Consider the following 144,179-nt stretch of genomic DNA (forward strand, 5'->3'; position numbering starts at 1 on the left):
TGTTTCTTTTTGTTGCGTCATCTTGCTGTGTCAGCTTTCCGTGTGTGCAGCGCCATTCCTGGGCAGGCTGCACTTTCTTTCGCGCTGGGCGGCTCTCCTCACAGGCGCACTCCTTGCACGTGGGGCTCCCCTACGCGGGGGACACCCCTGCATGGCAGGGCACTCCTTGCGCGCATCAGCACTGCGCATGGGCCAGCTGCACACGGGTCAAGGAGGCCCAGGGTTTGAACCGTGGACCTCCCATGTGGTAGACGGATGCCCTAACCACTGGGCCAAGTCCGCTTCCCAGAAGGATGGAATTTCTTAGAGACAAGATGTGCTGAGCTCATTGTCAGGCAAGGTGCAGCCCCAAAGAAGCTGGAGAAATAGTAATTTTGCGGGGCAAGGACTGAGAAATGCTCAGTGGGGCTACTCGAGGTAGACTGTGCAGGTGTTGTCCTGGGGTGAATCTGATTTTGGGAAAGGACCTTTTAGGGTGGAATTATTTTCCTTGGACCCTGAAGTTTGGGGGCCAAAAAGAGCACACATTTATTCTCTTACAGTTCTGGGGTGAATTCCACTGGGCTAAAGTCGGGGGGAAGGCAGGGCTGGTTATTTTGGAGGCTCCAGGAGAGAATCTTTTTTTTTTTTTTCCCCTTGCCTTTTCCAGCTTCCAGAGGTGCCGGCATTCTGTGGTTTGTGGCCCTCATGGTGGAAAATATGCTTACTAAAATTTCATCATTTAAGCAGCTCTGAAAATCCCCATTCGCTCATCGAGCTGGGTTTCTGTCCATCTCATCGTAGCAGCTGCCTCTTGGCGCTTCGTTCCCTGAAGGATATCGACCAGAATGTCTCAGTTTTGCTTCCAGGAGTAAGAGCGCGTCTCAAAGCAAAACCAGACGGAAGGGTGGACACCTGCACCTTTTCTCAGAGACAAAAAGCTTGATAGCGTTGAGCGGTCGGCTGAGAAAGGAGCCCTGAAAGCCGCGCACCGGCACAAGGATATCGAATTTGTGGCTTATTAGCCGCTGAGATCAAGGACAAGTTGGATGTGCTCAAGACACTGCGGGGCTGAGAAACTGCAGATCCCTGCCATCCCGTGTTTTCCTTCTCTCCTAGCCCTCTGCTTTGCCTATAAAAACCCGAGCTCCGATTCTCACCGTGAACTGGTTTGGGGACGATTTCCCCGTTCTTGTGCACGGGTGCCATCGGTCACCTTCTCCCTGAAGGACGTGTCTCTCCTTTCTGGTGCCAGATCCCGAGGCCCTTCTGTTGGAAACAGCCGTGCTTACTGCAACAGCCCCTTCCTCCATCTCCCCGCCGCATCCCTCCCTCTTCTTCATCCGTTTTCACACCTCGTAGGAGGACCCGTGTGAGTCCATCGAGCCCCTGTCTCCAAAAAAAAATCCAGGGTAATGAATCTCCCATGTCGAGAGCCTTATCTTCATGCCACCTGCAAAGACCCTTTTGCCAGGTCAGGTGGCATCGGCTCAGGCTCCAGGAGCAGGGCTAGGGCATCTTCCCGGAACGTGATTCAGCGGGCCTCAGAACCTGCGTTGAAATCGTGGCCGTGGGCGGCTTTTGATTTGCTGGAGACGATCTCCAGCTCCACGAGGGTAATCACGAGGGCTCCAGTCATCGTTGGGAATCCCCAAGTCTACAGAAGGGAGGTTACCCAGACCTGGCCACGTCCTTTCAGACACGTGACGATTTTATTTTTAAAGAAGCTTTAAAGTACGTAAATCAAAAATAGATCTAAGCCCCCTCTTGATGTAGAGGTGGAGTGGACATCGCCATCCCAGGGTCCACAGGATGGTGGAATAGAGTGTGGATTAGAGTGGACTTACTGGTATTCTACTGTAGAACTACTGTGACTAGCAATGGAAGAAATTGTAGCACTGATGTGAAGAAAGTGGCCACGGTAGCTGCTGAGGGTAGGGAGAGGGAAGAAAAGATGAGATATGGGGGCATTTTCAAGACTTGGAGTTGCTGCAGGGACAGATGCTGGACATTCTATATCCTGCCATAACCCACTGAATGGACTGGGGCAGAGAATAAACTACAATGTAAACTCTAATCCATGTGGGGCAGCAGTGCTCCAAAATGTATTCACCAAACGCAATGAATGTGCCACGATGATGAAAGAGGTTGTTGATGTGAGGGTGTAGGGTATGTAGGAACCTCTTATATTTTTTAATATATCATATTTTGTGATCTATGTATCTTCAAAAAATACAATAAAAAATAAATGCTCATTAAAAAAATAGGGAGGGAAGCGGATGTGGCGCAAGCAGTTGAGCACCCGCCTACCACACGGGAGGTCCTGGGTTTGGTTCCCAGTACCTCCTAAGGAAGGCAAGCAAGGTGTTGAGCTGATGCGATGGGCTGGTGCAACAAAATAATGCCAGGAGATGACGCAACAAGGAGACACAACGAGGAAATACGGTGAGACACAACAAGCAGAAAGTGGAGGTGTCTCAGGTGGTTGGGCACCTCCACCCCATATGGGAGGTCCTGGGTTCGGATCCCAGAGCCTCCTAAAAAAGGAAGACAGAGAGCAGACAGCAAGTGCAAACAATGGGTGAGGGGAAAATAAAGTTAAAACATATGTAGGGGATTCCCATATGCCTCATCCCCCCCACTCCCTCCCTCACATTTTTCCACTAACATCTTTCATTCGTGTGGTACATTTGTTACCACTGATGACGCGTTGCCACTAACCACGGAGTACCGTTTACATTCCGGTTTACACTTTGTCCCGCGCAATTCTATAGGTGGTGATTTTTGAATTCCTACGGTGGGACGTGAATGGGCAGGCACGGCTGCACACACATCCAATAACCTGAGATTTGTGTGCCAACGCCACTCCCTTCCCTGCTGTTGGCCCGGGGCCTCGGCAGTCACAAGAGAAAGCGCCCGTTCTCATGGACGGAATGTTCCGGCAGGAGACACGGATGGGAAACAGCAGATAGCTCTGGCGAGCACTGGCCATCTCCACCGTCCCCCAATGCCGTCTCAATGTCCAACGCGAAAGAGGGTCTTTCATCATCCCGCATCCGGCCCCCATCTCGTCTACATAACACTCGACGTGCTGGAACTGCTGGCCTTGATTTAGGTTTCCCTTGATCTGAAGTGATTGAGTTTTAGCAGCAATGGCTGGCCGGGTGCTGGGAAGAAGGGGCCGCTGGTAGGTGGGCAAAGGCTGGGGGTGGGCGAATAAGCAGAAACTAAACCATCCATGGAAAATCTGCCCGGTTTTGTGCAGTAATTCTGCTCAGGTCTTAGCTTAGGAATGCACCTGCTGCCTGAGAAATTCCCCTGTGGAGACTATTTGTGATGTCGGCTGTGGAAGAAGCCAGAGGGTTCCTCGGTCTAGGGCAAGTTAGTTCCACTAACTAGCACAGGTCAAGTTAGTTATACTAGCTAGTACAGGTAAAAGGTTAATTACATGAGCTGGTACAGATCAGAAGTTTAATTACATCCACCAGCACATCACTCATTTAGTGACATTAGCCAGCACAGATTAGAAAGTTAATTTCAATAACCAGCACACATCTGACAGATCAGTAAGTCAATTACACTAACTCGTACAGACCAATGTTAGTTCCATTAACTAGCACAGATTACAGATCAATACGTTAATTACATGAGCTAGCACAGATCAATAAATTACATCAATAGCACAGATCAGAATTACATCAGTTAGCACAGATCAGAAAGTTAATTATATTAACTGGCATGGATCAGTAAGCTAATTACATTAACTAGCACAGATTACAGATCAATATGTTAATTACATTATCTAGCACAGAGCAGAGAGTTAATTTAACTCACACGGATCAGAAAGTCAGTTACATTAACCAGTACAGATCAAAGTCAGTAACATTAACCAGCACAGACTAGAAAGTTAAGTACAATAACCAGCACAAATCTGACAGTAAATCAATTACATTAACTAGCCAAGATTGCAGATCCATAGTTAATTACATTAGCTAGCACAGATCAATAACGAGATCAGAAAGTCAATTACATTAACCAGCACAGGTCAATAAGCTAATTACATTAACTAGCACAGAACAGTAAGTTACGTACATTAGCTAGCCTAGATCAACGTTAGTTACATTAACTAGAACAGATCACAGATCCATCAACTACATGAATTAGCTCAGATCAATAAGGTACTTACATTAACTAACGCAGATCAGTAAGTTCCATTAACTAGCCAAGATTGCAAATCAATGATTACATTAGCTAGCACAGATCTATAAATTACATGAACTCACCCAGATGAGAAAGTTCATCACATTAACTAGCACAGATCAGTCAATTACGTACATTAGCTAGCCTAGATCAGTAAGTTACTTACATGAACTCGAACAGACCCAGACGTTACTTCCATTAACTGGCACAGATCAATATTTTGGTGACATTAACTGTCAGAGATCAATCAACGGCTCGCGTCTACACCGATTTAAATTTCCCGACCGTTGTGTCTGCGGTTTGTTTGAGAAAGAATTTCACCCGGGCACAGTCAGACCCTTTTTGCCAGGAAAATAGAACTGAGTAAAACCTTCTGGAGCGCTGCTCCTAAGGGAGCTCCAAGAAAGCAAAATCCGCAGGGTTTCCACTGGATGTCAGCAAACGGCCGTACCCTGGCCCGACGGCCACCCAGGTAAGGGTTGCTGACTCGGTGTGTGAATACCAACGTGAGGCAAGGGAAAGATTAGACAGCCCCACGCCCTCCTATATGTGCTCCACATTGAGTTCTCTATTCTGCAGGGTGAAGATTGTCAACCACACCAGGGAGCCAAGAGTGCCTACAGCTGCAAGCAGGAGAATTGCATCCAGCATCCATGTGGAATCTAAGCCTCCTCTCAATATAGAGGTGGAGTGGACATCACCATCCCAGGTCCACAGGATGGAGGAACAGAGTATGGATTAGAGTGGACTTACTGATATTCTCCTATGGAACTATACTGACTAGTAATGGAAGAAACTGTAGCATTGATGTGGAGAAAGTGGCCACCGTAACTGCTGAGGGCAGGGAGAGGGAAGAAGAGATGTGATGTGGGGGCATTTTCAGCACTTGGAGTTGTCTTGGATGATATTGCAGTGACAGAGGCTGGACATTCTATGTCTTGCCATAACCCACTGAATGGACTGGGGGAGAGTGTCAACTACAATGTAAACTATTATCCATGTGGTGCAGCAGTGCTCCAAAATGTATCCACCAAATGCAGTGAATGTGCCACAACGATGACAGAGGTTGTTGATGTGGGAGGAGTGTGTGTGTGGGGGCGGTATATGGGAACCTCTTATTTTTTTAATATAACCTTTTTTTGATATGTATCTACAAAAAAATACAATTTACAAAAATGACAGGGGTGGGGAGTGGGTTATATGGGAGCCTCTTACGTTTTCCACTGCAACATTCCTCGTGACATATTAACTTTAATAATAAAAACAAAAAGTGTGGGCTGGGTTTTCAGTTGTTCCCTCCAGGCCCCGCTCAGAGCTCCTCCACCCAGCCCCTGGCCCCAGGAGGCCGAGCGCTGGACCCTGCGGCCCCTCCGCTGCCTCGGCTTCCACTCGGCCAGCCGAACCCCCTCCAGGAGGTGGGTGGGTGGGCTTGAAAGCAGGAGGCCGTGATGGGTCCCCAAGAAGACCGACCAGCCCCTGCCAACTCCCCCTTGGCATTCTGGAAGCTTCCAGGCTCACACGGGAAGTGGGTTCCTGCTACGCTCACGAGGTGACCCCAATCTTGGACCCCCCGAAGACGACTGCCTCGTAAGGAGCGCACGGTCTCTTCCTCAGCCTCCCTTTGTCTCCCCATTGGGTGGTCGCAAATTTGGTCTGGAGACCCCGATGGCCAGAGAGGAAGAGGGCAAGAGCCCGCGTACTGTTGGACTGGGGGTCAGGGGGGATTTAAGTCCCAGCTGCGACTCCCACCCCAGTAATTTATCCTCATGCCCTGAGTCAACCAACAGGGAGAAGGAGGCGAACCAGAATTTGTTCAGAGGAAATGCTTGGTCAACGAACGCAGCTCTCCTTTCTCTTTTTTGGGTCTTACAGCTCGGAGGAGACGAGCAGACCCCTGCCCCTTTGCCTGTGGTTGAAATCTTCCACCCCGACACTGCTCACGGATCGCTGGTCTTTCCCCAATTAACAGGCACGTTTCAAAGCAAAGTGAAAGAAGTCACGTGGTCTAGCAATAAAAGGATGCCAAAAGCCACGGCCAACGAAATAAAGGTTCTTTCACCTTGCTCCTAACTAGCCTAAACCTGGTTTTATTTGGGGCAGCCGCCGACCCACCTGCATTTCTCAAGTTCTTGGTGCGTCTATAGAGATACAATTGTCGATTGTCGCAGAAATTGTTGGTTAGGGATTCTAGGTAACTACCTTCACAGGGACTGCTTCATCTGGAAGGAGTGCCCTTTTGCTGAATGCCAGGGTGCTGCCTGGAGCTGCAGCAGCCATTTTGAGAACATGAGGTGAACTTTACATGTCAGGAGAGTTCAGCAGGGAGTTGGAAGGAGCCTGCCAGTCCTGGACCTCATGTTACCTGAGAAACATACTGCCACTCCTGTTTAAGGCACTGCTATTCTCAGTGTCTGTCACTAGTAACCATAAGCTATTTCTAACTGATACAAGTAAGATACATGGTCAGTAACCCTAAAGCATGGGTAACAAATGAACCGTTTCAGATTGACAATTTCTCAAGAGCAGAGACTGAATGCTGTCTTCTGTTACCGGAGAAGAGTAGGTACAAATGCTTTTGCCCATACTTTGTAGGGCTGTTCATATAGACAATTATATTCCAAATATGATTTAACATTGATCGGTAAAAAAAAAAAATCAGCAACTGGCACCATGGTAATTCCTGGGTTTTAGAAGAGGAGGGGGCAAAACTGGGTATCCATTGGGAGCCTCTTATTTCAGAGATGGGGGCACTGAGGCCAACCCCTGTTCCCAGGGGATGGTTTTCCTAAAAGGGAAACAAGATTAGAATCAGCATACAATGGATTTTCATTATTCACAGTAATTCTGTTCTATAAAGTTGCAGCAAACACTGGATTAGCAGACCCCCACCCACCACTGCTTCTGGGTGGAAATACAGGGTGACCTTGCCGTGAGCCTCTGGTGATAATATTTGCATCATCTGATCAATACATCGCCTCCCGTTGTGTGTTTTTGTTTGAAGACGCCTATTCGTTTATAGTGTTGATTCTTCAGCATTGCCCGATCGCCCTACAATTCGGGCCGGAAGGAAGCTAACGCACGTATTTTTCCCCGCAAGGTGCGTTCCCAGCCGTCTTGCACTTGGGAACTAGGGCAAAATGTCCCGCATAAAGCGCAACAGCTTGAAACAACAGCACTAGACAGACCGCGAAAAGGATCCCTGCTGACATCACGAGAGCTGAAACGAGAAGGCAGAGGGTCTCCTTGTTGGAGCTCAGCCGGGGCCCAAATTTTTCACCATTTTGCAGACGTCCCGTGCATGACACTCATAATAACATACAAAAGTGCTTTTTGGGAAAGCACGTGTACAGGAGACTCAGATTTTTCGCCGCTGCAAGGACCAACCGATTCCAGCAGCCGGTGACACCGGGAGGCCGCGCTGTCGCGCATCAGCCTGCCTGTTCTCTCCTGGGTCCCCGCTCACTGGCCTGGGGTCTGGGGGCGGCTGTCGCCCCCATCCTCGCTGCAGGAGCACACCGGGAAGGTCCCGCAGCACGGCTGCAGCCACGGCTTCCAGAGGATGTTGCCGATGGAAAACTGCTGGGGCACCCGCGGCAGCGTCTGCAGGTGCGCCGCCACGGCCTCGTCCACCCGCGCCAGGACAGCGCCCAGCAGCGGCTCAGACTCGGGGCTCAGGGGCCGCGCCTCCGAAGGGTCCCTGGAGAGGTCGAAGAGCAGCGGGGGGCTGTGGTGGGTCACGCCTTCCCCAGAGCAGGGGCAGATTCCGCGGCCGTAGCAGGCTCCAGCTCCCTCGGGATGGAAGCGCGGGGTCGCGTAATGGACCTTCCAGAGCCGCCCGCCTGGAGGAAACAAGAAAACAGTCAGAGGAAAGCTGCCCCGTTGTCAGCGCGTCCTTACTGCAGAGCCACCACCAGGATACAATGTTACGCGGCCAAGGGGAAAGAGGATACAAGTTTACTTGTACAACTAAAATCCTTAACTGGGAAGCGGATTTGGCACAACGGATAGGCCCGGTTCAGACCCCGGGCCTCCTTGACCCGTGTGGAGCTGGCCCATGTGCAGTGCTGATGCGCGCAAGGAGTGCCGTGCCACGCAGGGGTGTCCCCCGCGTAGGGGAGCCCCACGTGCAAGGAGTGCGCCCCGGAAGGAGAGCCACCCAGCATGAAAGAAAGTGCAGCCTGCCCAGGAATGGTGCCTCACACATGGAGAGCTGACACAACAAGATGACGCAACAAAAAGAAACACAGATTCCCGTGCCGCTGACAACAAAAGAAGTGAACAAAGAAGATGCAGCAAATAGACACAGAGAACAGACAACCACGAGGGAGGGGGGGAGGGGGGAAGGGGGAGGGGGGAGGGGGGAGGGGGGAGGGGGGAGAGAAGTAAATAAGTAAATAAATAAATAAATCTTAAAAAAAAAAAGCAACCTTAACTGTTTCGAATTACTGGGTGCATCTATTTCCATAAGCTGTGCTAGAAGCAGAGAGAAGAAAAGGAACTCTTCCCAAACTGTCCCAGGACTAGAATCATTGTTTTTTTTTGTTTTGTTTTGTTTTTTTTAGCACTGAATAAAGCATTTATTTTACTTAGTGTTCAAAAGTAATCAACATAGTGATGTGGGAGGAGTGGGTGGGGTGGGGTATGGGGTATATGGGAACCTCTTCTGTTTTTCAATGGAACATTTTTTGTGATCTATGTATCTTAAAAAAAAGACAATTTAAAAATTTTTTAAAAAGTGTTTTCCCAATTCAGTAAGCAAAGTCTGAGTTTTAACACTGATTGCAAGTCAACATAAGTACACGACGGTGAGTAAAACATGTATTTTACTTTGTTGTCAAAACCCATCAAGATAGTGATGTGGAAGAGTAGGTGGGGTGGGGGTAGGGGTATATGGGAACCTTATATTTTTTAATGTAACATGTTTTGTGATCTATGTATCTTTGAAAAAAAAGACAATTAAAAAATGAAAAAATAAGATAGTTGTCTTCCCAATTCACTAAGCGAAGTCTGTTTTAACACTGATTGCAAGTCAACCTAAGTGCACAGCCATGAATAAAACATGTATTTTACTTTGTTTTCAAAACTCATCAAGATAGCGTTGTGGAATGGATGGAAACAAGGTAAATATGGGGGCAAGAGAGGAGTTCTGTGAGAGTACATGAGGATGAATATAAAACATGTAATATTACACCAAAAACATATAGGGGACGACAGACTAATAATGAAAACCATAAGGCAAAACATAGGATAACTAAAAAATTTAGAAAACTGTACAACCTAAAGTATGGACCACATAGTAAGCACAGATGTCACCTTGCTTGAAAGCTATTGTCTCAGAATCTCTACATCAGTTTCAGGAAATATGATATGAATAAGTTAAAAGATTATTGCTGTGGAAGGGAAAAGGTTTTATGGTGGATATGGGGAAGTACTGTATATTGTATATTTGAATTTCGGTGATCTAAGACTCTTGTGAAGCTGACATTATGTTGGGATTCACTTTACAGGAAGTTTTGGATCACAGAGTGGTTCAACAATGGCAGCGGAGGAATACTGATACAGGATGTTATTGACAGGATATATATGGCTGACAGGGAGTTAAACAGGGCATATGCCCAGGGTATATAGTAATGTCTAGATATACTCATAGTGGAAACAATTAAAAACAATAGCTGGGGGGGGGGTACTGGGCCCCTGGCTGGGGGGTCACTGTTGTGGACCCTGGGGGAGCAGCGGCAGTCCCCCAGGTGCAACGGCAAGAACCAAGAAGGAAGGAGGGCCCAACAGTGGGCTCCTGATACTAATGGCTATGCTTTTGAGCCTATACGCCTCCAATAAGAATAAGGCCTAGAGTAGCACTGTGCCTGGGAGTTTCCTCCTGACAGCCTTCATGTTACTCAAATGTGGCCACTCTCACAGCCAAACTCAGCATGTAGATGCAGTGCATTCCCCCCAGCGTGGGACATGACACCCGGGGATGAGCCTCCCTGGCAACGAGGGATCACTACCACATACCAGCTGAAGATGCAATTAGAAAAGGACCTTGAATTAAAGGTTCAACACGGATCAGCAGAATATCCCTGTCTACATATAATAACATGACTTCAAAATGCTGTTTGACCTAATGTAAGGGGGAAATGGAAAGGAGAAATGAGAATATAAGGCTGTGAGTCTCTAAAAAAGAGTCTGGAGTTTGTCAGAAGGAATGCCCTTATGCACAAATGAGCAGAGTCTGAGAGACAGATAAAGTAGATACAATCCCAGGTATTGGTTCTTTTGAGGAATAAAGAGACCCACGGGTTCTATGATCATGGCAGATGGGGTTCACTGCCATGGCAGATGGCCCTTCTTTGGAGCTGGTGTTTCTGCATGATGGAATTGGACTCAGAGGGGATCTCTCTTCACAAGACTTGCATGCTACTTTAATGGAATTGTAGTTGGTGCTGGGGTTTTAGATATATTTAGGGGATTTGAATCTCTGGACTGATAATATGACACCCAGGCCCAGAGACTCAACAGACTTCAGCTCCTACACTTTGATTTATTGGACTTACCCCACTCAGCTAACATCGAGTTGAAGACGATCAACCACCACATCATGGAGCCTAGAGTGTCTACAACTGGAAGCAGGAGGAGTGCATCCAGCATCCATGTGGAATCTAAGCCCCCACTTGACATAGATGTGCAATGGACACAACCAATCCAATGTCCACAGAGAAAATGTGGAATGGGTGTGGGAAGGGTGGCCATGGTGGCAGCTGGGTTTGGGGAACGGGAGGAAGAGATGAGATGTGGAGGCGTTTTCGGGACGAGGAGTTGTCCTGGGTGGTGCTTCATGGACAATTATGGGACATTGTAGATCCTCCTGGGGCCCACTGGATGGAGCATGGGAGAGTCTGGGCTATGATGTGGACCACTGACTATGGGGTGCAGTGATACTCAGAGATGTACTTATCAGGTGCAATGGATGTGTCACGATGATGGGAGAGAGTGTTGCTGTGGGGGGAGTGGGGGGTGGGGGCGGTGGGGTTGAATGGGACTTCATATTTTTTGAATGTAATTTTTAAAAATAAATAATTTAATTAAAAAAATAAAAAATAAAAAAAATTTTAAAAAATTAAAAAAAAAAGATAGCGTTTTCACAGTTCATTCAGAGAGTTCCGTCTTTCTTTTTCTCCACCAGCATCAGAGCTTACTTTCATGTGCAGAATTTCTTTAAAACTTTTTTACCTGCTTTCTATATGTTGCTGAAAACTGTTGGCAAACACTTTCCTTTTTTTTAAATTAAAGTTAATAGATCACACAGAACATTGCATTAAAAAAACATAACAGGTTCCCATGTAACTCCCTCTGCACCCCTCACTGCCATCATTTTTTAATTGTATTTTTTTGAAGATACATATATCACAAAAATGTTACATTAAAAAAAAAAAAGGTTCCCGTATACCCCCCACCTCCCACCCCGCTCCTCCCACACCGACGACCTCCCCCATCTGGTAAACACTGTCTTGATAACTAACAAGCATCGATTAAAATCAACTAGAATCTATTGCCTTTCAATAACAAAGCCGTAACTTTCTCCCTTTGCCTAAATCCGTAAGGAATCATTTGGTCACTAGCTCAATTGTCCCCACAAACCCCACTCTTATAGCACCAAAGCTGACTGCTCTTCAGCAATCGTTAGCGGATACTTTGTGCATTTATTTGACTGCCTCTCAAACTTTGTAGCCCTCCTTAAAAATCACTGATTTTTTAGATAGTTCTTACCATTTAACCCCCAGAGCAGGGAGTGGGTCTTAGTTTTCCCATCTGTGAAATAAAAGGGTCTCAATGCATGTCCAATAATGAGCCTTCTTCTTAGAAAACTTGGGGACTATTGTGGCGCTGATTACCAAAATTTTTTTTACCAATCAACATTTTTTTTTGAGATATTGGGGGGGGGCGGAGTTTAATTGAACCTGGGACCTCGTATGTGGGAAGCTGGCACTCAGCAACTGAGCCACACGGGTTCCCTGAGTTGGTTTTTCCATTGGTTTGCTTGTTTGTTTTCAGGAGGCACCGGGAACTGAACCTGGGACCTCCCGTGTGGGAAGCGGGTGCTCAACTGCTTGCGTCCCATCCACTCCACCCTATGGATATCGAAGTAAACTCGGAATTTCACTGCCAATCGGAACAGCCTTGAAAAGGGGCAGGAAAATGTGTTCTCAGTTAACAGGGGAAAGAACAGATTTGCTGTCTGCCCTGGAGGAAATGTCAGACGAAAATGGTTCATTCATTCCCAAAGAGAGTCTACAGCTACAAGCAGGAGAACTGCACTGATCATCCATGTGGGATCTAAGCCCCTCTTGATGTAGAGGTGGAATGGACATCACCATCCCAGGGTCCACAGGATGGAGGGATAAAACATGGATCAGAGTGGACTTACTGATACTCTACTACAGAGCTATTGTGACTAGTAATGGAAGAAATTGTAGCCTTGACGTGGAGACAGTGGCCACAGTAGCTGCTGAGGGCAGGGAGAGGGAAGAAGAGATGTGATGTGGGGGCATTTTTAGGACTTGGAGTTGTCCTGGGTGGTGCTGCAGGGACAGACGCTGGACACTGTGTGTCCTGCCATGGCCCACTGGGTGGACTGGGGGAGAATGTCAACTACAATGTAAACCCCTATCCATGTGGTGCAGCAGTGCTCCAAAATGTATTCACCAAATGCAATGAATGTCCCACAATAATGTAAGAGGTTGTTGATGTGGGAGGAGTGGGGTGGGGTGGTGTGGGGTGTATATGGGAACCTCGTATTTTTTAAGGTAACTTTTTTGTGATCGATGTATCTTTAAAAATAAGGCAACTAAATGAAAAAATTTTAAATGCAATTAGAGTTGAGAAAATGAAAGTTAACAAAATTTTAAAAATAAAAGACAGCTGAATGTTTTCCTACTTAAACAGAATTAGGGTGACTTTTAAAATTTCATAAACAGGCTTTTATAAACAGAAATAAATGTAATATTTTCAATAGCAGGACTGGCAAAGGTTTTGGTAGGTCCTCGCAGCTGATCAAGCCAGCTGAGGGGCGCAACCTGGCAGGTGTCGGCCCATTGGTAGAGAGGACCTTTGAATGTGCTATTATCAGCCAGAGTGGATGCATTTGTGAGCAGACCTTCAAAGATTCTATTTCCATGTGGCCAGACTGAATCAGGGTGTGCCAAATCCACAGGCCTGGAGGTTTATAAGGCAGGGGAAATGTGGACACAATACAATCTGAAGCGAAAAGAGAGGAAGAGCCAGAGGTCAGGGAAGACCTCAGCAGCAAGTATGAGGAGAGAAAGCGTGCCATGTTGGGAGAATGCCGGAATGTTCCATTCTCCTGGAGAAAGCGAGCTCTGCTGACTCCTTGACCCTGCGCCTCCAAAACTGCGATGCAATGAATTTTCTTGGTTTAAGCTGGCCCCTGGCGTGCTACTTGTCAAAGCAGCGCCTGCAAACCGAGACACATGAGCAAGCACAGGGGAACCATCCTCTCTGAGATGGGAGGGGCTCTCGCCAGCTCTGCCCGTGCGGGAAAGGGACGTGTGCCCCCTGGGGCGGGAGCCAGTACTCACTGTCCTTCTGATGCCACCTCACCGCATGCAGGGAATTCCCACAGTAGTGGAACAGAAACTCGTGGGCAGAGCGCTCCGAGGCTCCCTGCAGCAACGGCACCAGGCTACGCCCGTCGATCACCCTGATGAGGGGAAGAGAAGAGCAAGGGGTCAAGTCGGTCACGGGCGGGTCGCCGCTCGACGTAAAACCGCAAGAGTTGCCAGAAACCCGTCCCGACACACACTGTTGCTAAACTCCAGCCGACCCCACGTGCCCGACTCATGAGCTCGTCTGTTTCCACCGTGGCTGATTCCAACTCCTGCCGCCATGTGGGCAAAGAAGTCAGGTCCAAGTGGCCTCTGAGGGCGGCATTTCTTCTAAACAGCTTTTAATTCCTCAAAGTACTCCATCTGGACTTGATGCAGAAATAATGGAGTAGCTTTCCTGAAAGCTCCTCTTAGCCTCCCGGTTTCTTAAATACATCCTAATGTAGGAAAATGCTTTTGGGGAGTGAGGGTCAGAACTGGACACACTGCATTATTTGACGCCTTAAGCGGAAGAACCAAATTGTTGACAGAATGCCAGCTTCTATCATCCTCTCTTGGTAATGTGCTGAAATGGGGGCGATAAATCATTTTCAAGTCCTATTTTCAGAGCCTCTCGTGCATACTGGGAGAATTCCATCTCAGGACATTATAGGATGGTGGTGTTTTTTTTTAAAGATTTATTTATTTATTTTTAAAATTTATTTCTCTCCCTTTTTCCCTGCCCCGCCCCAGTTTTCTGTTCTCTGTGTCCGTTTGCTGCGTGTTCTTTCTTTGTCCACTTCTGTTGTTGCCGGCAGCACGGGAATCTGTGTTTCTTTTTGTTGCGTCATCTTGTTGTGTCAGCTCTCCATATGTGTGGCGCCATTCCTGCACTTTCTTTCCTGCACAAGGAGAGCCGCCCAGCACGAAAGAAAGTGCAGCCTGCCCAGGAATGGCGCCGCACACACGGAGAGCTGACACAGCAAGATGACGCAACAAAAAAAGGGACGCAGGTTCCCAGTGCCGCCTGATAATGCAAGCGGAGGCAGAAGGACACACAGCAAATGGACACAGAGAGCAGACAATGGGGGGAAGGGGAGAGAAAGAAATAAAAATAAATCTTAAAAAAACAAAACAAAAGAGGTTCCCATATACCCCACTCCCCACCCCCATCATTTTTTATTGTATTTTTTTGAAAATACATACATCACAAAAAATGTTACATTAAAAAATATAAGAGGGCCCCACCGCCCCACTCCTCCCACATCAACAACCTCTTTCATCACCGTGGCACGTTCACTGCATTGGGTGAAGACATTCTGGAGCACGGCTGCACCACACGGATTAGCGTTTACATCGTAGTTTCATTAGAGTGGAGAGTTTTAAAAACATTCTCATGTATAAAAGAACGAAAGGACAACCCTCAGGAATGAGGGGCCTGACAGGCTTATCAAAGGCGTACCTGTCCTGGGGCACCTGGCCGCCTCCCAGCTGGACCACGGTTGGAAAAACGTCCATCAGGCTCGTGGGCTCGTCGCTCACCCGGCCGGCAGGTAGCATCCCAGGCCACCGGAATATTCCAGGGACGCGGATTCCGCCTTCCCAGCCACCCATGCCTTTGCCACCTACGAGTCAATGACCTTGTCAGGATGCCCCAGGAAATCGAAAGTTAATGGATAGGAGGTTTGCAAACATCTACGTGCAAAGCGGTGGATGGTGTTTTCCCAAAGCGACCGCAGCGGTATTTGCAGGCCCACGTGCTTTCCAGAGCCGTGCCGCACCCTCGCCAGGTGCTGGCATCCATTTCCCGCGCTTGAAATTCAGCAGGAAGTTGTGCGTGATTTCTGAGCTAGGATGGAAAAGCTGGCAGCCAGGTAAGGAAGCCGAGCTGCGCAAAGTGGCCACATGTGGGGCAGCGGGCTGAGAGCCTCAGCTACCGGGGTCTCTCCAGTTGGCAGCCGGCATCGCCCTCAAGCACATTCGCAAGTGACTCTTTGACTCCTTCTAGCCCTGGCTCTTAAGCTGCCACGGTTGATGATGAGCAGAGAAGAAATGACTCTGCTGAGAACAGCCCAGATTGCAGACTGGCGAGCAAAACGTGCATTGTTGTTCTGAGAGGCTTAGTTTCTAAGCTTTGGGGTCGTTTGTTACACCGCCCTGGATAACTGTATGCACACACACGCACCCCATCTCAAATTGCGTCAATGCGGAACACTAAAACTTGCTGAATGGAATATCCCTTATTTCCATTAGGCTGAGTTAGGTCTAGCCACGTGTGTGATGGTTTGAGGCTGTAGGGGCCCCAGAAAACTGTGTTCTTAGAGTTAATCCAGTCCTGTGGGTGTGGAGCCTTAAGTAAGATCTTTTGGGGAGTAGGATCTTAATTCCAGTGAAGATCTGAATGGGTCTAACTCCTCTTACTGGAGTCCTTTATAAGAGAATGAAGTTCAGGCAGAGAGAGAGAAAACCACAGGAGCAAGAAACTGAAAGCAAGAAAACCTGGAAGAGAAGGGAGAGCCCAGCAGATACACCATGTGCCTTGCCATATGACACAGGCGCCCAGGATCACTGCGGCCACTCTTCAGGGAGTAGGGATTACCTGACAATGCCCTGATCTGGACATTTTCATGGCCTCGGAACTGTAAGTTTGTACGCTCATCAATTCCCATTGAAAAAGCCGCTCCAGTGCTGGTATACCGCTTTGAGCGCCTTAGCAAATAGAATGCCATGCCAACACAGCTAGTGAAATAAGGATCCTGAAAGCTCCTGGGAAAAGGTATAAACATTACTCTTTGAGGCAAAGAAACTGCTTTCAATGTCACTGCCACATTTTAACATCTTTTAAGAACGAGTTCCAGGTTTGGGCCTTGATGGCTCAGAGTGGAATGGCGACTCTAAAAGAGCAGGTTCTACACACACCATTGCTTGGTTTTAGACCCTAAAAATTATGAGAGTGTAGCAGTTATCAATGCTGCGTAACAATCCACCCAGCTTAAAATAACCATTTTATTGGTGCACAGTTCTTTGGGCCAGTGAGGAGCTGGACTCAGCTAGGTGGACCTTCTCCTGGTCTCACCTGCAGCCAATAATTCTCAGGGTGCCAAAAGCTGGCTGGGTCTGCCAGGGCTGTCAGTCCAGGGAGCCTCACCCAGGCGAGCTCATCTGCTGCATTTGGTCGGATTTCCTTCACGGCGGGGATTTGCAACAAGAGAAGGCAGGCCCTAGAGCACAGGTCCCTGCCTGTGACACAGTTACTACCGTCCTGATATCCAAAGCCAGTGGCACGTCCAAGCCACTAAAACCAGGGGGTCCATGAACTGACCTGCTGATTCCCACTTGCTGCTTTGTCTACAACAGCAGGTACTCAAGAAATCCTGGCTGAATGGGTGGACCCTTTTTTACTTTCGGATGCTTCGTCGGGGATTAGGGCAGATGGAAATGAGTTTATGAATACCCAAAAGAGAAAGATTATGTTTTTTTTTTTTTTTTTAAAGGTGGTACCAGGGATTGAACTTGGGACCTCGTACATGGGCAGCAGGTGCTCAACCGCTGCACTCCCCAGATTATGTTTCGGAACTAGTTTATTCCTGGGGGGGTGAGACCCTTTGACTGCATCCAATTCAGCTGAGGGGACTTTGATTAGATTACTTGATAAGGTCCACCAAGGGCTTTGGATTGGATGATGCCAGGGAGGCAAGGCTCACATTGAGTCCCTGTTCCCTTGCTGATATACATGGAAACAGAGAGAGAGATGGAGAGGAAAAGGGAGCTGCAATATTCTATTATTCCTGCTGTGTAAGAGAGAGGATTGCAGGAAAACAGAAGCCCCCAGTGGTTCAAAGAGCTAGGCTCAGGGAGACCTAACCCACATGCTTGATAGCTTGCAGCTGAATGTGGGAAGAGAGCAGAGCAGCCGAGACTGAGACAGGAAAGGGAAAAGCTCTCTGCCTGGCCGCTGACAGCTGAGCTCTGGGAGCCGGACTTGGCAGAGATCGGCCACCATCTTGCTTCACCAAATGGAACCACCAGGCGCTGACTTTGGGGAGAAAGCCCCTCTTACGGTGCCTCGATTTGGACATGGTACGGCCTCAGAACCCTAAGTTTCTATAAATTCCCTTTAGAAAAGCCAACCCATTTCTGGTAACTTGGCCTGGCGGCCCTTTGGCAAACGAAAACAGGGATGTTTGTTCCACTGATCATGTCCCCGCGCTTTCACCGCCAATATCCTTTGGCCTTACCTTTATATATTCCGTTCCACCCGCCGAGCTGCCCCTGCTCATCCCGGGCCTCCAAATGTCCTCCGTGATCAGAGGTGAAATAGGTGAAGGTTGTGTTCTTCAAACCATTTTCTTCAACCGCTTTAAGAATTTCACCTTACCAAAAAAAAAAGGAACGTTTCAGGACAAAGAAAGAAAACAAAATGAGCAGATTCCATTCAACTTGCCTTTTCTGTATATGGTGCCTCTGGGTAGAAAGTCATTAAAAGGGATGACATCCAAGGTTGATTGTAAATTTTTGGAAATGAATGGAAATGGTGAAAGCACATGATAGTGTTTGTGATCAGAAGAGCTATTACATAGGTATGACAGTGGCTGAAAGGGAAAGTCTAATATCACAAGGAAAGCTAAAAGCGAAATAGGACTGTACCGCACAGCGAGCCAGCCCTCTTGTGAAAAATGAGTGTGGTTAATAGTGCCTATTTAAGAATGTTCTTCTCTGAAACAGAACAAATGTCTGTTAATGGTACAAGATGTTAATATCCGGGTAATATTTGCACAAAAATACAAGCAATGCAAATGACGGACAGTAATGTATGGTAATATATTAAAAATCTTGCACCAATGATAAAAAAAGGAAAGATGCTAAGTGAAAGAAACTAGAGGAAAGTTACTACATATTGTTTGAATTCATCTGTACAAAATGTGAATATAAATAAATGATAGGCAGAGAAAGAGATTAGCAGTGATGTAGGGCAGGAGAAGGATAGATTGAGCGGCAACTGCTAAGGAGTAGTTCTGTTTTTGTTTTTATTAGTAGTAGTATTAGAGTAATGAAAATGTTCTCATGCTGATTGAATGATGAATGCATGACTCTCTGATTATACCCAATGCCACTGATCGTACACTTTGGATGGATGATATGGTTTACGAACACGTTTCAATAATTTTTTTTAAAAAGAGATTCCATCATTATGACCACAAAATGTTAAGCTGAATCAAAGTGCTCGAATACCTCAAAGTTTCTAAGAAAGATATTACCAATACAGGAAACAGGAAAACCTCCAAAAGTGTCGTGCTTTACACAAAGCCTGTCTGTGTGTTTTGCGTGTCTCTAGTAAGTGCACTGAGGAAGGGGGAGGGTGGAAGTGGTGAAAGCAGTTCAGAGAGACCTCTGTCTATCAAGAAACCCAAGGCCAGCAGCTCCCGTGGATTTTGGTCTTTGAGGTTCCCATGAGGCAACTGCCTCATCCCCAGAGAACAGAGGGCCGTCTAGCCCTCAAAATGCAGATCTTTAATCAGGTCCACCCTCCTATTATTTTGCGGCTATAGCTTCTTCGGCTGGTCCAATGAATCCCTTTGTTTGTTTCAGGACATCTTACAAAACACTGCAATGACCTGATGTCTCGGTTCCTTTAAGCATCGATCGCCCCACTGCTTCTTTCCAGGGGGGTTTCTCAAGTTCCCATGGGAAAGCGACTTTGTTTCATTGTCCTAAAAGGTGACAGCACGCCTTGGCTTTCTGAAACTTTCTTTTTAGGAGGTACCGGGGATTGAACCCAGGACCTCATACCTGGGAAGAGGTGCTCAACCACTGAGCTACATCGGCCCACCAGTGAGAGTTGGTTTTTTGTTTGTTTGTTTGGCCCTGATACATGGGAAGCAGGTGCTCAACCACTGAGCTACATCTGCCCACCAGAGAGAGTTGGTTTATAGCGTTTGTTTGTTTGGACCTCGTACATGGGAAGCAGGTGCTCAACCACTAAGCTACATCTGCTCCCCAGTAAGAGTTGTTTTTTGTTTGTTTTGTTTGGACCTTGTACGTGGGAAGCAGGTGCTCAACCACTGAGCTACATCTGCCCACCAGTGAGAGTTGTTTTTTTTGTTCGTTTGTTTGGACCGCATACATGGGAAGCAGGTGCTCAACCACTGACTATAGCTGCCCACCAGTGAGAGTTTATATCATTTGTTTGGACCTCATACATGGGAAGCAGGTGCTCAACCACTGAGCTACATCTGCCTACCAGTGAGAGCTATTTTTTGTTTGTTTGTTTGGACCTCATACATGGGAAGCAGGTGCTCAACCACTTGAGCTACATCTGCTCCCTGCTTTCTGAACCTTTGAATAATGACTCTAAATGCATGTCTTTGCAGAAGGAAGGATTTGCGCCAACTAGGCTAAGGAATCTGAAGCACCGGAGGAGCAAAGAATGACCTGGGGGAGATTTCCCTGCTCTTTGCCTTTTCTGTTTTTCTTCCTGGCCAGATGGACAGTCTTGTTTCTACATGTTAATGCCAAGCCCAAGAGTAAGACTTGGTCGGACATTTGGCTTACCCACTAGCCAGTCCATTTCCTCCACGTTGTCTCCGTACAAGCCATGGCGACTTTTCCCAAGAAACGCTTTTGTGGACACGAGAGGAATGTGGACATGTAGCAAGGAAACAAAGAGGAGAAATGGCCCGTGCTTATTTCTGAAAGAAGAAATCCACCTTTACAATTTATGGTACACAACGGCGTACGTTTCTATGCTATTTGACAGGTTACCCTGCTTCAAAGTAGAGACGTTAACCTGGGAAAACAACCCATGTGAAAAGGCTGAATTTCTTAAACCACTCCTGGTAAGGTTGTTTGAGGAAACCCCGAGAGACCCTGAAAACGAAACTTCGTAAACACAGGATCGTTTCATTACCTTTCAATATAGGAAACTGCCTCCTTCAGCAGACGATGTGTCGTTCTTTCCAAAACCATGGGCTGTTCTGTTACCTCGAAGTTCCTCATCAGGATGCAATTCCAGCGACGCACAAACCCAAAGCTGGCGTACCAGGAGGCGAAAAAGAGGAAGACGAGGCCGGACGCCCCCAGGACTGCTTTCCAGGAGATGGAGATTAAACCAGACATCCTGCCGGCGGCCAGGGAGAGCAACCCCAAAGCCATGACCTGCGTGGAAAGCCAGAGCTTGGCTCTCAGCACAGCATCCACCTCGGGGGGTCTGCTCGGGTGGCAGTCGCTGACGAGCGTGAACGGCATGCCGTAAAAGTAGTCGAATCCGTGATTCAGGGGGTGGTGGCAATGGTCCGTGCGAGATACACAGCTCACCCCTTGGTGCCACTTTCCTAGAGACCAGAGGGAAAATGTTGAATGGAAACAAATTTAGAACTCAACTAACTAGTCACCTTCTCAGACTAAGTTGGATGTTCTAAGGGAAAGGAAGCTCTGCAACAGAGAAATCTGAACAAAGAAAGGCAATGAATGTGTTTGATGCTGGTGTTTAAAAAGGATATGGGGGGAAGCGGACTTGGCCCAATGGACAGGGTGTCCGTCTACCACATGGGAGGTCCATGGTTCAAACCCCGGGCCTCCTTGACCCGTGGGGAGCTGGCCCATGCGCAGTGCTGATGCGCGCAAGGAGTGCCGTGCCACGTAGGGGTGTCCCCCGCATAGGGGAGCCCCACGCACAAGGAGTACACCCTGTAAGGAGAGCAGCCCAGCACGAAAGAAAGTGCAGCCTGCCCAGGAATGGCGCCACACACACGGAGAGCTGACACAACAAGATGATGCAACCAAAGAAACACAAGATTCCCGTGCCGCTGACAACAACAGAAGCGGACAAAAAGAAGAACACGCAGCAAATAGACACAGAGAACAGACAACTGGTGCGGGGGAGGAGGGGAAAGGGAGAGAAATAAATAAAAATTTAAAAAAATAAATAAAAAATAAAAAGGATATGGGATATGCTGTGAGTGCTAATAAAATACGTACATGTAAGGGTTATTATCAAGTTATCAGAGGCTTACAATTTTCTGGAGCATTTGTATTACATGCTTTGTACCATGAAATGATTCTGCTGTTAAAGAGCTTACGATATATGACTGACCAATATATGTATTTTTAGGAAGTACCAGGGATTGAACCCGGGACCTCGTACATGAGTTATTTTATAGCAGATTAGCAGGAACTGGCTCCCTCTGTCAACTAGTAATTAAAAATACCTGTAAGGATTTATTAAGGGCACTAATGCACAACAATATCCTATAGACAGACCATGGTAAGCCCACATCTCAAATTCCAGTGAAATGTACCCAGGATCCGGGTGTCAGCAGTTACACCTATTTTAGGCTAGGGTCCCTTAGAGAGCTCAAGTTTGGGTACAAAACTAGAAGGAAAAGGCTCCAATGTACTATTTGCCCAAATTTCCAGATGGAGGGGTTAAACTGGCAGGAGACCAGTCATCTGTCTTGAGAATCTGCGGGCTTCTTTTCCCACATATCCTTCTGCTTCATACATTTAGGGAATAAAATATTCGGAGAGGGTGAGTGTGCTGGGGTAGAAAATAAATGCAGGAGAATCTCCAGCCTCAAAAGCTTTTTACCCTTTGGAATATGGAGAATCATCTTCCTACAAAATAGACTAGGCATGTGCAAAGGAATAAAAATATTAAAGAAGCAACTAGTCTTTGGTGAAGGCAAGAGTAAATTCTCATCCAATTTAAAAAGATTCTGTTGCAGCTCCTACTTTCTGGTTTATTGGACTTACCCTGGCCAGCTAACAAGGAGGTGAAGAAGGTCAACCACCACACCAGGGAGCCAAGAGTGCCTACAACTGCAAGCAGGAGAATTGCATCCAGCATCCATGTGGGATCTAAGCCCCTCTCAATATAGAGGTGGACTGGACATCACCATCCCAGGGTCCACGGGATGGAGGAATACAGTATGGATTAGAGTGGACTTACTGATATTCTACTATGGAACTACTGTGACTAGTAATGGAAGAAACTGTAGCATTGATGTGGAGAAACTGGCCACGGGAACTGCTGAGGATAGGGAGAGGGAAGAAGAGATGTGATGTGGGGGCATTTTCAGGACTTGGAGTTGTCCTGGGTGGTGCTGCAGGGACAGTTACCAGACATTGTATGTCCTCCCATGGCCCACTGGGTGGACTGTGGGAGAGTGTGGGCTATGATGTGGACCATTGACCATGAGGTGCAGCGGTGCTCAGAGATGTATTCACCAAGTGCAATGAATGTCTCATGATGATGGAGGAGAATGTTGCTATGGGAGGAATGGGGTGAGGGGGGTGGGGGGTATATGGGGACCTCATATTTTTTTAATGTAACATTTTTAAAAAATTAGAAAGAAAAAAAAGATTCAGCTCCAAAATGAGGAGAGAAAGGAAAATCCATGATGTCAGGCATCCTCACCCAAGGGTGGTCAATTGTTAGCGGAACATTCCAGTTTGGTGGCTAAGAAGTTGTGCTTTCCCTTATGGGGTGGGAAGGAGAAATAAAAGGAGATTGTAGAATACCCTTGAAAAAGCTGTTGAGTCTGGGATTTCACTGACATTTCTAAAATACCAGGGATTTGTAAAAGGAGGAAATATTTAACACCCCTAGCCAATGGCCACTGACACAAAGTAGGGGGCATCATGGATCTTTCTGACTTGAACAGCAGCTGAGGGTGGGAGTGGAAGAGATGAGCAAGGGGAAGGCTGCCCTTGATAAAACACCCCGGGTGCCGAGTCTCATGAGCATCCCTGGCGGACGACATTTCACCCGTGTTGTCACAGCTTGTTGCTGTGAAAATTAAGTGCATCCTTTGTGACCCCACAGAGGGGGCTCAGGCTTTCTCTAGACTTTATCCTATGTGCCTTCTCCTTTTGCTGGTTGTACTTTGTATCTTTTGGCCATATTAAACCATAATGGTTGAGTATAACTCCAAGATATGTCCTCTGAGCTCTTCTGGCAAATCACCAAACTGGAAGTGATCTTGGGGATCCCCCAAAATGCCCTCTCTTATGATGGGGGAGCTTCAGACCCTCCCTGAGCCTGTGATGTAAAGAAAGGAAGTGATCTTTAGTTCTGTGGGTTTGGGAATGGTGAGCGGCACTTTGCCGAAGGATAACCTCTAAGAGGTTGGCACAGGAGGAGATGGACATGCCAAAGGAGGGCAAGAGGTCCATCTCCCAAAGTTTTGGATCAAAAAGAACTCTTCAGTGACAAAACGTAAAAAGTCACAAACTCCTCAAGACGGATTAGACACCAACGCTGGGATTAGAGAAGGACGCCATGACTTCCTCTGCTTTGGAGTAAAACACATTCCTACGGATCGCCGATCACCCCCATCATGGAGAATGATGCCAGAATTCCATACCGCCTCACCTATCAGGCCAGTGCTGTATCCCTGCTGCTGGAGGATTCTCGCAAAGGTGGTTTCATTTGGAGGCAGTCCACCTGAGCCTCCGTTCCACTGAAGTGCCCGGTAGCCGTTGCTGGCTTCCATGCCTGAGGAACACATCAGAGAAGGATGACTCAAGTTTCCATAGCAGGTCTCACTAGGGGGTGGATCTGCTCCCCCAGGGCATGTGATGGAATCTGGGAAATGTTGGGGTGTCACACCTAGGGAGCGAGATGTTATTGGTCTCTAGGGGGTGCAGCCGAGAGACGCCACTCAACATTCTACACTGCACAAAACATATCCCTGCCACAGAGAATTATTCCTCTCCAAATGTCACTAGTGCTGGGCCAGGAACCTCTGCTCTAGAGGGAATATGGTTGCTTGGCGTTTACTGGCTCTTGCAGCCTACCTGTGTATTGATATGAGACTGTTTTCATTGCACAATGTAATACTACAGAGTTATGGAGATGAATGACTCATAGACCCCTGGATCAGCATGAAAAAAGCTTATAACGAGCATATTAAATGAAAAAGAGCAAGGAATGGAAGATACATTCACTCCCATTGAAATAAAATTCAAAAATCAAGGGAAATCACACACACAGACACGGTAATTCTGTAAAGAAAATGATTTAAAAATTCCAAACGGTGACCTTTAGTTGCTAGGGAACTCTTTAAGGTTGATTTTTTAAATAAGGTGGTTTTTTTTGTTTTTTTTTTTTTATGCTTTAAAACTTCCACGTAGTATATATTCTTTAGTATGTTTTAAGTACTTCTATAATTAAATTACAAGTTTTTTTTAGGAAATAAGGGTTGGAAGAGTACATACAAATGGAACAGGTTTGGTGAAAAGTGAATAACGAGGAAGTATCCCTTTGGTAAATATATATATATATATATATCCAATTTGGGGGGATTTTACCCATTTACAATTCACATGAGGTATGTGTGCCTCTGGAAGAACAGCAAAGAGTAAAAAAAAGTAGAAAAATAAACAAAAAACATGCCAGCTTTCAGGATAAACTCAGCTCAAACTCTTGACCTCTTACAAGTCCTGTAAGAGGTAGCTGCTGTTGCATCTCTCAACCTGTCACCAACATCCTCCATCCAAGCTGACTATGGAATCGCTCACCCTCTTGCCAGCTGTCTCTTTGTCAGGACTCAGGGGAGACCTTACTTTTTTGGGGAACAGTTTCCTTAGCCCCCAACCCTGGCCTGGGGAATTAACTGTATGTTAGCACTCGTGATACTCTCAGCAATTGCCTTCACCCTTCCCAGCTTTCGAGCGCTTCCTGTGTGTTTATCATCGGAGTTACCATTTCATTGATTCTTCTGAGCTTTAGGCATTTATTCCCATTTCGTCCTCAACATTTTGTTCTTAGCATCTTATTACAGACTCCAATGTTGGAACACACTGGCTTCATGTAAGTGTAAAACTCTCCCGCCTTCCTAAGGTAACTTGCCAACACCCAGCAGAGGGGACACCATCAGCCCCATTCTCTGGGACCCTCTCCTGACCCTTCCCTGTCACCTCCCTAAAACCACCACTCTGAGTTCTTATTCTGTGGGTTTACTTTTGCCTGCTTTTAACTCGATGGAGATGGCATCAAAGGGGATGAGCTCATGAGCATCTTGCTTCTTCTGTTCAGCATTGCATGTGTGAGATTCAACAACACCATTATGACTAGCAATAATTCATTTATTCCATTTCTGTGCAGTGTTCCAGTGTGTGATAGACCACAGGTGATTAAGCCATTCTCCTGCAGATGAACTGTTGCCAGCACACAGTGAGTGTTTTCCGTCATGTCTCTTGGGGAACATACGTGTTCATACGTGTTGGGTACATACTTAGGAAGGGGATGGCCAGGTCATGGGTTATGCATGTATTCAGTGTAAGCAGATATTGACAAATAATGTTCCAAAGTGGTTGTGCTAATGTATAACTCCACCGAGAGAGAGAGTTCCAGTTGTTCCACATCCCTGTCAGCACTTGGTATTATCTATCTTTTTCCCAATTCAGCCACTGCAGTGAGACATGTGGTTTTCAGATTATGTTTGAGATGGTAGTAGATGATATCTTGGGACAGATTCTCGTTGCTTCCTATCATTCTCAGGGCGAGTCCTTGGACTGTGTGGCATATGACCATTTTTCCTCACCCATGGCCCACTGGATTACTCTCCTATTGCCGCTATAACAAATTCCATAAACTGCGTGTCTTAAACCAATTTGTATGTATTCTCTTGCAGTTGCAGAGGTGAGAAGTCTAAAATTCGTTCCTTTTAGCAGCTGCCTGCGTTCCTTGACCCAAGCATCTCTCCACCTTCTTCCTTCCTTGTATCTCTTTCCATGACTCTGACCCTCCTACGTCCCTCTTCTAAGGACCTCTGAGATGTCCATTGGGTCCTCCCAGATAATGCAAGATGCCACCTCCTTCTCAAGGTCCCTCATCGCACCTGCAAAGCTCCCTGGTATGGGGGTTCCAGGCCTTAGGAGATGGACATCTTTGGGGCCCATGACTCAGCTGACCACTCCCATCGGCTGTCTGGCCACATGCACAACTTCCCATCAAGACCCAAATAGACAAAGAAAGAAAATGTCGAGCACAATCGACCTCCATAGGAGAGTGGTGATATTCCGAATTCCAAACAGACTCATTTTTTTTTTTTTACCTTTCTATATCAATCACACTATTCTTTACATACAGAGAAACAATGAAACTGCAGATTATCTGCTCATTGTTTGCTCTGTATCTGGAGCAACTCTGCCCTGTTGTCAGAGACAATAAATTTAGTGGGTGCAGACGTGAACCCTCGCGGGGCTGTCCCCAGGACACTGACCTGATCTGAAGGCGTGCCTCCCTGTGAGAAATGCAGCTCTGCTTGGGGTACAGAGGGGCGCGGCTGCCAAATGCTGGGTGAGCTTCACCCCTTCCGTCGCGAGCCGGTCGATATTCGGCGTCCTGAGGAAACCACACACGTTGCTGGTTTGCAGAACTCTGCATGTGAAATCCGCGAAGCTGACGGCATCAAAAGTATTCGCCAGGTGCAGTGAATGTGCCACGATGATGGAAGAGGTTGTTGACGTGGGAGGAGTGGGGTGAGGGGGGGTGGCGGGTATAGGAGGACCTCCTATTTTTTAAATGTAACATTTTTTTAAAAAGAGAGAAAAAAATATAGAGGGGGTTCAACACGTCCTCCTTAAAACATCAAAAATTTACACATAGACCATTTGCCGTGGCGAGCCCTATTGGAGAGTGAGGCAAAAGGAAAAAGTGTGGCCTTCAAGACATGTCCTTATGGTGATTTTCTTTTAAAAATATTTTGTTAGACTCTGTTTTTATGTAAGACTTAGGATTGCAGGAAATTTGTGCAAAAAGAACAAAGACTTTTTATGTACCCCTGAGCCCCATCACCCTCAATTTGCCCTATTATCAGCATCTTGCATGAGTGTGGTACCATGGTTATAATTTGTTACAACTGGTAAGCCAATATTGATACATCATTATTTTTTTTTAACAATTTTATTGTATTTTTTTTGCATTGTGTGTCCTGCCATAGCCCATTGGGTGGACTGGAGGAGAGTGTAAACTACAATGTAAACCACTGTCCATGTGGTGCAACAGTGTTCCAAAGTGTATTCACCAGGTGCAGTGGATGTGCCGCGATGATAGAAGACGTTGTTGATGTGGGAGGAGTGGGGTAGGGGGGCTGGGGATGTACAGGGACCTCATATTTTTTGAATGTAACATTTAAAAAAGAAAATAAAGAAGAAAAAAAAATCACCTAAGTGATTACACAGGGTTCTTAGAATTAGTAGCAACCCCGTAGGCAATCCTCTTCATTGCATCTTGGTCCTCTGGTTAATTTCATGGGAAAAAAAGGTCTTTGCAGATGTGATTAAGCGAGAAGAGGTTGCAGTGGGGAGATTATCCTGTATTGTCAGGGAGGCAGTGATTTCACGAGGGTCCTTAGGAGAGGGAGCTGGGGGGAGCAGAGTCAGAGCTGTGATGAGGAATGGAGAGGGTGGAGAGGTGCACTTTATATCCTGCCATAACCCACTGAACAGACGGGGGGGAGAGTGTGAACTACAATGTAGACTAGTATCCATGTGGTGCAGCAGTGCTCCAAAATGTATTCACCAGATGCAGTGAATGTGCCACAATGATGAAAGAGGTTGTTGATGTGGGAGGAGTGGGGGTGGGGGGTATATGGGAACCTCTTATATTTTTTAATGTAACATTTTTTTTTGATCTCTGTATCTTCAAAACAATACAATTTTTAAAAAATGATGGGGGTGAGGGGTGGGGAGTGGGGTTTATGGGAACCTCTTAGGTTTTTTAACGTAACGTTTCATGTGATCAACTAACTTTAAAAAAAAGATAATTAAAAAAATAAAATTAAATTTAAATGAATAAAGACAGAGGAGGGCAGCGGGTGTAGCCCAGCGGTTTGAGTTCTAATTCCCACGGATGAGGTCCAGGGTTCAATCCCTAGTACCTCTTTAAAAAAAAAAAAAGAAGACAGAGGAAGGGGCCATGGGCCAAGGGTCGCTAGCAGTTAGAAAGGATTTTCCTCTGGAGAGTGCAGCCATACGGACATTCTGATCTTGGGACTCACCACACCCAGAAGGGTAAGTGAATTAATTTGTCATGTTTCACATCACCCATTCATTTCAGCAGGAACAGGAAGTCAATTCATTTCCCCGTCAGTTTTCTTGTACAATTGGAACGAATCTCAAAACTTGGCAAACGGAGGGAAGCAGACGTGGCTCACGTGACTGGGCTCCCGTCTACCACAGAGGAGGTTCAGGGTTTGATTCCCAGGGCCTCCTGGTGAAGGCGAGCTGGACAAGGCAGAGTGCTGGCCCACGCAGCGCGTTGCCCCACACAGGAGTGCTGGCTCATGCAGCAAATTGGCCCAAGCACAGACCTGGGGCAGCAAGCTGGCACAACAAAAAGGGACACCGAGGAGAGACAATAAGAGACGCAGGAGACCAGGGAGCTGAGGTGGCGCAAGAGAACGATCGCCTCTCTCCCACTCCAGAAGGTCCCAGGATCGGTTCCCGGTGCCACCTAAAAGAGAAGACGAGCAGACACAGAGCACACAGCGAATGGACACAGAGCAGACAGCAATCACACACACACAAAACTGGGGACGGGGGGCGGTGGGGGTGATAAATAAGTTAAAAACAAAAAAACTTGGCAAATGGGGCACATGGGCCCCTGGCTCAGTTTTCCAGGGTTCCTTAACCAGTAGCACAGGTTGGTTGGTTTAACCCACGAGAATTTACCGCCTAAGCGTTTTAGGCCCCGAAGTGTGACTCTCAGGTATCAGAAGGCCCTGATTTCTCTGCATTCTGCAGGGGGCTGGCGGGCATCGCGTGATTCAGTCTCGGCTTCCATCACGTGCTTGCCCATCTCCTCTGTCTCCTGGCTGTGCCCAATGTTCTCTGCTTGCAAAGACTTCCTTCAAATTTTGGCTTAAGCCCACCCTGAATCCATTTGGAAACAGATCCTTAAAAGATCCCACTTACGAAGAGGTTCAAACCAACAGGACTGGGGGTTAGAAACTGAGCAGGTGTTTGTGGGGGTACAATCTACTATGCGTACAAACTTGGGGGTACAGCCTGAAGCTGGAACGGATAACTGGCTCCAATTCAAAACGTCTGGGAAAGAATGAGTTGAGGGGAAGGAGAGGGAAAAACAGGTGTAATATGGGGGCATTTTTGGGACTTGGGAGTTGTTCTAAATGACATTGCAATGATAGATGCAGGGCATTATATATCTTGCCATAACCTGCAAAATTGTCTGGCAGAGTGTAAACTACAATGTAAACTATAATCCACGCTTAGCGGCAACGCTCCACAATGTATTCATCAATTTTAACAAATGTACCACACTCATAAAGGATTTGTTAATGTGGGAAAATGTGAGAGGGGTAGGGAGCAGGGCATGTGGGAATCCCCTATTTTTCAGATTTATTTTATTTCTCCCCACCCCCTCATTGTTTGCACTCACTTCATCTGTTCATTGTGTGCTTGTCTTCCTTTTTTTTTTTTTTAGGAGGTACCAGAAACTGAACCCAGGACCTCCCATGTGGGAGGGAAGCACCTAATGGCTTGAGCCACCTCTGCTCCCTGCTTTGTTGGGTCTCTCATTATGTTTTCCTCCTTGTGTCTCGTTGCATTAGCTCGCTGCCTTGCTCGTCTTCCTCAGGAGGCACCAGGAACCAAACCCAGGCCCTTCCATGTGGTAGGCAGGAGCTCAATCGCTTGAGCCACATCCGCTCCCCTCCCCTATATTTCTTATGTAACGTTTACGTTATCTAAGTCGTTTTAAAAATATATAAAAGTATATTATAGAAAACACAAGAATGAGTTGAAGTCATCAAGATAAACTTTGTCGGAACAACACGGAGCTCTAAACCCGGCCTCAAATGTGCACCTATCTAAATTAACCTGTGGCCCTGTGAACACACCTGAGAATTTCTTTATGGGGACAACTTAGTTCTTTGGGATCAGAGCTGGACCAGGCACAGGTTGGGGGATTCTGTGCTCGTCAGACCCCACCTCCGCAGAGAAGGATGGGCATCGGATTCTCATGCTCCGGCATTCAGGGACAAATGGAGACCCCGGGTTATCTGAGGTGTGCCTGCTCTGGTGGGAGGACGGGGGGTCTCTGGGGACACAGTGGACAGGGCAGGTTTGTGCAGGGTTTGGAAAGCCCACCACGGAAGGGGAGCGCCCCAGCTGTCTGCGTAGCCCTCTGGTCGGGAGCTCCTGGAGGGCAGAGGCCAGTTCAACGCCAGGTTTCCAGAGGCAAAGCAGGCCAGCCTTGTGGAGGGAAGGGGGTACAGGCTGACCTGTTGTAGAAGTCGAGAGAAGTTCAATGGTTTGCGTATAGAAAGGCCAGGACTCGGGAATAATTTGGGGAAGGAAAAAGGATATATTCACGACCGGCCGGGCTCAGAGCTTCTCATTCAAAATCCGAACCCTGAACGAACAAGATGTTTGAGTTCCTTTTATACAGAGGAAGGGCCAAATGGTTCTTTGTTTCAGTGCTCAATAGGCTTGAATTAGCATATATCTTCCATACAGACTTCATACATTCTAGATAAGCTTTTAGCCCATCTGGTTTGCATGTTCCCTGAATATTTAAAGTTTATAGAGTTTGCATTGCTCAACCGGGAGTGGAGTTGTTGTCATGGTTACCGAGGGCTGGGCTGCAGCCTCTCACCGTCCCAAACGCACAGCTCAGGTTCTCCAGGAAGAGATGACCAGCCCCTCATCCACAGCCTCTATCATACCTACTCCAGATTTGCACACACCCCACTTTCGGGGGTGAACGGTGGCCCCCGAAAGATAGGTCCAACTCCTCGCCCCAGGATCTCAGATTGGGGCCTTATTTGGAAAAAGCGTTGGTTGAAGATGGAATTAACAGGTCGTCCTAAAGTTACCCTTCTCATGAGGAGAAACAAAGAGGGAGAGGAGAAGGCACGTGGGGATGGCGGCCGAGAGCCGAGGGAAGTCTTTGCAAGTCATAAAAGACTGCGGGTCCAGAACGGACCCTCTGTTTTGGAGGGAGCAGGTCCCCAACCACCTGGTGATTTCAGTTTTCCCACTTCCAGAACTGGTGTCTCAATAAATCTCTGTTGGTTGACCTTCTTCGCCTCCATGTTAGCTGGGTGGGCTATGGTGTGAACCATTGACCATGAGGTGCAGTAGTGCTCAGAGATGTACTCACCAAGTGCAATGAATGTCTCATGATGATGGAGGACGTTGTTGTTATGGTGGGAGGAGTGGGGTGAGGGGGGCGGGGGTATATGGGGGCCTCATATTTTTTGAATGTAATATTAAAAAATAAAGACCAAAAAAATAAATCTCTGGTGCTTTAAGACACAAAGCTTGTAACGATCTGGTGCTGGCCGTGGCAGGAAACTGCTAAACCCACCCACTACAGTTCCAGGTTTCCTTGGAAGGCTTAGGACCCTCGTTTTATGAAAAAAAATAAAATCATAATTAAAAAAAAATTATATATATATATATAAATGTTGAGTTCTGACATAGGAAGAAACTTCCTCCTTCCTACCAGCAGATATGACAGCACCATTAGGCCAAGCACAGGTGTTTGAAAAAGCACGTGCCCACACGCTCATTCCCTGCGCCGGTGCCAAACTTTACCTCAGGGTGTCATTGCCATAGCAACCGAGGTCGCCAATCCCCAGGTCATCTGCCATGATGAGAAGAATATTTGGTTTGAAGCCACTCGCTGCTTTGGGTTCACACATCTTCAGGAGCAGGCCTGCCATTAACAGAACTGGAAACCAGTTCCTAATTAAGAAAAAAAAAAAAAAAGGGACAGTGATGTGGGGGCATTTTCGGGACTTGGAATTGTCCTGGGTGGTGCTGCAGGGACAGAGGCTGGACATCGTATATCCTGCCATAACCCACTGAATGGACTGGCAGAGAGTGTCAACTGCAATGTAAACTATAATCCATGCAATGCAGCAGTGCTCCAAGAGGTATTCACCAAATGCAATGAATGTGCCACACTGATTAAAGAGGTTGTTGATGTGGGAGGAGTGTGTGTGTGTGGGGGGTATATGGGGACCTCTTACAGTTTTTAATGTAACATTTTTTGTGATCTATGCATCTTAAAATTTAAAAATTTAAAAAATAATAAAAGGCAGAAACAGATGCCTACGACTCAGAATGACAAGTGGGCATTTCCAACCAGCTTGACTAGCAGGCGTTTGTAGCACGAGTAAACTGAGAAACAGCCAGCGTTTGCATCTAGTTTATGGACCTTTGTCCCAATTGTTTGCCTTGTAAAAACACACCCCAGGAAGCTGGAACCGGTCGGCTCGTTTCCCTTTGTTTCTGCAGGCCCTGTGCGTAAAGTTTGGTTTCTTTCGAAAACTTTCTTTCGCTGCTGTCGCTGCTGTCGTTCCCCCGCCCCTCCTCTTCCCATGGTTGCATTTTGCCACTTGAGAAGAAATCTCACAGCAGGCCCGGCTGGCGCCTTACGCGCTCGCGCTGCGGCCCGAGGCGCTCCATCCGCGTGCGCCCTGCCCCAGGACGGGCACGGAGCCGGGCAGCCGGGCCGGGGGTGAGGCGCGGGCCTGGGCGAGCGCCTGGCTATGACTTACAGCGTCCAACGGTGGTCCCTGAGATCCTCCAGTGAGCTGGCGCTCGACTGCCCCAGCACGGGTCTGACCGGCATGTTGGACACGGGGTGCAGCCAACCGGGGGCTCAGAAAACCCAAGTGCGTAAAAGGGATTGGCAGAGACCCGGGGGGCGGGCCCTGGGCTCTCCAGCCCCGGAAAGAGCCGAGACCTGGGGTGGGGGGCGCGCTAGAAGCGGCCTAATCCAGATGCCCAGACCCCCCGCTGGAGCCCCTGCGTCCCCGGGCACCCCCGATTGCGCCCTGCGGGAGAGCAGGAGAGAGACGCAGGGGATTGTGACGGCCCCCGGGAAGGGGTCACCGAGGCTGGGGGAGGGGCGTCCCGGCGGTGACACTGGGGGGCGGGGGTGAAAGCTGGAGCTCCGGGGCGGGGAGCGGGGCGTGTCTGAAGAGGGGGAGGGGGCGGCCACGAGCGCGCTTCCCGGGTGTGGAGCGGGGAGGGCCGCGACGGGTCCTGAAGAGTACGAGTGCGCTCGGGGGCGGAGCAGGCCTCGAAGACGGGTTGGGGGGCAGCCGGTGGGTCCGGCAGGGGGTCGCGGCCGCGCTCCAGGGAGGCTCCGGGAGAGCTTAGGGCAGCGGATCCGGCTCGGGGTCTCCCGGAAGCTCGCGGGCGGCCCCCGGAGCAGGACCCCCGGCGCGCGTTAGGCCGGGGAGTGCCCGGCTCCGATCTCCCTCCCCTTCCGCTCCCCGGTCCCGCCCCTTCCCCGTCCTTCCTCCCCTGCTTCCCTCTCCCTCCCACCACCACCTCTTCCTCTCTCCCCTCCTTCCACCGCCGTCCCCGCCCGCACCTTCCCAACTCTCAGACCCTTGTCCTTCCCCCGCGGAGACGCGGCTCCTGCTGCGCCTTGTTGAATTCCAGACGCGCCGTCCAGGGCCGGCCCCTCCCGCGGTGCCTTCTCGACGCCCCCGCCCCCAACTGGGGCGGCGTCCGGGGGTCCCTCACCTGGCGGGCGAGGCGGCGCGTCCCGGGGCCCGGGGGGCTCCCATGTGCGCGGTGGATCCGAGGTTGGAGCGCGAACCCTGGCGCGCCGAGCCCTGCGAGTGCTCGCGCCTCCGCCGAGCGGAACTGCGCGATCTGGAGCGCGGGGCCTCGCTTTAATCCGCTTAATCTCCGGGGATTTAGGGCCTCCTGGAGGTGCAGCTTGGAAAATGCCCGAGGCAGGTGTGTTTCCGGGAGGCCAGGGCGGTGCGCCATTGTAAATAATGAGTTATAGTCTTTATTTGAAGAGAGTTCACATACCCATCAATAAAACCAACCATTTTATCTTATTGCAAAGTGAATTATCATAATTTATTAATATTTGATGATCCATTAAACTTGTGTATAATTTGCACTATTGCTGTTTCTGATAAACGTCCGTCTGTTTACAATGGCCCCACTGTTAGTCTGTCCTCTTGCTTTTCTCTCTCAGAGCAGATAAAACTATCCACTATTCTGTTAAACAAGGTGCTTTATCCTAATAACTCCTTTATGGACTGTCCCTTTAGCCATACAATCTGACACTTTTGTCACATTTAATTATTTTTTATTTAAATTCTGCTTTATTTGATAGGTTTCTTTCTCTCTCACTTGATCTCTCTCCCACTGTCCCTACATTATTTTCCGTAGTATAAATGTATTAGCTCATATACTTGACTTTTCTGAATCATTCTTGCATTCCTATTTCCATAATTGTAAAAATTAAGAAATAGTATTTAATAATTCTCCCTGGTGTAAAGAGTGTAAATTAATATACTTTTCTTCCTCTAAACATTCTACTCTATCCTATTTTTCTAGACATAATCTTGGAATTTTAGCTGATTTATTTTGACTAAATTATCATTTTCAATATTCCGTTTAAATATGTTATTCAAAAGACTATAACATCCTACTATTTGTAGACCATTCTATGTTTATATGGGTTCGTTTCTTACCACATTTACTTCCTTGCCATGGTTTCGTTTCAGGGTTCTTTATACTGTTTTATAAATTCACCAAGTTAGACTCGCTAGAGATGGGCGAGTTACTCTAGAGTCCCCTGGGGGTGCCTGGTAAAGAATGTAGCCCCCAACCTCTGAATTCACTGAGTTAGACTCTCCAGGAAGGAGGCTAGGGTCTCTTTTGAAAGGAATCCATTTTTGCAACCCTTGCCTTTTAATTGTCCAATTTAGTTCATGTACATTTATTGTGATAGCAGATATCTGGCGTTAATTCTTGGGCATTGTTTAATGCTGCTCTGTCCTGCTTTCTTTATTACCCTAAAGGAATTCTTAATCAGCAGGTGACTTTCCAACTGGGGTTGGCTTTATGGAATGCCACACAGATGGAGAAAGAGGGGGTGGCTCTGGAGGGGGGGGTGGGGAGCAAGAGTCCAGAGGGCCCTGACTTGGAGCATGTGGGGAGGGCAGGGGCCCCTGATTGACTTCATCACCAGCAAAGGTGTGGGTTGTTCTGGGAAGGAAGCAACCTCACCCAGGGGGTCCTGAAGAGCTTGGAGATGAGTGGGTAGGGGGCTGGCAGAAATGCCTGGCTGCCTCTGCTTCTACTTCTCTAAAAGGGTGGTGGGGAAGGAGCTGGGCTCTTACGGACCGTCTGAAGGGCATTTCTTTCTTTTCCCCTTAGGGGAATCCAGTAAAGACCAATGTGAGCCGACACAGAAGAACACACGGCGAATGGACACAGAGAGCAGACAACGGGGGTGGAGGGAGAGGGGAAGGGGAGAGAAGTTTAAAAAAAAAAGACTAAAGGAGTTGGCTTTGGCTTACTTCCCTTAATTCCTCTGAGCCTGGAGATTCAGTGTGAGTCACCCTGGGGCAATTTGAGGAGAGGCTCTTGAGGATAAAACCAGGGGTTGTGTGTTAGTCTTGGAGACTTGGGGGGTGGGAGGGTTACTTGACTTTTCACTCTAGAGATGGAAAGAACGGTTCAAAGGGATTCTCAGAGGGAAGCGGATTTGGCTCAATGGACAGAGCGTCCACCTACCACATGGGAGGTCCAGGGTACAAACCCAGGGCCTCCTGACCCATGTAGAGAGCTGGCCCACGCGCAGTGCTGATGTGCACAAGGAGTGCCGTGCTAAACGGGGGTGTCCCCCGTGTAGGGGAGCCCCAGGCACAAGGAGTGCGCCCCGCATGGAGAGCCACCCCGCGCGAAAAGAGCGCAGCCCACCCAGGAGTGGTGACGCACACACAGAGAGCTGGTGCACCAAGATGACGCAACAAAGAGAGACACAGATTTCCAGTGCTGCCGAGAATGCAAGCAGACACAGAAGAGCACACAGCAAATGGATACGAGAGAGCAGACAACGGGGGAGGAGGAGAAGGGGAGAGAAATAAATAAATCTTAAAAAAAAATAACAAAAGGATTCTCAGAGACGTGTGTGTGTGTGGGGGGGGTGATTGGGTAGGGGGTTGGGAATAGAAGCCCCCTCCCATGGGACCTCCCAGTGGGCATGGTGTGGAGAGATGGACAGGGGGTGGGGTGCACAGCTTTCAGAGTTCCTCTGAAATGTCATGGGCATTTGTTAACAGGGCGCCCCGGCTCCAATTTGAACCAGAGCCCATCCTTGAAAATAGTGAAAAACATACACCAGCATTTAAACTGGCCCCAGGCACACACTTTATCAGCCCCATTCCTTACACTTGGTGCCTATTTCCCGCAAGTCTGTATAAACAGAAACACTTTCCGGCGGGAATTGACCTCTTTCAAGCGCTTTGGTACAGGGCAGCCTCTTCCAGGCGGGGCTGGGGGCCTGTGCCCGGGACCACCCCCCCCCCCCCCCGTTTCTGGGGCGCTTTGCTGTCCTTAAGTCTTGAGTGCCCTTGGGTGACCCAGAGTGTTTTATTATTTCATGGCTGTGGCCCATAATGGCTTTTACTTGATGCCTTCTCTTTGGACTTGGTGAAAGCACTACGCCCTATAAAAGGAGACCTATTTCGACCCAAGTGGGGAAATCCAGCAGTATGGGCGCAGCAGCTGGCTCTGGCCGGCTGTCCCTCACGGGCGGTCATCTTTCCAGTTGCACCAGCAGAAGGGAAAGGAGCCGCAGCACGGCTGGAGCCAAGGCCTCCAGACGTTCAAGGAGTCCAGCTGCGGGACCACAGGTGTGAGTGACTCCCGGTGCTCCTGCACGGCCAGCTTGACCCTTTCCAGCACCTGGCTGAACAGGGGCTCCGTGTCCGGCGTCAGGGGGTGGGCCTCGGAAGGGTCTCTGGACAGATCAAACAGCAAAGGGGGATCGTGCTCAGCCACGTTTTCCCCAGAGCACGGGCAGACCGCTCTCCCGTAGCAGGCACCTGCTCCCTCGGGCTGGAAGATTGGGCTCATGTAGTGGACTTTCCAGAGTCTTCCCCCTAGTAGAAGAAGGAACAGAATGGTAGAAGTCGGCACAGAAAAAGAGCAGCGTTCGTTAGTCAAGGCAGCACCCCAAGTGGGAAGAGCCCACATATCCAGGGGACGGGGTAGACAAATAGAGGTGTGGCCGTACGATGGAATATTACACAGCCCTCTAAAGGAATGGTGCATGCAAAAGGCCATACAATGTAGGTTTCCTTTGATAGGAGATGTCCAAAATCAGCAAATCTAGAGAGAGCAGGTTTGTGATTGCCAGAGGGTGGGTATGGGTGGGCACTGGGGGTGGCTGCTAGGGGTGGGATTTATTTTTGGAATGATGAAAATGTTCCAGAGTTAGATAGTGGTGATGGTTGCCCTTTGAAGAAAGTGGAGTTTACAGCATGAGAATTATGTCTTCATAAAGCCGGTTTTTGTTTTTGTTTGTTTGTTTTTTTAAAGAGTGACTTGCTTGTTTGGTAGCTAGTTGGATTACGGAATTCTCAGAGGATTAAAATGGTAATGGGCAGCGGACTTGGCCCAGTGGTTAGGGCATCCATCTACCACATGGGAGGTCCGTGGTTCAAACCCTGGGCCTCCTTGACCCGTGTGGAGCTGGCCCATGCACAGTGCTGATGCGCGCAAGGAGTGCCCTGCCACTCAGGGGTGTCCCCCGCGTAGGGGAGCCCCACACGCAAGGAGTGCACCCCATAAGGAGAGCTGCTCAGCGCGAAAGAAAGTGCAGCCTGCCCAGGAATGGTGCCGCACACACGGAGAGCTGCTGCAGCAAGATGATGCAACAAAAAGAAACACAAATTCCCGTGCCGCTGACAACAACAGAAGCAGACAAAGATGCAGCAAATGGACACAGAGAACAGACAACTGGGGTGGGGGGGGGGGGAAGGGAAGGGAGAGAAATAAATAAATAAATCTTCAAAAAATAAAAAAGGTAATGTTTTCAAAGAAACCTCTCCAAGCTCCTCCCTAGCTGTGAAAGTGCAGGAAGAAAAGGAAAGCTTGACTTCACCTCTGTCAGAATTTAGGAAGGACTAGCCACTGAACAGTCCAAACCAAAGTATCTGACTACCCCAGGTAGCTAAAGACCGATGATTGTTGCAAACGCTGAGGCAATCAACAAATAATGAACTGATATGGCAGATGGAAGAAGTGTCTGGTGAAATGGTACTGTGATGGGCAGCAGTGCATAAATGGAAATTGGGTTCCGTTGGGAGAGTTTTGGTATTGTGAAGTTAACGATTTCCCCAAGTTAATTGATGCAGTGAGTGCGATTGAAACGGACATTCCAGTGAGGATTTTGTCTTAACCCGCAAAAGACCTGACAGTCCTTTCGAAAGGACAATTGGGGCCAAAGTTTGAAAAGCGAAATAAAGATGATTCGATCCCTAGGGTACTGCATGTGTTACGAAAGTGTGATGATTATACCGAAGATAAAAGCGTGTGATGAAGCTAGGGTGAGGAAAACATCTGGGAATAAATCTAGGTGAACGCAACAGATGAAAAAGCCCGAGGATGGCGTGCTCGCGTCCATGAATGTGCAGAAATGTGTGTGTGGGTGTGTGAGTACACGGGCACGATACGGCAGTGTGCGTTTGCGTGTCGTTAGTGATAAATGTTCTTCGCATCACGGGGGAGTGAACGAATCCTTAAGTAACGTGTAAAGAACAAGTGACAGTTGCCTCACACAATCGCCAAAGGAGGGGCAGCGTTTCAGGGGATTTGGTGACAAGGGGTGGAAAAAGCAATGCCAGGGACCGAATCTCGCCTAAAAAAACAAGTGAAAGCCACTAGGTAGTAAGGGAAGGCAAGCAGAGGCAGGGGTGAGGCTCGCCCCCAGCTTTGCTACCCCCGGATGCAGCCGTGTCAGCGCCCTGGGGTCCTTTGGGGTCACGGCCTTGACTCACGGGTGTGTTGGTGCCACCCGGGCCCTTTGGGGGTGCTTTAGGGGTGCGTTGGGGCCGCAGGGGCCCTTTGAGGGCGCGGATCCTAGTCACAGGTGAGTTGGGGTACCGGGGCCCTTTGGGAGCACTTTAGGGGTGCGTTGGGACCACCGGCACCTTTTTGGGGTGCGGCCCCTACTCACGGGGTAGGCTGGGGTCCCGGGGTCCTTTGGGGGCGGGGCCGCAATTCATGAGTGTGCTGGGGCCCCGGGGCCCTTTGAGAGCACTTTAGGGGTACATTGGGCCACTGGGTCCGTTTGGGGGCACGGCCCCTACTCACGGGTAGGCTGGGGTCCCGCGGCGCTTTGGGGGTGCGGCCCCAATTCACGAGTGGGCTGGAGTCTCGGGGCTCTGTAGGGGTGTTGCCCAGTCTCGCGGGTGGGCTGGGATCCCGGAGCCCTTTGGGAGCACTTTAGGGGTGCGTTGGGGGCACCGGGGCCGTTTGTGGGCGCGGCCCCTTCTCACGGGTAGTCCTGGGTCCCGGGACCGTTTGGGGGCGCGGCTCCGACTCGCAGGTGGGCTGGGGTCCCGGGGCCTTTTGGGAGCACTTTAGGGGTGCGTTGGGGCCACCGGGGCCGTTTGGGGGCGCGGATCCTTCTCACGGATAGTCCTGGGTCCAGGGATCCTTTGGGGACGTGGCCCCGACTCGCGGGGGGGCTGGGGTCCCGGGGCCATTTGGGGGCTCGGTTCTTACTCACGGGTAGTCCGGGGTCCCGGGGCCCTTTGAGGGCGCGGCCCCGACTCATGGGTGGGCTGGGGTCCCGGGGCCCTTTGGGAGCACTTTAGGGTGCGTTGGGGGCGCGGCCCCGACTCGCGGGTGGGCTGGGGTCCCGGGACCCTTTGGGGGCGCGTCGCCTACTCACCGGTGCGCGGGTGCCAGCGGGCGGCGTGCAGGAATCCTTGGCAATAATGCAGCAGGAACTCGTGGCCCGAGCGCTGCGCTGCGCCCTGGAGCAGGGGCAGCAGATCCCGGCCGTCAATCACTCTGCGGGGGGTGGGGGGAAGCAGCGAGGTCTCAGGCCTGCACGGGGACCGGGGGGGAACTCGCCAAGACCCCAGGGACCCCGCAGCCCCGGGCAGAGGGGCAGTGGGCGGAAAGGCCGGGTGTGCGCTGAGACCACCTAAGGCCAGCCTGCGAGGGCGCGGGGCCAGCTCCTGCGTCTCCCAGACCTGCTCTGCCTAAATCCGCAAGGAACTGGCTTGTTTGACCTCACTCATTATCTGCACAGCCTGGCGGTTAGTGTCAGAATAAATTAGATTCTTTGCAGCTTCTTCCGTTTCCATTGTCATAGACTTTAACCCTCAGTGGGATACATTGTAACCTTTCACAAGACTTGAAAAACCTCCTCCTCTGGGCGAACATTCCCTTCTGCATCTAAGTGTCCTTTTATCCTCCCCGGCTCCAAAAACTGTTTATTTTGCAGGACCAGGCTCTGCTTGCCAGGTCGAGGTCCTCCGAGAATTCCAGTTGCATTTCCTGTGCCCCTGTTAGGGAAACACGAGACCTTTTCTGCTCTGATTTGCAGCGTTTGCCATGTGCATTTTATTTGCCAATTAAATGCACTAGGTTGCTGGATGGGCGGGTAACCGCTTGTATTCCCTCTGGCTATATAGTAAATGTTAATAAACACACTTAGCTTCTCTGTGGATCCCTAATTTCCCATGCATTCGAAGGCAAGTAAATGCCTTGAAACTGAAAACTGGAGAGACTCTCTTTTTTTTCTTGAATTATTTTGAAAGCCTTTCAGAATCCCGTGTCTAGGATTTTAATCACAAATGCCAATGGTATTTTTTACTGATGCTGAGAACTTGTAAGAGCAATAAAATGGGAGTCTTTTTCTCCAGTTGGTTCATGTACACAGAAGAGACAGAGAATTCAAAACTGAAAGACAATTTTGCTTAGAGTCGCCATGGAAAAAATGTAATAAGAGCCACTAAAATAAATAAAGCTGTGTACACACACACATATATACATAAATAAAATAAAAGGAAGCAAGACTAATATTCACCATACAGAGATGATTGAAATAAAATACAGCAAATCCACTAAAATCATATTTTCTCCCTATGTACAAGAACTTTTTTAAACAAAGAAAAGAGAATATTTACCATAAACTTTTAAATATGTGTTTCTGTTCATGCGATCTCTAGGCTGGCAAAAGCATGAAAGTGGTTTATTTTCTTTCTATGTTCCCCCAAATCTTCTATGCCTTTTGTTTTTTAAGGAGGTACTGGGGGTCAAACCCAGGACTTCGTATATGAGAGGCAGGTGCTCAACCACTGTGCTACATGTGCTCCCAATGGGACCTGTTTTTTTTTTCATTTGTTTGTTTGTTTTGTTTTATTTTGTTTTTAGGAGGTACCAGGGATTGAACCCGGGACCTCATGCATGGGAAGCAGGCGCTCAACCACTTGAGCTACATCTGCTTCCCTCTATTAAGTTTCAAGACAAGGAATCAATTAAATCAACCTTATAAAAGCCCTTACCAACTGAACCAAAAGTAATTTCTCATGAAGAATTTCTACATTTCCCAGTGACAATTTCCTTCATAATAAAGTGTGCCCCACCTGAAAATTAGGAGAAAGGAAAAAAGATAGTTTGTGTCAAAAATGAAACAAACATTTGACCCCAGCAAACAATAGTAGGCTCTAAAGTTGTGTTTTCCAGATACTGATTCCATGGCTGCCTTATGGCAAAGCAAAAGTTAAAAATCCATTAGAGTGGACTTACTGGTACTCTATTCTAGAATTATTGTGACTCCAGCAATGGAAGAAATTGTAGCACTGATGTGGAGACAGCGGCCACGGGAGTTGCTGAGGGCAGGGAGAGGGAAGCAGAGGTGTGATGTGGGGGCATTTTGGGGACTTGGAGTTGTCCTGAGTGATATCGTAGGGATGCTGGACATTCTATATCCTGCCATAACCCACTGAATGGACTGGGACAGAGTATAATCTACAATGTAAACTATAACCCACGTGGTGCAGCAGTGCTCCAAAATGTATTCACCAAATGCAATGAATGTGCCACAATGATGAAAGAGGTTGTTGATGTGGGAGGAGTGGGGTGAGGGGGGTGGGTTATTTGGGAACCTCTTACATATACAGGTTTTTTTTTTTCTTCCTGATTTTTATTTTTTATACAATATACCATACAGGCTTTTTTTTTTTTAATTTTTCACTTATATTGTGTTAGCAGAGAATTTTAAAAGAAAGAAAGATCCTTAATGCCATCTAATACAGCTCCTTCGCTTAAATGACTAGAAAAATGGGATCCAGCGAGGTGAATGATTTGCTAAAGTTTACACAGCCAGTTGCTGGAAGATTCCAGTCTAGGTAAAGGATATGAGATTTGTTTATTTATTTATTTTTTATTGCCAGGTTGATTGCTTTTATTTATTTATTTTTAATTTTTTCTTCTTTATTTACTTTTAAATGTTACATTAAAAAAATAAGAGGTTCCCACATACCCCACACCCCACCCCACTCCTTGCACATCAGCAACCTCTCGCATCATCGCGGCACATTCACTGCATTTGGTGAATACATGTTGGAGCACTGCTGCCCCACATGGGTAATAGTTTACATTGTAGTTTACACTCTCCCCCAGTCCATTCAGTGGGTTATGGCAGGATATAGAATGTCCACCATCTGTCCCTGCAATATCATTCAGGACAACTCCAAGTCCTGAAAATGCCCCCACACATTTTTTTGTGATCTATGTATCTTAACAAAAAAAGACAACAAAAAACAAAAACAAAACAAAAAATTACGTGAACGTTAAAATAAAAAAAGACTTTCGGCATAAGTGTGGTCTCCACCCCAGCCTGGCACTGCTTCTTTAGCACGCTCTGTACCTGTCCTGGGGCACCTGGCCGCCTCCCAGCTGGATCACGGTTGGGAAAACGTCCATCAGGCTCGTGGGCTCGTCGCTCACCCGGCCAGCAGGTAGCACCCCAGGCCACCGGAATATTCCAGGGACGCGGATTCCGCCTTCCCAGCCGCCCATGCCTTTGCTTCCTTGGTTGAAATAGGAACAGAAAAGAGTGTGATTCTTAAAAATCATAAATTACACGTTTATTTGGGGGATTTAACCCTTCTGTTTGTTTTAAAACCATCTTTTATGCTTGCTTTGCAGCCTTCGATTCAGACTGGATCTTCTTTGTCGGCCTGATTTCTATCTCCCTCAAACTTCTTAAGAATTGGATTAAGTTTTGGGGTGACACCAGTTGCCTCACTGAAAGCATTTTATCTTTCTCCCATTTTCTCTTTGCCAATGATGGTTTCCTAGAGCCTCGCCTTACCCGTTTAACTCCGGATCTGTTATTTTCACATCGTGCTTTCTTGTCATCCCTCCCTATTTTCCTTCTTGCTTCTTCTTCATGCCTTTTTGGATGCCTTCCTTTGAAGCTCCTCGTGTCTCTTCTCATTTCCTCGTCTTTACCGGTTGGTTATTTGTCTCGTCTTTGTCACCCTCGTTTCCTTTCGATCATTTATCGCTCATGGCAAAGATTTTGCGGAGGATGATGGTGGCCTCTGTTGGAGGAAGTCCCGAGGCTTCTTTTCGATTCCGATTTGTAATTAAATTAGAATTTCTCCATGTCAGCTTTCTCTCTTGTTCTTTTTTTTTTAGGTACCAGGGCCAAGGATTGAACCCGGGACCTCCCGTGTGGGAGGCAGGTGCTCAACAATCGAGCCACATTGGCTCCCCTAGTTGGTTTTGCATTTTTTTGCTTGTTGTTTGTTTTTATTTTTTTTTTATTTTTTTTTTAATTTTTTATTTTTTATTAATTTTTTTATTTTTTATTGACTTTGTAATAATATTACATTAAAAATATATATATATGTGAGGTCCCATTCAACCCCACCCCCCCACCCCCCCTCTCCCCCCCCCCCACAACACTCGTTCCCATCATCATGACACATCCATTGGATTTGGTAAGTACATCTTTGGGCATCTCTGCACCTCATATACATTGGTTCACATCATGGCCCATACTCTCCTCTATTCCATCATGTAGGCCCTGTGAGGATTTACAATGTCCGGTGATTACCTCTGAAGCACCATCCAGGGCAGCTCCATGTCCCGAAGACGCCTCCACCTCTCATCTCTTCCTGCCTTTCCCCATACCCTTTGTCCATTATGTCCACTTTTCCCAATCCAATGCCACCTCTTCTATGTGGACACTGGATTGGTTGTGTCCATTGCACCTTTATGTCAAGAGGAGGCTCAGATTCCACCTGGATGCTGGATGCAATCCTCCCATTTTCAGTTGTAATCACTCTAGGCTCCATGGTGTGGTGGTTGTCCTTCTTCACCTCCATCTTAGCTGAGTGTGGTAAGTCCAATAAATCAGATTGTAGGTGCTGGAGTCTGTTGAGGCTCAGGATCTGGCTATCACATTGTCAGTCCAGAGATTCAAATCCCCTAAATATATCTTAAACCCCAACATTAACTGCACCTCCAGCACATTAGCATGAAAGTCTTATGAAGGGAGATCCCATCTGAGTCCAGATTCATCACACATAAACACCATTTCCAAAGAGGGGCCATCTGCCCTGGTAGTTAACCCCATCGGCCATGACCATAACTCCCATGGGTCTCTTTAGCCCTCAAAGGAACCAATATCTGGGGGTTGTATCTGCTTTATCTGTCTCTCTGACTCTGCTCAGTTGTGCATGAGGGCAAACCTTCTGCCAGCCTCCAGACTCTTTTTTAGAAACTCGTAGCCATATAAACTCATTTCTCCTTTCCATTTCCCCCTTACTTTAGGTCAAACAGCATTTTAAAGTCATGGTATTTTATGTAGACATGGATATTCTGCTGATCCGCATTGAACCTTCCGTATAAGGTCATTTTCCAGTTGCATCATCAGTTGGTAGTTGATAGTGGTCCCTCGTTGCCAGGGAGGCTCATCCCCGGGTGTCATGTCCCACGCTGGGGGGAAGGCATTGCATTTACATGCTGAGTTTGGCTTCGAGACTGGCCACATTTGAGTAACATGAAGGCTGACAGAAGGAAATTCCCAGGCACAAAGTTGCTCTAGGCCTTGTTCTTATTTTGGGTTTATCAGCTCACAAGCATAGTCATTAGCATCAGGGGCTCACTGTTGAACCCTCACTCCCTCCCGGTCCCCGCCACTGTACCTGGGAGACTGTCGCTGCTCCCCTAGGGACCATGACAGAGCACCACTGGCCAGGAACCCAGTACCCCCCCTACTGTGGTTTTTAATTGTTGCCACTATGAGTATATCCAAACATTACCATGCACCCTGGACATATGTTCTGTACAGCTCCCTGTCAGTCATATATCACCTGTCATTGGTATCCCATACCAGTATCCCTCCATTGCCATTGTTGAAACACTCTGTGATCCAGAACTCCCCGAAATTTGAAGCCCAATATAATGTCATGGTCCCTTACTAGGGAATGGCATATAGCGATGAGTTTAAAGGATAGATAAAGAACTTGGATAAAGTTAGATAAAGAACTTAGATAAAGAATGTTGACTTGAAAAAATTCCACATCCTATTTCCCCCCCCCCCCCCCTAATTATTCAGCTTTTCTTCACAGGAGTCCTAGACCACAGCAATGTATATATATAATATACAGCACTCCCACACATCCACCAGAAAACCTTTTCCCTTCCACAGTGATACTCTTACGCCCTATTCATATCATATTTACTTAAAGTGATGTACAGAGTCTGAGACATTAGCTTTCTAACAAGGTGACATCTGTGTTTACATTATGGTGCATACTTTAGGATACACAGTTCTTTACATTTTTAGTTATCCTATGTTTTACATTATGGTTTACATTATCAGTCTGTCATCTCCTATATGTTATGGTGTAATATTACATGTTTTATATCCATCCTTGTGTACTCTCAAGAAACTCCTCTCTTACCCCCCATTTACTTTGGTTCCACACATTTAATGTCCATTTTCCCTTCCACCTTGGTGCCCTCAGTGATAGCCAACCTCCGTTTCCTGAGGAGCCACTTCCAGAGATAGATGGAATAGTGTTCAGGGCCTAACTTGCTCAACTGCCCCAATGCCCTGGGAGCCACCCTTTCTCTCGAGGGATACAGTTCCCTCTATTGGATGGCATTAGTCCTCCCCAGGATGTGGGTCCACCCCCACTCTCACTACTTGGGTTTCTACCCCATGGTGTCACCCACTCTGGCAGAATGAGCATTTAGACATTCCCCAGGAGCCCGTCCTGCATCAGACCCTCCCCTCCGAGCATTCTAAACAGGTAACCCTCTTTATTATATTTTGATATGATTTTCTCGGCATTTTACTCTCCACCAACACCTGACCCTCTCCTGGTTCGTATGCTACCCCTCCCTCCCCCCACTTTTGGGCAACGTTACCCACCCGTCCCTCCCCAGCCACCCTCAAACCCGCAAAGCCCCAAGCAAAGGCAACCCCTTGCCCCCCTTTTATCTCTTCTTTGTGTTCATACTTACCACCATCTCGTCTTAAATTCCACCCCTGCAGACATCGGCGCATATCCTTCCTCCACCCTCCGATTTCCTGCAAGCCTATCGTTCAGTCTCTTGCTATCTAGGGCAGCTTGTTTATTTCATATCATTGAGGTCATGTAGTATTTGTCCTTCAATGTCTGGGTTGCTTCACTCAACATAAGGTTCTCAAGATTCATCCATGTTATCACATGTGTTTGTAGTGTGTTTGTTCTTACAGCCGAGTAGTATTCCATTGTGTGTATATACCACATTTTATTGATCCACTCGTCTGTTGATGGGCATTTGGGTTGATTCCAACTTTTGGCAATAGTGAACAATGCTGCTATGAACATTGGTGTACATATATTGATTTGTGTTCTTGTTTTCAGTTCTGCTGGGTATATTCCCAGCAGTGGTATTGCTGGGTCATATGGCAAATCTATGGCTAGTTTTTTGAGAAACCGCCATACTGTTCTCCAGAATGGTTGGATCCTTCTGCATTCCCACCAGCAGTGGATGAGTGTTCCCCTTCCTTCACATCCTCTCCAGCACTTGTATTCTTCTGTTTTTTTCATAGCTGCCAATCTTATGGGTGTAAGATGGTATCTCATTGTGGTTTTGATTTGCATTTCCCTGATAGCTAGAGATTTGGAACATTTTTTCATGTGCTTTCTTGCCATTTGTATTTCTTCTTCGGAGAAGTGTCTGTTTAAGTCTTTTTCCCATTTTTAAAATGGATTGTTTATCTTTTTATTTTCAAGATGTAGGAGTTCTTTATATATGCAAGTTATAAGTTTCTTATCAGATATATGATTGCCAAATATTTTCTCCCACTGTGTGGGCTCCCTTTTTACTTTCTTGACAAACTCCTTTGAGGTGCAGAAGGCTTTAATTTTGAGGAAGTCCCATTTATCTATTAGTTCTTTTGCTGCTCGTGCTTTTGGTGAGATATTCATAAATCCATTACCTATTACAAGGTCCTGTAGATGTTTCCCTACACTGCTTTCTAAGGTTTTTATGGTCTTGGCTTTTATATTTAGGTCTTTGATCCATCTTGAGTTGATCTTTGTATAAGGTGTGAGATGGTAATCCTCTTTCATTCTTCTACATATGGCTATCCAGTTCTCCAGACACCATTTGTTGAATAGGCCACTCTCTCCCAGTTGAGAGGGTTTGGTGGCTTTATCGAATATTATGTGGTTGTATATGTGAGGTTCTATATCAGAGCTTTCAATTCGATTCCATTGGTCTATATGTCTCTCCTTATGCCAATACCATGCTGTTTTCACCACCGTAGCTTTATAGTATGTTTTGAAGTCAGGTAGTGTGATTCCTCCAATTTCGTTTTTCTTTTTCAGTATGTCTTTGGCTATTCGGGGTCTCTTTCCTTTCCAAATAAATTTCATAGTTAGTTTTTCTAGTTCCTTAAAGAAGGCTGCATTGATTTTTATTGGGATTGCATTGAATGTGTAGATCAATTTTGGTAGGATAGACATCTTAATAATGTTCAGTCTTCCTATCCATGAACAAGGAATAGTCTGCCATTTATTTAGGTCTTCTTTGATTTCCTTGAACAATCTTGTATAGTTCTCAGTGTATAAGTTCTTTACCTCTTTAGTTAAATTTATTCCTAAGTATTTGATTTTTTTATTTACTATTGTGAATGGTATTTGTTTCTTGATTTCCTCCTGATCTTGCTCATTATTGGTGTACAGAAATGCTACTGATTTTTGCGCATTGATCTTATAACCTGTGACTTTACTAAACTCATTTATGAGTTCTAGAATCTTCGTTGTAGATCTCTCAGGTTTTTCTATGTATAGGATCATGTCATCTGCAAATAATGAAATTTTGACTTCTTCCTTTCCAATTTGAATGCCTTTTATTTCTGGTTCTTGCCTCAGTGCTCGAGCAAGTACTTCTAAGACAATGTTAAATAGGAGCGGCGACAGTGGGCATCCTTGTCTTGTTCCTGAGTTTAGAGGGAAGGAGTCTAGGATTTCTCCATTGTAAACATTATTGGCTTTAGGTTTTTCATATATACTCTTTATCATGTTCAAAAAATTTCCTTGTATTCCAATCATTTGGAGTGTTTTTATCAAGAAAGGGTGCTGTATTTTGTCAAATGCTTTTTCTGCATCAATAGATATAATCATGTGATTTTTTTCCTTCAATCTGTTTATATGGTGTATTACGTTGATTGATTTTCTTATGTTGAACCATCCTTGCATACCTGGGATGAATCCCACTTGGTCGTGGTGTATAATTCGTTTAATGTGTTGTTGAATACGATTAGCAAGTATTTTGTTAAGTATTTTTGCGTCTAGGTTCATTAGAGAAATTGGTCTGTAATTTTCCTTTCTTGTGATGTCTTTGTTTGGCTTTGGTACTAGGGTAATGTTGGCATCATAGAAGGAGTTGGGTAATGTTCTTTCTGTTTCGATGGTTTGGAATAGTTTCAGCAGTATTGGTGTCAGTTCTTTACGGAATGTTTTATAGAATTCACCTGTGAAGCCATCTGGCCCTGGGCTCTTCTTAGTTGGGAGATTTTTAATAACTGATTCTATCTCTCTGCTTGTGATTGGTTTGTTAAGATCATCAATTTCTTCTTTTGTCAATATGGGCTGTTTATGTGTTTCTAGGAATTTGTCCATTTCCTCTAGATTGTCATTTTTGTTGGAATATAGTTTTTCAAAATATCCTCTTATGATAGTCTTTATTTCTGTGGGGTCAGTGGTGATATCGCCTTTCTCATTTCTTATTTTGTGTATTTGCATCTTCTCTCTTTTTTTCTTTGTTAGTGTCGCTAAAGGTTTGTCAATTTTGTTAATCTTCTCAAAAAACCAGCTCTTGGTCTTGTTTATCTGTTCAAGTGCTTTCTTATTTTCTATTTCATTTAGTTCTGCTCTTATCTTTGTTATTTCCTTCCTTCTTCTTCCTGTTGGGTTACTTTGTTGTTGTTTTTCTAATTCCTTCAAATGTGCAGTTAGTTCTTCAATTTTTGCTCTTTCTTCTTTTTTGATATATGAATTTATGGCTATAAACTTCCCTCTCAGTACTGCTTTTGCTGCATCCCATAAATTTTGGTATGTTGTGTTATCATTATCATTTGTTTCAAGGTAGTCATTGATTTCTTTTGAGATTTCCTCTTTGACCCACTGTTTTTCTAAGAGTATGTTGTTTAATTTCCAAATCGTGGTGTGAAATCTGGGCTTCTTTCCCTTGCAAATCTCCAGCTTGACTCCACTGTGGTCAGAGATAATGTTTTGTATGATTTCAATCTTTCTGAATTCGTTCAGCCTTTCTTTGTGGCCTAGCATATGATCTATCTTGGAGAATGATCCATGTGCGCTTGAGAAAAATGTATATCCTGCTGTGTTTGGGTGTAGCGATCTATATATGTCTATTAGATCGAGCTCCTCTAATATACTATTCAGATGTTTTGTTTCTTTGGTGATTCTCTTTTGAGATGTTCTGTCCAGAATTGATAGTGGTGTATTAAAATCCCCCACTATAATTGTAGATGTATCTATTCTTTCACTTAGTTTTTCCAGCGTTTGCCTGACGTATTTAGAGGCACCCTTGTTAGGGGCATAGATATTTATGATTGTTCGATCTTCTTGACAGATTTTCCCTTTGACTAAAATGTAGTATCCTTCTTTGTCTCTCACAATTGTTTCACATTTAAAGTCTATTTTGTCTGATATTAATATAGCTACTCCTGCCTTTTTTTGGTTATTGTTAGCTTGTATGATTATTTTCCAGCCTTTCACTTTCAATCTCCATGCGTCTCTGGGTCTAAGATGTGTCTCTTGTAGACAGCATATGGATGGGTCATATTTCCTTATCCAGTGTCCCAGTCTGAATCTTTTGATAGGTGAGTTTAATCCATTGACATTCAGTGTTATTACTATCAAGGAATTATTTGTGTTAGCCATATTTTGATTGGATTTGTGTTTGTCATATTTTGTTTGTATATTTTTTTTGTCTTTTTTGTTGTTGTTGTTGGTCTTATACTCTCCTCCAACTTTGCCTTTCCTGTTTTTTCCTTTCTTCCTGCAGAACTCCCTTTAGAATTTCTTGAAGGGGAGGTTTCTTGTTGGTATACTCTTTCAGTTTCTGTTTGTCTGCGAATATTTTGAACTCTCCATCATGTTTGAATGCTAGTTTAGCTGGATAGAGTATTCTTGGTTGGAAATTTTTTTCCTTTAGTACCTTGACTATATCATACCACTGTCTTCTTGCCTCCATGGTTTCAGAAGAGAAATCAGCACTTAATCTAATTGAGCTTCCCTTGTATGTGATGGTTTTCTTTTCTCTTGCTGCTTTTAGGATTTTCTCTTTGTCTTGAGCATTGGATAATTTGACAAGTATATGTCTTGGGGTGGGCCTGTTGGGGTTTATGACTTGTGGAGTGCGCTGTGCTTCTTGGATATGTACATCTGTCTCTTTCAGTAGATTTGGGAAGTTTTCAGCCATTATTTCCTGCAACACTCTTTCTGACCCCTTTCCCTTCTCTTCACCTTCTGGAATGCTTATAATACGTATGTTTGAGCGTTTTGCATTGTCATTCAGGTCCCTAAATCCTAATTGGATTTTTTCTATCTTCTTATTGACCCCTTCTACTATCTGTTTGATTTCTGATGTACTGTCTTCCACATCACTAATTCTCTGCTCTGTCTCTTCTAGTCTGCTGATATTTGCTGCAAGTGTATTTTTGATTTCTTGAACTGTGGTGTTCATTCCCATCATATCTGTTATGTTTTTGCGTATGTCTGCAATTTCCCCTCCAAGTGATGTCTTCATGTTGTTAACCTCTTTCATTACTGCATCAAATTTGTCGGTGATAAATGTTCTGAGATCTTTCATTGCTTGTGCCAAGTTTTGCTCCCCTTCGTGATTATTGGTTTGTTGATTGGATTCAGCCATGTTTTCCTGATTATTGGTTTGGTTCGTAGATTTTTGTTGCTTTCTGGTCATCTCTTTATTTTGACGAATTTAATCAGTTCCTTAGCTTCTTTGTCTGCTCTTGGAGGTTAATTAGTTGTTATTTTTGCACAGGTGTTATATCTTCTCTTTGTCACTTTTTTCTTCTTATTCTAGTTACTTGTTGTTGGTTAAGTTCACTTTAGAGGAAAGTATTAGTGTTGGGGAAAGGCAATTGTGTAAGCAAGGGAAAAGTGTAAAGTTGTATTGGTGATGTATGTTAATAAAGCAGGAATATGAGATCTGGAAGGATGGAGGTTAGATTCATGTAGATTGTATAGGGTTATAGCTGTAGGTGGAGTACCTTTTATGAAGTTGATGACTGAATTTGGGAGGAATATGGTATGAACTACACAGCTATTGTTTTCATGAGAGAGGGAAAAAGAAAAGAAAGGTAATAGTTTCAAGAGTGGATAATAGACAGAAAACAGAACAAAGGTATTAGAAATTAAGAGTTAGACACTTTGTGGATCAAAGAACGGGAGGTGGGGGGTGGAATATAGGAGAGACAGTAGATGATAGTGGATATCAAGATGCAGGGGAAGGGGGATAGTGTAGGTAGCCTAAATCAGTTCACACAGAAATGAGGCAGTGGAGGATGGGAAAACCCAGCAAATGTGAGGTGTTCCCTGTAGCACCTATTGTATACTTGAATTAAAGTAAAAATAAGTGGAAGATGAGGGACAAGAGGGAAAGAGAAAACCGAAAAAAAAAAAAAAAACAAACTAATTATAATAAAGAAAAAAGAAAGGCAAGAAGAAAGGAAGAAAGAAAAAGAGGATGGGCAAACGGTGGGGAACGGATAGGGAGAAGAGAGATACAGGTACACACGTGTCACAATTGCAACACTATCTAAAACAACAACTTCCCCCCGCTTTGCCCTAAAACCCCCCCGTCTGTCTGCCCAAATGGGTCTGCAAGCACCTCCCTTCCCACAAACCCCCAATAGGCCGCCCAGGGCCCACGAACTCCCCAGTACTGCAGATGCTCAAAAAAAAAAAAAAAAAAAAAAATTTAAGTAAAATTAAAACAAACAAACAAACAAACAAACAAACAAAAAAAAACAAAAAAAAACAGAAACCCCTCCGCAGGCCCGGCTCCGCCCGCCGCGGAGGCTTGGACCGGCTCTGCCCGGCTCCTCACGCCGCCTTGGCCTGGCCTGGCTCCGCCCAGCTCCGCTCGCTACAGCGGCCCAGCCGGCTCCGGCATCCACCTCCCGCCACCGCGGCCTGGACCGGCCCTGCCCGGCTCCGTACCCGCCGCGGCCTGACCCGGGCCCGTCCGGCTCCAAACGCTACCGCGGCCCGCAGCCGGGGCCTGCACCGGCCCCGCCCGGCTCCAAGCGCTACCGCGGCCCGCAGCCGGGGCCTGCACCGGCCCCGCCCGGCTCCAAGCGCTGCCGCGGCCCGCAGCCGGGGCCTGCACCGGCCCCGCCCGGCTCCAAGCGCTACCGCGGCCCGGCCCGGCCTGGCTCAGCCCCACCGAGCGGGGCTAGATGCCTCGTCTCCGCCTACCCAAGAAGGGAATCCTCTGCAGGTAGCTGGGATCTCCGTGTATATTTCACAGACGAATCCTCTCTGTTACCTTCCCTCCAAATCGATGTCCAGACACCTCCGGACCAGCAAAAATCCCGAAACAATCCGGTCCCAAAGAGTCTCCAACGCCGCCCAGCCGATTCCCTGCAGAAGACTCTAACAGGGATGTTCACTCAGCTGCCATCTTGCCCCCTCTCCCCTGTTGTTTGTTTTTAGGAGGCAATGGGGGGACTGAACCTGGGACCTCCCACGTGGGAAGCAGGTGCTCAACCACTTTAGCCACATCCACGCTCCTCTCATTTTTTTTTTTTAAAGGAAGCCCTGGCTACTTTTTTTTTTTTAAGATTTATTTATTTGTTTATTTATTCCCCCTCCTTGTGGCTTGTTCCATTCTTTGCTGTCCCTTCTCTGTGTCCATTGGCTGCGTGTTTTTTCCCTATCTGCTTGTCTCTCTTTGTTGCGTCATCTTGCTGCGCCAGCTCTCCGCGCCGCCACGTGTGCCGTCAGCTCTCCGCAGCACATGGGCCAGCTTCCCTTCACAAAGAGGCCCCGGGACGTGAACCCAGGGCCTCCCATATGGTAGGCGGGAGCCCAACTGATGGAGCCACAGCCGCTTTCCCACCACTCATTTTCAATGTCATGACAGTATTAGTTTCCTCCTGCTCTAACAAATCGCCACAGACTTAGCGGCTCAAGAAAAACACAAAGGTATTACCTTATAGTCCTGAAGGTCAGAAATCCTGAAATTCTAGATGTGGGCTGAGTCCTGGAGCTTCTAAAGGAGACCCCGATTCCTCATCTTTCCTGCTTTTTAGAGACCATCAGTATTCTTGGGCTCAGGGCTTCTGTGTCATTTTGAAAGTATTGTATGAATCCCAAGAAGAGAAAGACTACGTTTATGGGCTGGCCCATGCTCGCGGGTATGGGACCTTTTCAAAATTGGACTATGTCATTGAGGGATGACAGGTTGAGTCTCCATTCTCTTGCTGGGTCTAATGCAAAATGGAGATACAGAAAAAGAGAGCTCTGCCGTTTTTGAGGCTGCCATCTGAGAAAAGGAGGGGCTCACAGACCTGAGGTCCCAGGCGGAGATGAGCCATTTGCCTGACAGCTTGCTGCTGAGATTGGGCAGAAAACAGAGCAGCTGAGCCTGGGAGCAGAGGCCTGGCAAGCGACAAGTCCTCTACCTGGCTGCCTTCAGCTGAGCTCTGAGTTGGACTTTTCATAGCCTTGCAACCGTAAGCTTTGACTCCAAATAAATCCCCTTTATAAAAGCCAATCTAAGGGAAACGGATTGGGCTCCTGCCTACCACATCGGAGGTCCCTGGTTTGGTTCCCAGTGCCTCCTAAAGAAGACAGCAAGCTGGTGTGATGCGCCGGCGTGGCAGGCTGGTGCGACGAGAGACACAAGAAGAAAAACATAATGAGGAACACAATAAAGCAGGGAATGGCAGTGACTCAGGTGATTAGATGCCTCTCTTTCATATCAGAGGCCCTGAGCTTGTCTCCCAGTGCCTCCTAACAAAACAAGGAAGATGAACAGGCACAGCAAGTGCAAACAACGGGGGTGTGAGGAGAAATAAAAAAGTAAAATAAATCTTAAAAAAAAAAGCCAATCCATTTCCGTCCTTTGGGTGGGCAACACTTTGACAAACTAAAACCTTCAAAGCCAGCAGTTTAGCACGTTGCAAATCTCTTGATCTTGGGCTGCTCCGTCCCTTCTCTCTCTCTTATAACTTGGACAGATCCCCCTTAATTTTATCTCAAGAGCCTTCACTTCATCACGTCTGCAAAGTCCCTTAATGTAACGTATTTGGGTGTTCCAGAGATTACTCCTCTGCAGCAAAGCTCATTTGGCCTGCTCTGTTTTGTGCCTTGACATACCTCAATCATTTATCCAGTCTCCTCTGAGGACGCTGTACCACTTTTCATGGATGCCAAGATGCACGTTTTCCCAATAACTGCAGCTCACCTAGATAGCTGGAGGCTGGCCAACAGTTAGGAGGGAGCTATCATTGTGTGCACATGTGCACAGAAACTTGCCAAACTGTGCAAGGAAAATCACTGTGGGACAGTAGTGTCGCATGGTTAAACAGTTCTGTATCATCCACACTCTCGAAGGCAAACGGCATGGTACTGCGTCGGGGAAACACAACTTTGATGACATTGAGCTGAAAAGGGGTTCAGAGGATATACTGGGAATATCTTAACTGATTCAATGAATAAGTATACAATATTCCCTTATTTTTTGTATGTACAAGACTATCGGTCAGGGTTCGCTAGGGAAACAGACTCGACAAGAGATATCTGCAATAGTATGTGATTCTATGAATCTCTCACATCCCCATGGAGGTGCACAAGTCCAGGTTTCGCAGGCAGGCTGCAACCAGGGGCTGCAGTGAAAGTCCAGTGAAGGTTCTTGATGAGTCCTGGGAGACGTTGGCTGTCCAAAGATGAGCTGGGAAATTTTCACTCGATACTGGAATCACTTCCCCTTTTAAGGCATTCATCTGATTGGGTTAAGCATCACTCACTGCTGATGGCAGTCTCCCTGATTGATGTAATTATAACCAGCTAGCTATGATTTACCACTGCAGTAAAGTCAATGGTGACTAAACTCCATAAATGCCCTTGTATTACAGTCAGCCCAGGGCTTGCTGGACCAAACAACTGGGCACAATGACCTGGCCGAGTTGACACACTAGCCTAACCATCACACATGACAAGCATAAATGTGAAAATTAGTCTAAGCAAACTCTTTCAGATTTCTAAGTGAAAATGAAAAAACAAACAGTGCTGTGCCACAGCACCTTTCAGAATGGTTGTGACATATCAAATAATACTGGCATGTGTGTCTATAATTGATGGGGTTCGAGAGTGAATAAAATGTGGTCCTCCTGAGAGGCCATCTGTCTTGAACCCAAAGGCTGAGCCTAACATTCAAACCTGAGGCCATCGGTATCTGGAGAGATAAACAAAATGCAATCTCTCGCTCAGATGCTATTTGTCTAATAAAAGGAATGGCGTGCTGATACATGCTACGGTGTGGATGTAGCTTGAAAACATGCTAAGGGAAAGAAGGCAGACATATGGGGACACTGTATTATATGATTCCAATGATAGAGAATAGGCAAATTATAGTGATCAAGAGTAAGTTAGTGGGTGAGAGGGACTGGGTGGGATGAGGAAATTAGAGGCTGATAGCTAAGGGGTAGGGGTGTCTTTTGGGGGGAGAAGAAAATGTTCTATAATGATTGTGGCAATGGTTGCACAACTTGGGAACATGTTGTAGAATTTGAGAGAGGTTTACTTATTTGCGTATAGAGAGGTCAGGACTCAGGAATGATTTTGAGAAGGAAAAATGGTTTATTGATGGCAGGCTGGACTCGGGAGCTTTCCGTTTCGAACCCGAGCCCCGGACAAGATTTTTAAGTTCTTTTTATACAGAGAGGAATGTCCAAATGGTCCCTTTGTTTCAGTTCTCAATAGGCTTGAATTAGCATCTATCTTCCACATCCTAGGTAAGCTTTTAGCATGGACTCCAGACATTCTAGATAAGCTTTTAGCACATTTGGTTTGCATTTCCCCTGAATATTTAAAGTTTATAGACTTTGCACTGTTAAACTGTTTCCTGGGACTGGAGTCGTTGCCATGGTTACCAAGGGACGGGCTGCGGCCTCTCACCCTCCCACACCCACAAGTCAGGACAGACAGCTTAGGTTAAGGTTATCTCCAAGAGACAAAGAGCCTTCCACCCATAGCCCACATCAAACACACTACAAACCACTTGTGTTTTTTAAAAATTCAAACCTTAGAATGGCAGAGTGCAATTTCTGCATTGGATGAGAGTATCCTGAAGCAACAGTATATACAGTCTTTTGACAAGATGGCCCTATTCCAGTAGTGGGATTAGGAATTACAGCCCGGAGACCAGTATCGTTGAACCGTTCAGCCTTACCTTTATAGATTCCATTCCAGCCGCCATATTGATTGTCTCCAAGTTGAGACTCTAAGGATCCTCCGTGGTCAGAAGTAAAATAAACAAGGGTACTATTGCTCAAACCTTCCTTGTCCAAAGTGTTGAGGATGTGCCCTGCAAAGAACAGACACTTTTGACCCAATCCAAATAAACAAATATCTTAAACCTCACGACGCAGCATGTGTTTTCGCCTTTTGGGACTTGACGTAAATGCCAATTGAAAGGAAACCAGACAATAATCTAGGGACTGTGTGGCATAGTGATTTCAGTGGTGGGTGAAGATTGGGCTTGATGGTATAAATATGAGAATGTTCTATTGAGTTTTTTCTTAATTCATAGACTGTTTAGAATAATTTGAGTTTTACAGGTTCATTGAGCAATGTTACATTGATGAAACAGTGATGCCACATTATTAACTAAATTCATAGTTTGCATTAGGGTTTACTATTTGTATTGTACAGTTCTATGAGTTTGACAAATGCTTAATGCCATGAATCTACCATTAGAGTGACATACCCAATAGTATCACTGTCCTAAAAACAACCTCGTGCTGTAAAATGTTAAAACTGGTGGATTTGGGCATCTGGGCAGGGTATGTTGGAGTTCTCCTTGTGGATTTTGTAATGTGTTTGCAATTGTCCTGTACGTTTGAAATGATTTCAAAATACAAAGCTTAAAAAAAAAAAAAAGAGCCAGTCACCTGAGTTTTCAAGCCTGGTAAAGTTGCATTGCCTACAACCAGCTAAATACTGTTTAAATTGGAGACTTTTGTTGGAAACTGAGGCATGGTGGTCTCACAAAGGGAGACGTGCTGTTTCCATGGCTACGCTTTTAACATAGGAATGCAGCAATTAAGCCTTTTGAGTCAGCAGGACAGAGCTGTCCCCGGCAGGGAGAAATATGAGTAAACACACTTTGTAGTTTGAAAGGAATACTAAATCTTTGTTCTTAAAGATAAATCCTTTAATTTACGATTCTTGTAAATGGGTAGTTACATTGTTTGTTATCTCGATAGTTTGAGTATATATAATGCCACATGTAGAAAATAAAGTTGTCTGAGGAGTGACTACTCGCAGACCCCCTGATCCCAGCTCTCTCTTTCTTTCTTTGTTTCACTCCTTTTCTCTTCCTTTCATTCCCGATACCCTTTGGGTCCAAGTCTCTAACAGACTTTCAGGGAATAAAAGGGAAAATCATTTGACCAAAGGAGCAAAATATATTAAATTTTTTTTAATCTCCTGTGCTTCACCTATTTACATAATTCCAATGATTTTCATTTTTAAAATATTATATTGTGTCTAAATTGAGCTTTGCATTGGAACGGTAAAATCACGACATTAAAGACATTTTTAAATACGTGTTTCCTTATCTGGATGAGTTTAATGAGTTCTTGACTTTGTATTATAAAATTCCGTTCTTAATCTTTCAATGTGTTAGAGTGCATGAATCTTTGCATTTATTATTTTAATTTTTTTTTTTGTTGCAAATAGTGACATCATAGAGTCAACTTTAAACAATTAATGTGAGGCAGCAAATAAAAGAGCCTGCATTTTTCCAGGGGTTCTTAATATTTTCCATCTTAAGATCCATCTCGGCAAAGACAAACGAATTTCTCCTTCAGGGAAGCGGGCTACGCATACTGAAAAAGTGATATGGATTGAACACTGGCACGTGTTTCTTCCACAGCCCATAGTTTTTCTTAAAATTTCACTGACATCCTACATTTTACCCCAAGAATTTTTAAAATTAGAAAAATTCTCTTTTCCCCTCCAGTCTTTGATGACAGTTACCCTGTGGCTGTGGTTCAGCTGTACCAACCCAGGTGCACGAATCCCCATTTGACAAGTTTGGACAAGGCTGTGTCCATCATGGTGCATTTATTTGTCACTCGCTCAAAACAGACCCACGTTCCTTGAGCCAGAGAATATTCTGAAAACAGCAGATGCAGTGGGTAAACAGAGCAAGACATGGAGAGCTTACCTTCTCTTCAAGGAGAAGAGAAAACAAGCCCACCCTAAATATCGTTGTTCAGCGAAAATGAAACGACTGAGGAACAGAATCTATGGGCGAGGGGTAGAAGGTGATTAGGGTGGGGTGGCTGGAGAAGGCCAGTCAGGGTAGCCTCTCTGGGGAGGGGCAGAATCCTGAAGAGTGAAGATGAGCAGCCTTAGCAGGTGGAAAAGATGGGAGCAACCTCTATGTGAGTTCCAGGCAGCCTTGTAAGGTGCAAGAGGGATGAACAAGAGCAAGATGCGGGACTGGACAGAGATGAGGCTGGGTGGTAGGTGGTAGACAGCCGCATGGAGCCTTGCAGGGCGTGGAAAGGAATCTAGACTTGTTCTGTGGGTGGCCATGTGAGTTGTTGAGGGCAGGGAGAGGGAAGAAGAGATGTGATGTGAGGTCATTTTCGGGACTTACAAGTTGTCCTAAATGATATTGCAGGGACAGATGCTGGACTTTATATATCCTGCCATAACCCACTGAATGGACTGGGGCAGAGAGTAAACTACAATGTAAATTCTAATCCATGTGGTGAAGCAGTGCTCCAAAGTGTACTCATCAAATGCAATGAATGTGCATTTGAAAGAGGTTGTTGATGTAGGAGGAGTGGGTGGGTGGGGTGAGGGGTATGTGGGAACCTCTTATATTTTTTAATGTAACATTTTTTGTGATCTATGTATCTTAAAAAAAAGACAATTAAAACAGTGTAAATGAGGGGATTGGGAGAAATAAAATAACATCTTAAAAAATGAAAAAAAAAAAAGAGCATCACACAGATACAAAAAAATTTCATCTGATTGCAATGCTTGTGCTGCCCCTTCCATATTCATCTTCCTATTCTTAGATGGTTTCCTCCTTGGGCTGTTGGGTAGGGAAAATCACATTTACACTCACAGCACAGGTACTGGGGTGGCTGTAAGTTTTGTACCCTGCAAAAATACGTTCTGGATTCTAACCCATGATAAATGAGGCCTTTGGATGAGGTTACTTCTGTTAAGGTTTGGCTCAGCTGGCTTAGGATAAGGCGATACTATTACTGGAAGCCTTACAGAGAAGACCAGAGAGGAAGACATCAAGGAAGTCAGTGGAGCCCAGAAGAGAAAGGAGGAGGTGCCGCCATATGCATGGCCATGGACCAAGGATGGCCAGAGACCAATCCCAGAGCCCCACAGCCTTCAGGAAGCCTTGTTGACGTCTCGATTTTGGACCTCTTCCAGTCTCAGAACTGTAAACCTGTGGGAAGCTGCCTCTGGCACAGGTGTTGTATTGGCCATCTTGTTGCTAAGCGCTGTTTTTAGATACTAACCCGGTTAAGTTTCTGTTTCCCCACCCTCGCTGAAGCAATTAAGTTTCTATTTTTCCGCCACTCCCCCGGGCTCCAATTGGTCACTCCCTAAAGAGCTCAAAAGTCTTTCCACCGACATTGCCAAATAACCATCTGCACGTGCGTGTGGCACGAGAATAAAAATCTAGTTAACCAATCATTTACTGACACATGTGTTGTCAGTATGTGCCACCTCATTCAACCATGGCTATAAAAACCCCTGATTGACCCTCAATAAACGAGACTTGATCAGAATCCTGTCTTGTCTCCATTCTTTGTGTCTCTTGTCCCTTTTCATTCCCACTCCCTCCCTCAGGTCTCTGTTCGACTGATCCACGGGTCGGGTCATAAACCAGTGTAACAGTTTGAGATTGTTTTCGTGAATCCCCAAAAGAGAAAGATTATGTTTGTAAACAAATCTGTTCCTCTGGTGTGATACCTATTGATTATATTGGATTCCATTGAGGGCCCCTTGATCAAATGACCTGCTAAGATTACTGCTTTGAGTCAACCAAATCAGTAAGGCGTGACTCAGGTTGAGTCCTGTTACCTTGGGGGGCCTATATACGTGGACGCTCACTCAAGAAGATGTGGGAAGAGAGAGAGCTCTGCCATTTTTGATTCTGGGGCCCCAGGCAGAGATGAGCCATTCACCTGATAATTTGCAGCTGACCATGGGAAGACAGCCTAGACCGATATAGAAAGCCCAGAAAGAAACAAGCCCTATGTGAGGAGAGGGAGGAAGCCCTGAGAGACAAGCCCTGTGCCAGCTGCTGCTGAGAGAGAGGAAGCCCAGAGGAGAAGGCTGGACTCTTGCAGAGATCGCCCGCCATCTTGCTTCAAGACATGGCAACTGACTTTGGTGAGGAAGCACCCTTGAGTTGGACTCTTCAGGGCCTTGTAACCATTAGCTTTTACCCCAAATAAATACCCATTACGAAAGCCGACCCTTTGCATGGTATTTGTTTTAACAGCTGGGAAATGAAAATGCTACTTACCCACCATCCAGTCCATCTCTTCTACGTTGTCCCCATACAGCCCATGGAGACTCTTCCCACGGAAGTTCTTGGCAGTAACAAGAGGGACATGGGTATGTAAGAAGGCAACAAAGAGCAGGAAAGGCCTGTGCTTGTTTCTAAAAATAAACACAAAACAACTAGAGTTACATTTTAGTAGAATAGAGATGAAAGTTCTAGAGACATTAAACACAGATCTGAACAATCATTTCCTTTCTCCAACGTTGTCTGGGTTTTCCAAGTGCAGCAGAAGAATATTCTTAGTTTTGACACTCTTTAATTTTCCCCCTCTAATGTCTATCAAAAAATCCACAGTGATTTTACCATCATTTTTTTCTCAAACATTGCAGTTTTCAAAGTCTATGTGGCTATGACAGCTGAAAGTTGACAACCATCTGACCTGACATTTATTTCAGCATATTTTTCTACCTCAAACTCTATCTTGTGGAATAAATGATATTTTACATCTGATTTTATTTATAATCGATCATATAAAAAAATGAAACAGACATGAGGTAGTTATGAAAAGCATACACTTTACAAATGAGGCATATTAGATTATTAATTTCAAAATTATCACCCGCACTCTGGGTAATACGTTATTTCCCCCTTCCTCACCTGCTCTCTCTATGGTCTAAAGCACCCCCTTAAAATAGAGACGCATAGGAGACTGTTGAAGCTTCACTGTTTCAAGACCCACATGTTTTGATTTGTATGCTCATTATCAACACCGTATGTGTGATAGTTCCATTGAGAACGCTGTGAGAATGTACTAGAATAGGCTCACAAGCTCATCCCCACCAGGTATATTGGGGCGGACGGTGTCACCTTCTTTACTGGACACCTTGGGGGGAGGTTAGAACTCCCTCTGTCTGGGAAGGCTTTTCATCACATTCTCCTTCACCTGACATGTGAAGCTCGTTCATCACTCAAGTTTACATCTAGGCTGAAGGGAGTAACAGGGTGTCTTAAGAGGATAGAATTTTAAACCTGTTTAGATTTTATTCAAAAGGTTCTTTAGGTGATTCATGATAGTTGCATGTGGCCCGTGGTGAGTGGCAAGCTCTTCAGTAAGAGGGTTTCCTAAAAGCAGGGGATGTAGGTAGGACATTCCAAAGAATCTCTTTTAATGGTGGCAAGGCAAGTCGCTGCCACACCACTCAACTGGCCAATGTCCAGACATTGGACGGAATGTCTTTCTGAGCCAGGGCCACTTCACCCATCCCACCCCAATGACAGAAGAGGAGTACTGGGGCTGTGTGCTCATCACGACGTTGATGTCCAGGATGAGAACCGTGGCGAAGCTCACCTCTGGATGAACCCTCTGGCCTCCTTGAGAAGGAGACTCGTGGTCCTCTGGAAACGCATGGGCTGCTCCGTGACGGTGTGGTTTCTCATCAGGAAACAGTCGGCGTGCACGATCAGCACGCCCATGAAATGCGAGGCCACGAAGAGCAGAAGGGCCGCCGCGGTCGCCAAGATGACCAGCGTCCACGGAATGCCCTTCAGGCGCGTGAGCTTGCCGACGGTGAGCGTGAGCGCGACCAAGGCTGCGATCTGGATGTAGGACCTGAGCTGGCCCTCCAGGGCCAGGCGTTTCTCGGACAGTTCCCACTGGAGGCAATCGCCCATCATGGAGAACGGCATGCCGTAGAAATGGTCGAAACCGTGGTTGAGTGGGTGGTGGCAGTGATCGCCGCTGTGGTCGCAGTTGAGTCCCAGGTGCCACTTTCCTGAAAGGCAAAAGGATGTTGATGGAACAAGCTTACCTGGACGCAGTTGGGGTGGTGGGCGCTCAGAGCAGGATGGGTAGTTTTAGCTGTTATTTATACCATGGTCTGCATCTCATCATTTCAGGGGGAGGAGGATCTCAAGTGGCAGCATTACCTGCTGGAGAGGTTTCCAATTACCATAAACTGTGAGACTTAAAATGACAGGAAATTTATATTCTCCAAAATTCTGGAGGCCAGAAGTCCCAGTTGAAGCTGTGGCACAGCTGTGCTCTTTACAGAAGCTCTCGGGGAGACTCTGTCCTGCTTTGTCAACATCTGGTGGCCCCAGGTGTCCTTGACTCAGGCTACATCATTTCAATCTTTGCCTTCATCTTCCCTGCCATCTCCTCTGTTTCTCCTATAAGGACACTCGTCATTGGAAGTAGGTCCCATCTAGACAATCCAGAATCAAGCTGCTTAGCTTAACCACATCAGGAAAGACCGTTTCACCATTTAATTCAGTGTTGACACGTTCCAGGTCCGAGGATTTGGGATTAGGACCTTTGGGGGCCACTGCTTAGTCTTCTATGCCCCCGGTTTTGGGATGGTCCAATGGCAGAGGCCATGGAGAATGAAAGCACAAAAAGTCAGATTGCCTGGGAAATTTGGCGTGATGTAATTGGCATGGGGTAAACACCTGCAGACTTTAGAATTTGCCTCTGCTCTGTTGAACCAGCGTAATGAACAAAAGTGGAGGTGGGTGGTAGATTTCAGAGGGCAACTTTCAGCTCCAATCAGAGGAGAATGCTGAGGACCTTGATGCCAGAACTAGGGTGTTGGCCAAGAGATACAACAAACCTCAAGCAATTTTCGAGGGACCAACATGTGGGGATAGGCTCTTGTATCTTAACAAAAGGCAAGGAGGCATTGGATTTCCCCTTGAGGCTATCACCTGGTCTCGTTCCTTGATAGGAATCAATGTAATGTTAATAAAAGTTATTACTGTATTAACTGTAATAATGTATCATTATAATGTAATAATGTAATAATGTATCATTACTGTATCATGATGACAGTGAGGATAACAAATTGATTCCCTGTCAAGAAATGATTATTCCTTAACTTATGGACTGTGTTTAAGAGCCGTATTGAAGTACTTTTGCAGCAAAGGCAAAGAAGATACCATATTTATGCTACAGGTAAAAAGGAAAAGAATGTGGGGTTTAGTTTGGTGAGATATGGATGTGATTAGACTTTTTTTACCCCTTCATTTTCTTCATTAACAAGGACACCTTAGTCATGTCATTTGGCTAATCTGTGCTCATTTGTGTTCCTCCAGGGAGGAACAATTTTGTTTTTTTGGGGGGAATTGATTGAGACAAATGTGCCTGGACAGCGTTTTTTTTTTTTTTTGGAAAAGTGTTTCCATATTTTGTTGGACTGCCTTTTGTCTGTTATCTTACCTTTTGACGTTGACATGCCGTTTACTTTGAAAAAGAAACAATTGTTCTTGGTTTTATTGCATTCTGTACGTGGCATGGTTCTTAACACAGGAAAAATTAACGTGCTATTTTTGTAAGCAGAGAGCCCTAAGCTCTGGAGCTCTGTTTCCATAAGGAGAAAAGCATCATGGAAATTTTTGGTAAAAAAAAGTTATGGAATTTCTAACTCTATTATTCTGGTGCATTGGCATGTTGTGAGAAGTGGCAAATATCGAAGGGGAGTGGGTGTAGCTCAGTGGTTGAGCACCTGCTTCCCCTGTATGAGGTCCAGGGTTCAATCCCTGGTATCTTTAAAAAAGTATATATATATATATATACATATATATATAGCATTAAAAAGGAATTTCTTCAGCACCTACTTTGCATCAGGAAATCTGGAAGTTATGTCATTTCTGAGTGTAGTTAGCTTTTGTGTCTAGTGGAAAATCCTACTAGACAAAACAGTTCATTTCTAAATTTGATTGTTGAATATACTCCCCATATAAATGCAATGTGCTTAACACTAAAAATATACGTACATACCTATTAGTCCAGTGGCATAACCTTCATTTTTTAATACTTTTGCAAATGTGGTCTCATTTGTTGGAATGCCTCCAGAAACTCCGGTCCACATAAGAACACGGTAATCGTTGCTGGAAACCATACCTTTGGGCAATCGTTTTAAAGGAAATATTAGTTACATGCTCACATTCTTGCTTTTCATAAATTTTTAAAATTTAGATTATGTGGTGAACATCTCTAGTTTTCAAAATAAAAGTGAAAATTAACCTCCCATTTGATTTCGCTCCCCAGATGGCGTTTTTGACAGAAAAGGAAATGATTAGTTGAAGAAGTTAGTGTGATGTGGTGATAGTTAAGGTACTGTGTCAGCTTGGCCAGGTAATTGGCTAATTGTAATTTAGTCACCAGTGACTTTACTGCGTAGAGGGCTGATAACATCTACATCAACTCGAGAGATTGGCGGCGGACTTGGCCCAGTGGTTAGGGCGTCCGTCTACCATATGGGAGGTCCGCGGTTCAAACCCCGGGCCTCCTTGACCCGTGTGGAGCTGGCCATGCGCAGTGCTGATGCGCGCAAGGAGTGCCCTGCCACGCAGGGGTGTCCCCCCGCGTAGGGGAGCCCCACGCGCAAAGAGTGCGCCCCGAAAGGAGAGCCGCCCAGTGTGAAAGAAAGTGCAGCCTGCCCAGGAATGGCGCCACACACACGGAGAGCTAACACAACAAGATGATGCAACCAAAAGAAACACAGATTCTCGTGCCACTGACAACAACAGAAGCAGACAAAGAAGATGCAGCAAATAGACACAGAGAACAGACAACCGGGGGGGAGGGGAGAGAAATAAATAAATAAATCTTTAAAAAACAAAACAAAACTAGGGAGATTGCTGTCAGCAATGAGTGACACTTTATCCAATCAGTTGAATGCCTTAAAAGGGGAAGTGATCTCAACATTCAGAGAGAATTTCCCAGCTCATGTCTGGACAGATGACGTTTCCAGGAAACTCATCAAGGACCTTCACTGGACTTTCTTCGGAGCCCCTGGTTGCAGCCTGCCTGCGGAACCTGGACTTGTGCATCCCACGGTCATGTGAGAGACTCTTGTAAAATCTCACACTATTTACAGATATCTCCTGTTGATTCTGTTTCCCTAGAGAACCCTGACTAATACAGATTGTTAATTTTATGTTCAGCTTGGCTAGGCTATGGTGCTCAGCTGTTTGGTTGAACTAGTCTAACTATTGTTGTCGAGGTATTTTGTAGGTGGGATTAGTTTTACAGTTAACGTTAGCTGATTTTAAATAAAGATGAGCCTTGATAATGTGGTGGGGTCTCATCCAATCAGTTGGTGGCCTTAGGAACAAAGAAATGAGAGATCTTGGAAGAAGAATTTCTGCCCAAGACTACAATTTCACCTCCTCTTTGAGTTTCCATCCAATTGGCATGCCTTACAGATTTTAGACTTGAGAACCTTCACAAACACATGAGTCAATTCCTTAAAATAAATCTCTTACAGACACACATAGTCTGTTGGTTTTGATTCTCTGGAGAACGCTGACTAATAAAATGAGTAAGAAGCTGTACTGTCTTGTTATGTCTACAATGTATAAAAAGGAAGTGTTGAGTGAAAAAGAATCTAAAATAGGTTTATGAGTTCACCAAACTTGATACAATGTAGCGGTTCTCAAATTTATCTGATCTTTGGAATCACCTGGGGAGCTTCAAAGAACTCTGCCACTTGGATGTCACCCCAAAGCTTGTAATTGTCATGGGTTTGGGACAGAATCTGAGTTTTGGAATTATTGAGAGAGCCTTGAGTGATTCTGATGTATAGACAGGTTGGGAGCTGCTGATATAATTCACCTGACTTTATGTACTCAGGACATCCGTCCAGTTGGTCCTCAGACTAGGCAGATTGGCTTTTCCAAGGGTGGGACTCCAGCCTCAGTATTTTTCTAAAGTCCTGTCATGAATCCCATGTGCAGCCAATGGTTGAGAACCATTGATTTAGAAGATGCTCCTGCCTCTTACTCCACTTTGGTGAGTTTAGTCCAGCTCAACTTTTTTTTACAGGATCAACCTGATGTAAAGAGTGAACGTCATTCCCAACCATCAACATGTGGAAACTCAGCCTTCTTCCCGAGGGTTTCCAGAATTTTGAGCATGTGCTTTGTCTCTTTGTCAGCTGAAGAGTGGTTGGCTATAACAAAGGCGACACTGGCTGTTTGGGCTTAATTCCGTTAGGACCCTTTCTTCTTTGTGGGAGGGAAGGGGGCACCAGATGGTCCATGAGGGCCTGACATCTCCCAGGAAGTCTACTTACTCAGCTTCCATTCAGGAAATGCTGAGGACCTCACAAGGATTTTCAAACTTTTGGGTCTACTTCAGCCCAGTGCTTGGACTCCACTCTGGGGCTCAGAGAGATAGAGGGCTGTTAGCAAAACATGGCAGAGCTGTTAGCCACAAGATATTGCTAAGATTTGGGGACAACTTTGGAAAGCCCAGTGGTCTAATGAGAAAAATAGCTTATCAGAATTCATCACGCTTTGGACCCATTTAGAAGTCTAAGTTCTACCACTTGGGGTCGTAGAAAACAAATAACTTTTTCTTTTCCATGGGATGGGCAGAGATTTGAAGCCAGCCTTCACAGACCCCATCTTTTATTCTTCAGATTAAACATATTCCATTATTTCAAATTTTGTACAACTATGGTGAAGATATTGTTCATTAATCTTCTAATATCCTTTATGTCAGGGTCACCAAACTATGGCACACAGGCCAGATCTGTCTTTTTTAGTGTATAGCCCACAAACTAAGCATGGTTTTTACATTTTTAAATGGTTGGAGAAAAGTAAAAATGAATATATTTAAACAAGTTTTTTTTAACTTTTTCTTTTTTTCAGGGATACTGGGAATTAAACCTGGGACCTTGTATATGAGAAGGAAGTGATCAACCACTAAGTTACACCTGCTCTGCAAAAAGAATATTTTTAACATGGGAAAATTGTATGGAATTTAAATTTCAGCATCCACACATGATGTTTTATTGAAACATGGCCACACCATTCAGTTACGTACTCTGTCTTCAGCTGCTTTCAGACTACAGGGGCAGAATTGAGTGGCTACAAGAGAGACTGTGTGTCCCTACCAAGCATAAGCTAGTTACCATCTGGCCAAAGTTGCCCACCAGTGTCTTTTGGGATTATCTACATCAGAGGAAATAATTACATGGGTGACCTCTGGCTCTGTGGAGCACTGTAAGTCTTAGTAGTTTGAGTTGATGTCTGATGGTGAAAATATGGGGAGAAGATCATCATTTTCACATTGTGCAATGACTGTTAAGAGGATGAAAGAGACCATGTTCTTTTCCAGTCTAGTGGTGAGACGTACAGAATGACTAACCTGATCGGATGGGGTACCTGCCAGTCAGGAACGCAGCTCTGCTCGGCGTACACACCGAGGCGGCCGAGATATGCTGGGTGAGCATCACGCCGTCCTTTGCGAGCCGGTCAATATTTGGAGTCCTGTGATGGGGGAAAAATGAGCAGTGTTATTGCTTAACAAACAGGTTTATCCCTAACACCATAGGTCTATGATACTTAGTAGAAGACGTGCCAGTCAAAATCTGAAACACGAAGGTATCTGTAAGAGTGCCCCGGTGCAAGAACTTGCAATGCCTTCTGAATCATCGAAGCAGCCTGAGTTCCATTAAATTTTACCTATGCCCCCAGAGTGTACTACTGGTGCTGAGAGAGACATCAAGGGAATTCCAGAATGGAGAGCTTGGGTTGCCTTCTAGCATGGCACTCCCTGATCTGGAGGCTCAGCATCATGATAGCATGGTACATGAAGGTGGGATTCAGACAAAGAGGAAGCAGGTGGAGAATTAGGCTGGCACCTGAGCTGGATCCTCGATGGTAATGAGAATGTGACAGAGATATCAGGGGGTCCTTCTGGAGAGATGCGTTGCAGATGCCAGAGGGGCATGGTAGATTCAGAGAGTAGAAAGACGTGGATATGTCTGTGTGAAGTGGTGCTTTCCGGGAGGGGAGCATTGAATCCTTTGTAGGTGGGTGGGCTTGGCCTGCTGGATGGGGGGTGGTCATTAGCTTACATGGTTTTAAAAAATAATTGTTCATCATGTAGTGGGCTGGTGAATAGTACATCTCAAAAATGGTTAGGTGTGGGTTGGATGGGTTTGAGTGGGGGTCAGAACTGGTGTGGGGAAGAAGGCAGGGTGAAAGGGAATTCAATGATGGGAAGTGGACTTGGCCCAGTGGTTAGGGCGTCCGTCTACCATATGGGAGGTCTGCGGTTCAAACCCCGGGCCTCCTTGACCCGCGTGGAGCTGGCCCATGCGCAGTGCTGGTGTGCGCAAGGAGTGCCGTGCCACGCAGGGGTGTCCCCCATGTAGGGGAGCTCCACGCGCAAGGAGTGTGCCCCATAAGGAGAGCTGCCCAGCACGAAAGAAAGTGCAGCCTGCCCAGGAATGGTGCCGCACACACGGAGAGCTGATACAACATGATGATGCAACAAAAAAAAGAAACACAGATTCCTGTGCTGCTGACAACAACAGAGGCAGACAAAGAAGAACACAGAGCAAATAGACGCAGAGAACAGACAACCGGGAGTGGGGGGAAGGGGAGAGAAATAAATAAATAAATAAATAAATAAATCTTTAAAAAAAAAAGGGAATTAAATGAAACAATGTGGGCAGTGCATGTGGCTTAAGCAGTTGAGCTCCTGCCTCCCACACGGGAGGTCCCAGGTTCGGTTCCCAGTGCCTCCCGAAAAAACAAAAATGAACAATGAGCAAAGCAAATGAGAAAACCAACTCAGGGAAGCCCATGTGGCTCAGTGGTTGAGCACCAGTTTCCCACATACGAGGTCCCGGGTTCAATCTCCAGCCCCCAATACCTAAGAAAAGAAAAGAAAAGAAAAGAAAATTCAGGAAAACTCTGGATTTCTCAGACCAAGGTTGATACATGTTATTGGTGTCTCCTGGGCGCCATCTTGGCCATACTCTGTTCCTTGCCTTATGGTTCCGTTGCCATAGCATCCGATATCCCCGATGCCGAGGTCGTCAGCCATTAGCAGAAGAAAGTTTGGCCGGGAGCCCGATGACTTGCTGCAACCAGAGGTCTTCAGAACCAGAAGGACACAGAGTGTCCTGGACAGCCAGCTCCTGCAACATGAAAGACCAGAGACAACTCACCTTGGTTGTCTGTTTTGTCTGGGTGACTGTGAGCAGGATGCTTGTGCCATTTTCTTGACGTGGCTTTGGAAACATCATCACATCTCACCATGGTTTGAGTGTAGCTGGCAGGCCATTGGTGTAACTTTGTTTCATTTTGTAGTTTTAAGATTACACCCCAAACCGGTGTAATGTGGGGGCATTTTTGGGACCTGGGGATTATCCCAAATGACATTGCAATGGTAGATACAGGTCATTGTATATCTTGTCATAAGTTGCAAAAATGTGTGGAGCAAGAAACATACGAACATCCCAAACCCCTCCTGGTTCAGCTACTTGCCAACTTTCCGCTTTTGTAACTTACTTGCTTGCTCAGTAACGGCCTTATAAAAAAAAATAAAAGAAGTTTAAGCCAATAAAACCTTATCCTCCTCCTAAGCGCACGAAAACTAACCCCACCTGTATGTGCCCATATATATACCTCAAGTTCCCCGGACCTGTCTAACTACTGTAGGAAGGTGCCCTGGCAGGAAAAAAAATAAAAGTTTTTAAATTAACTCCTCCTAAATATTCTAATGTTTAATCTATAAAGTGTTCTACTTCAGTGGGAGAGAGTGTAAACTACAACGGAAACTAATCATTGCTTAGTGGCAATGCGCGAAGATTTGTTCATCAATTGTGGCAAATGTACCAAGCTACTGAACGATGTTGTTGATTTCAAAAAGTGTGGGAGGGACAGGGCCCACTGGATGGAATGTGGGAGAGTATGGGCCATGATGTGGACCATTGACCATGAGGTGCAGAGATGCCCAGAGATGTACTTACCAAATGCAATGGATGTGTCATGATGACGGGAGGGAGTGTTGCTGGGGGGGGGGGGGGGGAGTGGTGGAGTGGGGGTGGTGGGGTTGAATGGGACCTCATCTTGTTTTTTTAATGTAACATTTTTACAAAATCAATTAAAAAAAAAAGTGTGGGAGGGAGAGGAATTGGGGTATATGGGAACCCTCTAGATTTTTTTGTAACATTTATGTAATTTAAGTTTCTTTAAAAAATTTAAAATATATATGTTAAAAAAATTGCTCACACTGATGATGGTTTTGGTTAGATTTTAAAGCTCTGTCATCTAGTGAGGTGATTCAACTCCAGATGAATGGGAAACTTGATCTGTAGGTGATGGATGTAGGATGACCGAATACCTCAAATTAACTTGTTTCTCTTCCTGTTGCTAGGATGCAAAGAAAAGAATTGTATGTAAATCAGAAGGTAATGAAATGCAACCCTCTCTTTGGGCCAAATTCTGCTTTTGGTGGTGAAGAATATCCTGTTGAAGCAATGAAGTATGAAAACCAGCTTCAACCAGTTGGCTGGACCTGCGCAGAAGCAGCCCCTTGCTGTCCTCACTCCAACTTGCTTAATCAACCTAGTAAGATTCCCACCCAGGGGTGGAGTTCTCCGCCCCTTTCTTGATCATGCAATGAATGTGCAAGCATAATTTCCTGAACATGCTAATCATACAATTATATAACCAGCTATGTGTGCTCATCCATATGCATAAAAACTAATGCATAATCAAAGCAAAGGCTAAGTAGTAACTTGGATATTTAAGCAAGAGTGGAACTGCAGCAGAGGGAGCTGGGTCTGAGTGACTTTGGGCTGGCCTTGGCTCCTTACTCTGTGGACGTAATAAATGTGAGTTTGCCTGACTCTTGTGTTGAAGTTTTCTTCATGCCATCTCTGGTTATCCATACAGGCCCTGCCTTGAGGCCTAATAGGTGCTTAGGATGTCTGAGACAGAAACACAGAGCCGCACCAGGTGCTTCTACTTCACTTCTCCTTCTGATGTGGGCTAGGGGTGGGAGGCTGTTCATCTCTTTGTAGATCACCTAAGCTGTCTGTGACTTGTGGGTGTGGGACAGTGAGAGGCTGTCATCCTGCCTTGATGACCATGGCAACGACTCCAGTCCCAGGAAACAGTTTAGCAATGCACACTCTATAAACTTTAAATATTCAGGGAAAATGCAAACCAAATGTGCTAAAAGCTTATCTGGAATGTATGAAGTCCATGCTAAAAGCTTACCTAGGATGTGGAAGATCTATGCTAATTCAAGACAACTGAGCACTGAAACAAAGAACGATTTAGCCCTTACCCTGTATAAAAGGAACTCAAAAATCTTGTTCGGGGCTCGGGCTGGGAACAGAAAGCTCCTGAGTCCGGCCGGCTGTCAATAAATCATTTTTTCCTTCTCAAAATCATTCCTGAGTCCTGGCCTTTCTATACGCAAATAATTGAACCTCTCTCAAATTCGACAACACTTCCACCTCATTCTTCCTCAAATAAGTAAATGGTGTTAATCTGGGAAATTTGGGGCACATTGAAAGAGTTGGCAGAACGGGGGAGATGGACCAGCTCAACGCCATCTGGTCATTCTAGGTCCGTTGAAAATCCTCTTACATTCTGGCATTCATATGGAAATATCAAAAGGCTGATGTTTTCCAGCCCTGTGCTATCTGATGAGAAATCAGAGGTGACAGAGGCTCTGATCGAGAGCCAAGAGTCTTGGCTCCACAAGGAAAAATTAAGGGAGCTTCTAAGATTGCTCGTGAGAACCTTGAGCCAAGACCCTTTCTGTGGAAACTGCCCAGGGCGTGCTCGTGAAAAGCAAGGCAGTATGTCGCGGCGCTCAGTGTAATGAAATAGATGGGCAATCTGAATCTGCCAAGAAGTCTGGCCAGATGACGTCCCTGGTAAAGCTGACAGCTGGACACAGAAGGGGTTGATGTCCAGGTGTGGGAAAGATGGACCTGAATTCCTTCGGAGGCTGCCTGGTGCAGCTTCAAGGTGATCAGGCATGAAGTACTAAAATTAATCACCAATCCCACACCCGATCCTGGAGATGCGTGACTGATGGCTAATGGAGCGGAGCTGCTCCCTTAGCAATGCATTCCGACAAAGCGACACGAAGAAATGAAGAAGCAGCAAGAGAATATTCCTGGATGCATGTAATCCCATCTTACCTAGAATACTCCAAATCCAACATGGTCTGTCTGTTTTCTCCCTGTAAGAAATAAAATGCTCTTTATGGACACAGGCAGAAGAAAATGAACACATTCTCTGTATCAACAGAGAGCGCAAAACTGAAACGAAAAACTCTAATTGGTGTCTTCCTGATGCGATGGATAGCAAAAGAACAATTACTGAAAACTCCTAAATTAATGACCTTCCCTAGTGAAAAAGCTTTAAAAATGTTAAAACACGATGTTAAGAATGTAGAACATTTATCTGTAAAGGACCAGATGGTAAATACTTTTATTTATTTATTTTTTAAAGATTTATTTATTTATTTCTCTCCCTTCCCCCCGCCCACCCCGGTTGTCTGTTCTCTGTGTCCATTTGTTGCGTCCTGTTTCTTTGTCCGCTTCTGTTGTTGTCAGTGGCACGGGAATCTGTATTTCTTTTGGTTTGCGTCATCTTGCTGTGTCAGCTCTCCGTGTGTGCGGTGCCATTCCTGGGCAGGCTGCACTTTCTTTCTTGCTGGGTGGCTCTCCTTACGGGCGCACTCATTGTGCGTGGGGCTCCCCTACGCGAGGACAGCCCTGCGTGGCAGGCACTCCTTGCGCGCATCAGCACTGCACATGGGCCAGCTCCACATGGGTCAAGGAGGCCCAGGGTTTGAACTGCGGACCTCCCATGTGGTAGATGGACGCCCTAACCACTGGGCCAAGTCCATTTCCCGGTAAATACTTTTAGATCTGGTGTCTATTCTGCCATTGTAACATGAAAGCAGCTAGAGACAACAAGTTAATGGATGGGCATTGCCGCCTTCCAATAAAACTTTATTTAGAAAAACATGCAAAGGGCAGTGTTTGGCCTCAGGGCCCTTGATATAGAAGGCAGAGTAGAAAGGAAAGAAAATGCAAACTTATATGGGAATATTGATATGTAATGATCTCCAATATATTTTTCTTGAGCTACAATTCACATACCACATGCTTCATTCTTCTGAAGTACATACAATTCAGGGGACATTTAGTACAATCATAATATTGTGTGACCTTCACTGCTACCTAGTTCTGGGACATTTCATCTCCCCCAAAAGAAACCTTATACCCATTAGCAGTCACCCCCATTTTTCCCTTTCCCGTCTAAACCTGTCTCACCATGAATCTATGCCTCTATGGATAAGCCTATTCTGAATATTTACATTTTATTTTATTTATTTTGCTTTTTATATTTTACTTTATTTGATACTTCATTTTATTTGATATTTTATTTATTTTATTTTATTTGATATTTTATTTTTCTGTTTTATTTTATATTTTATTTTATTTTACCTTATTTTTAAAATTTTACTATTATTATTATTTTTTGAGGTATCGGGGCCAGGAACTGAGCCCTGTACCTCATATGTGGCCTGAGCCCCATACCTCATATGTGGGAAGCTAATGCTCCACCACTGAGCCGTATCAGTTCCCAATTACTATATTCCAAGTAAAAATATGTAAGAGCTGGAAGAGAGTAACTGGTGTGTTGGCATGATATCTGCATAAAATAATAAAAGGAAGAAGGACAGCCACGGGCACGTTTGCTTGGACACACAGCTGGTTGGTAGCACGGGTGCCCTTTGCAGATGCATGACAACGTGGACCTTCAAGGGTTTGATAAACCCTCTCCCCTTCTGCCATTCTGGAGGCCCCAAGTCCAAAATCAAAGGGTGGGCAGGGCCATGTTAACCTCAGAAAGCTCGGAGGGAGGGTCCCTCCTGCCCCTGCCAGCTCTGAGGTACCTCAGCTGTGGATCCTCTCTGCAGCCTCTAGCTCCATCTTCACATGGCCTTTTCCATGCCAGTGTCTGTGTGTCTCCTTCTCCACCTCTTCTTCTTATGAGAACTTCGTCTTGACTCACCATTTTGGAAAGACCCTATCTCCACATACCTTTTGGGAGGACACCCTCCAACTCCCACCACTTGCCATTTCAGATGATTTCTCACATCTTTCCAAGTTGCGGTCTCACCAGCCCAAGGACAGGGCAGTGGGCCTGTGGAGAATGCAACAGCTGGGGTAGGGTCAGAATTGTGTAGACAAGGACTCAGAAGTTCATCCGACTGGCCGTGTATGGTCAATGTGGTCAACATTGGTGCGGAAGGGACATTGTTAGTTGGGCTCCAGACCTACAGGTTCCTGGTGAACCCAAACGAGCTAAGCAAGGTCTACAACCAAGTCATGAGCCATTTGTTAGGTGGTGTTTTCAATTTCTTTCCAGAAAAGAGTCTAATGGGATGTGAGCCACCAACTGGTGTGCATGTTTTGGCTCTGGAGGGCTGCGTGTAGAGAAATGATGGAAGGCTGCACCCATTGTCTGCACTGCCTGACTATGAGAACAGACAATGTGCCTCTTGAGGGTGGGCTGCTTTCTTGAACCTGTTGGACGGCTGATAAAGGGGTCATTGAACCAGAGAGTAGGTGTTACAACTCTGCTGAGGCTCAGGGTCCAGCTGGTACATGGACAGTCCAGAGATTCAAGTCTCCTGAGTATACACCAACCCCAGCGTCAACCACAGGTTCAATAAAAGTGACAGAAGAGGCACATACAGAGAGGTCACATCTGAGTCCAACTCCATCACACAGGAACACAAACTCCAAAGTAGGGCCAACTGACATGGCACTGAACTCCAGAGCCACCTGCCATGACCATAGGACCTGGGTGTCTCCATACCCCTCAGGAGCACCCCTACCTGGGGTTCTTCTACTTTGGCTATCTCTGGATCCTACTGAGAAGCCCCCTCTCAATTTAAAGGTGGAGTGGGCATTGCTATCGCAGGGTCCTCAGGATGGAGGAATAAAATATGAATTAGAGTGGACTTACTGGTATTCTACTATAGAACTATTGTGACTCTAGTGATAGAAGAAATTGTAGCATTGATGTGGACACAGTGGCCACGGGAGTTGCTGAAGGCAGGGAGAGGGAAGAAGAGATGTGACGTGGGGGCATTTTCAGGACTTGGAGTTGTCCTGAATGCTATTGCAGGGACAGAAGCTGGACATTCTATATCCTGCCATAACCCACTGAATGGACTGGGGGAGAGTGAGAACTACAATGTAAACTATTATCCATACAGTGCAGCAGTGCTCCAAGATGTATTCACCAAATGCAATGAAGGTGCTACAATGATGAAAGAGGTTGATGATGTGGGAGGAGCGGGGTATGTAGGAACCTCTTATATTTTTTAATGTAACATTTTGTGTGATCTATGTATCTTAAAAAAAAAGACAACAAAAAAGTTTTGCTAAAAAAAGGGGGAGTGGTCATTGATTTCCCCGAGTTTGTGAAAGCTGTGAGAATGGTGGCTTTGCTCCTTGTTTCAGCTCAGCCTTGCAGGCCTGGAGGTCTCTCTTGCTGGGAACAAGGTTCTCAGGTGAGGACCTACCTCAGTTTCTCTCCCCATACCCTACACCAAGGCAGGAGCTGCACACACAGCATACCTGGATGAAAACATGACTCTGGGGAAACAGATCTGGCCCAACGGTTAGAGCGTCCGCCTACCACATGGGAGGTCCAAGGTCCAAACCCAGGGCCTCCTTGACCCGTGTGCAGCTGGCCCATGTGCAGTGCTGATGCACACAAGGAATGCCGTGCCATGTAGGGGTGTCCCCTGCATAGGGAAGCCCCACATGCAAGGAGTGCGCCCCATAAGGAGAGCCGTCCAGCACGAAAAAAATTCAGCCTGGCCAGGAATGGTGCCACGCACACAGAGAGCTGATGCAGCAAGATGATGCAACAAAAAGAGACACAGATTCCCAGTGCTGCTGAAAAGAATAGAAGTGGACACAGAAGAACACACAGCAAATGGACACAAAGAGCAGACACCTGGAAGGGAAAGAAATAAAAAAAAAAGGAAAATATGACTCAGCATCAGCCCAGAGGAAAGGAACATAGAGGGGGCTTTGTGAGCATGGAGAGGTGGACGGTGGGAGTGGCACTGGCGTGGGCACTGGGGGTTAAAGAACTCAGCGGATCCCACGTTTGGGGAAGGAGATGGGTGATGAGTCATGCAAGGCTCCTGGGGCACAGGAAGGAAGCTCCTAACTGCACCAGAGAAGCTGGGGAGCCCGTTGGAGTAAGGAAGATGGAAGACGAGAGGAGAGTTCCAGTACACAGGTCGGGGCATTTGGGACATTCCATGGGTGTGATCAAATGGACCACGGAGGAGCGGATAGTGGAGAGAGGAGGTGCTGACGTCACAGATCAAGAAGGTCTGAGTCCTGGCATTTCTGGGTGGCTGGGGAAGGGGTGACCTGCCCCCAGACCATTTTATTTTAATTGACTTTATTATTTTTTTTAGAACAGTTTTAGGCTTACAGAAAAACAGAGCTGAGCGTATCGAGAATTCCCATATCTCCCTTTCCCCACCCTATGCACGTGCCTTCTGTGGGGGGAGCGATTCAATCCCCAACACCAAATTACAGACTAAGGAAATGATTTAAAGTCATGCACAGGAAAAAAAAATAGATGGACTGACCATTTAATACCCTCTGCTCCATTTGCTCACCCTGGATGACTCATGTAACTGTTTAGAACACCATGAATAAAGATGATATGTTGGCAAAAATTGCTTGTAGTTAGAAACGTAAAAATTGCATCAGAAGAGCACTTGAGCAAGGCTGCCAATACTGGCTATTTCTGGAGTTTGTGGATTAGAAGTTTTTCTTTTTCCAGATTTTCCCCAATGAATTGATACTTATTTTACCCATAAAGACATGGAAATAAAGGCGGTTGGTACATTCCAGGTTGTATCCCTTGAGATTGAGCTGCGCCTACCGTAAGCATCTCCTGAAGGTTCTAAAATTGGTCACCTCTTCCTGAAGAACTGAATTCACAGGTCCCTGAGTCCAGATTACTTGTCTCATTTGTGAAAACTGTCTTGGATGGACATCATTCAAGGAGCAAAGAGACCTGAGGCCCTGAACTCATCAGGCACAGAGTTTGGATCCCGCACAGAATGTACCAGAACTTGGGCAACACTTTGCCCGGGGACCCTCCTGATTTCCTTAGTCACGGATGAGGAGGCACAGTGAAGGCGGGGAGCCTCTGTGCGGTGCTTTGGGTTGGGAATTATTGACTTGAGATTGGCTTTCTTAAATCTACATGAAGTGGAAGGGACAAATATTCCCAGATTTGCGGAATCCTGCAGAATTGGGGAAAGTCCCCTACTGTTAATAACCTTGACGATCTCCTGATGTCTCCATACTATTTAACACTGTTTATTCTGTAACATGTGGGCTGTTGGTAACATTATATCCAGGAAAATGCACATTAAAAAATAATAAAATGGGAAGTGGACTTGGCCCAGTGGTTAGGGCATCCGTCTACCACATGGGAGGTCCGCAGTTCAAGTCCCGGGCCTCCTTGACCCGTGTGGAGCTGGCCTATGTGCAATGCTGATGCGCGTAAGGAGTGTCGTGCCACGTGACGCAGGGGTGTCCCCCGCGTAGGGGAGCCCAATGCACAAGGAGCGCGCCCCGTAGGGAGAGCCACCCAGTGCAAAAGAAAGTGCAGCCTGCCCAGGGATGGTGCCGCCCACACGGAGAACTTACACAACAAGATGATGAAACAAAAAGAAACACAGATTCCCGTGCCGCTGACAACAGCAGAAGCAGACAAAGAAGAACATGCAGCAAATAGACACAGAGAACAGACAACCGGGAGCGGGGGAAAGGGAGAGAAATAAATAAATACACCTTTAAAAAATAACAATAATAAAATGCTCCAGTCAAAGATTTATGAGCCCATCATATCATAAATAAACGCTGTTGGAAAGCTTGTCTATGAAGCTCAACCACACAAAACTGCCAAATGTCCACCCTTTGGGGCTGACAGAGATTTTGGTTCCACACATTCAGTGATTTTTGGTAAGTCACCACCATCCTGGGTCTATGGAAGATGGTGGGTCCTCACACGTCGCCAGCTGATGTTGGAATCACCCTACCCCTCTCACCTGAGCTTTGGGCACATTGTGCACCTGCCGGGGTTTTATGGTAGATGATGTCAATGGCGTGCCTTGGAGGGAACAGGAGAAGGATGGCTGCAAATGCTTTTAGTCCTGTGGGCATAAGCCTTATCTTTCATTTGCTCCGCTTTGCAATGTTTGGCGACAAGTCGTAAATAATTTTCCCTTAGGCGGCCAAACACATTCCCTAGGAAAAGTATTTGATGGCCTTTTTTTGAGGATGCAACTGTAACCTGTCACCTGTCCTTCCCTCCCAGTGCCCCATCCCTGAGAATCAATCTTGATGGAAAATCCTAAGGTATTGCAGCTTTTGTCTACCTCTCAGCGACGAGCTCCCTTTTTATTTATTAATGTTTTAAATTGTATTTTTAAAAAATACACAGATCACAAAAAATGTTACATTTAAAAAATATAAGAGGTTCTCATATACCCACACACCACCCACCCCACTCCTCCCACATCAACAACCTCTTTCACCATTGTGGTGATGTGGGATATGGGTGGGAGGTGCTGTGTCTCTTCAGAGATAACCTAAACTATCTGTGACTTGTGAGTGTGGGATGATAAAAGGCTGCAGTCCTGCCCGTGATGAGCAGGAAACAGTTTAACAATGCAAGGTCTATAAACTTTAAGTATTCAGGGGAAATGCAAACAAAATATGCTAAAAGCTTATCGAATGCCTGAGGTCCATGCTAAAAGCTTACCTAAGATGTGGAAATATATGCTAATTCAAGCCTATTGAGAACTGAAACAAAAGGACCATTTGGCCTTTCCTCTCTGTATAAAAGGGACTTAAAAATCTTGTTCGGGGCTCGGGATTCAAACAGAAAGTTCCCGAGTCCAGCCGGCCGTCAATAAACCATTTTTCCTTCTCAAAATCATTCCTGAGTCCTGGCCTCTCTATACGCAAATAATTGAACCTCTCTCAAATTCTAAAACAGTGGCACATTCATTACATTTGGTGATTTTGGGGACTTGGAGTTGTCCAAAATGATATTGCAGGGACAGATGCTGGACATTATATATCCTGCCATAACCCACGGAATGGACTGGGGGAGAGTGTGAACTACAATGTAAATGATTATCCATGCAGTGCAGCCGTGCTCCAAAATGAGCTCTCTTTCTAGCAGCAGAAAGGAACATATCTCTCTATTCCAACGCACTCACCCCTTTAGCCCATAGAAAGCTGAAGAACTTACTTCAGTCTTGCTGCTTGCCACCAGGTAATACATAAATAAAACAAAAATAATAAAAAATAGCAAACAAGAATTATGAAATAATAAAAAAGCTACTGCGGAAGCATATACATGCAATATAAAATTTGCCATTTCAGCCATTTTTGAGTGTAAAATTCAGTCCTTTCATTCAAGAAGCGGTGCCACCATCACCTTCATCCAGAAACTCTGCAGCAAGGAAGTAATAACTTTCCCCTCTCCCCTCCTCAAATCCTGGGAATCCCTACTCTACTTTCTCTGTGAATTTGCCTCGTCTAGATATTTCATGCAAGTTACTGGATAGAACATAGCACTAAGGGAAATAAAGGAAAAGGAAGAGAAAAGCCCTTCAAGTATGAGTTATAATTTGCCTTTGATTCTCCTCCATTGTGGAGGGATTTCAGCCACAATCCAGCTTGACTGTGTGCTCAGCTGGGTTACCAAACCATCATCTTCAACTTTCATACACATGATCTCCCTACATCTAAGAATCTGGTGTTGATGCATTCCCCCCCCACACACACACACATCTTTTCCACTCAATTTCACTCCTGCATTATTTTTAGAAATCGCCCAGGTAAAAACTTCTGTTATTTCATTAAAAAATAAAACAGAGATTGGTTCTTGAAGGTTTCAAAGGACCGCAGTGAGTCATGCAGTTTGGAGTGGCTATCTTGTGTCCTTAGCATAAACATTTACCTGACTCGATGCTCTTTCTGGAATCAGGCTGGCTGGGGGGGGTGCAGGGATGGGGGTGATTCTCAGAGCAAAAACGTTCTCCTTGCCAGATGGGCAGCTGCTGCTGTGAGCAGAGCTACCAGCCTGTTTCAGTGGAGAGCTGGATCACTCCCAAATCAACGAGCAGGCATTCCACAGAACCGGACTGAAGTTGTCGCTGGAAACGGGAGTCTCCAGACATCTGCTGTACTTGCTCTCCCAGCAAAGGACAGAGGAGCTTCTGTTCTTCTTTTCAAAACGTAACACTCTCCTCCGGATTCCAGAAAGCTCATCTGAAACACAGAGTCTTTCATGAAGAAGTGGGTTGAAACTCTCCTGGTCTTTGAGTAAACCGTAAGGGGTCATTCATTGGCTGGCTGCTCCCAGTGTGGGAAACCACTTGCCGCACAAATCTTTCTTGAACTGCCACTCAACTAGCCATTAAATCTTTTTTTTTTCCTTTTGGCACTTTTTCTGTATATAAAAATAAAAAGGGGACAGAGAATAATTCTGACTTCAACGTTCAACTGCCATGAAAACTTTGTAACTGCTTAACTACATTACTATGTAACTGTAGAGGTCCAATCCTTTTCCACTTAATGAGAGAAATTTGCTGTTTTGCTCACTAGGGAGCACAATTTTTTGTACTGTACCAGAACATATTTCAGACCATTTTTGATGCAAAATGCTTCTTTTTGAAGACTTTTCACAAATTAGAACCCTCTAGGCATTTCTAGGTGCTAATCACCTAAAAATATCACTCAGAAAATCCCTCATTTTTACTGTCTACAGCCTGAACATTGTAGAGTTTTGATTTGAGACTTGCACTTGTAAAGTATCTCTTATAAATACGCAATTCCAAATTATTTATGAGTTCGATAGACTAACAGAGTGAAGGAAACGTGGGCTGGATTTTTAAGGAATTCCTACCCTTGATGGAAAGTCTCCTAAACTGCATTGGTAATTAGGAAAGACAGTCAAAATCTTGTGGTTGGGTTACCAGAGTTTGTTTAGGTTCTTTGACTGCTGGAGAAATGAATTTCAAGAGCACTTCGGGTGAGTGAGGCCAGTAATTTATTCAGGTAGGGAGGGAAGAGAAATGGGAGAAAATAGGAGAGCAGTGGTACCAGGTAGAGTGGCAGAGGCTGAAAAGTGATAAAGAAGGGCTGATTTACAGGCGACAATGTGCCATTATAGGTTATAAATGCCCAGGTTTTCCTTGTGTGGTGATCTAAGTGGGGAAGAAGGCAGCTGAAGCCCAGGTCGAGAGGCAAGAGAGCAGTAGAGAAAGAGCGCTTGTTCAGGCCCTGCTTGGATTTTGAACTGTTCAATATTCCACCCCTTTGCTAATGGCAGGGGAGGGGTTCCAGCTGTCTGTTTTGATTGGTTACCCCACCCATCAATCCCTCTTGAGGGCCCAATGATAAAGTCCTTGGGGACTATCTGGGTTTCTCCTGGCTTCTGGAGGAAGTCTTCTGAGTGGTGGAATCTTGGGGACGGTCCTCCAACAGCCATCTCGGGGTTGCTGATGGCCCCGCGGACTTCTTGCCAGGGTCTGGATCCATCTATTGATTTCCTATCTTACTAGCCTGCTTCATTCTCCCCTCAGAGAGTTTACACCTTTAATCTTAAAGGGGTGCTGAAGGGAGATGATCTTTCTTCTGTAGCGACTTTCTGCTGGTTAGGGACAGTAGGCCCTACCTGACAGAGTGTGAAACTTACTTCCTATTTTATTGCAATGGGAGGAAGATGGATCTGGCATCCTCTGTGAGGCTGAATGATGTTGATTCTTGAAGAAATAAACGTAATTAGAATTTTGAGAATATATGGTCCCACTAAGAGACATAGAAAAGACCAGGTGTCTCTAAAGGCTGCATTTCTCTGACATCGGTGGGTTTTATTTGGCAGGTTTTGAATACTGTTTAGGACTGTTTTAGAGTCATTTGCATTCTTCCTTAAGTAGAGGACATACTCTCTTCTGTGCTACAGTTAGCATGCCAAGTAACCTGCAATTTTGCACCGCCACAGCAGCAGGAGAGTCTGCTCGCTGTTTTAGAACTTCCAAGGCACGGCTGGTTTCATTTATGCTGTTAGTTTTAGGGCGCGACTGGAATAGACAATGGGGTTTGGTATAGATGGCCAACCCCAATTTTCAATGGTGGTGATTATGCCTAAAGCAGCCAAGAGGGGGGATGAGAAGGGACATTGCCTTTTTCAAATGAAAACAGACAAGGTTTTTTTTTAGGATGGTGGGTTAGAGACCCAGATGATCCTTACCTTTGTCTCTTCAAGAGGTATTTCAGGCCTTCCAATGAGTTGCATGCGAACATCTCGACAGGTGCTTCTGGTGAGCTGGCGCTTTCTGGCGCAGCTGGCTTCACTTAGGGTTAGCACACCGAGTTGGACATTCCTTTAACAGCTGTAGGAGTGATCAGAACTACAGAGTAAAGTACCTTATGTTTTGGCTGTAATTGAGCAACTCCTGGTAATTTCTTCGACTGTCTTCACCAGCCTTTGTCTTTCAAAAACCTATTTGGCTAAGCTGGTTAGGGCACCCTTTCCTGGTTGAGTGGCTTGGCGAACTCCAAGAAGGACTTTCCACTGCACTGGTCCTGGCAGGTAGACTCGAGTAGCCTTACCAAGCCACCCATCAGCCTCCTGGGTAAAGTCCAGGAAGGACTTTCCACTGCACTGGTCCTGGCAGGTAGACTCTGATGTGGGTTATGGGTGGGAGGCTCTTTGTCTCTTCAGAGATAACCTAAACTATCTGTGACTTGTGGGTGTGGGATGATAAAAGCCTGCAGTCCTGCCCTTGGTGACAGAAAACAGTTTAACAATGCAAGGTCTATAAACTTTCAGTATTCAGGGGAAATGCAAACCAAATATGCTAAAAGCTTATCGAATGCCTGAGGTCCATGCTAAAAGCTTACCTAAGATGTGGAAATATATGCTAATTCAAGCCTATTGAGAACTGAAACAAAAGGACCATTTGGCCTTTCCACTCTGTATAAAAGGGACTCAAAAATCTTGTTCGGGGCTCCGGATTGAAACAGAAAGTTCCCGAGTCTGGCCGGCCATCAATAAACCATTTTTCCTTCTCGAAATCATTCCTGAGTCCTGGCCTCTCTATATGCAAATAATTGAACCTCTCTCAAATTCTACAACATTTTTGGCAACCACGAAGGGACAACAAATGAAGGCCAGAGAAGGTAGCATTTTGCTGCCCCTTCCAAATCCCCGAGGAAGCCAGGAGGACTCGGGTGAACCCCAAATCTGGGCGCCCCTGGATTAAATTTAATCCAGAAAAGATGTGGGCTCCGCCAGAGTCTTCCCGAAAAAAATTGAGGACAATGGAAGGTCTGAAGAGAAAGATTCTGGGAACAAAAAAGAACTCCGAACATGGAAGAAGGTAAGACTCCCCGGGTGAGCACAGTCTGGAAAGCTCTAGCTTTAATTGCTAGGAAGGGGAGGCTGATCACCTCCCGAGAGAACCCTAGTAGCCCCAGAAAGTTGGGGGGAAGCCGTTCTCTCTAGGCTTGGGAAAAGGAGAAAAACCGGGGAAAAGTCCTGGTGTTTTGGGTTTGTCTAACTGCATGTTAGAATCTGGTACTGGTCTTATATCCACTAAAGAAGTGGAGTCTTGATTTCAATAGGAAGGGTTGTTTATAGGTTAGAGTCCTAATGTCCTGGAGAAAAACCGGGAAAAAGCCCTGGTGTTTTGGGTTTGTCTAACTGCATGTTAGAATCTGGTACTAGTCTTATATCCACTAAAGGAGTGGAGGCTTGATTTTAATAAAAAGGGTTGTTTATAGGTTCAAGTCCTAATGTCCTGGAAATTGGTCTAGATTAAAAAAAAAAAACAAAAACAAAACTTGGTTACAGGAAAATGGATCGGCTTTTCTAGTGGAGCTCGGTCTGGGTGTAAAGTTTAAACAGTGGAAAAAGTCTAGCTGAAATCTTTTGTTATGGTGCTAATTTGTGAATGAATTTGCTTTATACCAAATGTTAAGTGTTCTGAGGTTTGTGATGGCTGTGGGGGCAGCCATGGTGAAAATATATATATATAAACTTGTGGGTCAGATTAGTGACCTTTGTGCTTCTGTCTGTGTCAGCTCAATGCTAGTGTTGGAGTTGTGTCCTTATGTAAAGTAGAATGCAGTAGAGCTAGAACCCCTCCTTGCCATTGGCAAGGGGGTGAAATGATTATGGGGCAAAACTGAGGAGTCTGGATGTTTGTGCATGCTCTGCTGTCTTGTCTCTGGTCTGCTCCTTTGCCGGGGCTTGAAGGCCATCTGTATTTGTGTCTGCACCCCACACCCAAGTTTATTGTGGCTGCCCCAGTCAGGGTGGCTGGGTCCCCTGGAGAGTTGCCAAATTTGAGTAGGTTCTGTGTGCCCATTTTGGCCTGAAAGCTGGAAAGGGGGGAGCAGCTTGCCCCTTTCCAGTGAGTCCACTCCTTCTATTCATAAGCCGCATTCCTGTTTGATTGTTGTGCACCCAACTGCCTGGAAGGGGGGGAAGTGAAGGGGGTGAAAAGCAGAATCAGAATAAATGCAGTAAAGTTCCCTCCATAGGGTGTCAAAACCAAAATACATTTGCATTCTCCCCAGATTCTTAGAAGGTATTGCAGTAACTTTAAGTAAGAGAATGTGTTCTGTGAAGGTAAAATTTGTCTTAAAGGTATAAATAATTATAAAAGTTTTACAAAGCATTGTTTAAATTAAGGTATTTAAATGGCTAATTGCAGAAAGTCATTATTAAACAAAAACTGAATTGATAATAATAATAATAAAAGGTAATTTTATAAGAAATTTATTCGGCAGCCACCCTCCCCTGCCAACTTGCTTCCAAAGAAACTTTCTGGTATTCCATGCTACTAAGTATTTAAAGTGAAGAAAACTTCATTATTTTAACAAGCTTGTTTAGTATTAATGGCAATTATATGTTGTAAGAGGTTTACCTGGTAACTTACTTAGTATGTGGGATATATGGAATGTGTTTTTTTTTTTTTAATTTTTTTATTTTTTATTGACTTTGTAATAATATTACATTAAAAATATATATGTGAGGTCCCATTCAACCCCATCCCCCCACCCCCCCTCTACCCCCCCCCCCCCCAACAACACTCGTTCCCATCATCATGACACATCCATTGGATTTGGTAAGTACATCTTTGGGCACCTCTGCACCTCATATACATTAGTTCACATCATAGCCCATACTCTCCTCCATTCCATCCAGTGGGCCCTGTGAGGATTTACAATGTCCGGTGATTGCCTCTGAAGTACCATCCAGGGCAGCTCCATGTCCCAAAGACGCCTCCACCTCTCATCTCTTCCTGCCTTTCCCCATACCCTTCGTCCACTATGTTCACTTTTCCCATTCCAATGCCACCTCTTCTATGTGGACATTGGATTGGTTGTGTCCATTGCACCTCTATGTCAAGAGGAGGGTCAGATTCCACCTGGATGCTGGATGCAATCCTCCCATTTTCAGTTGTAATCACTCTAGGCTCCATGGTGTGGTGGTTGTCCTTCTTCAACTCCATCTTAGCTGAGTGTGGTAAGTCCAATAAATCAGATTGTAGGTGCTGGAGTCTGTTGAGGCTCAGGATCTGGCTATCACATTGTCAGTCCAGAGATTCAAATCCCCTAAATAAATCTTAAACCCCAACATTAACTGCACCTCCAGCACATTGGCATGAAAGTCTTATGAAGAGAGATCCCATCTGAGTCCAGATTCATCACACATAAACACCATTTCCAAAGAGGGGCCATCTGCCCTGGTAGTTAACCCCATCGGCCATGACCATAACTCCCGTGGGTCTCTTTAGCCCTCAAAGGAACCAATATCTGTGGGTTGTATCTGCTTTATCTGTCTCTCTGACTCTGCTCAGTTGTGCATGAGGGCAAACCTTCTGCCAGCCTCCAGACTCTTTTTTAGAAACTCGTAGCCATATAAACTCATTTCTCCTTTCCATTTCCCCCTTACTTTAGGTCAAACAGCATTTTAAAGTCATGGTATTTTATGTAGACATGGATATTCTGTTGATCCGCATTGAACCTTCCGTATAAGGTCATTTTCCAGTTGCATCATCAGTTGGTAGTTGATAGTGGTCCCTTGTTGCCAGGGAGGCTCATCCCCGGGTGTCATGTCCCATGCTGGGGGGAAGGCATTGCATTTACATGCTGAGTTTGGCTTCGAGACTGGCCACATTTGAGTAACATGAAGGCTGACAGGAGGAAATTCCCAGGCACAAAGTTGTTCTAGGCCTTGTTCTTATTTTGGGTTTATCAGCTCACAAGCATAGTCATTAGCATCAGGGGCTCACTGTTGAACCCTCACTCCCTCCCGGTCCCCGCCACTGTACCTGGGAGACTGTCGCTGCTCCCCTAGGGACCATGACAGAGCACCACTGGCCAGGAACCCAGTACCCCCCCTACTGTGGTTTTTAATTGTTGCCACTATGAGTATATCCGAACATTACCATGCACCCTGGACATATGTTCTGTACAGCTCCCTGTCAGCCATATATCACCTGTCATTGGTACCCCATACCAGTATCCCTCCATTGCCATTGTTGAAACACTCTGTGATCCAGAACTCCCCGAAATTTGAAGCCCAATATAATTTCATGGTCCCTTACTAGGGAATGGCATATAGCGATGAGCTTAAAGGATAGATAAAGAACTTGGATAAAGTTAGATAAAGAACTTAGATAAAGAATGTTGACTTGAAAAAATTCCACATCCTATCTTTTTCTTCCCCCCCCCCCCAATTATTCAGCTTTTCTTCACAGGAGTCCTAGACCACAGCAATGTATATATATAATATACAGCACTCCCACACATCCACCAGAAAACCTTTTCCCTTCCACAGTGATACTCTTACGCCCTATTCATATCATATTTACTTAAAGTGATGTACAGAGTCTGAGACATTAGCTTTCTAACAAGGTGACATCTGTGCTTACATTGTGGTGCATACTTTAGGATACACAGTTCTTTACACTTTTAGTTATCCTATGTTTTACATTATGGTTTACATTATCAGTCTGTCATCTCCTATATGTTATAGTGTAATATTACATGTTTTATATCCATCCTTGTGTACTCTCAAGAAACTCCTCTCTTACCCCCCATTTACTTTGGTTCCACACATTTAACGTCCATTTTCCCTTCCACCTTGGTGTCCTCAGTGATAGCCAACCTCCGTTTCCTGAGGAGCCACTTCCAGAGATAGATGGAATAGTGTTCAGGTCCTAACTTACTCAACTGCCCCAATGCCCTGGGAGCCACCCTTTCTCTCGAGGGATACAGTTCCCTCTATTGGATGGCATTAGTCCTCCCCAGGATGTGGGTCCACCCCCACTCTCACTACTTGGGTTTCTACCCCATGGTGTCACCCACTCTGGCAGAATGAGCATTTAGACATTCCCTAGGAGTCCGTCCTGCATCAGACCCTCCCCTCCGAGCATTCTAAACAGGTAACCCTCTTTATTATATTTTGATATGATTTTCTCGGCATTTTACTCTCCACCAACACCTGGCCCTCTCCTGGTTCATATGCTACCCCTCCCTCCCCCCACTTTTGGGCAACGTTACCCATCCGTCCCTCCCCAGCCACCCTCAAACCCGCAAAGCCCCAACCAAAGGCAACCCCTTGCCCCCCTTTTATCTCTTCTTTGTGTTCATACTTACCACCATCTCATCTTAAATTCGACCCCTGCAGACATCGACTCATATCCTTCCTCCACCCTCCGATTTCCTGTAAGCCTATCGTTCAGTCTCTTGCTATCTAGGGCAGCTTGTTTATTTCATATCATTGAGGTCATGTAGTATTTGTCCTTCAATGTCTGGGTTGCTTCACTCAACATAAGGTTCTCAAGATTCATCCATGTTATCACATGTGTTTGTAGTGTGTTTGTTCTTACAGCCGAGTAGTATTCCATTGTGTGTATATACCACATTTTATTGATCCACTCGTCTGTTGATGGGCATTTGGGTTGATTCCAACTTTTGGCAATAGTGAACAATGCTGCTATGAACATTGGTGTACATATATCGGTTTGTGTTCTTGTTTTCAGTTCTGCTGGGTATATACCCAGCAGTGGTATTGCTGGGTCATATGGCAAATCTATGGCTAGTTTTTTGAGAAACCGCAATACTGTCCTCCAGAATGGTTGGATCCTTCTGCATTCCCACCAGCAGTGGATGAGTGTTCCCCTTCCTTCACATCCTCTCCAGCACTTGTATTCTTCTGTTTTTTTCATAGCTGCCAATCTTATGGGTGTAAGATGGTATCTCATTGTAGTTTTGATTTGCATTTCCCTGATAGCTAGAGATTTGGAACATTTTTTCATGTGCTTTCTTGCCATTTGTATTTCTTCTTCGGAGAAGTGTCTGTTTAAGTCTTTTTCCCATTTTTTAAATGGGTTGTTTATCTTTTTATTTTCAAGATATAGGAGTTCTTTATATATGCAAGTTATAAGTTTCTTATCAGATATATGGTTGCCAAATATTTTCTCCCACTGTGTGGGCTCCCTTTTTACTTTCTTGACAAACTCCTTTGAGGTGCAGAAGGCTTTAATTTTGAGGAAGTCCCATTTATCTATTAGTTCTTTTGCTGCTCGTGCTTTTGGTGAGATATTCATAAATCCATTTCCTATTACAAGGTCCTGTAGATGTTTCCCTACACTGCTTTCTAAGGTTTTTATGGTCTTGGCTCTTATATTTAGGTCTTTGATCCATCTTGAGTTGATCTTTGTATAAGGTGTGAGATGGTAATCCTCTTTCATTCTTCTACATATGGCTATCCAGTTCTCCAGACACCATTTGTTGAATAGGCCACTCTCTCCCAGTTGAGAGGGTTTGGTGGCTTTATCGAATATTATGTGGTTGTATATGTGAGGTTCTATATCAGAGCTTTCAATTCGATTCCATTGGTCTATGTGTCTCTCCTTATGCCAATACCATGCTGTTTTCACCACCGTGGCTTTATAGTATTTTTTGAAGTCAGGTAGTGTGATTCCTCCAATTTCGTTTTTCTTTTTCAGTGTGTCTTTGGCTATTCGGGGTCTCTTTCCTTTCCAAATAAATTTCATAGTTAGTTTTTCTAGTTCCTTAAAGAAGGCTGCATTGATTTTTATTGGGATTGCATTGAATGTGTAGATCAGTTTTGGTAGGATAGACATCTTAATAATGCTCAGTCTTCCTATACATGAACAAGGAATAGTCTTCCATTTATTTAGGTCTTCTTTGATTTCCTTGAACAATCTTGTATAGTTCTCGGTGTATAAGTTCTTTACCTCTTTAGTTAAATTTATTCCTAAGTATTTGATTTTTTTATTTACTATTGTGAATGGTATTTGTTTCTTGATTTCCTCCTGATCTTGCTCATTATTGGTGTACAGAAAGGAATGTGTTTTTTTTGTTAAGGAAACAGAAGATGATTTTGTCCTAAGATAAAATGATTGATTATTGGAAAGAGTAGAGTGTGGGACAAAACCTGAATGAATACTGAAAGTGTAGAAGTTTGTGGAAGGAAAATTTTATGATTAAAATTGAGTAAGGTCAATATACAAAAAAAATCTGTTTTATCAAAATAACTTCTTGTGCTTTAACCTCATCATTTCCTCAGTGTTTGAAAAAGAGAGGGTCTTCTATTTTAAAGAACATTATATTCTAGAAATCAAATCCTGAAAAGTAGCTTTTTATTTCAAGCTAACTGCAAGAGATTTATTCTTTTACCTTAAAAGAAAAACTAAAGTAATAGTTAAGTTCATTTAATATGTTATAAGTCAAATAAAAGGTGTTTAAATGTGTTACAAAATTAACAGTTTTTAAAAAAATTAATAAAAACTGTAACTAAGTTAAAATCATTTATAAATGCATTTATATTATAAAACAGTGGAAAGATAATAACTGAAATTATAGATGGGTGAATTTATCCTGAAATTATTAAAGTGTAAACTCTAACTTAACCTTTCCTTAGTTTATGGTTACTTCAAGCCTAACCTCACCCCTTGCCTTTGCCTATGGTTATTTCATAATAGCTTCTGCCCCTACAGGCCAGAGAAGAGCTGGGACATCACTGTCTCCTGTCCTGGTATTAGTAACCCTTTCTCTCATGAATTCAAGTGTAAACTAAATAAATTGCTGCCTGATGGAATAAGGTTAAATGACCACTGGAGTTTTATTATCTCCAAAATCAAAAAGGGGGGTGGAGGGGGAGAAGTCTCCTGCCTTGACGGTCAGGGTTCCTAAGAGTGGCAATTCATGAGAGAAACCAGTCTGTCTCCCTGAGGCTTCAAATAGCCTCAGTAAATATATATAAAATTAATCTTATTGCTTATCCAAAATTCTGCTAAATTCAAAGTAAAATATAAAGTTTTGAAACAAAAAATAGTGCTAAAGCATTGAGAACATTTTGGTTACAATCCATTAATTAAGAAAGAAAATTCTTGTGTAAAACTGCATAGTCATAGTATAAAACTGCACAGTCATAGTGCAAATTAAGAAGAGTTTCAGGAGTCTTTGAAATGTTTTGCAGTCACACTTGTTTTGTAAGAATTAGAAATTTAAAGTAACTAAAGTTATGTTTTTGTGTCAAACTATTCATGTCTGCCTATTTGCTCAAATTGTTGAGGTTAAATATGCAGTTATAAGTAATATGTATTTCAGGACCCCAAATTAAGCTAAACAGTATATAAAATAATGCGAATTATAAGTAATATCAATGAGTTGTGTTTCTGTGTCTAACACTTTGTGTCTGCTCATTTTCTCAGTGTATGTCTTCATATATCAGGATAATAATATCAAATTAACAAATAAAAATTCTTAAAAAAACTCTATTCAAATTGTTAATTAAATATGCAGTTATATATGTAAATAAATATTCTTAAAGCCCAAATTAAACTTATCAGGATGAAAAGGTCATAGAAATCTGATTATAGAAACAATTGGGAAAGGGTCTCCTCTTTGCAAGAGCTTTAAAGGCAAGACTAGGTGTGGCAGATTAAACCTATCTACTAGGCTAGGGAATTAAGAATCAGTTTGCCTGGTAATTTCCCAGTTTAAACCTTTTGTCAGCCATAAAATGTAAAAAACAAACAAACAAACAAAGATTAGGTTAGTTTTCACATAAAGGAAGAAAAATGTTGATTGGTGTAACCTGGCGGCCTGCTGCCTCGGTCTCCCACTCCCGGGTTGGACAGCAGTGGAGGAGACCAGTTTAGGCCAGTCCTATGGGCAGTGGAAGGATGCCCAAGAAGGAGCTAAGTCGGTGCCATTTCAGCACTAAATTCTATTCCTTATTTGACAAAGGGGAGCAGGTAAAAACTAAAATGGTTGGAATGTGATAAAGGAAGCAGTTAAATCACAAACTTTTGCATTGGAAAGTTAGATCTCAGATAAGCTGTAACTTCTGAAGTATCCAATCTATGGAGAAACAGAGGAAGAGCTTGCGCGCTAGGCTTAGGGGTATAAATTGTGTCATTTTTCCTTGTTCAGGGCACCAGCCAGATCTGGCTCTGCGCCCCTTCTTGCAAGACTGAGAATAAATTCTTTTCTTCTCCACAATCTGGTGAGCCTTATTTTCTTCCAGAAGATTTCTTTCCAACAAAATAAAGGTAATTAGTGGCTCTATTAACAAATTTCAGTAAGTAAAGGAAAGTCCATAAAAACTATGGAGAGATCTTTCCTGGGTTATGATTAAAAAAATTAAGTAATTGTGTAATGTGTTTTAAAACCTGGTAGTCAGTTTGCTTTTAAATTATTAATTTTCATAACTTAAACAAAGAAAAGAAGTTTTTAGCTTCCTGTAAGGGAAAAAAGAACATTCCTTGCATAAACTATTATGGTTTCAATTTTATTTAACTTGAGTGTAATCTCCCATAGTTAATTTATAAACTAAATTAACATTATATGTATGAAATCTTTAGAGTAATGAAAATTGTTAAGTTCACGTTGGTGAAATTAGGCTAAAGGAAAAAGATTGTAGATATGCTCTCTTAAATAAATAGAGTAAATTTCTTTCATTGGTAATTGTAATTTAGTAAGTTTATTTAAACATGAGGTGGCTAGTCAATGTGGTTATAGTCAATTATAAAGAGTTTGTAAAACATCTTCCAAACTGATAATGTTTAAATAGTTCTAGTTCTAGAAGTCATTGTTAACTAAAAAACTTAGATTGGTATTGGTAGCAGAAATAACTTCGTGATAATAAAACCTATCTGAAGGCCACTGCAAAGTACACATTTAAGTAAATGGTAATAAAAAGTTATCTTGATTCTATTGGAAATATTCTGTTTTCATTTTAACAATGAAAAATAATTTTTTTCCCTCTATTACTAAAGTACCTACTGTTATCTTCATGGTAAAATTGTGTAAGTAAACAGTCATTTAATATATGATATGTTGCATTAAATTGTTTAAAAAATATATATAAAAACAAGGAATAAACTTTGACATTATCAAACTCTTTTGTGCATTCAAACCAGGCCTTGTATACATTGCATTTTGCCTCTCCATGTGAGTTATTGGCTAGGCTGGTCACTGACCCCTCAATTAAAAATATTTGCTATACCAGCCTCTGGATCTGCTCCTGAAGTCGATGGGAACTAGTTTGCAGTTTCAAGCTCCTGCAGCAGCCAATAATGACTCGGTACAGCCAAGTGTACAATGGACATTGCCTCCAGACTGGCACTGTTCCATAGTGCCAGAGAGCACTATGCACCAGGCTAGTAGAATACTGGAAAATCTCTCTTAAAATCAAGGATGCTGTGACTTGCTCACTGCATTGAAGAACATGCTAAGTGGAGCCATGATACCAGGATACTGTAAGTGAAACTTAAACACAATTGGCATTATGGCCTGCTCTCATGGAGAGATAACATGTAAAGTATTACAAACCTGAAACTCAAAACTAAATAATTGCAGCTCTGAATCCTTATGCATTAAGTAATACATTAGTTAATATTAAGTGCTGTACTTTTATCCTGTACTAAATATATGCCTAATAATTATAACGTTATCTTTTCTATTTTGGATCAAGTGCAGAAGTATATTAGACATGTTAAATTCCTGGTAAAATCATTTTCTAAACAGTTAATAAACATGTCTATAGAATAAGGTGGCAGTCTCAGCCAGTCTCAGTCAACTTCTATATTCTACTGTATTCTGCTGTGTAGCAAAGGTGAGGCTTGCTTGCTGATGGTGAGTCACCTATTGAACAAGTCAAAATTGCTAGAAATTGTACAATGAAAACCAAGGTGTAAAAGCACCTTTATTCTGTAGTTCTGATCACTCCACAGGTGAAAACGAAGAGAATTTCCAACTTAGTGTTCTAATCCTGAGTGAAGCCAGTTGCCCAAGGAGTGCCAGTTGACCAGGAGCATCTGAGAGAGCAAATGAGTGCCAATCATTGAACAGCTTGGAATGTGTTTTCAGACAAAGCTAAGTGTCTGTTGCAATTTCTCTCTAAAGATGAATAACTTAAAAAAGAATATATATGCTGTTCCCACCAGCTTTTAAGAAGGAGTGCCATCTTTATAGGCACCTAACCTTGTCTACCTCTGTAATCCAATGTCCTCTTTTAAAAAGGGGTATTCCAAAGTTTTAATTAAGTTTGTTTCTTTCAGAGTGAACATCTTATTAACCATATGAAAACTTCATCCAACTTCATACAGGATGGCAGATCCATCTTCCTCCAGTTAAAATAAATTAAGAGTTTTACACCTTATTAGGCAATGACTACAGCCCATGGCCAGCAGGAAGCAGTTACAGAAAAGAGGTCATCTCCCTTCAGCACCCCTTTTAAATTAAAGGTGTAAACTCTTCAAGGGTAAAATAAAATTAATAGATGGATCTGGAACCTGACTGGAAATCCACGTGAGTGCTGGTGGCCACAGGATGACTGCAGGAGGCCCCTGCCCCAGGATTCTGCTGTCCAGAATGAAAACTTCTAAACTTTTAAAAACAGTCCTGGATGCTACAGTAAAGATTGATAAATAATCAATCAAAACAACAAACAGCCATCCACCTCATAGCTCCAACAATAATTATGCCAAAGCTTAGCAAGTTAAACTTTGGCAAAGGCGGGAAATGATGTGGGCTATGGGTGGCAGGCTCTTTGTCTCTTCAGAGGTAACCTAAACTATCTGTGACTTGTGGGTGTGGGATGATAAAAGGCTGCAGTCCCACCCTTGGTGGGCAGTTTAACAATGCAAGGTCTATAATCTTTAAGTATTCAGGGGAAATGCAAACCAAATATGCTAAAAGGTTATCGAATGCCTGAGGTCCATGCTAAAAGCTTACCTAAGATGTGGAAATATATGCTAATTCAAGCCTATTGAGAACTGAAACAAAAGGACCATTTGGCCTTTCCTCTCTGTATAAAAGGGACTAAAAAATCTTGTTCCGGGCTCTGGATTGAAACAGAAAGTTCCCGAGTCCAGCCGGCCATCATAAACCATTTTTCCTTCTCAAAATCATTCCTGAGTCCTGGCCTCTCTATACTCAAATAATTGAACCTCTCTCAAATTCTACAAGAACTCGAGTAGCCTTACCAAGCCACCCATCAGCCTCCTGGGTAAAGCCAATAGGATTTTCCAGTGCACTGGTCCTGGCAGGTAGACTGGAGTAGCCTTACCAAGCCACCCATCAGCCTCTTGGATGAACCCCAGGCTAGCTGCCCTGGTCAGTTCATCCTGGGTAATCTATGCAACTTCAAGTACTGGTCCAGGTGTTGGAATAAGGGGTAGGAGGGAAACCTGGGTTTGTGCTTCTACTTTAGTAGTTGTGTCGGCTTGAGCATTTCTTATAGCAGTGTCTGTTTTCTGATGCCCTGGACAATGCATAACTGCTCTTTCTTGAGGTTAACAGTACAGCTTTTAGTAAGTTTAGTATTCCTTGCCTGTGCTTAATAGGTGACTTCCTGTTAGTAAGCAAGCTTTGTTTGTTATAGATAGAGCAGAGTGATTATGAAGGACAAGGAGTGCCTACTTAGAATTTGTGTAAATATTAGCCTGCTTCCCATCTGCTGGCTTTAAACTTTTTGAAAGGGCAATCAGCTCTGCTTTCTGGGATGGAGTTCCAGGGGGAAGAGCTTTGGCTTTTTTGGTTTTAAATTGAGAAACCACTGCATAGCCTGCCCTTTTAATTCCTTCCTCAGTAAAGCTGCTTTTATCTGTGAATTAGTCAATGTTTGGGTTCACGAGAGGCTCCTCTTTTAAATCTGGCCTGCTCAAGTAGTTTTGGAGAAGAGTTTCAAGGCAGGATGGAGAAGGGGTCCCTTGGGATCTGACTTTGGGCCATGTACCAGTAGGAGGGTGGCTGGGATGAGAGTCTGACACATCCTTATTTGCATCTCAGGGGTTTTTAGAAATTGAGACTGGATTAATTAATCTGCTACCTGGGAGCCACTGGTGGCCCTGGGCTCAAGCACATCCTTAAGCTGGTGTGGTGAAGACTGTGAGAGGTTGCCCCCATGCTACTTTGGTGGCTGTTTAGGTTGAAAGGGCTGTTGGCTCTGCTGCTCTCAGGCAAGGTAGCCATTCCTTTATCTTATAGACATGTTCATTAACTACTCAGAAAATGAAGTTGACCAGGACTGTTAACATGTTTAATGTCCTTCTGGAAAGATCTCTTTGAAGGCTTTTTCTTTAATTTGCACCATGACTATGCAGTTTTGCACAAAAATTTTGTTTCTTAATTAATGGCTTCTACCCAAAATGTCCCCGATGCTTTAATACCATTTTCCTTTGCTTCAGCACTTTATATTTTAATTTGACCTTAGCAGACTTTGGATGAGGAAGAGACAGGGATGTTTGAAGTTTGCTTTCCCCTGAGCCTAGGGCAGAAGCTGTTATGAAATAACCATAAGCAAAGGCAAGGGGTGAGGCTAGGCTTGAAGTGACCATAAATGAAGGTAAAGTCACTTTAGAATTTACATGTACAATAGTAAGTTTAGGCTAAATCCACCCAAATACAATTTTGATTATTATCCTTCTGCTGTTTTATAATATAAAGGCATCTATAACGAATTTTAACTCTGAGTTCCAGTTTCTAGAAAGTTTTTAACCTTAAGGTGAATTGAGTACTTTTATTAATCAAGCCACAAGAATTTTATCAGTAACAACTTTGTGACATTTCTCTGCTTTTCTGGCAATAGAATCAATTCCACTTGTGGTTTATGCATTAAATCCACTAGCAAGACAGTATGGACATTAAAAGACTAATTTTTGGGTTACCTTTCACTGTTATCCAATTCCTACCAGGTGAACCCCAAATCTGATTTCCTAGGCACAAGCAAATGACAAGGTTAAACAGATTTCAAAGTTGAACACCAAGTTCAGCACAGATTAAAAAAGGAGAGAATTTTATTCCTTTAACACTTCTTGGAACTCTTTGATCTTAATTGGTGGCACATGAGGTTTCTCCTTTTGATCCCTAGTCACACCTTTTACAGGCACAAGCAGTTTAAACCAATAGAAGTTTGAGGTTTATTTCCTCATTTCTTTATTTTTTTAAAAAGACACCCCCACAGTTTGTCTATTTTCTGTGTCTATTTGCTGCATGTTCTTCTTTGCCCACTTCTGTTGTTGTCAGCAGCATGGGAATCTGTTTCTTTTTGTTGCATCATCTTGTTATGTCAGCTCTCATTGTGTGTGCAGCACCATTCTTGGGCAAGCTGCACTTTCTTTTGTGCTGGGCGGCTCTCCTTACAGGGCACGCTCCTTGCGCGTGGGGCTCCCCTATGCGGGGACACCCCTGTGTGGCAGAGCACTCCTTGTGCGCATCAGCACTGCGCATGGGCCAGCTCCACACGGGTCAAGGAGGCCCAGGGTTTGAACCGCAGACCTCCCATGTGGTAGACGGTCGCCCTAACCACTGGGCCAAGTCCGCTTCCCCTTCATTTCTTTAAGGAGACATGACATGAGGTTTCTGGGCCTTAGATTTATTTGTCTTCATTTCTTAGAATTTTTAACTGGAATTCAGGTTCCTATACAGAGGCTGCTCTCTGCTATATTGTGGCAATTTAGACCAGCAGTGGGTGGAATTTTCTGATTCCTTAAAAGATACTCCTACAGGGAGTTTACAGGTGGGCTAGAGACCATGTCCATTATTCTAGGAAGGTGAAGAAGCACCTTTTTAGTCGACTGATTTGGCATCCCAGAGTCCCAGTCTGATTAACGTTCAACACTCCCTATAATTTAGAGCTGATGCTCTGTTTCAGTGTCCCAAGAATTTCAATATTCAGAGCTGACCTGGCCCTCAGGCATCCTTGAGTGAGAGATCTACGTCTTGGGGGATAACTGATGCCCACTCCAGTGATCAGATCAATGCACCCAAGCTGAATTGGTGGGAGACTGAGCAGTGGCCCCAGATCAAAGCACCTGGGATGTCTGTCTCAGGGGATATTTAGCTGCTCTCTGAATGGATGGGCCCAAGGATTGGGGGCCCTTCAGTTTCCTGCTCTGGTTCTCGGCACCCCTGGCTGTTACAGGCTCCGAGACCCCTACTGACCACACAGCAGTTCGTGAGTTAAATCTCAGGAAATGTGCTGGCCTCTGCTTCCCACCACCCCAGGGAATTATAGAGGTCCTGCTGTTGGGTGTTCCCAGGGCCGCTTGGACTTGGGAGACAGGCTGACTAGATTTTACTCTGAAGTTGCCAAGCCAAATACTGCGTCTTCCTCAAATATTGCTCCTTCTTCTGAGGAGGGGCAAAAATAAAGCCATCACGGTTTCATGGCTTCGCCGTCTGATAGTCTCCCAGTTAAGCCATCCATCCAAAGGCCATTAAGTGATTAGAGATTAATTGCTCTAGCTCAAAGGCCGTGGGGCCCTGAGGCCGCAGTTTTCTTGCTAGACAAAGGCACTTCCCATTTTCACAGTTTTTAAAACAGACTGAAGCCTTCTAAGACAAACCCGCAAAGGGAATTTCAGGAGCAGGAAATAGGCAAGGTAAAACATGGGGAAAGGTTAATTATGGCAAGGAAGTCCAAGGACAAAGACCCTGGCTGCTAAAATGGCTTGAAAAAGTAGCTTCACAGGTCCAGTGCTCTGCTGGGGAAACTACCTTGGCAGGGCCATGATTTAAGCCACTGCCTTATGGCCCAGCCATCATGGCTGGGGTCAGATTTAGAAGCCTGGGTGCACAGCATGGATTTAAAGAATTCCCAAACCCTGGCCCCTTCCCTCCTGGGATTACAGCCTTTGGGGGCTCATAGCCAAATGTGTTTAAAATAGAGAATCCAAGGAAGGCATTAAACAGGCTGCAGGCCGTAGTTTCATGCACCAATGAACTCCTGGTTGGCTCGCCAAATACGTTGCCAGATTTCATTTAGGTTCTTTTACCAGGCTGCAGAAATGAATTTTAAGGGCATGTCGGGTGAGTTAGGCCAGTAATTTATTCAAGTAGGGAGGGAAGAGAAATGGGAGAATGTAACAGATCAGGGGTAGAGAGGAAGGGGCTGAAAAGGGATAAAGAGGGGGCTGATTGACAGGCTACAATTTCCCATTGTAGGTTATAAATGCCCAGGTTTTACTTGCGTGGTGATCCGAGCAGGGGAGAAGGCAGCTGGAGCCTGGGTCCAGAGGCAACAGAGTTTGAGAGTGGGAGTGCTCATTCAGGCCCCGTGCCTGGCTTTTTAAGCTGTTCATTATTCTACCCCTTTGCTAATGGCAGGGGAGGGGTTCCAGCTGTTTGCTGTTTTGATTGATTACCCCACCCATCAATCTCCCAGGAGGGTTCAATGATAAAGTCTTTGGGAAATATCTGGGTTTCTCCTGGCTTCTACAAGAAGGCTTCTCTTGAGTGGCAGAATCTTGGGAGGGTCCTCCAGCAGCTGTCTTGGGGTTGGGGATGTCCACGTGGACTTCTTGCCACGTTCTAGATCCACCTATTAATTCTCTATCTTACTAGCCTGCTTCAGGCATTTTGAACATTTTCTGCAAAATGAAGGCAAACCCCCAGGATGGAAATCAAACTGCCCTGGTTTCCCAACTTAACCCATCTTTCTCCAGTCAGTAAAAGGGCTCCTTCGCCTTACTGCCACTGACATTTGGGAGCAGCATCATTTTGGGTTGGTGGGCTGTCCTGTTGCAGTATGGGACATCTAGCAGCCCCCCTGACCAGTAGTCCCACCCCCACTGTGACAACCCAGTCTCACCCTGGCTGAGGACGACTGCTGATAAAATATTTTATAGATATCAGGAGAATGCTTCATGACAACCCAGCTTCATCTCCACTTTGTCTTTTCTCAGACTCTGATAGTGGAAGCCTGGTCAGCTCTGAACCTGGGCGTGTGGGTGACAGACTAGGCTGGACACTGATAATATTAGTATTCTCCAAACATTGCTAGAAGCAAGTTGACTGTTCTTAAATGGACAGTTTCTAGCAATGAGCCGTTTAATTATGGCAAAGTGTTGTGTTGACAATGACTTGGTAAGTTTTCTCTCCAGGGGCTCAAAGAGATCCAAGGATGTTCTGGGGGTACGGGAAAGTCTCGTTCAATCCAGGGGCTCCCTTGTCTTTCCCAGACTCTCACATGTCAGGGGATCCTGTTGAGTTTAATTTCTTTCTCTTTTCTTTCTCTCTTTCATTTCCTTCCTTCCTTCCTTCCTTCCTTCCTTCCTTCCTTCCTTCCTTCCTTCCTTCCTTCCTTCCTTCCTTCCTTCCTTCCTTCCTTCCTTTTCTTCTTTCTTTTTTCTAAATTTCTTTCTCTTTCATTCATTCTTTCTCTCTTTTATTTTTCCTTCTTTCTTTCCCTCCCTCCCTTCCTCCCTCTTCCTCCCTTTTATTCCCTCCCCATCTTCTCCCCTCCTCCTCCTTCTCCTTCTCCCCTCCCGACCCTCTTCTTTCTTCTCTTTCTAGTTCATATTCCTTTTCTGTTAGATTTGTTCAGGGTTGTGGTTTGAAGTTTTACTCCTCTTCAGAGTTGTAAAGAGATCCCCTCCTTGGTAGAAGAATTAACCTCCATTTCCATTTTCCTTGTACAGACAATACCTGAATGTTTTCAGGGAAAATAAGAGATTTTCATCTGGTTTGCACATAAGAAGAAAATCCTGAGATCCCCAATCCTAACGCAGTTGCTTCAGCTTTGAATTTATTGAGGAAAAAAAAGTGTTGCATACCAGAGTAAAGTTGATGGTTTGTTCACATGAGAAAATGCCAACTAGATTGACCTATTTTTAAAAATACCTATAAAGAGCTGCTTTTCATGTCAACTATCATCTCCCTCGAACAGAGCCCAACATGCCTTAGAAAAATGTTGCCCTTATTACTGCATGTCCTAATCATCAAATCTCCTAATCTCTTGGGAATTTTAATCCCACACTCATTTCTGAAGCTGTATAGCCTGGAAAGCTGAACGTGCTTGCTTCTTGTCTTAAGACTCAATAGATTTCTTGTACTTATACAGTATATCTTAAGTCTTAAGAAGAAAAAGGTGCCTGAACGCTAATAACGGCAATTCCCAAAAATGGATTAAAGGAACTTCTCAGGGGTATAAAAGGTGGGTCCCAAAGTACAGATTTAATACTGAATGGTCAAACTCGGGAATTTAAGCAAAGCTGGGGTCTGCCAAGAGGAAAGGGAACATGAATGGTTGAGAGTTTCTTGGTAAGTGCCTTTATCTCATTTCTAGCTTTATCCAAGTGGAAAGTTGGAAGAGGAAACGCTTCTGCTTTAGCAGAGTGCCCTAAGGCATTTTCTTCTAAAACCAGGGAATCCACTTCTCCTGGGAAAGAAGAGCTCCTGCTCACTTGCAGCCAGAGTTCACTTCCGGGTTGGTTGTTGGTTTTTCCAGATCTGCGGCAGGTATGCTCCACACTCCCGGAGAATGAACAAGACCAGGCGGCTCACCTTTTATCCGCAAAAGGTAGGATATAAGCACAAATGACTGACGTGACCTAAAACGACCAAATTGCCAAATAAAGATCCCTTTATGTGGAGCAAGTGTCCCTCAGTTGTTGAGCTCCTGCTTTGCATGTTCAAGGTCGAACGTCTTAAAGATAAGTAAATAAATTCTGATGAAAATAAAGTAGTTAATAAGCAAACCGTGATTAGGAAGGACTTGAGCCTTCTAGCGTTCGTTAGGTGTTTGATAATGGTTGTGCACCTCCTGTGTGTACAGAACTTAAAAACAATGTGTTCTCCTAAGGAACTTCAATAGTCTCTCTGTATTCGTGCATGGATTACCAAAACTTTCCTTTCCAGTGCTACATGGTTTTAGATTTTAAATTAGAAAAGTTCACATTAACAAAGTTGAATTGCATTACTTAAATAAAACCTACTGAATGTATTAACTAGAGCCCAGAGGGGGTGGAGCTGATGCAGAGGGGCTGCCCCAGCCCAGCCCAGGGCTCTAGCTGAGCTCTTGGTCAGTTGTTTTATTTTTTTGGGGGGGAAGGGGTCTAATGTTTGCCCCAGTGTGCAGAGAGCAGAGGTTCTTATCCAGGGGGGAGTGCAGTTTTGGCTGACCTCCCCCTTAAGCCAATGAAGCGAATTGTGGCTTCTTAGCATCACAACAGAACTGGTATCTTAAACACCTAAGTGCATGCCCCACCCACCCCAGAGCAGAAATTCAGTGGGATTAATGAGGAGGGTAAGTTGAGGCAGGAAGACGGAGCCACACGTGCAGGGGAAGGGTCTCCTGGACTGGGGATCCAGGACAAGGCTGGACTCCTCGCAATGAGGAGCCCCTTAGATGCGGAGGGGCTGAGCTTGGTGCTGAAAGAGTTAAGCAAAGGAAGGGGTGCCAAGCATCTCTGCAGGAAAGGGTGTGGAGAGGCTACTGGGCTGCCACGAAAGAGCTCTGTGTTATCACTGGAGTCCAGGGTTGTAAGTGGTTTGGAAGAATCCCCTTTACTTTTCATTATAGAGATTTACTCTGTTTTCATCTTTAAAAATTTTATCTCAACTCTTTGTAGCAAAGAACTTGAAACCCCATCTTGGCTCTCCATCAGAATGACCTGAGGCAGAGCTTAAAATGACAGGTCTTACCATTCCTTCTCAAAGTCTCTGAGTCAGTAGGTTTAGGGTCCGACTCTGGATATTTTTCTTTATTCTTCCAAGTTGATTGTGTACAACGAATGTTGTGAAGGGCAGTTTTGCAGTTACCTTTCCCCTGAAGAGATCTCTTCCCCAGGACACTAAATACATACAAAAAATTGTAAAGTATATTCAATAAAAGATATACTAGGAAATATACATATATTTTTATATTTTGTGTTGTGTTGTTCCTACTTAAGCCATACATACCGATCCCCAAGGCCTTATGTTTTCATCTTAAAGTCTCGTAGTTCAGTTTTTGTGTTTAGGTCTATGGTCCACTTACATTAATTTTTTTAATACAGTTTATTTTGTTTATTTATTTTTTAAGGCAGTACCAGGGGTTGAACCCAGGACCTCACACATGGGAAGCAGGTGCTCAACCTCTGAGCTACACCCGCTTCCCAATTTTTTTTTATAAGGTTCCAGGTAAGCATAAAGTTTCATTTCTTTCTCAAATGCTTATCAGGTTGTTCGGGCACTATTTGTTGAAAAGGCGGTCATGTTCTCTTTTAATTACCTTGGCATTCTATTCAATAGTCACTGGACTCCCAGTTCTGTACTCTTGATTTCTAAGTCTGTGTTCACATCAACACCACACCTGTTTGGACTCTGTAATAAACTCCTGAATGCTGGGCATGTAAAAGAAGCAGGAGATGGGCGATAAAAAACTTTCCAAACCTTTCATTAAGGAGTTCTTTTTCTCTAGCCAAATCTTTCGATGGATTGGAAGAATGTCCTACAGAACCCAGTTGGGAAACACATTTAGACGTTTTTTTCTTAATGTCTTAATTCAAGGCCGTTTAATTCTTATTTAATTTTAATTTCTTAAATCAACTTTATTGAAATCTACTTTGCCTACAGTACAATATGTAAGCATCCAGCTCAGTAACATTGAATTTAGTTATACGACTATGTATCCACGGAGAGAAACAAAGTATAGAACATTTTGATCACCCAAAAATTTCCTTCCAGCTCCTTTGCCACCAATCTCCCCTAGCCCAGTCTCCAGGAGCCCCTGTTAGCTACTGATCTCCTTTCTGTCATTAGAGATTAGTTTTATCTGTTCTAGAATTTCACGTAAAAGGAATCCTACTCCGTGCACTGTTTTGTGCCTGGCTTCTTTCATTCCGCATGATATTATATAGACCCATCCATTTTGAAGAGTGTACCTTTAGTTTCTTTCTTTTTATTGTGGAGTAATATTCTTTGCATCTGTAGGAGTCAGTTTCTTTATCTCTTTCTGATGAATAGTTGATTGTTTCAGTTTGGGGTCATTAAATAACACTGCTATAAATATTGCTTTGTGTGGACATATTTTTTCAATTCTCTTGGGTAAATACCCAGGAGTGGAATTGCTGATCATATGGAACTGGTATGTTTAACTTAAGAAACTGCCAACTTCTTTTCCAGAGTGGTTGTAACATTTTGATTTCCAGCCAGCAATTTTTTAGAGTTCCGGCTGTTACACATACTTGCCAATATTTTGCATTGCCTTTTTAGTTCATGAATTGGTATTTTATTTTGGTTTTAAAATGCACATTTCCTTGAGGATTAATGATGTTGAGCACCTTTTCATGAGCTTTTCAGCCATGAGTATATCTTCTCTGTAAAGGGTCTATTTTTAAAAAGGAACAAACTTATTATTATTAAATTATAAGAGTTCTTTGTAAATTCTGGACACCAATTCTCTGTCAGATATATGAATTTGTAATAGTTTTACAGAGTGTGACTTGCCTTTTTGTTTTCTTAACAGTGCATTTCAAAGAGTAGTTTTAATTTTGGTGATGTCGTATATATTAAATTTTTCTTTTCTATTTTGTGCTTTGTTGTTCCTACTTAAGCCATACATACCCACCCCAAGGCCTTATGTTTTCATCTTCAAGTTTTGTATTTTAGTTTTTATGTTTAGGTCTACAATTCATTACATTAATTTTTTTGAATACAGTTTATTTTATTATTATTATTATTTTTTAAGGCAGTACCAGGGGTTGAACACACGACCTCATACACGGGAAGCAGGCACTCAACCCCTGAACTATACTGGCTTCCTATTTAATTTTATAAGGTGCCAGGTAAGGATAAACTTTCATTTCTTTCTCAAATGCCTATCCTGTTGCTCCTGCACCATTTGTTAAAAAGACTGCCCTGTCCTCTTCTAATTACCTTGGCATTCTTTTCAACAGTCACTGGACTCCCAGTTCTGTGCTCTTGATCTCTAAGTCTGTGTTCACATCAACACCACAACTGTTTGGACTCTGTAATAAACTCCTGAATGCTAGGCATGTAAAAGAAGGGGGTGATAGGTGATAAAGAACTCTCCAAACCTTTGATTAAGGAGCTCTTTTCCTCTAGCCAAATGGGAAGAATGTACTTCAAAACCCAGTTGGGGAAATATTAGTTTTAGCCAAAGAAAAGGAACAGTGTATTTGGGGCTCAGTAGCTTGAGACTAGTGCACCCTGAATGCAAGGAAGGAAATGCACAGAGACTTCATAATAGACATGGACATAGACCCAGAGGCAGACAAAGACATAAGACATAGACATGGACATGGATGTGGACGTAGACACAGACATAGACATAGTCATGGTCATGGACATGGACATAGACATAGACATAGACATAGACATGGACATAGACATGGACATGGACATAGACTTAGACTTAGACATAGACAAAACATAGATATGGTCATGGTCATGGACATGGACATAGATGTAGACGTAGATGTAGACGTAGACGTAGACATAGACTTAGACATAGACATAGACATAGACTTAGACTTAGACTTAGACTTAGACTTAGACTTAGACTTAGACATGGACTTGGACATAGACATAGACGTAGACGTAGACATAGACTTAGACATACACTTAGACATAGACTTAGACATAGACATGGACTTGGACATAAACATAGACGTAGATGTAGATATAGATAAAGATGTAGATATAGACATAGTCATGGACATAGACATAGACAAAGACATAGACATAGACATAATCATAGACAGGGACATAGACATGGTCATGGACATGGACGTAGACATAGACTTAGACGTAGATGCAGACATAGACAAAGATGTAGACATAGATGTAGACATGGACATAGACGTAGACCAAGATGGAGATATAGTCATAGTCATGGACATAGACATAGACAAAGACGTAGACATAGTCATAGACATAGACATAGTCATAGTCATGGACATAGACATAGACATGGTCATGGTCATGGTCATGGACATGGACATGGACATGGACATAGACGTAGATGTAGACGTAGACAAAGGTGTAGATATAGACATAGTCATGGACATAGACGTAGACAAAGATGTAGACATAGTCGTAGACATAGACATAATCATAGACATGGACATAGACATAGACATGGTCATGGTCATGGACATGGACATAGACTTAGACATAGACATAGACAGAGATGTAGACATAGACATAGAGGTAGATGTAGATGTAGTCATAGACATAGACATAGACATAGATGTAGACATAGACATGGACATGGACATAGTCGTAGACATAGACATAGACATAGTCAAAGTCGTTCTCATAGTCATAGATATAGACATGTACATAGTCACAGACATGGACATAATTTTGTGTACACACACAAACACACAGACAAATACACACTTCCAAGCTCTCCACCCAATAAAAGGACTCAGTTGCAATGAACATAGAGAGCACCCAGGTCTTGTGTCCTAAATACCACTCTCCTCTAACAGAGCAGAACTCTTTAGAGAAGTGGTAGCTGATATCATGGCTGAGGCATAGAAGATACAAGATGATCCTGAAACCCATTTCCTTGTGCCGAAGATAAAAAAGTGCTTGAATGATAATGGTTTCATATGCAAAGAATACACAAACCAGGGAAGCAGACTTGGCCCAATGGATAGGGCATCTACCTACCACATGGGAGGTCTGCGGCTCAAACCCAGGGTCTTCTGACCCGTGTGGAGCTGGCCCATGTGCAGTACTGATGCATGTAAGGAGTGCTGTGCCACCCAGGGGTGTCCCCACGTAGGGGAGCCCCACGCTCAAGGAGTGCACCCCATAAGGAGAGCCACCCAGAGCGAAAGAAAGTGCAGCCTGCCCAAGAATGGCACCACACACACGGAGAGCAGATACAACAACAAGATGATGCAACATAAAGAAACACAGATTCCTGGGGCTGCTGATAAGGATAGAAGCAGTCACAGAAGAACACACAGTGAATGGACACAGAGAACAGACAACTGGGGGGTGGAGAAGGGGAGAGAAATAAATAATAAATCTTAAAAAAAAAACGAATACATGAACCAGTTTGAAGGGACTCTTGCTGGTCATGTCTGGGACAATTTGAGCAAAAAATTAAATAATGATAGACACCACATTAACCAAGTGAGAAAAATTAACACTTAAAGTGATAAGGTCACCAGTAGTGGGACAAAGTGACACTGTGTGCTTCCTGATTTGCAGTCCTGAGGGTTTTCTTTCCATAGTGTTTCCTGCCCAAGGCTGGATAATATTCTACAGAATAACTGGACTGTATCAATTTGGAAGAGCTGCTAAACAATACCACAGACTAGTTGGCTTAGACAGCAGGAATTTATTGTCTAACAGTTTTGGAGGCTAGAGGTCCAACATCAAGGTATCATCAGGTCACTTCTTTTTCTCCTGAAATCTGCAGCATTCTACTGCTGGACTGATGACAAACTTTGGGGTTCCTTGACTTGTAGATGCACCTCTGCCTCTATCACATAGTTATCTCTTTCTCCTTCTCTGGCTTCTTCCTTGTTCAATTTCCTTTGCTTTTAGGGACCTCAGTTGTCCTGGATTAGGGCCCAACCTCATTCAACTTGGCCAAACCTTAACTAATAATGCCTTCAAAGGTCTTATTTACAAATTAGTTGATACTCAAAGAACCAGAGGTTAGAACTTGACCATGTCTTTTTTTGGGAGACATGATTCAATTGCCAACATGCACCTACAAATTTTAAAAATTTATACATCCAATTATTATTTTTTTCATTCCAGATTTACTGGATCCATTATTCTGGAGAAAAGTCTCAGAAATATTCATCTTAAGAAGCCTCAGTTGATTTGGATGTAAAATTTGAGAACTACTGTGTTGGTAGAAAGTGTGGGGCTCCTAAGTGAGGTATTCCATCATGGAAGCGGAGATGAGAAGTGATCTGATTGTTAAAGAATGCAATTTTTAATTCACTTTGCAAGCATTGAATTTCAGAATGACTCCCAGGGATCCTAACATTTGGATGCATGGAGATCCGATTTGTTAAAATACACAGATGTTCAGAATCACCTTTTCTGACACAGGTTTTCAATGCCTTCATTTCTGTACAAGAAGCTTGGGGATAAATATGTCCATCAAAACCTCAGGTTTTACCATCAACCTCATGCTTTAGCCCCTTTGAGACAATAGCTATTCTACGTGAAGATGTTCATTCCCAATCAGGCTATTGACTAGAATTAAATGAGGTTGACCCTCATCGTTTGGTGGGCTTTTCCTTGCTTGAGCTTCACTCCCTGCCAACATGGCTGAGTCTTAATGGATTATGATTAGAGAAACATTTCAAAACCCATGGTTTTAGTGTGTTAAGGATTGCCAAGGTAATACACCAGAAATGGGTTGGCTTTTACAGTGGGGATGTAGTAACTTATAAGTTTACAGTTCTGAGGCCATGAATGGGCCCAAATCTAGGTATCCTCTGAAGATGCTCTCTCTCTCTGAGCTGCAGCTATGGTGATCAGACAAATGGGAACACTGCTGGTCTGTGCCTTCTCCTCCGGGCTCCATTGCTTTGAGCTTCTGGCTGCTCCTCCTGTGGCTTTCTCTCCCTTGGGTTCCATTGATTGCAGTTTCTTATGCTCTCAGCTTCTGTGGCTTCTCCTCTGAACTCCTGGGTCTTTTCTGTCTCTTTCTTCTCCTCTGGGTCTCATTTATGAACAAGTCCAGTAAGAGGATTAAGACCCACTCTGGGGAAGTGGATTTGGCCCAACAGATAGGGTGCCTACCTGCCACATGGGAGGTCCACGGTTCAAACCCCGGGCCTCCTTGACCCGTGTGGAGCTGGCCCATGCGCAGTGCTGATGCACACAAGGAGTACCCTGCCATGCAGGGGTGTACCCCACATAGGGGAACCCCACATGCAAGGAGTGTGCCCTGTAAGGAGAGCCACCCAGTGCGAGAAAAGTGCAGCCTGCCCAGGAATGGCTTCGCACACATGGACAGCTGACACAGCAAGGTGATGCAACAAAATGAGGCATAAATTCCAGGTGCCACTGACAAGAATACAAGTGGACACAGAAGAACACACAGTGAATGGACACAGAGAGCAGGCAACTGGGGGGGCAGGGAAGGGGACAGAAATAAATTTAAAAAAAAAAGACCCACTCTGGATAACTAGAAATAATCTAATCAAATGTTCCTTAAAATACTGTAATCAAAAGGTCCCACCTGTAGGTTGCACACTCACAGGGATGGATTAATTTAAGAATATGATTTTCTCCAGGCCACAAAAGACTCAGACTACCCCACCTACCCATGACCGAGTGGAAGAATACTCAGCTGGAACCTGGGAAGGTAGATTCCTTTAGATCTTTAGGAGACTTCCAGACAGTGCCACTGTGAATTGCCTCAGTGCCACACCAGCTTGACCCCTTCCATTATTAAAAGAGGCTCTTCCTTGCTCCCAGCAGGAAGCTCTAGAGAAGAGTGGTCAAGGACTTGTGGATGACCCAACTGGGTTGCAAACCCTGGCTCTTTTCCTCACTGGCTTCATGTCTTCTTGGTTTCTACCTCCAAGGGCTCTGGTGAGAATGGAATGCTATAGCACCCACATGTTGCACTTTGCAGATCCTGGCACATCCAAGGTACTCAACAGATGACAGTCAAAGACAACCACATGCATTTCCTGCTCTCTCACTGCTTCCTCCAGGGATTGGGATTGCTTGGGAGAGACTTGTTTCTTCCCTAGCTCTGTTGACTTGTGCTGGGGAGACTATCAGAGCCTTTTCAAAAAATTTAAACATACATAGATTACACAAATGTCACATAAAAATATAGGGGATTCTCATATGCTCTCCTCCCCACACCTCCCACATTTTCCCACATTAACAACATTCCTCATTAGTGTGGTACATTCATTACAATTGATGAACACATTTTGGAGTATTGCCACTAAGCATGGATTATAGTTTAAATTGCAGTTTACCCTCTCTCCCACCCAATTTTGTAGGTTATGGCAAGATATATAATGGCCTGTATCTCTCATTGCAATGTCATTCAGGACAATTCCTAAGTCCCCAAAACACCCCTGTATTACATCTGTTTTTCCCTCTCCCTGTCCTTAGAACCCTCAGTGACCTCTGCCTCCACATCAATGATATAATTTCTTCCATTGCTAGAATCCCAATATATCTATAGTAGAATACCATTAAGTCCACTCTAGCTCATCATTCATTCCCCAATCCTGAGGATTCTGGGATGGTGATGCCCACTCCACCTGTAATTGAGAGGGGGCTATGATCCCATGGATGATGCTAATCCCATTTACAAAATACCCGCACAGCAACACCTAGCCAAATTGACACAAAATTAACCATTGCAGATAGTAAAACACAAGTATTCAAATCATAGAAGAATAAAAGGATATGGTCAAAATCATTAACAAAGGTTTGTTCTGGTCAAGCTAGTGGACTTTTTTATGCCCACTTGCCATCTCTGTGGAGGATTAGCTAAAATGAGAGGTGAAATAGCAAATATCCTTTATTCTCAACTATCACCATGCTTGAAAATAAGGAAAGGGATATGCCATGAGCTAGAAAATTTGAGGAATTCCTGAAAGGAATAAAAACCAGGCAAGGTCAGAATGACAGAGGAGAGCAAGGCAAGGGAAAGCAAAAAGCAGACAACATTGTTCAAAGAAGCAAAAAGCAAGATATTTGGATGTTCTGGGGAAAAACAAAAAGCTGTGCAAAAAAATGGTCTTGGTCAAAATAAGGGTGAGTTTGACTTTGAGGATGAATAACATTTTCCTTGAGTGGTCAGAGGTTTGTGACATTTGGTCCTTGAAGCAGAGAAGAGCATCCTGGCACTCTCTCCTACTGCAACAGCAACCACTATTCCTCCTTTTTCCTTTGGGAGGCACCAGGAACCAAACCAGGGACCTCCTGTGTGGTAGGTGGGTGCTCAGCTCTTTGAACCACATTCACTACCCCACTATTCTTTTGATAGTCAGTTAGCCTTTTGATGATTATTAATGAGACCTGTCTCATTTTTACATGTTTTTTGAGCTGCTGCTTGCTTTTCAAGTATTTTTTCTCAATTGTCCAAAAGCTTGTCTGTCTATTTTTTATTCTATGTTTTCCATTAAAAACTTTATTTCAAATTTACAAAAATAAAAGAACAGAAAAAGGCAGTTCAATGAGTTATGAAACATTACTCCTAAAAAATTCTTTTTAGGTACTTTTTTTTTTTTTACAATCTTTCTTCTTTAGCTTAATTTCATTAAGGTGAACTTACAATTTTTATTACTCTAAAGATTTTGTACATATAGTGTTAATTTATTTAATGGTTTTTTTTTATAAACTAAGGGATATTATACCCAAGCTAAATAAAATTGAAACCATTATAGTTTATGCAAGGAATGTTCTCTTTTTTTTTTCTTTATAGGAAGCTAAAACTTCTTTTCTTTGTTTAAGTTATGAAAATGAACAATTTTTAAAAGCATACGGACTACCAGGTTTCAAAACACATTACATAACTATCTATCCCATCTAATTCCAACTGCTAAGTCATTTGTTCCTCTAGGGTTCAGAAAGATACAGAGATGAACACAGATTAGTTAAATGGCTTAGTTAACGTCTCCTTATTAATGAAAAAAGTGAGGAAGAGAAAAATGCTTAATCATATTCATATCTCACAAGAGCAAACCCCATATTCTTTTTTTTTTTACCTTTAGAGTTAATACCGTACCATCTTTGCTTTTACTACAAAAGCGTTACAATGTCTTCTTTTTTAAAAAAAATTGGGGAATCATACATAGTATAAAGTAAGTAAAGCATCAAGTATACAATACCCTTGTACCATAATACAATAAATGTAATGTAGATGGGTTCGAAATACCTTCTCTCACCCTTTTGCTTGTCTTTCCTCTCTGTTAAAGTAGTTTCTTGGTTTTCCAGGACTGCAGTAACAAGATTAGGTTAGCTTAGACAACAGGCATTTGTTGTGCCAGTTTGGGAGACCACAAGTCTGAGGTCATGTCATCAGCCGGTTGTGTTTCCTCTGAAGTCTGCAGCATCCTGGTGGTGAGCCATTACTCAACCTCTCACTCCATCATGAGACCACCTCTTTCCTCTTCCTTCTTCTCCTGACTGTCTAAATTTCCTGCACTTATTAGTGCTCCAGTCATAGTGGATGAAGTCCTCTGATTCCACTTGGCCTCACCTTCACTGATCACATCTATTTTTTTAGATTTATTTATTTTATTCTCCCCTTCCCCCTTCCCCGTCCTCCTCCCCCACCCTGCTGATTTTTGCCATCTGTGACCATTCACCATGTGATCTTCTGTATCTCTTTCTTTTTTGGTCTTCTCATTTTTTCTCCTGGAGACCTCTGATGTGGAGAGAGGTTCCCTGTTAGCTGCACCACCTCAGTTCCTGGTGTCTGCTGTGCTTCACCTTGACTCTCCCCTTTGTCTCTCTTTTGTTGCATCATCATCTTGCTGTGTGACTCACTTGCATGGGCACTGGGTCACTGAGAGGGCACTTGTCTCACCATGCGGGCACTGGCTCACTGTGCAGGCACATTTTCTCTTCTTTTTCATCAGGAGGCCCCAGGGATTGAACCTGGGTCCTCTCATATGGCACGTGGAAGCCCTATCACTTGAATCACCTCTGCTTCCCTGACTGATCATAACTTAAAAGGGCCTTTTTACAAGTGGGCTTACTCACAGGATGGGGTCAGGACTTGGACATGTCTTTGTGGGGGACAGGATTCAATCCATAGCAAGTGTACTTGGGTCAACAGATGGTCTCAATTTTAAGGTAGGTGAATTTGTCCATCCTCTTGTGGCCTGACACCTGGTGCTGAAACTCTCATGGGTGGAGGGTGCCCACAGAATTTTAGTAGACCACTTCACTTCAGGACCCCCTCCAAGCACATTCCTGCATCAAGAAAGCAAATCAGTGATGTCACTAGCCAGGAGCTCCAGAGTAGAGGCCACATGACCTTGGGTAGAGCAAGACATGGTGTGCATCGGGATGAGTTTCTCCTGCTGGTGTAACAATTTATGAAAAAACAAAGGGACTTAAAACAACACCCTCTGTTTTAGACATCCAAAGGGGTGCTGATGTCACGTACCAGAACTCTGTTGGCTTTTATCAAGGTTGTTTATTTGGGGTAGAAGCTTACAGTCACAAGAGTCCAACTCAAGGTACCATACAAGGTACTTTCTCACCCAAAGTCATCTGCGTCTGTGAGGGTTCAACCTTCCTTCTTCTTCTTCAGTCTCCTTGGTCCCAGCTTCTTCTGATCTCCTGTAGGCTGGGATAAGGCTTGTCTCTCTCCCAGAGCCCATGTCGTTCTGGGCTCAGCTGCTCTGTTCCCTTCACCAGGTCAGCTGTGAACTATCAGGCTCATCCCTCTTCTCAGGCTGCAGGATCCTCTGTGTATCTTCTCTGTGACAGTGTTTTATTACCACCAAGGCTGTGGGGATTCAACCCTGCACACTCTGATGACATGTTCGAATAAAAGCCCTAATCTTGATTTAATGAAGTAAAAGTGAAACCTCTGAATCTGATAGGATCTAACACTCCCAGAGGTCAGACCAGTTTACAAACACAGCCCGATATCTATTTTTGGAGTTTATAAACAATAGCAAACTTCCAGACCATCTTATTATTATAATGTTCTGGAGGTCAGATATGCAAAATGGATTGGCAAGGTGATGTTTCTTTTGGGGTTTCCAGGTGAGAATCCATTTACTTGCCATTTCTAGCTCTTGTTGAATACCTGCTTTCCTTGGTTCTCACTCCATCTTCAAAGCCAGCAGAGAAGCATCTTCCAATCTCTCTTTCTCTCATTCTTTTGAATCTGCCTCTTTTTCCTACCTTGTAAGGACCATCATAATTACATTGGACCCACCTGTCTTATCCAAGATTATCTTCCCATCTGCCTTTACCTTAATCCCATCTGCAAAGATCCTTTTGTCAGATAAGGTGTTGGAGCCTTAGGTTCCAGGAACCAGGCCATGGACATCTTAGGAGGTCATTATCTGGCCTACTATTTTGTCTGCTTGAGGGTTTGAGGAATCTTTCTCCTTTCCCTCCTTTCCAGAGGGTGAAACATGGTCCTTCTACCCAGGTGTTTAGTTTGTAAGGGAGGACACTTGTCCTCTAAAATTCTTCATTTACTGGAAATGAACATACGCACACACAGAGAGTTTCACCTCTGATGGTCAAATTGTTTTTTTCCTGTTTCATTTATTTATTTACTGTATCTACCTGTTTGCTCTCCTTGCTCCTACCCTTGTTAACCAGGAAGGGAGGTCTTGAGGATGTTGAGGTCAGAAAATAAAGGCAATGTGATTGTTTGTGCAATGAACATGACATGCTAAGTTTCTAGCCATAATGGTTAGAGTGAAATACAAAGCTCATATCACCTCCTCCTCATCACTGCATTTCTGATGACTTTTATTCATTTGCTTTTTCTTCAGATCTCTTTTCTTTCAGTTTCATCATTCATTATTTTGGTGTCCTGATAGGTGTTTTCTCAAGGCCAGTGTCCTGGACTTTATAGGATTAAAAAAAAAATTTCTATGTTTTTATTGTCTTTTTTTTCTTTACGATACATAGATCACAAAAACTGCTACATGAAAAATATAAGAGGTTCCCATATACCCCAGAACCCCCCACTCCTGCCACATCAAAAACCTCTTTCTTCATTACGGCACGTTCATTGCCTTTGGTGAAGACATTTTGGAGCACTGCTGCATCACATGGATTAGAGTTTACTTTGTAGTTCACACTCTCCCCGAGTCCGTTCACGGGGTTATGGCAGGATATAATGTCCGGCATCTGTCCCTGCAATATCATTCAGGACAACTCCAAGTCCCAAAAGTGCCCCCATGCCACTTCTCTTCTTCCCTCTCCCTGACCTCAACAACTACTGTGGCCACTTTCTCCACATCAATGATACAATTTCTTTCATTGCTAGAGTCACAATAGTTCTATGGTAGAATATCAGTAGGTCCACTCCAATCCATATTTTATTCCTCCATCCTATGGGCCCTGGGATGATGATGCCCACTCCACCTCTAAATCAAGTGAGAACTTAGATCCCACATGGATGATGGATGGGATTCTCCTGCTTGCAGTTGTAGGCACTCTTGGCTCCCTGGTGTGGTGGTTGACCATCTTTACCTCCCTGTTAGCTGACCTGGGTAAGCCCAATGAACTGGAGAGTAGGTGCTGCAACTCTGCTGAGGTTCAGGGTCCAGCTGGCACATGGACAGTCCAGAGATTGAAGTCTCCTGATTAAACACCAACCCCAGCACCAACCACAGTTTCAATAAACATTACAGAAGAGGCGTGTGAATTTAAATGGGAAAACCCACTCAAGCATTTGCCCAGTCACTGTAAATACTTTGCCATCTTCAATTCCTTATAAAATATCCCTAATATCTTGCTTGTGCCCTCGTTTATGAGCTTACTAAATCTTTAACACTGATTCACTTTATATTTGTATGAAAATTATGCAATTTTTGAAAATTTTACTTTAATAAAATACCCAATAAATAGTTTTTAGTGATGCCAAAAATGTTCAATATTGAATCTAGTAAAGGCATAACTCCCACTTGAGGAATTAGCAGTTAAATATTTTATGTATAATGCCTTCATCATATCTGTTTTATCAGATTGACTGTCTTTTAAAAGAGATTTCTTTTTTTCATCAAGGTCTTATAGATACTGTCTTATATTGTATTCTAAACATTTTATAGTTTCCCCCAAATTTAAAACTTTAATCAACCACAAATAGATTTTCATGAACTTCATATTTCCCCTCCATAAGCTTAGCTAATTGTCCTTTCTGACTCATTGAACAGTAGATTCTCTTCCCTTTCACTTTCACTGCATGAAATTGCTCTTGGACTCTATTTTATTGTTTGTCTATTCGTCTACATGGGTTCTATCACTATTGCCTTATCTTGTTCTCCTCAATGATGGTTAATCTTGATCTTTTGTTTAAAGGTTAAGAGAAGCTTCTAAAGATCACAAAACAAAACAACACAAAAAACCTTGCTTTGTAATTTTAGTCTACCAGAATTGTATTGACTCTAGAAATCAGTTTGGGGACATCTCTCTCTAATATTAAACTTCTCCAAGAGCCTTCTTATCCAATATGAAGATGGATAAATCCAATATTAAGAAAGACATACTTTCTTATCCAATATTAGGACTTCTTTTTCAAGAGTTATCTAATTTATTATGCATTCTTCAGTGTCCTTCTATAAAGCTTTATAATTAACTTAATAGAAATACAGTATTTCTTAGATTATATTTATTCAAGCTGCTCATGTATAATTGATTGTCCTTGGGTGAGACTTTACTTTAGAGCAGTGGGACATTAGCTAAAAACAAAATTAAGGGCCCACCCACACTCAAATTCTAATCAGCCAACAAACAGGATATAGCCATGAATACTTTATGACCTGGAAAGATTATGCATGAGACTTCTAGCTAAAATCAAATAATAAATAAGTGCATTTACCTCTATTAACTTCTGAAACCTCATTACAAGTAGAGGAAAAGGATTTACAAAGACACTGAGTTAAGGGAAAATGGAGACGCTGTATTTTCTAAAAGTTGACTCATTGAGTAGACTAAAAATATTACCATTTTAACTGGGAATAGTGGAAACTATGAGTAATATTTATTCACCAAAGCAAAATAAATACTAAATATTTAACTCCAAACCATGAAATAGTTGTATTGGGAGGGTGGAAAATAGAAGTCTGGGAAGGCTTGAACATGCCTGGGGAATAGAGATGGTGTGAAAGCTAAATTCTTCTCTTCTATCATTGTATTATCAATAGATATTAGTCACTATTTCAAGTCCTTGTAATGAAATTTGCAGAAATGCGACCACAGTTTTTGAAAGCATTAAGCAAGGGGGGATAATGATAGAACATACATGAGGGGAGCTGGCACAGAGCTGAAATGTTTTTCATAAGAAAAAGAAAGGGCTGTGTGATGGAAAGACAGGTGGGCAGATGTGGGGGTAGAGCAGCCAGGGTTCACCTGAGGGAAGGGCTGGAGAAGGGGAGATGGGGGGAAGAGAGGAAATAGAGATTTAAGGCCAGGCATTAGGGAGAAGAGAGTTGGGATTGTGATGGCCAAAGTGAGCTTTGGGGCAGATCAAACAATGCTTCCCATGAGATAGAAGTTTCTCCATTTTCCCTGCATGACCCACTCCATGCTGGGTCTACTCTGCAGACATACTCAGTGCTCACCTGTCAGCAGATAAAGAGCTCCTTTGCCAAACCTGATGGTGACTCTTGGATGGCTTAGTGCTAATGTGGTTTCTCATCAGAAAACAAGCTCTGTAGGTGATTAGTGTGTGAAGTCAGGGCAAGGGGAAAACTAAGGATGGCAAAGAAACATGTTTTCTTCCAAAAGACTTGGGTTATACCTGGGTGGGAGCAACTGCAGAGGCATGACTTCATCATCACCATCCACATATGCGGTAGACTGAGTTGTGTGCTCCAGAGAAAAACATGCTCGTAATTTCCACCCATTCCTGTGGGTGTGAACCGTTATAAATAGGACCTCTTGAAGATGGTAATTTTGGCTAAGGCGTAGCCAGCTGGAGGCTTTATGGAGACAAAGCCACATGATGGAGAAGCTGGAAGTCAACGGAATCTGGAAGAGAAGAAAGAGGACAACATCATGTGATGGGAAAACCCAGAAACTCAAGATTGTTGGTCAGACAGAAAGGGATTTCCTTCAAAACTGTGATACAATAAAGTAATATTGTTTATGCAAACACATTGCATGATATTTGTCTTAGCAGCCAGGAAAATGAGGATGAGGTGTAAGCCACAGATGCCCCATCTTCTCTGATCATTGTTGACAAAGAATTTTAAACAGCATGGTGCCATTTTCCTAGAATTTAAAACCTTAACATTGGCTAATTCATTCTTCCTTTATCTACTCTTCTAGTTGTTAGTAATACTATTGATCTGCAATACCACCTGTTATTTCCAGAAAAGCATTACAATCATTTCCTAAGGATGGAGGGATTCTGGAGTCATGTTACCTCTTGGCTTCAAAGATGAGAAATCAGTGTCCCTGCATGAACCAAAGGTTTTAGGTTTTGGCACTTGGATTTATGCCTTTCACCTCTTTGCTGCTGGGTCTTTGTTTTCTTGTTTCTTTTCAGTATGCTCATAATTGCTTATTAAGGCATTTTTACGGCCGATGGTTTAAAATCTTGGTCAGATAATTCTAACATCGCTGTCATCTTGGCATTGACATCTGCTGGTTGTGGGTTTTTTTGTTCAGTTAAAAATTTTTCTGGTCCTTGGCATGACAAATGAACTTTGAAATGGAAACTTGGACATTTGGGGTATTCTTTTATGTGGCTCTGAATCCTATTTAAACCTTCTGTTTTAGCTGGTTTTCTTTGGTACTCCTCCAGCATAGGAAATTGCGGGGGGGGAGACCTTTTTACTGCCAGGTGAACTTCCCCACTCAGCCTACATGCTACTGCTGAGAAGCTGATGGGGTTGAGTTGAGTCCCCCCAAAAGAGATCTCCAGGACAACTAGCAAGATGACAGTGGGGTAAGGAGATCATAGAGTCAGCTCCTGGCAGTTACAGGGCAGTTAGTAAACACCCAGAGCTATCTGGAGCTAGCTGAAGCACCTGTTTGGGGGTTCCAGGAGACCAGAAGAGCATCCTGCAACATCCTTGAAGGAATGGAAGGAAGAGACTGCCCATCGGCAGGGAAGATTCATAAGTAGAGTCATCCATGCAATGGGGGCCAGAGCCAGTCCTTCACTGGAGCTTCACTGGAAGCTGTTCTGTGGCTGGAATTGAAAGCTTCACTTCCCAAAAATGGGGGAGGAAGGGACAGTTGGGCACCAACTTCAGCTCCTGATGAGTAAATTCAGCAGGCTAAAGTATAATCCTGAGAAGAGCTAAAGTTTGAGCCTGTCCAAGTCAGAAGGCGGCCAGAAGACACCATCTTAACTCTGTGCTTGGCATGAGGGCAAGGGCGGTGGACTGAAAATTCCAGTGCTGGTGGGGACTGGCTTCTTTCCATCCAGATCTGATTGCAGGTCTACCTTAAACCCCAGCCCCACCTCTGGGAGGAGGAAGCCAGGGGACCTGTGCCAGCCTATCTGGGAAATTACCAGTCAAGCTGCAGAGGCTGGTGACCATCTTACTTTGGCAGTGCAAGCTGCCCCAGGAGCTATTTTGTGGTTGGAATTTGATTCTCCATTCCCCAAAAACAGGGGAGGAGGAGACAATTGGCCACTGATTTCAGCTATTGATTGGTGGATTCAGCTGGCTAGAGTATAACCCTAGGAACAGCTAAAGTTTGAAATTGCCCAGGTCAGAAAGAAGTTGGTAGCTGCCATTTTGACTCTGCCTCCAGTATGAGGGGAAGCTAGGCTGACCAAAAATCACAGTGATGGTAGGAACCAGTTTCTTTCACCCAGATTGGCCTGTAGCCCTAGTCTAGGTTTCAACCCCACCTCTGGCAGGGAAGAGGCTGGCAGGTCCTGAGCCAACCTATCCAGTTTACTGCAGGTACCTTTGGCTGGTGCAGTCTGGATAATTGGAAGTCTACTGGGGCAACTGTGGTCATCTGGGACTGGCACTGTGTAGATTGCTGCTCACACCTGCGGTTCTGTCCCCACCCCAGGCAAGGGAGAAGGAGGCATGTAACTTCATCAGTCTCTCTGGGAAACTAGAGTGTAGGCCTGCACAACTTGGGTTATTCCACACAGCTGTGACTCTGTCTCTACCCCTGGTAAAGGAGAAAGTGGGGAGAAGTTTTATCGTTCCCTGAGGTAATGATAGCAGTTTGAGCCTCCACAGCTTATAGCACTAGCTACATCCTTGGCTTCTACTGCATGACCAACAAGGAAAAAAGGGCAGGAAATCCTAAACTAAAGAGAAAGACTACACTCAGAATACATACTCTAGTAAGCCAGATGCCAAGACACCAACAAAAAATTACAATCCACACCAAGAAACAGAAAGCTATGGCCCAATTAAAGGAACAAGATAAGCCTTCAGATGACAAAAAGGAGTCGAGACAACTAATCATAGATGTTCAAACAAATCTTGATAAATTCAATAAGATGGCTAAAGAGATTAAGGATATTAAGAAGACCCTAGATAAACACAAGGAAGAATTTGGAAGCATACATAGAAAAAGAGCAGCTCTTATGGGAATGAAAGGTGCAATAAATGAAATTTTTAAAAAACATTGGAATCATATAAAGCAGATTTGAGGCAGAAGAAAGGATTGGTGAGCTTGAAGAAATGGCCTCTGAAAGTGAACATACAAAAGAACATATGAAGAAAAAAAATGAAAAAATTGAACTAGGCTTCAGGGAACTAAATGATAGCAAAAGACATGCAAACCTATGTGACATGAGTGTTCCAGAAGGAGAAGAGAAGGGAAAAGGGGCAGAAGAAATATTTGAAAAAACAATGGTAGAAAATTTCCTAACTGTGTTGAAGGGCATAGATTTCCATGTGCAAGAAGCACAATGTACTCCCATCTGAAAAAATCTGAACAGACCAACTCCAAGACACATACTAATCAGAATGTCAAATGCCAAAGACAAAGAGAGAATTCTGAGAACAGCAAGAGAAAAGCAATGTATAACATATAAGTGATAGCCCATAAGATGACAAGCTGATTTATCACCAGAAACCATGAATGCAAGAAGACTGTGGTGTGATATATTTAAGATAATGCAAAAGAAAAGCTTCCAGTCAAGAATCCTATATCCAGGAAATTGTCTTTCTGAAATGAGGACGAGTTTCGAATATTCACCGATAAACAGAAACTGAGAGAAATTCTAACCAAGAGGCCAGATTTCCAGGAAATTCTAAAGGGTGTGCTAGAGTCTGGGAAAAAAAAAAAAAAAGAGAGAGAGAGAGCGAGAGAGGCCTAGAAGAGAATCTAGAAATGAAGATTACATATAAAAAAAAAATAACTAAATGTTTCAAAAGAGTGGTGAAAATAAAATATGACAGGTAAAACTCAAATAGTCAGGAATAAACTTAACCAATGATGTAAAGCAGAGGTATTCAGAAAAATGCAACTCAATGTTAAAAGAAACATTAAAAAGCCTAAATAAGTGGAAGAACATTCCATGCACGTAGATTGGAAGACTAAATATCATTAAGATGTCAATTCTACTCAAATTGATATACAGATTCAATCCCAATAAAAAGTACATCAGCATTTTTTAAAAAATTGAAAACATGATTATCACATTTATTTGGAAGGGCAAGTGGTCCTGAATACCCAGAAACATCTTAAAAAGGAAACATGAACTCTCCCTTGCTAGACTTTATATTACCTAGCTATAGTGGTAAAAACAGCATGGTACTGCATAAAGACAGACACAAAGACCAATGGAACCAAATTGCTGGTTTAGAAACAGACCCTCACATGTATGGTCAAGTGATTTTTGACTAGCCTATCAAACCCACACAGGTTGGGCAGAACAGTCCATTCAACAAATGGTGCTGAAAAACCTAGATATCCATAGCTGAAAGAAGGAAAGAGCACCTCTATCTCACACCTTATCCAAAAATTAACTCAAAGTGGATCAAAAACCTAAAAATAAAAGCAAGAACCATAAAGCTTCTAGAAGAAATTGTAGGAAAATAGCTTCAAGACCTGGTGGTAGGTGGTGGATTCTTAAAGGAGATAAGAGGAGGACTGAGAGGGACTACTGATGTTTAATGTAGGTAGCAGTTTTAATTATCTTTACTGTAAAAGTGTATATTTTACTGCACATTTTAGTATAAAATATATAGAGTGGATGGTAACAAATAGTGAGTAACAGCTAGTTTATAAATGGGGATGTGGCTGAAAATGGTAGTCTAGGTATGTAAATGCCAATTGACAGAATGCTAGAGAATATTCTAGGAAGAGAATAGCACAGTAAACCAAGAGCTGGATGAGAATCGTGGTTGATGGTACAGACGCAAGAGTGTCTTTTGTGAGCTAGAGCAAATGTATATCACTACTGCAGAGTGGTGGGAATGTGGAGAAGCATGGGAAAATACAACTGGAGTGACCTAAGGACAGTGGTTAGTAGTAATAATTTTAATATTCTTGCATCTATGCCAAACATATACTGTGTTGATAATGAGACAATATGGAAAATGTGAGCCAAATTTACACTATGGACATAGTAACAATAATCAGATTATATTATTTTATCTGTAATAAATATTCCACCACAGTGTAGTGTGTTGATTGAGGGATGTTGTTTGGGAATTCTGCACATGTGCATGATTGTTTTATAAGTTTACAACTTCTGTCATAAAAAATATATTTAAAAATAATAATAGGATGGTTTTGGGGAAAAACACACCAAATGTAAGATAAGGACTATAATTAGTAGTAAGATTTTGACAATATTCTTTCATAACTTGTATCTAATATCTCACAACAATGCAAGGTTTTGGTGGAGGGTTGATGTATGCAACCCCTGTATGATGTTATGCATGTTTGCTTTGTAAGTTCATGACTTTTACTATACACTTAATTCTTTATATATGTTCTTATATAAATGATATAAAGATAATAATAATAGGGTGGATTGGGGAAAATACTTTGGCTAGTAGTAATATTTTGACAATGCTCTTTAATCATTAGTCAAAAAGGTTTAACAACAATGCAAGGTATTAGTGGTAGGGTGAACTGCAAGAGTCTAATATGATGTTATATATATTTGTAAGTTCACAACTATTACTGTACACTTATTGTTTGTTTGTTTATGTATGAGTGATATACTTCAGTAAATTTAAAAGAAAGAAAAAAGAGATGCCCAGGGAGTGGATGTGGCTTAAGCAGTTGAGTGCCCACCTTCCACATGAGAGGTCCCAGTTTCGGTCCCCAGTGCCTCCTATAGAAGACAAGCAATGAGCAGACATGAGCAAAAATAATGAGCAGTCAATGAGGAAAAAGAACAAGGAGACCGTGAGCAGACAGTGAGAAAAAACAATGGGCAAACAGATGAGGGAGCCATCTCAGTAGTGGGGGGAATTATTCTTAAAAAAAAAAAAAAAATCTGTCCATATCCTAACACTTAGGACCTCAGAAGATTCCTGAACTTGATTGGAAATAGGGCTGTTACAGATGGAATCTGGCAACTTAAAATAAGGTCAGACTGGAGCAGGGTGAGCCCCTCATCCAATATGTCTTGTGTCTTATAAGATGTGGAGAAGAGATACAGAGCAGGACACATAGTGGAGAGGACCATGTGTAGACAGAGGAAGAGATTGGAGTGCTACATCTACAAGTGAAGGGCTGCCATGGATTCCTGGTCACCCCAGAAGCCAGGAGAGAAGCAGGGGACAGAGTTTTTGCTGCAGACTCCCGAGGGAGCATGACTTTGCCCACACCATGGTTTGGGACTTCACAACTGTGAGAGGACACATGTCTGTTTTTTGTGGTACTGTGTTACAGCAGCCCAAGGAACCTAACACAGCAGGGTTGGGGACCTCCAGCTCCCCAGCTTTTCTCCACTGATGTGTCCCTGGTTAGGAGGGAGTAGGAGTGCCCCATGGCCAATTCTCACATGGCCTCTGTGGCATCACAGGGGATGGTGACCTCATCTCTCCTAGGTGGCAGTGAAAATCCTGCCTTTCCATGGGATCTTCTCTGAAATCAACCCTGTGGAGCAGGGACTGATGCGAGGAAGAGGTGGAGGCAGCAGTTTCCTAAAAAATGATGGGTTCCACAAAGAGACAGTGGTCCCTGGGCAGAGTCCTGGCAAATGCTGAAGAAGCACTGGCTGCAGGGGTCCCTGGTAGAGGAGGAGTTTGGGGTTGCCAACCTGACTTATTTGCAAGTAAGTGAGACACCCCCTGCAGCAGTTTGATATTATTGAATTCCAAAAAGAAATGTTGGATTATGTTTGTAAACTGATCTTTTCCTCCGGACATATTAGATTATATTGGAGTCATAAGTTTACTTGATTAGGTAATTATATCAACCACTTGTGCCAGCAGGATGTTGAGTCTCCACCCTTTGGTGGGTGGGGACTCACAGATAAGACACAAAGGACAGAGTTGGTGGTTTTTTATTTTGGAGTTTTGATCTTGGAGTTTGATGCTGAAGCTTTAAGCTGGAGCCCCAGGAAGTCAGCTCACAGAGGAAAGAGAAGCAAACCCCAGGAAGAGAGGAACCTTGAGCCCAGGAAGAAGCAAGCCCTGGGAGGAAGGAACCTTGAACCCAGAGAGAAGCAAGACCCTGGAAGGGAGGAACCCAGGAAGCCTGAACCCTGGCAGACGTCAGCAACCATCTTGCTCCAACACATGAAAATAGACTTTGGTGAGGGAAGTAACTTAAGCTTTATGGCCTGTTATCTGTAAACTCCTACCCCAATTAAATACCCTTTATAAAAACCAACCCGTTTCTGGTATTATGCATCAGGTGCTTTGGCCAACTAATGCACCCCCCAAAAAACTACCTTGAAGATGGAGGCGGGTTTTGGAGGCAGGAGAAGAGCAAATTTAGACTTGCTTTGTCAGTGGGACTTCAAAGCATCCATAGGCTGCTGTAGCGAGGGAGCAATGTGGGTTGAAACTTCTTAGAATTTATATTTTATTATAATTTCTTAAATGATAACTCAAGGGGAGATTTTTTTACCTCACTTTCTAAGACAGATGACAGAGTAGAAAAATTGAAATGATGATGGCGATGAACTTTGGATGGGTTGCTCATGCATGCAACTCCAAGAGGTTCTGATGCCAGAACTTTCCGGACCTCTCCAGAAGTGGCCAGCAGTCTCCAGTTAGGTCACGATTGCCACCTGGTGGAAAGAAGTGTCAGATGCAGCTCTCTTTCAGGGAAGTTAAAATGCGGGCTTCATAGTTATTTTCTCCCATACTGCAGATTGTCTTTTCTCTTGAGAGCGTCCCTTGAGGCACAAAAGTTTTTCATTTTGATCAAGTCCAATTTATCATCAATTTTTAATTCTATTCCTTTGTGCTTTTGGTGTTGTATTTAAGAATCTACAGACAAACCCAAGGCCATGAAAATTTATCCCCATGTCTTCCTCTCAAGTTTTCTGGTTTTAGCGCCTCACTTCAGGCACTTGATAGAGTTTGAGCTAATTTTGTGGACTGTTTTCATTCATACAACAGACCATTATTTAGCTATAAAATGGAATGCAGTTCTGAGTCATGCTGTAGCATGGATGAAACTTGAAGACATTATTTTGAGTGAGATGAGCCAGACACAAATGGACATGTATTCCATTTATATGAAATATCCAGAATGAGCAAATCCAAAAAAACAGGAAGGAGATTAGTGATTGTTAGGGGCAGGGAGAGGAGGGAATGGAGCCTGACAGCTAATGGCTATGGGGTTTCCATCTGGAGGTGATGAAAAGCCCTGGAATCAGATAGAGGTGATGGTTGCCCAACATTGTGAATGTGCTGAGTGATGCTGAATCGTCCACTTTAGAATGGTTACATTGGTCAATTTTATATTACGTGCATTTTATCACAATAAAAATGAAGGAAAATATGAGGACAAAATTTCATCTTAGAATAAGATACGATAGAGTATGAATTTATCCTAGAAACCATTTATAGTAAGTGGTTTGCTGCCAGGCAGTCTTGGATCCAAGCTTGAGCACTTAATCCCTGAACTCCTGGCTTCCCAGCAAAGGACACAGGCTGGATTTAACCCCTTACTCCAATAAATGTGCCAGGGTGTTTTTGGAAGCAATTCCAAATGTCACTAGCCTCTTCTCCTCAAAGAGGCACCTTCAACTTGGATGCATCCTACAATCTGGGAGCCAGAGTTTTCACCTGTGGCAGTGTGGGATCCCTGAAGTCCAATAATTTTCATGATGTAAAGTAGGATTTAGAGGCTTCCTATAATGACCAGGCAGCAACTGTGGAGCCAGGTTTCTCATTGATAATGCCTATAAACCTGAAGGCACATCTGCACATGCACACCTGCATGAGCACACCTGCATAAGTACACCTGTGTGAGCACACCTGTGTAAGCACACCTGCATAAGCACATCTGCACATACACACCTGTGTGAGGACACCCACATGAGCACACATATATAAGCATACCTGTGTGAGCACACCTACAGGAGCACACCTGCATGAAGCATACCTGTACAAACACACATTCATGAGTGCATGTACATAAGCACAACTGAGCAGGCACACCTGCACAAGCACACCTCATGAGCACATCTGCATGAGCACACCTACATGAGCACACGTCCATCAGTGCACCTGCGTGAGCACACCTATGCAAGGACATCTGCGTGTGCACACCTGTGTGAGTACACCTGCATGAGCATCCTTGCATGAACCCACCTGAGTGAGCACACCTACATGAGCACACATACATAAGCACATCTGTGTGAGCATACCTGCACAAGCACTCCTATATGAGCACACCTGCATGAGCATACCTGCACAAGCACACACCTTCATGAGCATACCTGCATGAGCACATCTATTTGAGCACACTTACACAAGCACATGTACATAAGCACACCTGTGCAAGCACACCTGTACAAGGTCACCTGTGTGTGCATACTTGCACAAATATACCTGCCTGAGCATGCATGCATAAACAGACCTGCATGAGCACACCTGCATGAGTGCACCTACATCAGCACACTTGCATGAGCATACCTGCACAAGCACACCTGTGCATGCACACCTGTCTGTGCACATCAGTACTCTGAGATAACCACAGAAGGAGACCAAGGACGTACCTAGGTGATAGAGACCCAGCTGCCAGGCAAGGAACCCTAGGACCTGTGCTGACTCAGCACCAGAACGCTGCAAGAGAAAGCCAGACCTTGGCAACACCTTGATTTTGGACTTGCAGCCTCAAAACTGCAAGAGAATAAATTCCTGTTGTTAAGTCAACCCATGGGTGCTATTTGTCATAGCAGCCTGGCAACCTCAGGCACTGTCCCCTGGGTGGGCAATGCAATCCCTTGGGAGGACAGAGAGGTTCTTGGGTGAGCTCCAAAATCCCCCAGTCTTTCAGCCACCAGGAGCCAACACCTGAGAGACAGGTCAGGGGTGGGCACAGTTGAACACTGGCTACTGTGAACTGCACCTGCACTTCCTCCAGCCCTTCATTAGCACAAACACCAGGGAGAATGAGGGACTTACTCGTTTAGTTTAAATTGCTTGCACAGGTTTAATCGTGTGCCCCCAAAATCCAAGTCCACCGGGGACCCCAAAATGGGACCTTATGTGGAAATAGGGCATTTGCAGATGTAACTAAGGATTGTGAGATGAGATTCCCTGGGTTATGGTGGTCCCTAAATTCAATGACTGATGTCCTTATAAGATAAGGAAAGATCCAGAGGGGAGGCTGTGGAAGATGGAGAGAGATGAGGGTGAGCAGGCACAAGCCAAGAAGACCTCGGGCCACCAGGAGCTGGGAGAGGCTGGGAGGTGCCTCTCCTAGAGTCTACGGAGGACCATGGGTCTACTCACACCTTGAGTCAGACCTCTGGTCTTCAGAAACCTGAGAGAATAAGTACCTACTTGTTTAAGACTGCTTTATGGCTCTTGGTTACAGCAGCCAAGAACCCATCCAGCCCCCCAACTATTTCTGATTTTTCCCATGTCCAGCCTCTGCAGACAGATGTAAGTAATACTTCAAAGGTGAGTCATCTATCTATGTATTTTCTGCGTTCAGTCATCTCTGACATCTAGACATGCAGATCCTAAGATGTTTAAAGTGAAATGCCCAGGACAACTCCCTGATGGATGATGATGGACAACACCCATCCCAAAAAACAGGGAGAATCTACAACTGCAAGAAGACGGTTCCATCCTTCTGCCCCATGGCATCTAAGCCCCCTTCTCAATCAGAAGCAGAGTGGACATCACCGCCCCAAATCCTCAATGAACAAACATAAGGGGGGAATGCAGCTATGGACTAAAGTAGACTTACGATTATTCTAGCAATGGAAGAACTTGTGTCATCGATAGAAAGGCAGTGGCCACCACAAGTTCTGAGGGGAGAAAGAGGGAAGAGCAGGTGGAACATGGAGCATTTTTGGGACACTGGAATTGTCCTGCATGGCATTGCAATGACGGATACAGGCCATTATACATTTTATCAAAACCGATAAAAATGTGCAGGGCAAAGTGTCAACCATAATGTAAACTATAGTCCATGGTTAGTAGCAAGGCTCCAATATGTATTCATCATTTGGAACAAAGGTACCACATTAATGAAAGACGTCGTTAATGGGGAAAAGTGTGGGGGCAGGGGTTCTAGTATATGGGAATTCCCTCTTTTTGATGTGACATTTATATAATCTAAAGCTTCTTTCAAAATAAAATAAAATAATGTGAAACAGAAAACTGCTGAATTTCTGGAGGGCTATGGTTAGTCTTAAAATACACATCATGAAGGAAATATACATTGCTCTTAGAGTATCTCAGGAACAACACAACAGGAACAAAAACACTTCTAGTTAAAATGGGGTGTTCACAGTGATGCTGGATATTGTCAGATCTCTTACATTTCCCGTAATTGTCAGGGTACATTGGGACTCTCAGTGCTGGCAGCAAAGCAGGTGAAATACCTTGCTGACTTGGCTAACTTTTTAACATTGGTATTTTTTTTTAACTGTATATATATTTTTAAAATTAAATTAAATTAAATTTTAATTGTATTTTTCTTGAAGATACATAGATCACAAAAAATGTTGCATTAAAAAATATAAGAGGTTCCCATATACCCCACACCTCACCCCCCCAGTCCTCCCACATCAACAACCTCTTTATAACATGGGTATTGACCAGTTGCTCTTGTGACCTTAATTAGGAAGAATCCATTGGAAAAGTCTTTGGGACCTGGTGGAGAGCTTGAAGGATGCAAACACTGAGTTGCCTTTTCAGTGTGTCTCCTTAATTCGCATCTCCAAAAGTACGCAGCTTTGGCTTCTGGTGTTGTTGGGTGATTGCACATCTATCTTTTTCATGAGAATTTTCAGTTTGCATCTCTTCTCACCCTCACCCACACACCTACCAGATGTCACACACCTAATAAGGCTTTAAGAAATGGTGAAATTATGTGAGGAAAGATTCTGTGAGGACAGCATTTTGTAGGGCATGCCTAACTCAATCTTGCCTGAAGGATGTCCATCAACCAGGACAGGGAACAATCTCATCTACTCTAGGCTTTTTTATTTATTTATTTATTTTTAAAAATTACATTAAAAAAAAATATGAGGTCCCATTTACCCCCACCGCCCCCACCCCCCACTCCCCCCACAGCAACACTTGCTCCCATCATCATGACACATCCATTGCACCTGGTAAGAACATCTCTGAGCATCACTGCACCCCATAGTCAATGATCCACATCATATAGGCTTTTTTTAAAAAAAGATTTATTTGTTTATTTATTTCTCTCAACCCCCCCCATCTATTCTCTGTGTCTATTCCCTGCGTGCTCTTTTTTGTCCGCTTCTGTTGTCGTCAGTGGCACGGGAATCTGTATTTCTTTTTGTTGCATCATCTCGTTGTGTCAGCTCTCTGTGTGTGCAGCGCCATTCCTGGGCAGGCTGCACTTTCTTTCGCGCTGGGCGGCTCTCCTTACGGGGCACACTCCTTGCGTGTGGGGCTCCCCTACGCGGGGGACACCCCTGTGTGGCAGGGCACTCCTTGCGCGCATCAGCACTGCGCATGGGCCAGCTCCACATGGGTCAAGGAGGCCCGGGGTTTGAACCGCGGACCTCCCATGTGGTAGACGGACGCCCTAACCACTGGGCCAAGTCCGTTACTCCAGGTTTAATGATGCAATGCTTACGTGATGCATTTTGATGGAAAGATGAAAGCCACATCTAAAAGTAGGGAGTATGCATTAAAATGGTGGAATTCAATGTATTAGAATTCCGTTCTCTCTTGCCTTCTTTGAGCACCTGTCATCCTTATTCAAATTTTTTCTCCTCATACAACTTAGTCAATGTCATAAAATTCCTGTAATTAAACGTATGCTTAGTGTGAGTCGAAAGGCGGAAATGAAAGATTCCTTTCCTAAATAATTATATAACACTTGTCACAGTAGACTATGTTTACATGTAAAAATAATGGCTAGACTTGTTCAGTGTCCAATCATCATACTTAAAAAATGTTTAATTATAATAATGATGACACTAACTCCAACCAGTTATAGCACCTTGACTTTCTAAGACCAAGGTCCAGAAATGTAGAAACTTAAGAAACAGCCTGTTGCAGGTGAGTAAAATATGTTAACTTTACTATATTGTACTATACTATAATATTTATTATTTTTGTATTTATTATTTATATTTATTTTTTTTAATGATCAACAGGGTTGAAAATGATGAAATTATTACCTTTCACAAAAAATATTACATTAAAAAAATAAAAGGGAAACGGACTTTGGCCCAGTGGTTAGGGCGTCCGTCTACCATATGGGAGGTCCGCGGTTCAAACCCCGGGCCTCCTTGACCCGTGTGGAGCTGGCCCACGTGCAGTGCTGATGCGCGCAAGGAGTGCCCTGCCACGCAAGGGTGTCCCCCGCGTGGGGGAGCCCCACGCGCAAGGAGTGCGCCTGTGAGGAAAGCCGCCCAGCGTGAAAAGAAAGAGCAGCCTGCCCAGGAATGGTGCCGCCCACACTTCCCGAGCCGCTGACGACAACAGAAGCGGACAAAGAAACAAGACACAGCAAATAGACACCAAGAACAGACAACCGGGGGGGCGGGGGGGATTAAATAAATAAAAATAAATCTTAAAAAAAAATAAAATAAAAAAAAAATAAAAAGCACAGCACTTCTGAGAGTAGTTTCAGTGGTTGGAATATTTTGGTTAATGAACATTAATACAAAGAATATTTTAATTAATGGGGAGGTTGCATTAGAATTTATTAGTTGGACTTACGTGACACCACCTCTTCCCCATGCAGCCCATTTGATCCACATAAATGTAGGTATCCTCCCTCACTCAAAAGTGGTGAAGGTTAAAGAGATAATATCCAGGTAGCATTGCTATTTCCTTAGATGAAAGGTCCCATAAAAGTAATTGCTATTTTTATTTCACTTGTGATTGGGCAATGCCTTATAAAACATATACGTTTTTTTTCCTCAGAGACACTGGGATCCTTCAGTTTCATCTTCCTTTTTCTAAAGGAAATATTTTAACACCCCTTGTTTTAGAAGGAAATGGCAGCCGATATCAGGTAAAGGGTCTTGTAAACGCCATTCGGTAAATTAATGTGGAAAAGCCACCATGTACTTTTTTTGTGATGTTAATTTTTAAAACAATGATTATGGGTCAAGATAAAGTCCATTTGGACAGCCTCCTGCCCTGACCTTCTATCTCACCCTATTTCCATCTCTTCTTTCTCTACTGGTGAAGACTGCTCTGAGTCATAGCCTCCCAGAGCTTTTGCCTGTGTTTACAAGCATCCTTGCAAAGGAAATCCTTGAGCCTGTGTCTGTTGAATAAACAGTATCCTACTGTATCTAGTTGTCTGAAACTTGGTCTTTTATTTTTAACTTTGTTATGTACCTTGGAAACCTACCCTTCTTGATCCACATAAGTATCTTTGTTTCTTATTTGACTCATGGAATTCCATGGTATGAATATATTGGATATATTCTGATTTATGAAGCCTGAGAGTGGACATTTTGGTGGGTTTCCATTTTACCTTAATTAAAGACAACGTTGCAATAAACATCCTTGGTGATACCTCCTTTTGCCCCTGGCTGAACTTCTCTCTAGAGTTGCAAGTGGAATTAAGCTTATGATCCATTTTATATTTCACTAGGGGCAGGTTCTATCACAAACAGCCGCCCTAATCACGGCTTCTTCAGCGGTGTGCAGGCAACTTTCTTTGAATCAGTGATAAAATCGCATCCTATCAAACTTGAAAAAAAACCAACCTGGTATTTCGACTGAGGCATGCTATCTTCTTAATGTCAACATGTACTTCTGGTTTCTGGGAAGGGTCAACATATTTTTGTATGTTTATTGACCATTCGTACATTTTCTATGAACTATCTCTTTATGTCTTATGTCCATTTTACTATTGTTTTCTTGCATCCCATGTCCATTTTCCTCTAGTGTTCTTGTCCCTTTACTAATTTATCTATATAAAATAGTGAAGGCATTTTTTTTTCCTTCCCTGTAACTTGCCCCTTTTGCTTTGCTTACAGTGTGCCTTGCCATATAAATTGTCCTGGGAATGCCTTAAAAAAGTGTCACCAACTGGGTAGCTTCAGGAATTTATTCTGTTTTGGCTCTGGGAACCAGAAGTCCAAAATCGAGGTGTTGGCAAGGCTGTGTTTTCCTTGGAAGATTTAGGGGAAAATCTGTTCCTTGCTTCTCTGAGCTTCTGTTGCTTGCCCCCAACCCTTGGTGTACCTTGCCTTGTAGACCGTCACTCCAAACTGCCTTCATCGTTACAAGGATGTCTTCTCCCTGTGTTTGTACCAACATCCAGTCATGCTGGATTTAGACTCCACCCAAAACCAAAAGGACCTCTTCTTAACTTGACCACATCTGCAAAGAACCTTTTCCCGTAGGAGGTCACGCGCAGAGTCTCCGGGTGTCTTCAACCCAATACAGATGCTTTCCCTGTTCCTTTGCTCACGATTTAAGCTCACACCTCCCTGAATTCTGATTCCTACTTTCCCCCTGATGTATATTTCTGCTGATTTCCTCAGAGAGATTCTGAGTCTGTGAACATATGTTTATTTAGCTGACATTCTACAATATGTGCTCAAGGAGATGTCGAGGCTCAGGCTCAAATTATGCTTTCAGAGCAGTCAGGCTTAGCAATGTCAATCCATCTTGACATGGCAACTTGAGTGCAATGTTCCCACGAGAAGTCCAAAGTCATTTGAGTCTCATCCAGTTGTAAGTATTTTCTCTTTAGTAGTTTGGATATGTTCTTTGTATCCTGAAACTTCAGCACTAAGTGTAGGTAGCTTTTCATCTGATTCACTGGCCTTGTTATCCTATAGACTGGACTTTCCTTCAGTTCCTGAAAGTTGTCCAATATTACCAAATATTGCAGGCTTTCCAGCCTTTTAAATTGTACCCATCAGTTGTCTTAATAGAAAGATTGATGCTCAGCATTTCCAACCTTCGACAACCCCTTGCCTTATCCTTTCTTTAGCTTTTCCATCTCTTTTCCTTCTTTTTGTAGTATCCTGTGGAAATTCTTTGGCTCAACTTTCTAATTTAACAATATACTCTTCAGCTATGGCCACTTTGTGATTCAGTGGGACTTTAGCTTAGTTTGTTTTCAATTTTTAACTCTTGTGCTTCCCATTTCCAAGATTGGAATTCATCTCAATTTCATAGCTATCTCTTTTTATAGCACAAATTCCCACTCTAGTTTCATTGATTCCTTTCCTTTGTTTTTTGGAGTAATTTAAATAGTTATTAGTAAGTCCTATATTGAGTAATCTGTTAAATTGTTGTACTTGTGAATATTTGGTGACTCTATAATAAGTCCTCATTGCCTATAACCTAATTTTTTTAAAAAGATTTTTTCTATTTATTTCTTTCACCGTCTCTCCCATTGTCTGCTCTCTGTGTCTATTCTGTGTTCTTCTGTGTCCACTTGCATTCTTGTCAGGCAGCACCAGGAATCTGTGTCTCTTTTTGTTGCGCCATCTTGCTGCATCAGCTCTCCGTGTGTGCGGCGCCACTCCTGGGTGGGCTGTGATTTTCTCGAATGGGGTGGCTCTCCTTGCGTGCATACTCCTTGCACATGGGGCTCCCCCATACGGGGACGCCACTGCATGGCACAGGCCTCCTTTAGCACATCAGCACTGCATGTGGGCCAGCTCACCACACGGGCTAGGAGGCCCTGGGTTTGAACCCTGGACCTCCTACCTGGTAGGCAGATGCTCTATCAGTTGAGCCACATCTGCTTTCCCCCTATAACTTAATTCTCTGTGCCTTGGGTGGGGTTTCCTCACTGCAGTCTTAGAATTTCCTGTAGCATGCTTGGAGACTCTAAGCGGTAAGTAGGCTTGCTCCTGTGGTTTCCCATCTGCCTTCCTTCTTTTTATCCACCACAAAACGCGTTTTTATGCATTTATTTTCTCTCTTATAAATTCTTTGATGTCAGTGCAGTATTTACTTTTCTGCCATTTTGAAATGGAACCCAGAATTTAGTTGTGTGCTTTTCTGCCTTTCTCCTTTTTTTTCCCGCTAGGCAGTTTCCAATGTTTTCTTATGGTTTCCTTCTATTTCAGACTGTCATCAGTACCCTCAGCCAACTTTATCTAAAAGTACTCAAGCTCCCCCTTCCCTCAGTTTCTCTTTCATTAGACCCCTCATGTTGGAAGTCCCTGGGTCACTGGGAGTTAATCACTAATGGTGAAAACATTAAAATCTAGAAGTAGGGATGGAATGTACTTTAGCACCTCCTTTCTACCATGAGGGTAACATCTATTTCTAAAAACATCTATTTCTAAAATTGCTTTTTTTCATTGCCTGTTAGGGGGCACATTGCAGTGGTAGCTACATCCACCAATTGAGACTCTTGCCCATCACAGATCAGAGAGTAACTTATTAAGTTATGGCATCTATTGTTGAATTAAAAAGAATAATTTCCAACCCATTTTCTGTCCCTTTCACCCAGCTCTTGGGACTCTCTCAATTCCTTAAGTATGCATTTACTAGAATGCCATGTGTTCTAGCCTGCTAGGCTACCAAAATGCAAATACCATGAAATGGGTCAGTGTTTACCAATGGGAATTTACTAACTTACAAGCTTACCGTTTCGAGGCTGAGAAAAATGTCCAAATGAAGGCACAATCAGGTGATGGTTTCTTCTGGAAGGCCAGTGGTCCTGGTCTCCTCCATACCAAGGCAAGGCATATGGCAGCATGAGCTGAGCTCTCCTTTCTCTTCCAGGTTTTGTTGATTCCAGCTTCTGGCTTCTGTTCTTCCTCTGAATTTCATTCTCTTCTAAAGGACTCCAGTAAGAGGATTAAGACTCACCCTGAATGAGGTGGCTTGCATCCTAACTTAGTGAAGATCCTACTCGACTCCAAATGGGTCCATACCCACGGGAATGGATTACCTTTAAGAACTCGGGTTCAAACAGCTTCAAACCACCAAACCATCTAACGTACTAGGCATGACAGAGATGGCCAAAGTGACTTTTTAGGAGGTCACATGTGGTCAGGTCTAGTACAGAACTATTCACAGGTGTTTGTGGTGCAGAGAGAATGGACTGTCACTCACAGGTTGGGGTGTGGGCTTCAGTTTCATGGTGATCAAATGCATTAGGAGAGACAGCTTCTAGAAAGATCACATTTGAGAGTCCTGTTGGAGGGTTGAACATGAGATGGTGGCCATGAGAAATCTGATTTAGACATACAGAGGACTGAGAGTCACAGGCCAAATTTTCATTCCTGGCTCTTCAATTCAGTGGCCTCCTACAAGTCTTTAAACCTCGATGACCTCCAATACCCTCTTCATAAAATAGGAGAGTAGTTGTTAACCGTTTGAGGCAAGCTGGGTAAGATGTTTTCAGGATCCAATGGGAAAATGTACCTGGAAGTGCCTTGAATATTATAAACCTCTATAAAGTATATGGCAGTGCTATTAATTTTTTATTATATGTCACCTATCTTGTGGAGTAGCTTGTTATGAAACCTCACCTGTCTGAACAATTTGGGAATCCTAAGCAGGGGACACCAGTCTTATAAAAGGATCATAAATACAGCTGTCAGACACACCTTCTTGGGTCAAATGAGTTGAGCCACCAAGCCGGCAGCTGATCCATAGGTGAGGCGTTTTAAGGCAGACAGCACTCTCCTGCTAGGGAGACAAGATGTATTGACTCAAAATTTGTAAAATATCTCACTTTCCAGCAGAGTACCATATATAGTGAAGGGCTGATACAAACTTTTGTTGAATACATGCCTGCTTGTTTATTATCAATTTTTTTTTAAGACTCTGGAATGGAGGGGCTCATGTTGATGGATTAGTCAAGACCATTTGTTGCAATTAGGCATAAAGAATTGAATGGATCACCACAAAACAGGCTAGTTAGCACTTTGGCTCACTAAGGATCTTGCTCTGCAGAAACTAGTTTCTTTGCAAGAGTGCTTAGCTGTTCTGCTGTGGGCTTGCTATTTTAAGTTAGCAACCCACGAGGACCGGGAGGGCTTCCACGGCTCGGCGGTGAGCCCCTAGGCCAGCGCGTAGGCCTAGGTTCTCCAGGTGTGGGGGACGCGCGGTAAAAACCACGGAGACAGCCTGTGAGAGTGAGCTAGTCCACTTTATTGCGGAAATACACTTGATTATATAAGGTCGGGTCAAGGGAGGGGTAGGAACGGGGGCGGATTAACTACCGGGCGGTAGTGGATAGGCGGAGCTGTGCAGGCAGCTATGAGGTAGGCAGTGAAGGATAGCAACGGCTGGAAAAGGGAGATAACAAAGGCTAGGAGGAGGGGTAAAGGGAGGCAGCAACACTGTTCTTTTCTTTTTCAGGTAAAATAACCAGACACTATGAAACAGCCATTCCAGAACTGGTAAGTTGGCAAATGCACTAATTTTCTATATGTTGAGAGAAGTGTTGCTTGTCAAGAGCCTTTGGATAATTGTTCTTTCTGATGTACCTGAGAGATTCCTTCTACTATGACTGTAGATTATCACCCTTTCCTCATATTTTATTCAACCTTTGATTTATACAATTTGGAACTATAATTGAGGTCATAAAGTTTTATGGTTTTCATCTTTGTGGATTACTTTTCTCATTCAATAATAGCTCTGCCTGTCTATATTAATGATTTTAACTTTATTTTCTTTTGGCTGATATTATTACTATGACAACTACATTCTTTTGGTTACTATTTGCCCATTGTAGCTTTTTATATGTTTTTTATTTTCAAACTTTCTTTGTCATTGGGTTTTTGATGTGTGTTTTAGAAAAAGCCCGGTGGATTAAAATAAATAATTGGAGACTCTCTTACTTACAATAAGCAAATAAAGCCACTTATTTATATTTTAAATTGTTAACATAGTTGAATTTATTTCTATAATCTTGTAGTTTGTTTTCTATTTGCAAGGGTTTTCTTTGTCTTTTTTCTTCTTCCATACTTTTGCGAATTATATTGAGATTTCTTTATTTCCTCCCTTCCCAGCTGGTCTGGAGGCTATACTTCACATAATGCTTTTTTATTTTTTGGAAGGTCCTGGGCATTGAACCCAGGACCTCATATGTGGGAAGCAGGTACTCAAGTACTGAGCTACATCTGCTCCCCAATGACAGTTGTTTTTCTGTTGCCATTTTTGTTTGTTTGTTTGTTTTTCAGAGGTACCAGGGATCAAACCCAGGACCTTGTTCATGGGAAGCAGGTAGCTACATCCACTCCCACATAATGCTTTCAATTGTGTGTTTGCCCCTAATTATTTTTAACATGATTTTAGTTTATCAAAGTATGATAGTTAATCAGTACCTCTACCCTCCTTTTAAAGAAAGAAAAACTATAAAATGTTTTAACTCCAAGTCACTCCCTTTCATTCTCTGTATTAGTCAGCCAAAGGGGTGCTGCCATAAAATACCAGAAATGGGTTGGTTTTTATAAAGGGTATTTATTTGGGGTAGGAGCTTACAGATACCAGGCCATAAAGCATAAGTTACTTCCCTCACCAAAGTCTATTTCCACATGTTGGAGCAAGATGGCGGCCGACGTCTGTGAGGGCTCAGGCTTCCTGGGTTCCTATGTTCCTGGGGCTTGCTTTTCTCTGGGTTCAAGGTTCCTTTCTTCCTGTGCTTCTCTTTCCTCTGTGTGCTTACTTCCTGGGGCTCCAGCTTAAGTCTTCATCATCAAACTCCAACATCAGAAAACCCTCAACTCCGTTCTTTGTCATACCTTTTATCTGTGACTCCCCACCTGGGGTGGGAACTCAAAGCCCTAATCATAACTCAATCATGCCCAGGTACAGATCAGATTAGAAACATAATCCAATATTTCTTTTTGGAATTCATCAGGAATATCAAACTTATCAAACGGCTACATTCTCCATGTAATTATTGATTGGGAAATTGGTTTTGCCTAGTTTTACCCCTTCCTTAAATTATTACATTATCAGGGTTTTTTTGTCAATGCATATTTAGTTATCAGCACATTTTATCTCATTTTATTTTCACCATCTTTTTTTGTGTTCTACACTTTCTTCCTGGGATACATTTGCCTTTTTTATTAAAAATTTTTAGTAGTTTGTTCATCAGGGGTCTTTTGGTTTGTATATATCCCAAAATGCCCATAATCTCTTCTAATTCTTGAGTGATATATTAGCAGTGTATAGGATTCTATGTGGATAGTGATTTTTTCCTTAACTCTGAAAGTAGTATTACCTGGTCTTCAGGTTTCCCTTGTGGCTGTTGAAAAGTTTCTTTTCAGTCCAGTTGTCTCCTTATTGTAAGTAACTTGCGGTTGTTTTAAACCAGTCTATTTTTGTTGTGTTGTACTTTAAAGACACAGAAATAAGTGGGTAATTATTTCCCTGCCTGAGATGTGCTGTGCTATTTCGGTCTAAATATTCATGTCTGTGTTCAGTTCTGGAAAATTCTTAACCAGTATATCTCTGAATATTTCCTCTTCTTTTCCTTTCTAATATCATTCCTTTAAATCCTTTTAAATATAGGATGATACTTTACACTTATTTTTCATGCCTCTTACCTTCTTCTGGCTCTTCATGTTGCATGCTATGAGATGCTTTGAGATCTAGTTTCCAGGTTATTCTGAATTTTAATGGAGCTTACTCCTTTTCTATTAAGTTTATTTTTAAATTCCAATGACTATATTTCATGTCTGTTTTATATTTTTTACTTTACTTTAAACAGACCTGTTTTGTTTTGAAATGTTCAAACATTTCATTTAAGACATTGCTTTTTTGTCTATTCTTCTCTTTGTTTTCTTGAGCCTTCTGATAACACTTATGTTAGAATCTCTTTGGCATGGGTCCTTTAGCAAAGGTGCTGTAAATCATCCCATTTGTCTCAATGGTTGACTGTCTCTGTCTCATGGAAATAATATTTGTTTTTAATATTTTTGAACTATGAGCTCATCTTCTACAGTTGTCATTTTTTAAATGGAATTTTGTGTTTGAGGGTCCCAAGACCACCCCAAGTTGGTGATTCTCTAAGAGGACTCACAGAACTCAACCTATCTTTTTATTCATGGCTGTAATTTATTAGAGGAAAGTGACACAAGGCAAAATAAACAAAAGGTGAAGGCTTATCTCATGAGATCTGATGGAAACTAAATAAAAGCTTCCAGAGTCCTTTCTCAGTGGAGTCACATAGAACATGCTTAATTTCTCTAGTAATGAGTTGTGACAACCTGTGTTGAGTGCTTTCTACCAGGGCAGCTCATTATTTTTTTGGTGGGGGAGCTGGTCAAATAGGCAACTTCTGTCTAGCACCTGCCAAATTCCAGGTTCCAAGAAGGAAAGCAGGTGTTCAGCATAATCCACATTGTTTTAAAAAATAGTTTGGTACAGTGAGTCACTCTTATCAGGTATGGAACCCTTCTGAATGCCATGTTCCCAGATACCAGCCAAGGGCTAATCCAGCAAGCAGAACTTTCTAAAGAAGGCAATGTCAGACTTGTAAATTCTTTCTGCACAACTTTCTTAATACATGAGTGTTGTGGAAGTAAGTACACAGTAAAGTCACCCTTGCTCAAGTATCTATAGAATTCATAGGTTCCATCTTCCTTTTATGCTTGTTTTAGTTTTCTGTAGGCTGCCAAAGCAATATGCCAGATATGGGTTGGCTTTTACCATGGGGATTTATTAGTTTAAAAACTTACAGTCTTGGGGCCAAGAAAAATGTCCAAATCAAAGCTTCAGCAGGTGATGCATTTTCTCTCTATAGTCCAGCTGTTGGCTAGTTGTATGAAGATGCAGATAAGCTTTAATTAGAAGAGTGGGTTCAACCTGGACAGCCCAGTAGAATCACCTGGGAAGCTTTTTATTTTTTTAGAGATTTATTTATTTATTTCTCTCCCCTCTACCCCTCCACCCCAATTGTCTGTTCTCTGTGTCTATTTGTTGCGTCTTCTTTGTCTGCTTTTGTAGTTGTCAGTGGCACCAGGAATCTGTGTTTCTTTCTGTTGCGCCATCTTGTTGTGTCAGCTCTCCGTGTGTGTTGCACCTTTCCTGGGCAGGCTGCACTTTCTTTCGTGCTGGGCGGCTCTCCTTACGGGGCGCACTCCTTGTGCGTGGGGCTCCCCTACACAGGGACACCCCTGCGTGGCAGGGCACTCCTTGCGTGCATCAGCACTGTGCCTGGGCCAGCTCCACACGGGTCAAGGAGGCCCGGGGTTTGAACCGCGGACCTACCGTGTAGTAGATGGACACCCTAACCACTGGGCCAAGTCTGCCGCCCACTTTTAATAATCTTAATGGCCAGCTTGTACCTCAGATCCATGAATGTCAGGATTACTGGGGATGGAATGCTGGCATCAATTTTTAAAATTCCAGTGCACAGCTAAAGTAGATAACATCTGGTTCTCAACTGTTTATGGATCCACGCATTTCTGATAGTAATATATATTAGTAATATATGTTGTCGAAAAGCATATTCGAAGGATTAAACATCCTGATACAGTAGAGAAACATAAGGTGGTAAAATTTAAGGAATTCCCCTTCTAATAGAGAAGCAGAGACCACCTTCTAAATTGCCTGTGGGTCATAAAAATTAGAATTATTTGAGGTAGGTAAAGAAAGTCCATGATATGTGAATCAAGGCTATCAAAACTATTTTCTATAAGGGATTTTGCCCTAAAATCTATAAGGGAGAGAGCATGGGAACTGCAATCTGCATGGCAAAACACCAGAGTAAGCAAGCGTAGCATCAGGTTTATAGCACAAAAAGGCAATTGCATCCTGTTTAAATAATATGTTCATAGAAAATGTTCCAAACCAGAGACATGCTTGTTCTAAAGAACTTTTGCTGTCTCCTTCAGATTTTGTAAATGGAAACTTCTTTCCAGTTTCTTTTTTAGATAAGTCATATTTGAAAATATGAATGTTTACAGTGGCCGGGAAGAGAGTACCAATTTTAGACGGCATTAATTCTTAAAAATTTAAAGGCTTTCATTGACAACTATATATATATGTGGTTCTGAACACCTCTGTTGTCTGCGCAAGTAATAAAATTCATAGTAATAACGGCAGTTTCTGATGACTCATTGTGTACTGTGCATTATATAAATTTATATTTATATAAATATAAATCACCTTATGTTGTCTTTAAAACGTTATTATTTCAATACAGTCATTATTTTCCTTGCCTGAATAAAGCTTGCCAGAACAAGTAAGTATAAAATTTGGGTCCCTTGGCACTTGTGCCTATAAATCTTAAGCTATAAGATTAGGAGAGGGCTGGAAATACGATACCGATTTGGAGGCAATAAGCAGGTAGATGGACAACAGGGGGCTTCAGGAATGTGTTGGAATTGAAGACGTTAAGAAAGACAAAGCCAACAAGTCTGCAGAGCTGCTTGGCTGAGAAGGGAAGGTGAGGCAGAGGGCATTCGCCCATCATCTATCCCTCATTCCTTCATTCATCATCCATCATTCCTTCATACATTGAACAAGGATTTAAGGGCACCTACGCTGTACCACATCGTCAAGACTGTCAGAGGTGAATGAAGTAGTCACAATTCCAGTCCTCCCTGGAAATTACAGTCTAATGGAAAGAGACAAGCAGCCAACTAGAAATCCCAAAACATAACAAGTTCAAAGGTGAAAAGGAAGTGTCAACTGTAATGGAGTCGCAAAGGACTGCTGTTGGATGCAGCTGTGAAGAATGGTTTTGCCACGGATGTGACGCTTACCCTGGGAATATATTGGAAGGATGTATGCAAATATGATGGGTAAGAGGCAGGGCTTTCCCGGATGAAGGTTGCAGAGGGAGAGACATGTATGATCTTAGGTTTTGAGAATTCGCACGTAGTGAGCCAATAAGAGGAAACTGTGAGAGGAAGTCTTAGAAGGAATAGAAAAAAAACTCGATTGAGTCAAGTTTTATCAGAAAGGTCAGGTTTGGACATTTAATCCCCCCAAATTGGGAAGCCATTGGACTTCTTTAGGAAGTATTATAAAAACAGGTGAATTTTTATAGGGTCTCCCTTCTTGGGTGCCTTTTGCAGGTGCGAAAGTGGGGAAGTCCAAGCCATTTAGAAAGATTTGAAGTGTACAAGTGAAAGAAGGGGTAGACAGTTTCCTGGGCTCCCGCGATGAGAGTGAAGATGGATGGGCACAAATAGATTTACATTGAAGATGGATGGGCACAAATAGATTTACAATATCACTTTTGAGGTAGAATTAATAGGGCTTGTAATTGATGGGATGGATTGTGGGTGGCAGAAACAGCATCCTGCCAGAAGGAAGGTTGGTTGCCAGCCTCTAGTGACAATCATCCATCAAGAGTTGTTGGATTTTTTTTCAGCACATTATAGAATTGGCCACTTACATATGGGTACTTTACAGTCTAAATTTTGGTAGAATATTTTACAAAATATTATATTTCCTTTTTCAGGTGTTAAAAAGAATTTACATTATTATTATTACTCTTGTTATTATTATTATTAATCTGGCAATTGAGTGTCCCCAGGTGTGAGGTCTTCTATAGACTTATTTTCTCAATGAAGATAAAAGAATAAGTCTCTTTGCATATTTGCATTCTACTCCAGAGTCTAGTTTGCCATCATGGCATTCTGGAATCAATTTCCTAGGAAATTGGTTCATTTGCTACTTTCTTATCTGTATGCCTTGGAGCAAGAGTCCAAGGTTATAACATGGCTTCAAAAAGTGCAATTAAACTTAAAAAATCAAACCTGCCTACTTTGATTTTTCACTGTGTTTACAGTTGTATATGAATAAAGCAAATGATTGGAACTTTACATACAACTTTGACCACTGCCAGACTATTTATAAAGAGTCTGATATCATTACAGCTGCTTGAAGAGTTTTTCTGAGAGTAAGTTGTCATAAAGCATGTGAAATCAGGGTATGAGTTTCCTGGAGCTGCC

General features: G+C 43.9%; 3 protein-coding genes across 9 annotated transcripts in view; 1 reads left to right on the forward strand and 2 right to left on the reverse strand.

Moving 5' to 3' along the window:
- Positions 1-3,433: 3,433 nt before the first annotated feature.
- Positions 3,434-34,557, reverse strand: LOC139438380 (arylsulfatase D-like). 5 transcript variants are annotated; one of them, XM_071213479.1, is made up of 10 exons: positions 34,296-34,557; positions 32,349-32,498; positions 27,008-27,129; positions 24,154-24,276; positions 20,689-21,112; positions 20,334-20,470; positions 18,020-18,154; positions 15,244-15,406; positions 13,776-13,897; positions 3,434-8,018 (listed from the first exon to the last, which is right to left on the reverse strand). In XM_071213479.1, the coding sequence occupies exons 1-10, from the start codon at positions 34,337-34,339 to the stop codon at positions 7,639-7,641; spliced, it is 1,800 nt and encodes a 599-aa protein (XP_071069580.1). In that variant the 5' UTR covers positions 34,340-34,557; the 3' UTR covers positions 3,434-7,638. The 5 variants fall into 5 exon arrangements, with proteins under 5 accessions (XP_071069580.1, XP_071069581.1, XP_071069579.1 ...); XM_071213480.1 differs by having other exon boundaries at positions 27,008-29,241; positions 34,296-34,422; XM_071213478.1 differs by lacking the exon at positions 34,296-34,557 and adding an exon at positions 33,317-34,030.
- Positions 34,558-34,611: 54 nt separating this feature from the next.
- Positions 34,612-82,191, reverse strand: LOC139438381 (arylsulfatase L-like). 2 transcript variants are annotated; one of them, XM_071213483.1, is made up of 12 exons: positions 81,756-82,064; positions 73,853-73,893; positions 71,922-72,062; positions 70,676-70,825; positions 69,043-69,164; positions 65,665-65,787; positions 63,238-63,661; positions 61,911-62,047; positions 57,567-57,701; positions 43,474-43,636; positions 40,483-40,604; positions 34,612-37,684 (listed from the first exon to the last, which is right to left on the reverse strand). In XM_071213483.1, exons 4-12 carry the CDS (start codon positions 70,729-70,731, stop codon positions 37,329-37,331), a joined length of 1,638 nt encoding a protein of 545 aa, XP_071069584.1. In that variant the 5' UTR covers positions 70,732-70,825; positions 71,922-72,062; positions 73,853-73,893; positions 81,756-82,064; the 3' UTR covers positions 34,612-37,328. The 2 variants fall into 2 exon arrangements, with proteins under 2 accessions (XP_071069584.1, XP_071069583.1); XM_071213482.1 differs by lacking the exon at positions 71,922-72,062 and having other exon boundaries at positions 81,756-82,191.
- Positions 82,192-102,426: 20,235 nt separating this feature from the next.
- LOC139438382 (arylsulfatase H-like) overlaps positions 102,427-144,179 on the forward strand; it is a 62,372-nt gene continuing 20,619 nt past the window's right edge. The window contains exons 1-2 of one of the 2 annotated variants that reach the window (XM_071213484.1): positions 102,427-102,656; positions 137,623-137,663. In XM_071213484.1, coding sequence (XP_071069585.1) covers positions 137,641-137,663 — 23 coding nt within the window. In that variant the 5' untranslated portion in view covers positions 102,427-102,656; positions 137,623-137,640. Of the gene's footprint in view, positions 102,657-137,605; positions 137,664-138,446; positions 138,490-144,179 lie in introns of those variants that run through there. The other variant, XM_071213485.1, reaches the window with a different exon arrangement.

Source organism: Dasypus novemcinctus, chromosome Y (assembly GCF_030445035.2).
Source record: "Dasypus novemcinctus isolate mDasNov1 chromosome Y, mDasNov1.1.hap2, whole genome shotgun sequence".
NCBI classification, from domain to species: domain Eukaryota; kingdom Metazoa; phylum Chordata; class Mammalia; order Cingulata; family Dasypodidae; genus Dasypus; species Dasypus novemcinctus.

Bases quoted from the DNA above. Each gene is read 5' to 3' on its own strand.
- LOC139438380 (XM_071213477.1), bottom strand. From the start codon at position 33,138: ATGGGAAGAGGAGGGGCGGGGGAACGACAGCAGCGACAGCAGCGAAAG. The intron at 15,407-18,019 runs GTAAGGCCAAAG...ATTGACTCGTAG, and splicing joins GTGGAACGGAATATATAAAG to GTGGCAAAGGCATGGGTGGC. The intron at 13,898-15,243 runs GTACGCCTTTGA...TCCCCTCATCAG, and splicing joins GGCCAGGTGCCCCAGGACAG to GGTGATCGACGGGCGTAGCC.
- LOC139438381 (XM_071213482.1), bottom strand. From the start codon at position 73,875: ATGTTGGATTTGGAGTATTCTAG. The intron at 70,826-73,852 runs GTAAGATGGGAT...TTCATGTTGCAG, and splicing joins TTGGATTTGGAGTATTCTAG to GAGCTGGCTGTCCAGGACAC. The intron at 65,788-69,042 runs GTTAGTCATTCT...GATTGCCCAAAG, and splicing joins CAGGTACCCCATCCGATCAG to GTATGGTTTCCAGCAACGAT.